At 40.1% G+C, this 115965-nt stretch overlaps 1 protein-coding gene across 17 annotated transcripts; it reads left to right on the top strand.

Moving 5' to 3' along the window:
• The first annotated feature begins 9231 nt into the window (after positions 1-9231).
• Positions 9232-110761, top strand: SPAG9 (sperm associated antigen 9). 17 transcript variants are annotated; one of them, XR_004972738.1, is made up of 33 exons: positions 9233-9642; positions 28481-28601; positions 41821-41891; positions 47671-47765; positions 53386-53536; positions 65763-65970; positions 66716-66815; positions 70173-70294; positions 76901-76912; positions 78612-78669; positions 79493-79645; positions 80088-80139; positions 83555-83685; positions 85331-85387; positions 85551-85562; positions 86647-86820; positions 87849-87978; positions 88838-88927; positions 89168-89335; positions 89788-89959; positions 91392-91610; positions 91893-92088; positions 93699-93824; positions 95037-95117; positions 95799-95866; positions 97746-97894; positions 98867-99038; positions 100593-100706; positions 102143-102181; positions 103098-103274; positions 105914-106063; positions 107780-108002; positions 108893-110761. XR_004972738.1 is itself a non-coding variant. In XM_036339356.1 (33 exons), exons 1-33 carry the CDS (start codon positions 9340-9342, stop codon positions 108930-108932), a joined length of 4011 nt encoding a protein of 1336 aa, XP_036195249.1. In that variant the 5' UTR covers positions 9233-9339; the 3' UTR covers positions 108933-110761. The 17 variants fall into 17 exon arrangements, 16 of the variants coding, with proteins under 16 accessions (XP_036195260.1, XP_036195249.1, XP_036195250.1 ...); XM_036339356.1 differs by having other exon boundaries at positions 107780-107879; XM_036339357.1 differs by having other exon boundaries at positions 107780-107887.
• The last annotated feature ends 5204 nt before the right edge of the window (positions 110762-115965 follow it).

The following is a 115965-nucleotide window of genomic DNA, read 5'->3' as shown; positions in this document are numbered from 1 at the left end:
ATTAGAGTAGAAATAAGAGACTGCCCCAGGTTCCTGGTGTCTCATCCACGGCAGGTGGCTCAGCTCCATCCCGCTGTGGAAGAAGTTCAGCCTTGTCTTCACCAAGCCCAAAAGAAGGGGCAGGGTCCAAAAATTCTGTGCCATTGGCTCAGCATCTACAGGGTATAATGCAGTTCAGTCCATGCCAAAGCTTAGTCCAGCTCAGGCTCTGTCCCCACCTGCTTAGCTTAGTCTCCATTCCTGGCTGCCCTCCAGCCAGTGCTGCATTGCCATACCCAAGCCCACACTTGGGCCCATGTCTGCCAGCCCCTCAGCAGCTGGGCCCACAGGGTGCTATGGAGATTGAAGGCAAGGGAACAGAGGAAGAAAAGGGGCAAATGCAAGCTCCCCAGAGAGGACTTGATTATGCTTGGATTATGTCACCTTGGGCTTGGGACAGAGCCCACCCTCTTTCAAATTAAACAATCTCTTCCCTAATTCTTTGTGGGCTAGTGTTGGGTCCTCCCCCTAACCAATCCCCTTTCTAGAGCTTCCAGGGTTCTTTATCCAATTCGATCCTTTTCCCAGGCTAGGCACCTCCCCTTTGTGGTTGCCATCTTGGCTCCTACTACACATGCACCCAGCAGAGGAGTTTCCCCTTTATTGTTTTTATCTCTTCCTCAGTAATCCTGGTTAATGGCCTGTTGTCCCCCTGGGAACCCACTTCGGGGATTAAGTCTCCTTGGTGGAGGATGAAGGATGGGTGGTCCCCTGGGGTGTCTGAAGCTGTAACTGCCAGACTTAAGTCTGATTAAGTGTAACTTCCAGACTCAATCAGACCCAGCAGTCTAGCTTCCTTCTCTTTTGTTGACTCCTTCCAGCCTATGCTAACAGGGGTGGATGGTAGGCAGCAGGCAACTCTGAAGTGAGACCTGCAGGAAAGGCTACCATCACAGCCAGGCTTCCTTCTGAGATGTCTCATCTAACATTAGAGTCAAAGGAGGACAAGTTGACAGGGAGTGATACCAAAAGAATGGACCCTGAGTTCCAGTAGCTCAAAATTTCAACACCAGCTGGATATACAGAGACCAGCAGAGCAAGGAACACTGCCTAGAGACCAGAAGACAGAGAGCAAAGATCACTGCATGGATCCCAAGACCCCATCCACCTTATCCACCTCAATCAAATGGCAGACACACATTTCTCTCCCATATGCTGAATACTCTTCAGGGAGCAGCAGGAGGGGGAGAAGCAAGCTCAAAACTCAACATTCTAGAGACTGCTCCTGTGGCCCAAGGGAACTGTTTCAATATCCCCTTTAGTCCAAGCTTTCCTTTCAATTAGGTCTGCTGTGTGACTGAGGTCTCTAAAAGTAGGCCAGATTAGGTTTAGACAAATTAAATAAAAATTCTCTCTTTTGCCCTTGCCAATTTGGCTCAGTGGTTAGAGTGTTGCCATGTGGACCTAAGGGTCTTGGGCTTGATTCCTGGTCAAGGGCATGCACCTTGGTTGCAGGTGCGGGAGGCAACCAATCAATGTGTCTCTCTCACCTCGCTATTTCTCTCCCCTCCCCCCCTAGCCTTCTCCTCCCCTTCCATTCTGTCTGAAAATCAATGAGAAAAATATCCATGGGTGAAGATTTGTAAAAAAATTCTCTGTTTTTCTGAATCTTTGAGTTAACCTCTAAGTCAAGCCTCTGCCTAGATTACTTTCCCCTTGGCAAAATCCTTCAGGAGGCTCTCAGCTAAATGACCTGCAAACAGTTAACCATTCTTTCCTCTTTATCGTCGTTGCACCCTGTATGTATTTATTTATTGTTATTATTTAAATGTTTTTATTGATTTCAGAGAGAGAAAGAACAACATCAGTGATGAGAGAGAATCATCGATTGGCTGCCCCCCCCCCCCCAGGGGATGGAGCCCACAATCCGGGCACGTGCCCTGACCGAGAATCTAACTGTGATCTCCTGGTTTACAGGTTGACACTAAACTACTGAGCCACATGAGCTGGCATCCTTGTACATATTTACCTGCACTTGCACTTGCACACAATTTATACTTCCCAGGTCTGCCTCCCTTACTAGACTGCTCATCTTGAGGGCAAATATGGTGCCTGATTCATCATGACCTTGGGCTAGCACCTTCATCTTTTTTTTTTTTTTTTTTTTTTTTAATATATTTTATTGATTTTTTAAAGAGAGGAAGGGAGAGAGATAGAGAGTTAGAAACATCGATGAGAGAGAAACATCGATCAGCTGCCTCCTGCACATCTCCCACTGGGGACATGCCCGCAACCCAGGTACATGCCCTTGACCGGAATCGAACCCGGGACCTTTCAGTCCGCAGGCCGACGCTCTATCCACTGAGCCAAACCGGTTTCGGCGTAGCACCTTCATCTTGAACCTAGCACAAGACATAGCACTTAATAAGTAACAAGTGGCCCTGGCTGGTATGGCTCAGTTGGTTGGAGAGTCGTCCTATGTATGCACCAGAAGGTCTTGGGTTCGATTCCTAGTCAGGACACATCCAGGTTGTAGGTTCAATCCCTGGTGGGGGTGCATACAGGAGACAACCAATCATTGTTTCTTCCTCACACTGACGTTTTCTCTCTCACTCTTCCTTCCTCTCTCTCTAAAATCAATAAAAATTTATTTTTAAAAATAGGAAAAAAAGAAGTGACAAGTGTTGGCTGAATTACAGAGTTCTTAAAGATGGGGGATTTCAGCCCTAACTGGTTTTGCTCAGTGGCTAAAGCGTCGGCCTGTGGACTCAAGGGTACCAGGTTCGATTCCGGTCAGGGGCATGTACCTTGGTTGTGGGCACATCCCCAGTAGGGAGGGTTCAGGAGGCAGCTGATCGATATTTCTCTCTCATCAATGTTTCTAACTCTATCCCTCTCCCTTCCTCTCTGTAAAAAATCAATAAAATATATTTAAAAAATAAAAATCATCATTCTCCCCTTTAAAAAAAAAAAGATGGTGGATTTCAGAAGTGATGCTTTGGGTCATTGAGACCATCCCCCAAAATCATATACACAAACTAATTGGCATTTAGGAAAATCAGTTTCTTCTTATCTCCATTCCTTTCCCAGAATGACTGTTATTAAGTGTGTCAAATTAATTTCTAAACTAGAATGAATTTGCAATGTCATCCACAATGAAATCTATTTAAAGATTTTTTTAGAAATGGGCTCCAGGTTGTCTGATGTTTCCTAAAATTCAAATCTACATCTTTCTTATCTATTTACTTAGAAGACTCAAGTGGAGGGACAAATTCAGTTTTGTGAGGTTTTTTTTTTTTTTTTGCTGGGGAGTCTCACTGGATGCTTACGCTCCAGAGAAAGCAAGTCCTCTTGCATTTGAAACTCCTCCCACAAGGACAATGAAAACTTCTTGGATCACCTTACATATTGTTAAATGTTAACCATGTGATATCTGGGAGATAGGATTATGTCAGTGATTTTAATTATTTTCTCTGTGCTTTTCTACATTTACCAAATTTTCTTTTTTTAATTGATTTTTTTAAAAGAGAGAATGGGAGAGAAACATTGATGTTTCTCAATCAGCTGCCTCCTGCACGCCACCTACCCCTAGATCGAGCCCACAACCCGGGCATGAACGTCAGCTTTGTGTGTAACAGTATTCTGAGGTGGGAGATGGGCATCCTCCTCTTCCACTCAATGCAAGTCTAAAGGAGTTGGGACCTGAGGACAGAGTGGGACGTTAAGGCTGATGTGCCATCTTGAACTAAGGAGAAGGGGGAGTTGTGGTTTGGGACTACAAAGGGCAGGGGAGCAATTTACATGGAAATGGAAAAGCAAAAGTTTGGTAAATAAATGCTTGTTGGGCTATTTTTAACAATGGGACACAGCCACGACTTTGATCAAAAGAGCCTGGCTAGCCCTGGCCAGTGTGGCTCAGTTGGTTGAGCATCATAGTCCCTTGCACCAAATGGTCGATTTCTGGTCAGGGATCATACCCAGGTTTGGATTCAGTCTCTGGTCAGGGCATGTGCAGGAGGCAACCGATCGATGATGTTTCTAGCTCTCGCTCTTTAAAATCAATAAAAATTAAAAAGGGGGGGGGGACTGGCTAGGTCCCTCTCTGTCTATCACACACTAAAGATTAAAAACTATAGTTATCTATGATGATAACTCCCTTCCTAGAGCAGGTCCTCGATCTAATTCTTTTAGGCAGGAAGGGGTAAGGTCAAAGGTTGAGTCTTTTGTTACTTAAAAATGATCAGTGTGAGCCCTGGCTGGTGTGGCTCAGTCGGTTGGAGCATTGTTCCGTGTTCCTAAAGGTCTTGGGGTCGATTTCCGGTCAGGACACGTACCCAGGTTTGGTTTAACCCCCAGTCAGGGCACATTCCGAAGGCAACCGATCTGTTTCTCTCTCACATTGATGTTCCCCTCTCTCTAAAATTAATGAAAAACATATCCTCAGGTGAATATTTAAAAAATAATCAGCTTAAAAGAGGCATGTTTTGGGGTGGGTAACTCTGCCTTCTCCTTAATACCAAACACATTCTAGTTTGTAAGGGTGAATCAATGATCATTTCCCACTTAGGTGGAGGGCCTTGTACACTAGGAGTCTTTCTCTTCCTCTTTCAGCAGCGACCCTCTCTTCTCATGTGGGAAAATGTAGTTTGTTGCTGGGGTCCAGCCCCAGCAGGTCCAGGGGTTCCCAAAGGTGTAGATGGAGTCGGCGAAGAAGGAATGACACGGAGACAGCGTTCAGTTGGTCATCATAGCGAGGTTCTCTCTTTATTGTCCTATTACATCTATATTTATACTATTTGATCCCATAAGCATGCCTCTATAATTACATCATGGTATGTTTTGGGTCACGTTCTATAATTCCTTGTTTATTATCTGACCTTAGCCAAAAATCCTGTCTCTATCTAGTTCTGTTGATTTTAATCTTGTCTAGGTTAATCTCTGTGTTCCATTACAAGGGCTATTCCAAGGTCACTGCTCTACTGATAGGCTACAAGGAAATGACTGAAGGAGATTATCCTACCCAGTAAAGGTTATGTCCTCCCAGCCCCGCTGCTTGCCTTCCCTGGCACTGCACTGTGTCAGTGGGTCTCCAGGGGTATAGGCTTTGGTGTTTTCCCTGGTGGGCAGACCCCTGGGGATGTGGGCCCAACAAGTCCCAAATTTATTGCCAACAGTCTTAGTCCAAGTTCTTCATAAGTAGTACATGGTATTTCTGTAACACTAGGGGGATTTACTGATTTATTCTCTTCCTTAGTCCTATTAACCCCTAACCTGGGGAAACAACCTTTCTCGGGGAGGTGGTCCTGTTTAAAACACATAGTGCTAAGAAGGGGAGCAAACCATATTAAGAACAGTATGCCAGGTCCCTTGAAACATAAGCTGTGCAGATGTTTCTTCCCTGCAGCGATTGTGTCAAGCAGCAAGGGTGGATCGGCTTCCAGCAGTTTGTGAAGCCAGAGAAACTGATTCACATTGAAATAACTGTAAAAGCTCCAGAAGGCTAGACAAACAGAACTAGTAATTTCAGTCTTCCAGTGATTATAGTTATTGTGTTTAGGCAGAAACTCCTCCCTTCCTGCCCTCAACAACTCCTCCCCTCTGCTGCTCCGTTACTGTCCTCACAATTTCTGCAAGGCCAAAGAATATCCTAAAATGGAATTTCCTTCCTTTTAGGAATCAAGTGTAAACATTGACTCTGAAGTCCATAACATGACCTTTTTCCCTGAATAACTCTCAGTCTCAAACAATAATCTCAGCCCTTGCAGCTAGAGGTGGGTGCTGGGTATTTATCCAGGCTGCTGAGTAAAGGAGGTAATATTGCCGCCTACATAATCAGGAGCTGACTAACGGGACTCTACCCCTAGGCCTTGTCTCATGCCTTTCACTCCCACCTACAAAGGAGAATCATAGGATTATAGAATCACAAGAAGTCTTTAAGGATTTTGTAACCCACCTCACCATTATGCAGAGGAAGCTGAGGCTCACAGTCCCTTTCGCAGTGACTGGCACCCAGGAGGTACAGTGCTCAGTCACTATTGCTTTATTTTTCTGACCTAAGTTGTTTAAAATGGTCAGTACATTAGAATATGGGGTTACCAATTTAAAAACTGTTTTCTTACCACTCTATCACACTGAGTTATGTATGTCTACTTGGTTTACTATAAAGTCATTAGAGCATAAATTTAATTTTAAAACCTTTATTGAGATATAATTTACACACCATACAGTTCACCTATGTAAAGTATACAATTCCATGGCTTTCAGTTTATTCAGAGCCATGCATTCATCACCACAATCAATTTTAGACCATTTTCATTGCCCACGAAAGAAATCCCACACCCATTAACAGTCACTCCTATTTTCTCTCACTTCCCTGGCCCTCGGCAACCACTACTCTTTTGTATGTGGTCCTTTGTGAGTAGTTTGTTACTTAGCAAAGTATTTTCAAGGTTCATAAATGTTGTAGCATGTACATCATTTCTTCTTATTGTTGAATAATAAATATTCCATTACATGCATAAACTGCATTTTATTTATCTATTCAACAGTTGATGGGTATTTGGCTGAACTTTTATTTTTGTAATGATTTTAGAGAGGGAGAAAGGGGATGGGAGAGAGAGAGAAACATCCATGTGAGAAGCTGATTGGCTGCCTCCTATACTGCCCTGACCAGGATCAAACTGCAACTTAGGTCTGTGCCCTGACTGGGAATAGTAGCCACAAACTTCTGTGCACAGGACGACACTCCAAACAACTGAGCCACACCAGCCAGGGTTGAATTTTATTTTAAAACAAATGTGCTCTGCATGACTAGTGTTGCTTAGTGGTTGAGCGTCAACCCATGAACCAAGAGAGCACAGTTCAACTCCTGCCAGGGCACATGCCTGGGTTGCCAGTTCCATCCCCAGTAGGGAGCGTGCAAGAGGCAGCCCATTGATGATTCTCATCATTGATGTTTTTATTTCTCTATCCCTTCCTCTCTCTGAAATAAAAAACAAAAACATAAAAAGAAGAAATGTGATCTCTGATAGCTAGCAGCTTAAAATCTAGATATAAGTGTATGTCTCATATCTTTCTATATTGAATTTATACTAAAAGAAGCATAGTTAGTATGAAGATCTATAATAATAAAAGGGTAATATGCTAGTTAGGCCAGACATCCTTCTGGGAAGCTGCTGAGGCAAAGGCCCCCTGCCACCACAGCAGGCAGGGGCATAAACCCCTTGCACAAATTTCGTGCATCGGGCCTCTAGTTTCATTATAACTGCATACCTGCAAATCAGCATTTTCTTTTCTCTAAATTTTCTGATGTGTATGATAACATTATGAAAAGACAAAGTAAAGTCTTGCCCTGTTTTCCTGCTCCTCTGACTCCCAGGAAAATAGAGGCTATGTAGATGGCATGGGTGATAACCCTCTGGAAGAGAAAAAAAGACTAAAGATCCAGAGCAAGACTGTTTGTTTCTGGTTTCAAATGGGAGGTTTAGAAGAAAAGGGCATTTGGGGCTCACACCCAGCAATCTGATCAGCCTTACTAAGACCCAAACATAAAATAATATATGATGTGGGCGAAGGTGAGAAAGGGGACAGTACAGACCACAAGTTCAGTCCAGTCCGACCTCATAAGGTTTAGTATGTTCGTTTTTGTCCTGTGTTTAGAGATTGGCCCTCGTCTAACCTCCATGTTTTCGTGGGTCTCCAGATGAGTCCAGACTGGGGGACTAGTGCGTGCTTGGTAGGAAGAACTTGAATTTGTAAATACCAAGTTGAGGATATTTATGATCCTGGGAGGTGGTTGCTTCCCCGACTAAACCCTTGTTTATCCAAGTCCTGACTCTCCCAGCCCCCCTTGTAATTATAGTTGGACCGGACCGCAGAGCTCCTGAGTCACCTGCTTGGAGAGGAGGGGTTTTGGGAGTGCCTTCCGTTCCATTTGCAGGAACTCAAGAACACCAGGAAGCGACCCTTGACTCAGCCTGCCTGAGGCTTGAGTGTTGTGTCATTCCCCACACGTGACGCTCTCCCAGGCGATGGAGACTCGCGTATCATGGGACTTTTTCACCCCAGTGACTCCCCCCCTTTTCTTTACCCGCAACCCTCGCACTTCCCCGCCCCGCCCCCTCTTGAGACTAGAGGAAGGGAGGGTAGCTGGAGCCAGGAAATGCCACTCTCCCAAGTTGGCCAGGAGAAGCAAGAAACTCAGTGTTTGGCAAAGTGCCAAGACGTGACGTTACGCTCTGACCCTTCTCCAGAATGCTTTGCCCTTCCTCCGTTCTGGGCTATCCTTGCTCTCATTCCCCTATGGGACCTATTATTGATCTCTCCTGTTCGAGACCCCGTATCACGCAGACCGCGCCCCGCTTAAGGTTGCGTTCCCAATCCCTCCGTCTCCCACTTTTCTGAGCCTGGAATTCTCCACCAGAACTGGTTTGAGTCTCCGATCAGCCGCCTTCCCGATCTCGCTGCGTGACCTTGAGTGAACCACAACTTTTCTGGGCCTATTTTCCTTGCCTGGAAAACGGGGGCGAAACGTCTACCTCGCCACGCCGGAGGTGAGGAGCAAACGAGAAAGCCCTCCGAGCGTGAGCAGCAACAGGAATGTCAGCTATGCGGACTCTGGCGCGCCAGTGGCTTCAGGACCCCTCCCTTTCCTCGGGGACCGCCCCGCCAACCCCGCCGCGCGGACAGACCGCCCCGCCTCCTCCCGCAGGCCGTCCTATTGGCGAACGCACGGCCGCGCGGCGCCGGGTGCTGACGCCCGGCCCCGCCCCCGCCGGCGCACGAGGACGCAGAGCCCCGCCCCGGCCTCGCTCGGCCTCCCACGGGGCCCCGCCCTGCGGGCCGACGCGGCGCGGGTCCCGCCGCCCAGGCAGTTGGTGCAGCGGCGGCTGGGATGAGGGTGCTCACCGCCCGCACCCCCTGCTCCGGCCCGGGCCCCCGGCCCACCCGACCCAGTCCCAGTCCTAGCCCGGCCGGTCCCGTGCGGGGCCGCACCGACCACCCCGCGGGCGACGCCCGCCCCCGCCCCCGCCCCCGCCCTCACCCCCACCCCCGCACGAAGACGCAGAGGCCCCGCCCCTGGCCGCGCCCGGCTCCCGCGGGGCCCCGCCCTTTCAGGCCGACGCGGCGCCGGTTCCGCCCCGCGGGTGACGTGTGGTGCGCGCGGCCCCGCCGCTCAGGCAGTTGGTGCAGCGGCGGTTGGACTGAGTGCGCTCACCCCACCCCTCCGGCCCGGGCCCCCACCCCGCCGGGCCCAGCCCCAGCCCCAGCCCCAGCCCCAGCCCTCGTCCGCGCCCGGCCGGAGTGCGGGCCCTGCCGGCCCCCAGTCGGCGACGCCGGGCCGCCCGCCCGCCCGCCACCATGGAGCTGGAGGACGGGGTGGTGTACCAGGAGGAGCCCGGCGGCTCGGGCGCCGTCATGTCGGAGCGGGTGTCCGGCCTGGCCGGCTCCATCTACCGCGAGTTCGAGCGGCTGATCGGGCGCTACGACGAGGAGGTGGTGAAGGAGCTGATGCCGCTGGTGGTGGCGGTGCTGGAGAACCTGGACTCGGTGTTCGCGCAGGACCAGGAGCACCAGGTGGAGCTGGAGCTGCTGCGGGACGACAACGAGCAGCTCATCACCCAGTACGAGCGGGAGAAGGCGCTGCGCAAGCACGCCGAGGAGGTGAGGCCGCCGGCGGGGAGGGCGGGGCGGGCCGGGCCGCCGGGGGTCGCCGCCCGGCCCGGGAGCGTGGGCGCGCCGCGTCCGGCCTCGGGGGGGCGGGTCTGAGGCCGAGGCTCCGGGACCCAGCCCGGCGGCGCGGGGTCCCCGGGATCCCCGCAGGCGAGGGAAACCGGGGGAGGCCAGTGAGTGCCCGGGAGAAGGGAGTGGGATGGGGGAGGCCAGGCCCGGGAGGAAGCGCGGCCGGCGGAGGGCACCTGGGGTGGCGGAGGGCGGAGATGTAGGGCGCCGGGCGGCCTTCTGCACTTTGGGGAAGTTTCCGACCACCGTGGGCAGTCAGGTGGCGGCGCAGACATTCGCCACGGGGGCGGGTGCCTGTCAGCACTTCCCTCCTGCAGGTGTAACTCGCTGGTGCCAGAGCCTTTCCAGGGGGGACAGCTCGGGAAGTTAGAGGTCTCCCTCTTTCGGCCAGTTTCATCTTGACGTTCTGAGCCTGTTGAGGAAGAGGCTTCATTCTGTGTTTTACGTGCTTTGGTGACACTCTGTCAACACCGGGATATTGCAGGGCAGTGCTCTGTCAGGGCAGTGTGTGCAGTTTTCCCTCTGGAATCCCACACCAGAGCAGCCCTCCCCGGCAGGTGGTAACCTTGGACAGTTCCCTCTAAAAACCCTCCGTTTATAGAGGACTGGGGGGCGGGGCTGAGGGGGTGTGGGCGCTGACAACCCCAGACTGCAGTTTCCAGGTGCGCCAGGTGATTGCTCACCACGCTAACACCGCACGGTGACCGCAGCACCTCGCCAGGCTCTGCGGACCCTGGAGGTTGGAATGCAAGTGCTGGGTCTGTGACTTTCTGAGACAGGCAAGGACTTCAGCTTTCGGGCTGTCTTGGCGCTGTTTCTGTGGGACTGTCTAATGCAGGCTAAGTGGCCTATTCATCTTTGTCCCCTGAGGGTCTAGCAACACCTGGCTAAATACGTGGTGATTGAAGGAAGCTAAAGAACTCATTATTGAAGGAATCACATGTTATCTTTCAAGAAATACTTGGAAAGTTTGTAGGATATGAGATTGGTTTAAAGTAGTACCACGACTTAAACTTTTGTTTTGTCATGGATACCTTGGTACCAGATCAAATAGTTCTTTTTCTTTGTTAAGCTTGACTTTAGTGATGATTTTTAGTTCTGATACTGTGATCCATTTGCCTCAAAGGAAGGCCATTGAATTTGCCAAACAAAATTGACTTTATTTCAGGAGAAAGCTTATAGGGAAGGGGGGTTGCAAAAAATCTGAGGATGGGATCACAACTTCCACTCTTTTATTAGCACTGTTCATAGAACAGAGGCCAGGTACTACTTCTGAGATGGCATGCTCTGTCTTCATGCTCAGACAGGCCATTGCCTGTGTGTGGATGTACTGGGAAGGGACTGGGAAATTAACTACATATACACAGGTGAGGAGCAGGCTCAGCATGACCTATAACCTTGGATGAAAGAAATGCTTTCTTCAGCCTTCAACTCTTGTCAGTCCATGCAAACATGGACGAAATGCCAGGGTCACACGGGCCAAGAAAACCATCTGCCACAGGTTGCAAAATCAGAACATAAAACTGTTAGGCTCTAGATTGTGTTTTATTTTTTAAAAGTAAATGGCTTTTAAAAAATTGCTTACTCAGTGACTCTTGTAATTTATACTTTTTCAAACACATCTGTAAATTCTCTATGAAACCTTTGGGCAAAGGGCCACGACCTGAGACTAGAGAACACTGATGAAATGCTAGATGAGCCAACTCCCAGACCACAAACATAAAACCACCTTGTTCTCAGTCTCAATAAGACCATAAATCAAGTATTACTGGGTACCCAGAAATCCAGTCTCTTTTAGGTCAGTATGCAGAAGAGAATTCTGTCTTTAATTTTCTGTGAGTGCTTTGTTTGTGGCCTTAATATGGAGACTAAGAGACTGCTATTATAGCAAAAGCACCTCAGGGTATTTACAGCAAAAGTATTTGAAAGCATGGAAATTGTCCATCACCAGAAAGTGTCAAGTAAATTCTGAGCACCTATGTGAAAATGTAGGAGGGTATGTAAATGGTGAGAATGTCTTAGGGGGTATGAAGTCCTGTAATCATCTTTTGCTTGCAGGAATTCCATCAAGGAGTCAGAAATTTCATCTTTATTATATTAATATTACTTAATTTGAATACCTTCTGTCTTTTTCTTTGCATTTTTTTTGTGTGGACTTAGCTGTTGTTTTTGTGAGTCTTTATAAACAACCTAAAGGAGGGTTGATATTTTGTGTGTGTGACCAGATTCAAATATGAATCAAGAAATCTACCTTATTTCTCATCACTTGCCCCTTTGGGCTTCCTGTTCATGCCTTAACCAAGTTTTGTCTGATGCCTTCGCCCATACTGTTCCCTTAGAACTCAGCTTAAATTTTACTTGCCCTGACAGGTAGCTCAGCTGTTCCAGCTATGGGCAAACTACGGCCCCCGGGCCGAATAAAACTAAAAAAAAAAAAAAAGACCGTACCCTTTTATGTAATGATGTTTACTTTGAATTTATATTAGTTCACACAAACACTCCATCCATGCTTTTGTTCCGGCCCTCCAGTCCAGTTTAAGAACCCATTGTGGCCCTCGAGTCAAAAAGTTTGCCCACCCCTGTGTTAGACCATTGGCCCCATACATCAAGGTTGCGGGTTAGAGTCCTGGTCAGGGCACATACAAGAATCAACTGATGAATGCATAAATTAATGGAACAACAAGTTAATGTCTCTCACTGTCTCTCTCTGTCTCTCTCCCTTCCTTGCCCCTCCCCATCCTTCTCTCCCTCAATCTTCCTTCCTCTGTGTCTAAAACTAATAATTAAAGGAATTAAAAAATATCTAAAAAATTTGTTTTCACTTCTTCAGTTAGAACTTGCTTGTCTATCTAGAGTAAGCCTTGTGAATTTATGAACAATTTATTGGTAAATTGGTGATTTTTGTTTTATTGATTCTTTTAGACGGGGAAGGGAGAGGGAGAGACAGAACATCAATTTCTTTAGTAACTTTTTTCAGTCTTATATATTTTCCAGGATGTCTTGTTTCTGACTGCTTCACTTGCTCCACTAGGGTCATAGAGCCTGAAAACATTTTTAACTTGTAATTTGAGGTCCTGCTGATTGGATTCCCTATCAGGGATAGGTCTAGGATTTTTATGATTTTGGGTCTCGTTATTGTCCTTTAAAATGTTTTTTCACTTGCTTTTCCTGTAGTTATTTTTTTAAGGGCTAGAAGGAAACCCCATGATCTTCTACCTAGTTCTATCCCATTACTATAGGTTGATAGATAGGCAGACCCATAGATGATTAGTAGGAACAAATATTTTTTGAGCCAGGCACTGCTCTAGGCTTTGGGAATGTAGCCACAAGCAAGACAGACAAGGAAGGTAGCCCATGTTTTATTGAAATGTGTATTGTAATAAAGAATAAATGGACCACCCTATCCAGTTTGGCTCAGTGGATAGAGCGGCGGCCTGCGGACTAACAGGTCCCAGATTCAGTTCTGGTCAAGGGCATGTACCTTGGTTGGGGGCACATCCCCAGTAGGAGGTGTGCAGGAGGCAGCTGATGGATATTTCTCTCTCATCGATGCTTCTAACTCTCTATCCCTCTCCCTCTCTGTAAAATATCAATAAAATATATTTTTTTAAAAAAAGAACTTTAAGCCCTGGCCGGTTTGGCTCAGTGGATAGAGCATCAGCCTGCGGACTGAAGGGTCCCAGGTTCGATTCCGGTCAAGGGCATGTACCTTGGTTTGGGCACATCCCCAATGCGGGGTGTGCAGGAGGCAGCTGATCGGTGTTTCTCTCTCATCGATGTTTCTAGCTCTCTATCCCTCTCCCTTCCTCACTGTAAAAAATCAATAAAATAAAAAGAACTTTAAGATTAGATCTCTTTCTGGAGTTTCTGATCCATGTTGTTTATTGGACATGAAAGTCTGATACTGAACTCATCTCCCAAGCCTGCTCCTCCGCTGTTGTCTATCTTCCTGAGGGATACCACTGTCCACCTGGCTAGATACCTGGTCACCATCCTTGACTCTTTTTTCTCCTTCATCCCTATTCTGCTATTTTTTTGTTTCCATCTTTTAAATATATCTGGAATCTCTTTATCTTTCCAAATCCATTTCTTCTACTCTGTTTCAGGCCACCCACACCTCCTGCCCTGAATTCAAACTCCATAGAGTTGAAAGTTTGTGTCATTCTGACTATGTATCAATGTCTGGCACATAGGAAGTACCCAATGAATATTTCTGAATAAAAGAATGGACAACTAAAACTGTCCCATAGCTGATCTATCTGCTTTCAGTATTGCCAACCTACAAATTGGCCATCACACTGTAGCCGCATCTCTCCAAAATGGAAATCTGATCAGATCGTTTCCATACTTAAAGCCTTTAGAGGCTCTGTCTAAAGTTCTTAAAGTGACTGAAGGACCTAACACACAAAGCCTTGTAATCGGCTGCTCCTTTTCTTACAAGCCTCATCTTTTCCTTTTTGAGCCATACTGACCACAGCATTTGTTTTGCAAAACGTATTCTTTCCAGGCCTTCTTATGAGCTGCCTGAATGCGTGGCGCTCTTTCTCTTCTGTTGCCATCTTCCAGGTTTTAATTCTGGGGCTTTCTATGAACACCGGGTGCGGATCGTGCCCATCTTCTGTTTTCCCACCGCATACCGTTCTCTCCCTCTCAGAACTTCCAGTGTCACATCAAGCTAACCTATTGCTAACCTATTGCTTCAATTCCCTTACTAAACTACTGGGATCCAGTAGATACTATTTTTTGGTTTGTTGGATGAATGGATAATTATACTAAAGGTCAAATTGCTAAGCCTAACTATTGAAAGTTCTCTTTTGTGCACTCAAGATATTGTCCTTACTGTTGGTGCCAAGTTATGCAAAAACTTCCAAAAAGTTCTTCGATCAGTAAGTCCTTTGACTTTTACATATACAGAAAAACCACGACTTCTCCTGAGTATAGTTACTGCAGACACTTCACCTACATTGTCCTATGCATAGTAGATATTCTATAAATATTTATGCATTATAAAAACTGAAATATGGCCCAGCCTCGTGTGGCTCAGTGGTTGAGCGTTGACCTATGAATCAGGAGGTCACGGTTTGGTTCCTGATCAGGGCATATGCCCAGGTTTCGGGCTCCATCCCTGGTGTGGGGCATGCAGGAGGCAGCCAATCGATGATTCTGTCTCATCATTGATGTTTCTATCTCTCTCCCTCCCTCTCCCTCTCCCTCTCTGAAATCAATAAAAATATATACATATAAAAACTGAAATATGAAGATCATTGGAACTACTGTCATAAGTATTGTAGGGATTACTTCTCATTTGCAAAGGTTGGGCTAGGTTAGCGGTCGGCAAACTGCGGCTCGCGAGCCACATGCGGCTCTTTGGCCCCTTGAGTGTGGCTCTTCCACAAAATACCAACTTCTGCGAATGGGCCAAGAAGTTTCAATCGCACTGTACATGCACACCTGCACGTGGTATTTTGTGGAAGAGCCACACTCAAGGGGCCAAAGAGCCGCATGTGGCTCGGGAGCCGCAGTTTACCGACCACTGGTAGGTGATCTAGCACCATGATTCTTGTAATATTTTAAACTTAATTGTGGCTTTCTGTTGTATTCTTATTCCTTTTAGCCACAGATATTTGCTTCTAAGTTACTGGATGAGAAATAAGTTGGTCTGTCTGAATAAATTTTTCATACAAATGAAGATTAAGTGCCAAAACGTAATTTTAACTATTTGCTTATAATCTTTTTTTAAAATATATTTTTATTGATTTCAGAGAGGAAGGGAGAGAGAGATAGAAACATCAATGATGAGAGAGAATCATTGATCAGCTGCCTCCTGCACGCCTCCCACTGAGGATCGAGCCTGCAACCTGGGCATGTGCCCTCGACCGGAATTGAACCCGGGACCCTTCAGTCCCCAGGCCAACGCTCTATCCACTGAGCAAAACCAGCCAGGGCCTTACAATATATATATATTTTTATTAGTTAAGGTATTACAGATGTGTCCTCATCCCCTCCATTAACCCCAACCTTTCCCCCCCTACAATATTTTTTAATATATATTTTTATTGATTGGAGAGAGAGAAAGGGAGAGGAAGGGAGAAACATGGATTGGTTCCCTCCCCCATGCACCACAACCGGGGACCAAACCTGAAACCTGGGCATGTGCCCTAACTGGGAATCAAACTGGCTACCTTTCGGTGCATGGGATGACGGTCAACCAACTGAGCCATACCAGCCAGGGCTTTTTAGAATCTTTTGACAGGGATTTCTAATTGGATATAAAAGTAGAACCCTATAGTAACAAATAAAATAGTTATTAAAACAGCATTTATATTTGAAGAAAAATTTCCTCTGAAGAATAATAAACTTTTATTTCTTGGGCACTGAAATCTATATTGGTTAAAAGCCTCTGCTAGTCTATTATGGTATAATTTTATTGATTGATTGATTTATAGAGACAGAGAGGAAGGGGGGGGGGAGAGAGAGAGAGAGAAACATTGATTTGTTTTTCCATTTATTTATGCATTCATTGGATGATTCTTATCTGTGCCCTGACCAGGGATTGAAGCCCTAACCTTGGTGTATGTATCCAGATGACGCTCTAACCAACAGAGTTACCCAGCCAGGGCTAAAATTTCTAATTTTTAAAAATATATATATTTTATTGGTTTTTTTTTTTTTTTTTTTTTTTTTTTTTTTTTTTTTACAGAGAGGAAGGGAGAGGGATAGAGAGAAACATCGCTGAGAGAGAAATATCGATCAGCTGCCTCCTGCACATCACCTACTGGGGATGTGCCTGCAACCAAGGTACAAGCCCTTGACCGGAATCGAACCTGGGACCCTTCAAGTCTGCAGGCCGACGCTCTATCTCCACTGAGCCAAACCAGTTAGGGCTAAAATTTCTAATGTTAATGATCAAATTCTCAATTTAAATTTAATTTCTGTTACCTGTTGTCCTATCATTATCATTATTGTTATTATTATTATTTGGTTATTGCTGTCTATTCAAAAACAAATACCTTTGAAAAAGTTAAACAGTTTACTCGGAAGTGTGGAATCAAACAGGCTTTTGTAAAACCAGAAGGGTGTAATTTCTTTCTGAGGAAGGAAGAGGGAGAGATAGATAGAAACATCAATGATGAGAGAGAATCATAGATTGGCTGCCTCCTGCATGCTCCCTACTGGGGATCGAGCCCACAGGCCTGGCAACTTCTTGTTTTAATTTCCTTTCTCAGATCACTGGTATGATTGAGCATATGATGATTCTGCTTTCCTTTTCTGTATGAATTGCCTGTTGAGTTTCATTTACTCATAACTAGCAACAACCTATATCTGGCTCGATCTAAATTATATTTTTACAATGGCTTTATAGTATTCCCTAATGATCATCAATGGCTGCTACAACATCTCTGTGAAAAGGACTTGGGAATCTGTAGTTTAAAAGAGACCTGAGAGATGTATCATCCAAATGCAACATATGGACTTTGTTTGGAACCTTACTATAAAAGCGTTTATGAGACAGCCAGGAAAATCTGAACAGTGACTGGATATTCCCTGTTATTTCATTAAGGATTGGGAAATGGCACTAGTCTAACTCAGTCCTTCAGCATTTATTAGCTAAATTTTCTTATAAAGGAGAGCTTCCTTTATAAACTGTTTGGTTTACCCCCAAAGTATAGTTTGTACAAGAAAAACAGAATAAGTGCTAGCTAGATTCTTTAATTTTCATACTTTTATGTTCCAAGCGCTCTTCCTTGTTCTTACTCTCCGTCCAAATCCCCAGTTTTAAAAAATAGCATACTGCCCTAACTGGTTTAGCTCAGTGGATAGAGCGTCGGCCTGCGGACTCAAGGGTCCCGGGTTCGATTCTGGTCAAGGGCATGTACCTTGGTTGCAGGCACATACCCAGTGGGGAGTGTGCAGGAGGCAGCTGATTGATGTTTCTCTCTCATTGATGTTTCTAACTATCCCTCTCCCTTCCTCTCTGTAAAAAATCAATAAAAAAAATATATTTTAAAAAATAGCATACTGTTCTGGTTTCATGGATGAAATGACTTTTCTTTGGTCTCTGAGTATATTAATTATAGTTTTCATTTGTTTCCTGTTTTATCTGTTTCCTCAGAGTCCCTTTCCCCTTTTTTTCTGGTCTCTCTCTTCCAGGTTGGAGCTTCAAATACCAGACCACCCTTAATTATCCCTTCATGTTTTTTTAAGAGTGGGATACTAAAAAAAGAAGGCGGAAGCTTTGTGTGGCTGGATGCAGCTTATTGCCTATTGGGAACCCAGATTTTGTACCCCAGACATTTGAGTTTTTTCAAATAAAGATAGTCCTTTTGGAGGTGGAGGAGGGAGTGGTAGATAAGCCTAGTTATCAGAGGAATCTGGTTAAGGGACGGAAGGGAAAGAGGGCTGTCAGAATTACTGTTTGGTATGTAGATTTTTCAGTTCATTCTCTCTATTTGGCTGTGCCTGGTATCCGCTAGTGTAGTCTCTCTTCGTTTCTTCAGGAAACAAACTTCCTATCCTTTGTGTGGGTGGCAAAGAGGGCTACTGGCTGCTCTGGGATGGCTCTGGGGACCTCTTAGGGAGATTACTAACTAGTGCATTTATACTTCCATTCAGCCTACCCTCACCCCAATTCCCTAATTAAATAGTTTTCAAGATATGGATTAATCGTATTTACTTATTCACTATCTATTGATGGACATTTAAGTTATCTTCCAGTATAAACTGTTACAAATAGCCCTTCAATGAATATCCTTGTACATGTATATTTGACTTTCAATGATAGGAAACTTGTATTACAATATTTTGTCATTTTATTTTTTTTAAATATCTTTTTATTGATTTTTTTTTAAAAGAGAGAGCGGAAGGGAAAGGGAGAGATAAAAACATTGATATGGGAGAGAAACATCTATCGGCTGACTCCTGTATACCTCTCGATAAAGGATTGAGCCAGAAACCTGGTCATGTGCCCTGACCAGGAATCTAACCAGTGACCTTATGGTGCATGGGATTTGTCATTTTATTTTAAACTAGTGGCCCAGTGCACGGATTTGTGCACAGTGAAAGGAAATTAATTAGAAGTATTTTAATATCGCTATTCGCCCTTTCTCTATAATAGAAGTGTCGGAGATGAAAGAAAATCAGTAAAGTGTATATGAAAATAATATGTAAATTGATTAATAAACAATAACAACAACAAAGACATGATATAAAGACAAACAACAAAAACATGATATAAAAACATTGATATTTTTTTTTTTTTTAATATATTTTATTGATTTTTTATAGAGAGGAAGGGAGAGAGATAGAGAGCCAGAAACATCGATGAGAGAGAAACATCGATCAGCTGCCTCCTGCACACCCCCCACTGGGGATGTGCCCGCAACCCAGGTACATGCCCTTGGCCGGAATCGAACCCGGGACCCTTCAGTCCGCAGGCCGACGCTCTATCCACTGAGCCAAACCGGTTAGGGTGCTTTTTCTTTTTTAAATATATTTTTATTCAGAGAGGAAGGGAGAGGGAGAGAGAGATAGAAACATCAATGATGAGAGAGAATCATTGATTGGCTGCCTCCTATACAGTCCTCACTGGGGATCAAGCCCGCAACCCAGGCATGTGCCCTTAACTAGAATCGAACCTGGGACCCTTCAGTCTGCAGGCCAACATTCTATCCACTGAGCCAAACCAGCTAGGGTTCAATGTTTATTTTTAAACTAGTGACCTGGTGCACAGATTCATGCACATGAAAGGAAATTAATTGGAAGGTGGCAGGAGGGGCGGGACTGGGCAAGATGGCTGGACACACCTTGGAGCCAACCTCCCACAGTCTACCTTGGCCAGCCACAGGTCAGAACCACGGCTGCCAAGTCACTGCAGCTTGGCAGCTCCTGCATTGAGCGTCTGCCCCCTGGTGGTCAGTGTATGTCATAGAAACTGGTCAGACAGTCAGATACTTAGCATATTAGCCTTTTATATATATAGATGCCACTAATAAATCTATTCCAATCATATATTATCTTTTTATTATGGAAATATCTAAGTATTAAAAACAGAATAGTATAATGAATTTCCATGTATCCATCACTCAACTTCAACAGTTAACACCATCAAGCCAATATTGTTTTATCTGTCCCTGCTACTTCCCATCAGCATTTTCACCATAATTTTAAAGTAGATCAAAGACTACTAGTGAATATCCAAAAGATAGTTTAAAAAATCACACCTAAAAGTTATAAATGATTATTCCTTAATAACTTTTAATCAGTATTTGCATTTCCCCAATTGTCTCATAAATATAGCTTGTTTTAAATTTTTATTTATTGATTTTAGAGAGAAAATGGGAGAGGGGAGAGAGGATTTGTTGTTCCACTTATTTATGCACTCATTGGTTGATTCTTGTACGTGCCCTGACCGGGCACGTACCCACAATCTTGGTGTAGCAGGACAGTGCTCTAACTGAGCCTTGTAAATATAGTTTTATAGTTTGTTGTTTTAATCAGGATTGAAAGAAGATAGTCCACATATTTACACTTGGTCAAATAAGTTTCTCTTAATCTGTAACAGTTCTCCTTTTTTCCCTCCCTTGCTATTTAGTTTTGAAGAAACAATCATTTGTATTAGGAATTTTTCCAGATTTTGGATTTGGAGGCGTGGGGAAACCACCTCCCTTGGGCATGATTAATATGGTCTGTCCTTTAGTTTCTTAAAAGATGCTACACTGATAAACAATTAAATTGAACTGAACTTAACTAAATTGAACAATAATTGTTAAATATTTTCCTTCTCCAGCTCCGCAGAGGAACTGAGAGGAGGATACTATCTTGGATGCATAGCAATAAACCAGCCTTCTATTTGGCGGTATTAGTTTTTAGACAGCTACTGTAGTCAAAGTTTCTACTTTGAAGGGCTTTTCTTCTTTTTTTTTTGTCTCTTGCATCTTACCACAATAAGCAACAACCTCTAGGGATCTTTTTGTTAAACTTCGGGAGCTTGCCTTTTCAAAGTATTCGTTTGTTTTTCTCCAGAACAGTGGGGCAAAGCAGTCCCTATAAGCCATCTGGACTTGAAACCATTTGCTTCATCACAAAGCTTATTCTTTTTAGATCCTGACATAAGTCTGTATTGTCTCCTGCCTTTTTTTTTTTTTTTTTTTTTAAATAGTGTCTGGTTGCTCCCAGGAGAGTTCTATCTGAAGTTACCTCAATGTTGTTGTTGGCTGATTAGTTATTGAGAGGAACAAGGGGTATCTAGTTAAAATCTGTTTATCATACATGCTAATAAGTCCATTGATGGGCTCACCCCCTGCCCACTACTTTTTAAAAAAGTGTGTGTGTGTGTGTGTGTGTGTGTGTGTGTGTGTGTGTGTGTGAGAGAGAGAGAGAGAGAGAGAGAGAGAGAGAGAGACATGAAGACAGAGAGAGAGAGACAGAGGGCTGGAGGCTGGGAAGAGATGTGCACCTTACACCCACATACCAGAGGGATCTGACAAGCTCCCATGCTGGGGGGCAGTAACCAGAAATTTCCAGGGGAAGGATGGTTTTATAGTTTGAAAAACCTTGATTTTTATAGTACACTAATCTCATCATTTGCCAAATGTAATAGAGGGTGTCCAACTTTATAAAGTTAAGCTACTAGCAAGAAGTTAAGACACATTAAGCAATTATGAACAGGCTGCTTATGGGTATTCATTTACTTTTTTTCTTATTCATCATGTCTCTGGCTAGGGCAAAGCCTCCAAAATCCTATTCCCTTTGCCTAATGATACTGTTATATGCAAATTATAGTAACCAAAGGAAACCTCATTTGTATTGAAAACTCTTTTGTAAGGATCTTTAAAATATAGTGTAAAATGAACCTATTTTTTTTAAAATATATTTTATTGATTTTTTTTCAGAGAGGAAGGGAGAAGGATAGAGAGTTAGAAACATCGATGAGAGAGAAACATCCATCAGCTGCCTCCTGCACACTCCCTACTGGGGATGTGCCCGCAAACAAGGTACATGCCCTTGACTGGAATCGAACCTGGGATTCTTCAGTCCACAGGCCAACTCTCTAGCCACTGAGCCAGACTGGTGAAGGCTGAACCTATTTTTTAAAATAAAATATGTTTTTATTGATTTCAGAGAGGAAGGGAGAGGGAAAGAGAGATAGAAACATCAATGATGAGAATCAATGATCGGCTGCTTCCTGCACGCTCCCTACTGGGGATTGAGCCCACAATCTGGGCATGTGCCCTTGACCGGAATCGAACCCGGGACCCTTTAGTCTGCAGGCTAACACTCCATCCACTGAGGCAAACCAGATAGGGCACTACGTGGTTTTTAAAAGTCTTATTTCGTATTCAGAGTTTAAAATGCTAACTCCTTATTTCATAATGTCTTGCAAGAATCGTGTCATGTAACTAGCCTGAGACTGAGTCATAAACCAAGGTTGTGCTGTTACCCCAGGTTGGTGTCATTAGGCAATAATAGAAATACTAGCCATCCTGTATTAGTTTAACCTCAAATTAGGTGACAAATTGTTTGAGATCTTTGCAAATCCATCTTTTATCAATCACCCATATTTAATGTTTGTTTTCTTCTGCTAAATCTCAAGCAATGAAACACAGGACCAAGGCTGTCTTGTAACTTACTACATTCCCACCACCTTAGGGTACTTAGAACAGTAGGGACTTAAGTTGTGTGCAGAAAGGATGGATGAATGGAATCTTATTTCCCCACTTAACTCCCTTTGTGAATCAGAGGAGAGATTCCCAAGATTCCCAACTTATTCTCTCTTTTTTTAAATTGTTTTATTGCTTAAAGTATTACAAAGAGTATTACATATGTCTCCTTTTTCCCCCGCCCTTGACAATCCCATGGCCTCCCCTACCCCCCAGTGTCTTATGTCCATTGGTTATGCTTATATGCATGCATACAAATCCTTCGGTTGATCTCTTACCCTCCCCCCAACTTACTCTTAAGCTAATGATTTACCCTTTGCATCAACTATGAAAATTTTAATCTTGAATTATATTTACCCCTGCATACCATGACCTTTATGCCTCTGTCCCTTTGCTTATACTGTTACCTCTTCCTGAAATGGCTTCTTTTTAAAAAAAATCCTCATTTGAGGATATTTTTCCATTGATTTTTAGTGAGAGGGAACTGAGGAATATTTATTTTTGTTGTGAAATAGTGATTAGCTCGCAGCTGCACATTTTAAAACCAAGATGTAGTACACATTTAAAATTGGGATTTTTAAGAGCAGAGAGAATTTAAAAAAAATATTGGAAAAAAACCAACATTTACAGCTTTTATAAATGGGGGGGGGAGGAATATTGCACGCACTCTGACCAAGGCCTGGGCCAGGGAGGAGGCTGCAACCGAGGCACATGTCCTTGATGGAAATCGAACCTGGGATCTTTCAGTCTGCAGGCAGACACGCTATCCACTGAGCCAGACTGGTTAGGGCCTGGCTTCTGTTCTTAAAAGTAGATTTAGTCACTTATTCTGTTTCTGTTGCCTCTTATACTTGCTTCCATTATAGTACTTTTAGCCTGGTATATTGTTGACTGTTTACTGTGTTTTTTAATGGCTATCATGAAATAAGTGCTTGGATTAGATGGTGGGTAAAGAGTTTTAGTTTTATATTTAATATATTATTTAACTTAACAGTAAATCTGTGAATGCTATTCCTTAGTAGTTTGTAATAAATGTCTTTATATATTGCCTAACTGCCTGTTCTGTACTTCCGCTGACATCTGGAGAACAGTCATTGTGAATAGGTATGTGGCTTTATTTAATTGTGACAACAAGTTTTTCTTTGACTAGAAAGTGACAGAATGGGATATGTTCCTATTTTTATGTTACCTCAGTTTGTATGCTAAGGTGAAATTACAGGAGCAGAAAGCAGATGTGTTTCTTTGAGGTAAATTAAGAAGACTTTAAAACGAGTCGCTCATGTTTGTCGTCTACAAAGCTAGTAGTGAGGTTCAGCAGCACTCACACATGCTACTAGCCCACCGGCGATCTCAGCGTAGAAGTGGAAAGCCGTGTTGGAGAAATTTTTTAGTGTAACCATTGACACCTATTGTCTAATTATTTTATCTGTAGTTATGAGGGAGTTAGGTATAGAACAAAGAAGCAGCCCTGCCGGTGTGGCTCAGTTGGTTGGAGTGCCCTGTACACCAAAAGGTGGTGGGTTTGGTTTCCGGTCAGGGCACATACCTAAGCTTGGGGTTCAAGCCTTTGTCAGGGTGCCTCTGAGAGGCAGCCAATCAATGTTTCTCTTTCACATCGATGTTTCTCTCTTTTTCCCTTCCACTCTCTAATAAACATCAATAATAATTTAAAACATTTTTTAAATCATTAAAAGAAAAGAGCGAGGCAAATGAACTTTTTCATTTGTGCAATAAACATAGCTCTGAAAAGTTTCATGTAAACTTATTTTTGTATACCAACCATACTTTAAAGGCACCACAGGAATTTTTCACTCAAATCGATCTTTTAGGAACCTTTCCTTTAAAAAGAATCATATTTAGAAAGTAAATAATAACCTATTAATCTGTCTTCTGTGTAAACTTGCATTCTTACATACTTAAGCAAGGTTCATATGTTTCATAAAAGATCATCTGCCAAAGGGCAGCATAGTACTATGAATTTATTTACCCTGAAGGTCTAATTACATTTCCCATGAACAGATACTTCTGCTATAAATCTCCTCAAAATAATAATATAAATATTCCAAAGTACTGGATAAAGCACAGGACTCAGAACAATAATAAAATAATAGCTCATTTAAAAAAGAAAAAAGAAAAAACAGTTCTCGTTACCTCCCTTATAGTCTGTCCCCGACCCCACCCAGGAAAAGGGACTCTCTTGTTAGGGCCATGGATCCAAACCTTTTTCTGCCAAGAGCCCTATTTTGGTGTCTGATTGAATTTCATGGCACCTTCTCTATTTTTTTTTAATTTTTTTCCTAAATTCTTGTATCAGTGTTTTTTACTTTCACATTATTGTTAAGTACCGTATAAAGCTAGGCCATTTTCTGAAGTTTTTTGTAGTTATCATCAGTGTTCTGTTTCCTGAGCTGTTCTATCCTATAGCAACTTCTGTTCCCAAGGTGATTCTATTAGGGATATTTCTCAAAACCATGCCCCTGAACTAGTCTTTTTGGTAGGTATTTTTCTTGGGTAACAATTTAGAAAATTTCAGTTATTTGTTACTTTTTCTTGGTTATTCTTTGAAGGCTATAAGGAGTGTTCATTTAACTAGGCTTCCAATGCCCTGTAACATGCCTTATCAGAACTGAGGAATATTTATTTTTGTTGTGTAATAGTGATTAGCCCGCAGCTGTACATTTTTAAACCAAGATGTAGTACACATTTAAAATTGGGATTTTTAAGAGCAGAGAGAATTTAAAAAATACATTGGAAAAAACACAACATTTACAGTTTTTATAAATGGGGGGAATCATTCTTGATTTCTTGTGGAACTTGAAGATGCCCTGAAATGGAATGCTTATGCCTGGTAAAAGAATGATTCTCAAAGGAGTTTATGATGCCAAAACCCCCTGAAAATCCACCATTTAGAATCAGAAAGGAAAAAACATATCCTTATGAGAATAGCAATTGGTTTTATAGTCTCTAAGTGTATGTTTTAATTTGCTGGAAGGAAAGTCCTGGGATTATGCATTTGCTATGGAATACTTTTGTTATTGATAGTCCTTTCCTGTGAAGGGAAACTGCAGAAGCAAGAGATTTCCATTTTGTGATAAATAGCTCTGCCTGTCCAAGAACTATCACACAATTTTGAAAAAAAGAAATCTCTCTTCCTTTTGCCATATGTACTTAAGGTGATCAATATAGATATGAGGCCTCGATAGTCGTAATAAAATGCAAAAATTTTTGAAGCTTGAATCATCTAGATAGGTCTAAGTCATTCTTGTAGAGTAAACGTATAGTAGTGACCGCTCCACAGTTATGGATTATTCATGACCTTCTGTAGCCAAACTGGGTCGCCAAGAAACAAAGCAGATACAAAGCTGTGTCCGTGTGATGTTTCTTCACTCGGTCAGAAAAGTCTGAATAGGCAGAATAGTGGTAAAATTGTTTTTCCCCCAGCTTTATTGAGAAATAATTGACTATAACATTGTGTAAATTTAATAATGTACAATGTAATAATAGTGTACAATGTAATAATTTGATTACATATATAGTAAAATGATTACCACATAAGGTTAGTTAACACATTTATCACTTCCCATAGTTACAAATCTTTTTGTGTCGTGAGAACTTTTATGTCTACTTTCTTAGCAACTTTAACGTATACAATATAGTAGTATTGTTAATTATAGTCTTGGTGCTGCTATACGTTACATCCCCAGACCTACTCATATTCTAACTGGAAATTTGTACCCTTTCACCACATTCACCCATTCCTCCCACCCCCACTCCCTACCCCTATTAGTGGTAAAGTTTTTTTTTTTTATCCGGAGTTTAGTAGCACAGCATTTTAAGTGTTACTTGTAAACATCTCTATGTTCTTTAAAACAACATTTTATTAATAGCACAAAAGAAACCTAAAATAAGAATTTCTAGTTACCCAGATGAAGCAGTTTAGTTAGCTAAGGGAGCATCCTTTTCAAAGCATGCCAAGAATAATTACATTTTCTTATTAATACTTTATCTTTGCTTATATTCCCAGGTAAAAGTGTTGAAATAACTTACTCATACTTTATTAGTAACATATAGTTGCTGCTTTTCTGTTCATATAACCTTTTTTCTTTTATTGATTTCAGAGAGGAAGAGAGAGAGAGAGAGAAACATCAATGATGAGAGAGAATCATTGATTGGCTGCTTTCTGCTCACCCCCTCTGGGGAACACTTGGGAACCATGACCTTCTGGTCATAGGTGGACGCTTAGCCACTGAGCAACGCCAGCCGGGCCATCTGGTGTACTTTAGAGAGAAAGGAAGGGAGAGGGAGTGAGAGAGAGAAACTGTGGTTGGATCTAAAAGTAGATTTGCTGATGGATTTGATATAAGGTATTAGAGAAAGAGAAAAGTCAAAGCTGACTGCAAAGAGTAAACAGCAAAGAGAAAAAGTTGGTCAAGACTGAGCTTGCCAATGTCAAGAAGTTGGAGAGAAGAGGAAGAACCAACAAAGAAAATCAAGAATGACAGCCAGTGCCCTAACCGGTTTGGCTCAGTGGATAGAACCTTGGCCTGCAGACTTGAAGGGTCCCAGGTTCGATTCCAGTCAAGGGCATGTACCTTAGTTGCAGGCACATCCCCAGTAGGGGGTGTGCAGGAGGCAGCTGATTGATGTTCTAACTCTCTATCCCTCTCCCTTCCTCTCTGTAAAAAATCAATAAAATATATCTTTAAAAAATAAAATAAAAAAGAATGGCAGCCAGTAAAGTAGAGGAAAAGAGGGGAAAGTCCTGGAAGTAAAATTTTAAAAAAGTATTTTAAAGAGTAATCAGTGATAAGCTGTCAAATGATGCTGGTTAAGATGAGGATTGAGGCCCTAACCGGTTTGGCTCAGTGGATAGAGCGTCAGCCTGCGGACTCAAGGGTCCCAGGTTCGATTCCGGTCAAGGACATGTACCTTGGTTGCAGGCACATCCCCAGTGGGGAGTGTGCAGGAGGCAGCTGATCAATGTTTCTCTCTCATCGATGTTTCTGACTCTCTATCCCTCTTCCTTCCTCTCTGTAAAAAATCAATAAAATATATATTAAAAAAAAAAAGATGAGGATTGAGATTTGATTCTTATATTCAGTGATAATCTCCTGATGAGAACAGTTTTAGTAAATTAAATTTGGTAGAGATATTTCTAGAACATGCTCTTTTTCTTAGGAATTTAAATTCGATGGTTCAGCCCTGGCCAGTGTGGCTCAGTTGGTTGAACATTGTCCCATGCTCCAAGAGGTCTCCAGTTCGATTCCCTGTCAGGGCACATGCCCGAGTTGCCAGCTCCATCCACAGAAGCGGGTGTGCAGGAGGCAGCCAATCAGTGTTACTCTCCCTTCCTCTTTCTCTAAAGTCAATAAAAAACTCCCTCTGGCCCAGCTGGCTGGCTCAGTGGTTGAGCGTTCACAGTTCGTTCACAGTTCGATTCCCGGTCAGGGCACATGCCCAGTGTGGGGCGTGCAGGAGGCAGCCAATCAACAATGCTCGCTTATCATTGATGTTTCTATCTCTCTCTCCCTCTCCCTTCCTCTCTGAAATCAATTAAAATATGTTAAAACAAAACAAAACAAAAAAACACCCGCCACAAAAACAAACAAAACCTGCCTCTCCCTCTCTTTCTCTGTTTAAAAAACATAAATTCTATGGTTCAGGAATCTAGAAGACTGTCCATTAATCACATTAGCATTTAACAAATATTTATTGCTATTTTGTCATCCTTTGGTTCTCTGCTTGTACATGTTACGTGCAAAATTATATAAAAATTGTTTCTTGAACTGAGATGAATATGCAAATATACTACTAGTAAAGCCATTTATATATGTGGGGGTAGGATATATGTATTTCCTTTTGAATGTCTATTATATGATGTGAAAACACTCAAACAGATTATTTTGTCAGCTTTTCTATATTTGGAGGTTTTAAAACTTTTTTTTTTAATAGAAAATCTAAAAAAATATCAACCTAAGTTTATGATTCTGGTATCTTTTTGAGTAGCTAATGCCTAATTGTGCTACTTGATATCAAGAAACACAGGAGTTGAAAATGTTAAAAAAATTTCATTTCTCTAATGAAAATATTTCTTTTATTAGAAATTCATTGAATTTGAAGACTCTCAAGAACAGGAAAAAAAGGATTTACAGACCCGAGTGGAATCTTTAGAATCTCAAACAAGACAACTTGAACTCAAAGCAAAAAACTATGCTGACCAGAGTAAGTAAAAATACCTCTCTTCATAAGTGCACTTCAAAGAGCGGGTTGCAATAGGGCTGTGACTCATCCTGACATTTGAGGAAGGTTCCAGATACATGCTTGGGATTGTTATCCCAGACTCAAGAGTGAGACCTGGGAGCTAGGTTTTAGTTCTCTTTTGTTCACATTTTCATGTGGCAACCATGTCTGGAGAAGTGACTAAATAAAAAATACCTATAAGACTCTCTTCTTCAGTTTATTTCTCAGCCTTTGTTGCAGTTAATATTATGCTAGATCCACTATCCAGGATTCTGTGGTGTGTGCTTGCAGATCTTCTAATAATCAACTACACAAAGTTTCATTGTTCCCTGTATTGTTTTGGGATTTATAAATGTAAGAGAAACTCTAGCTTTGAAGTATGTATAAAAAAATTACTGAATTCTTTTTTTTGTTCCTTTGTAGTGGAAAACTGAGGGCAGTTAGAGGAACAGATTGTCATTTTTCACAATCATTTTATTTTTAATGTAATTTTATATTTTATTATTTTTTAAAATATATTTTTATTGATTTTCAGAGAGGAAGGGAGAGGGAAAGAGATAGAAACATCAATGATTAGAGAGAATCATTGATCAGCTGCCTCCTGCACGCCCCCTACTGGGGATTGAGCCTGCAACCTGGGCATGTGCCCTTGACTGGAATCGAACCCTGGTTCACTCTGCAGGCCGATGCTCTATCCACTGAGCCAAACTGGCTAGGGCAGTGGTCGGCAAACCGCGGCTCGCGAGCCACATGTGGCTTTGTGGCCCATGTGCAGAAGTCGGTATTTTGTAAAAGAGCCACACTTAAGGGGCCAAAGAGCGAGCCGCAGTTTGCCGACCACTGGGCTAGGGCTATATATTATTCTTGATTTTAAAATAATTACTGTTTCAAATCCCAAGGATGATTTCCCCTTTTTGGCTAATCAGAGTGGTCCTAATTGAGACAAAATTAGAGAAAGAAATGGAGAGAGGCTTCATGGCCTGTTTTCAGGTTTGATTCAGGCAGGCAGAGTGCTTTCCAGTTTTCCTTCAGCAAGAGATGGCCAGCAGTTACCCTTCCCACATCACCCGGTAAAGGTGCACAGTGACACCTGCTGTTAAGGGCCTGGCATTCAGGAGGGGTAATCCTCACCACCAGGCTTGGATAACAGTGGTAACTGACGGCTCCCTCTAGGACTGAGAATCCCTGGGAATCCGGAGTTCAGGCATTGTAGAATTCAAGGAGAACGCACATGGCTGTTGAGCATATGTCATAGACGGGAGCCAAAGGATATTTGGTAACAGAAGCCAACTAGAGTGATAGAGAATAAGCCTTGTGTCATGTCTTTGTATTTTTAGGCTTATAGATACCTAGACTGCTGTACCCTTCCTTTGTTAACACTGAATACATTGAATGACTTCTATGATTTTACTATAGAAATTTGAGGTGGTAGAGAGCTGTATGATGGACTGCACAGTGCACACACTAACAAATACACTCCTGGAGTCACATTATTGTGACTACCACTCATCTAGTGGCAATTATAAGCTTTCGGTATATTTTAAGAATTGAGCGTTTTCTAGTCAAAGAAGAAGAAAAATTAGCTATTGAGATATTTTAATCCTACCTTGATTGTATTTTCATAGTAGGTATTATGTAGTATTTTAGAACCAAACACTACTGGCACAGTTGATAGACCCAACCTCTCATTATTTGACCTATTACATTTTCCTCTTGGTTTCTGAAGATTACCAAGTTTTGGATAAGGAACTGTTTAATTAGAAAGGAAGGCACCCCTAGTCTAGAATTCTTTTATAGTTTAATTAATCAGATTCTATGATTAGGGAGTTACTAAAGAATTACTTTATATTTGAAATTCTGATGTTGATGAAAGTATGTTAAAATATCTCTCTTCTATTCAAAGGAACTTCTGCTTTTTCACAAAAGGAACCTAATGAAATGAGCTAGTAATTTTTTTCACATATACTGTATTTTTTTTATTACTAAACATTTAAAAACCTACTTCCTGTTCCTTTCTAGTAAATGTAGACAAAATGTAGTAGTCCCAGTTAAGATATGTTATCCATTACAGTGAATCATATCTACCTTTTTTGGAACTGTCCTGTTCTGTGGTATCCAGTCTCTCATTTCTCTCTCAAAAGTACGGGTCCCTGGCCCTAACCGGTTTGGCTCAGTGGATAGAGTGTCGGCCTACAGACTGAAGGGTCCCAGGTTCAATTTTGGTCAAGTGCATGTACCTTGGTTGCGGGCACATCCCCAGTACGAGGCAGCTAAATCAATGTTTCTAACTCTCTATCCCTCTCCCTTCCTCTCTGTAAAAAATCAATAAAATATATTTAAAAAAAAAAGTATGGATCCCTGTTTTTTCTTATTTTTTTTTTAAAGATTGATTTCTTCTGAAGATATCTTTTTTTAAAAATATGTTTTATTGACTTTTTACAGAGAGAAAGGGAGAGGGCTAGAGAGTTGGTTAGAAACATTGATGAGAGAGAACCACCGATCAGCTGCCTCCTGCACACCTCCTACTGAGGGTGTGCCAAGGTACATGCCCTTGACTGGAATCGAGCCTGGGACCCTGCAGACCGCAGGCCATCGCTCTATCCACTGAGCCAAACCGGTTAGGGCTGGATCCCTGTTTTTTATTTTAATTCAAAATAATTTTTAAAAATAAGATATCTTTTAAAATTAGTTGATAGTTTTCTAGGGAAGGGGTGAGGAAATTCTTCGTCAAGTATTGGATATGGTCTTGAACTAAAATTTTTCTGAAAACATTATTTTTGTTATTAATATATCCCCCTGGGAGTCTGATATCTCATTTTGAAGTAAATTTTAGTGTTTAAATAACAGATAAAGAACTTAAAACTGTGGTTAGTAAAAACAGACCATTCAGCTGCCCAAAATTGACAACACTAAATTTCTTGGTTCATGAGCTGAAGCTATAAGGAGCCTTCTTTTATGACTGCTTTGGGATTTATTCCCTTCTCCTTTGATACCTTGGAGTCTGCATGCATCCTGACCTGGTGGGGCCAGGTTGGAGCCTGCAACCAAGGTACATACCCTTGACCGGAATCGAACCCAAGACTTTTCGGTCTGAAGGCCAACACTCTATCCACTGAGCCAAACCGGCAAGGGCTTTAAATGTATTTTTTAGTGTGCCTAACGTGGTTTTATTTTTTCATACTCTTTTTTTAAAATTCTTTATTGTTGAAAGTATTATACATGTCCCCTTTTCCCTCCCATTGACCTCTTCCAGCCCGCACACCCTCCTCCCCACCCCCCCACCGCCTACCCCTGCTCCTCACCCAGGCCTTCACCACCCTATTGTCTGTGTCCATGGGTTATGCATATATGCATACAAGGTCTTTGGTTGATTACCTCCCTAATTAAATAAGCACTTATTTGCCCTGGCCCATGTGGCTCAGTTGGTTGGGCTTTGTCCCGTTGGACTTTGTCCCATGGACTCGAAGGTTGTCGGTTCAATTCTGGTCAAGGGCATGTGTCCAGGTTTTGGGCTCTATCCCTGGTAGCGGGCGTGCAGGAGGCAGCTGATTAATATTGCACTCTCACAACATGGTTTCTCCCTCTTCCTCTCCCTCTCCCCCACTCTTCCCCTTCCCCTCCCCCTTCCTCTCTGTTAAAAATCAATAAAAACTATTCTTTAAAAAATAAATAAATAAGCTTTTTAAGGCCACAGAAATAACTGATGATGATACCTATAGTAAAGGAGGGATAGATTTTTCTGATTAGTGCCATATTTTTAGTACCATATAATGGTATCTTATCCACGTTCCATGTTTATCCTATATAATAAAAGGCTAATATACTAAATCTCCGACCGTTCAACCATTTGACCAGTCACTATGATGTGCATTGACCACCAGGGGACAGATGCTCCAGCCATAGGTTAGCTTGCTGCTGGGGTCCACCCTCTCACAATCTGGGACCCCTCGGGGGATGTCAGAGAGCCGGTTTTGGCCGATCCCCACAGGCCAGGCCGAGAGACCCCACTGGTGCACGAATCCATGCACTGGGCCTCTAGTATTTATATAACATGTTAGAGTCTTGAATTTTAAAAGACTGTCAATTCTGGCTTATGTGTGTTAGGGTACATATCCCTTTTAAAAAACAGCCACAATAAAAGTCCAAGTTCTGCTTTGAAGACCACTTCCTATGTTAAAAGGGGGAATTTGGTTGTAGTTACTTGCTATTTGAGAAGCAAGAAAATGTCAAAAAATAGGAACTGAATTAAAGGATACACTTTATAGCCTTTGATAATATGGAATCTGTAATATCGGGTTGTCATGATTTCACAATGTTGAGAAGTTGAGTCCATAAAGTTTTTGTGGTCACATTTGATTTCGGAGATTTCTGGTTGCTGTGTTTTCAAAATTTGAACTACGTAAGAAATATTTTTGTTTTTTCCAAAAAATGCTGTGTATTATTTCTTACCTGGGAGTAGCAATAACATTTTTTGGTAGTTATTATCTTGTGAGCCTTGAGGAAGAATCTGAACTATATATGGAATAGAATAAGGAAGTTGTGGATTGAGAAAGACCTGTTGGTACTTTTCAACTCTGTAAGGAGTCTACGTTCAGCCTTGCCATTCACAGTGTGACAGTAATGAGTTGTTTATCAGAAACTACTTTATGTTCATTAGTTCTGTTGTATATTGAGTATTTGTCTTATAAGCCAAATTTCTTAAATGAATCAAGTAAATATAGACATTTTGATACATTAAAAAATATTAAACTACTGCTGTATGCCTGATAGTCAGCCTAGGTATGGTTGTGGTATAGAAGACTATGATATGATTATTGCAGTCAAATACTTACAGTGTTTGTGTGTTTTTGGCGGGGGTGAGGGGTGGGGAATGTTTATGACTTCTGGTCTTTTTTCCAAATGTACCATGCTTTTATAGCACTGCAGTTGGAGTGAGTGTACATATAATTTTGTATCTTTTCCTTAACATTATCGTATTTTCTTTGTTGTATAATCTTTATTACTATTATTTTTAAAATTTACTTTTCAATTACAGTTGACATACAATATTATATTAGTTATAGGTGTTTAGCATAGTAGACATTTATATAACTTAAGAAGAGATTGCACCAATAAGTCTAGTACCCATCTGACACCATTTATAGTTATTACAGTATAATGACTATGTAGTCAATAATTAATTTTTTTAAATGTCTGCTTATACCTATCATTCAGAAGCTGTGCCATCTATTAACAGTTATGTTTTCCCTGAGAGACTATGTTTTCTTCTTTCCTCTAATGAGAATTATTTAATGGCCACTTTGTTTTGTTTTGTTCTTGGCTACTCATAAACTCAGAACAAACTTAGAAGTGCAACCATAATGTCTGGTTTGGTTCTTACCCAATTAGTGTATTTAATTGTTTTTTTCCTTGATCCACATTTTATATATGTATGATGAACTGTTATATGTTCTTGTAAGCTATCTCAAAGTCTTTGTGGATTGAAGGAATGAGTCAGAGTAAAAATAAATATTAGTAAATTAAAAACATACAAAAAACTTCTGTTGTTGGTTGGACATTTTTCCAGTGTAGTGAATCATATTTTTCACACCTATAAATTTCCCTCTCTCACTAATTTTCTTAGAACATATTTAAGGAAGTAGGTCAAGGAATTACGGAATAGTTTAGTGGTTCTTGGTATATAATAGTGTATGGTCGTTTTTAACGTGAACAGAATTGGAGAAGTAAAATTTGGTAGCATATTTTATTTCTTTATTGTAACATGAATTTGAATCATTATTTATAACATTAGCACTCAGAGCTGATATAAAACCACTTATTGATTCTTTTGGGAAAAATATTTTTCCCTCAAGTTTCTTGAGTTTCTATTAGATGTCTTTTCCCTTGAATTGTGGGAGAAGATGACAACATTTAGATGGCAGTGATTTTAAGCTACTTATAGATTCTTCTCTGATTCTGTCCTTCCTTTGAATGAAAAATCCCATTTAAAAAAATTAAATGGAAAAATGTTTTTGACAGCTAAAGACATTTGGGATAGAACCTTGTATTCTGATCTTTCTACCCTTTATGTTTCCCATGCAACATCCATTTGCTTTTTAAATTTGGTGTTAGATCTTAGTCTAATAAGATAACTTCAAGCCTTTACCTTGAAACTTATTATTGTAAGGGAGACACTTATTATTTCTTGGTTATAAGAACTTATACACTACTAGATGGAAAGTATGGGGAAGTCATATAATCAACATATTTTTTTTATTTTAAAGGAATAAATGGCTTAAAATAGACTGCACATTTGGGAATTATTTACAAGCAAGTTCTGTCTGTTAATGATGTGACTGGTACACTGAGACCTTTCACAACACAGAAGAAAATCCATTTTTAGGTATACTTTATATCAAAGTTAATAGTTGAGAGGGCCTAAATATTTCTGTCACTAATTTTCAAATCACTTAAAAAAAACAAAAAACCCAAAACCTCCAGACCAATAAAATGCTTTATCAGCCTCTTTACTATGCTTTGCAGTTGACAATTCATGTTAATATTCTCAGAATTTGAGAGTTTTAAATTTTATATTGCTAATAGGCAATCTATATTATTTTTGGATGATTACAGTAGATAACTGATTCTATTATCATTGAAAGGCAGCTTTAAATAAAGCAGCTTTAGGAGTTTTAGATTTATATCTTCTGATTTAAAAAAAATAAAATTCATTATATAGAAACTTTCTTTTTTAGTCCATTTAACTTAAATCTAGTTCTTTGCAATATATAAAGAATATTTTTATTTTTAAAACACTTAATTTAAGTGTTGTTTCTTTCCTTTTTTTTTTTAGAGCCTATATATGAGAGGGAAAGCAGAAAATTAGGCACAAGATAATTTATACAAACCCTAACATTTTATTACTATTTCATTAGGTAATATTCCATGTGGCCTTCAGATGTGCTTTATGTTTTATAATCTGTATTTAGATTCTTTTCTGTAGTCTTGTGCTATCTATTAAGAACCTTAAGGTTGTAATTTATAATATCTAGAACTAAAGATTTCATAGAAAGTGATTTTCTAAGTAAGGGTTAAAGAACTTATGCTGACTTAACTTAGAGAACAGAATAAATATGGTTTGACTAACCCTTCAAACATGTAAAGGAATAGATAAGGAAGATACCAAGTTGTTTTTCTGTAATCTTGGCAGATTAAGTTAGAGAAAATGGTTGGTTTTGGTTGGTCATAAGGAAGTACTTCTTGACCATGGAAGTGATACAGAGGAATCTGTGTTGAGGGATTCGCCTTACACAGAGACTAGGAGAGAAGTCACCTTTTTGTCATGTATGGCAAGGTAGCATCTTCAAGACAGTGACCAGATCAGATTGCTAGAAACCCCTACCACTGGGATTCTTTGAAGTTACCCTGCTCTCTTTTGATTCATGGGGATACTGTAGCATTTCACATTGTGCCATTGGTTAATAACATAATATCCGTGGGAAAATCTCTTGAAGTTTAGAGACACCGCGAAGGACTTAGTTGGCAGAGGAGAGGGTTTTATTACTGTTTTGATGTGGTTGTCTGAGATCTGTTTGCTTGTAAGTCAGCACTTGATTCTTGCTTACCTGTTGAGACTTTTGATGCTAAATTCTTCAAGGAAAAGCTTCTGAAAGACCAATGTCAGTCTCCTGAGGCCAAGTAACAGCCGGATTATCTGCCTTCCATGACTAGTAAGAACTGAAGATGCCTTTTGAGAAGGCAAATCATGAGTTGGATATGGCGATCTAGCAGGTCTGTTTCTCTTTCTTCCCCCCGTAGGCCTATCAGCAGTCTGATGGGGCAGAAGACATCAGAGATGGAAGGTGTTCCAAACTTGGCAAAGGCCATCATTCTAAGGAGGTAAGCTCTGATTTTGAGCAGGTAGAGCAGGCAGCTCTTCCTGCCTTAATCATATCCTCTTGCTCTTTGGAAAGAGGGATAGAGAGAAAGAGCATTTAAAATGAGGCTGCAGTATCTCCATTAGCTATTTTAGGGGGACATTTTTATTAGTCTTTTGATTCTTATTTTTTCTTAGTCCCTCCCCCCTTTTTAAGATTCCTTGATTTTTTAAAAATTTTCTCCACAGAATATTTGCAGTTTAAAAATATGGCCGATTAGTTATCTGTTGTTTTGGGATAGAAAGGATGAAGAGAAATTTGTTTATTTCTAGTTAATCTCATGTTGTGGCTATTTTGATGAGTAAAATGATAAAGGTTTTTTTGGATTTGTCCTGAGATGATTTTGAGGTTTGGGTTCACATGGGAACTATTAAACAAGAAACTGTCTCCTACTGCACTTCAGATGTAATGCAACAGTGTAGGCAGAGGTGAATTTTATAGTACTTGGGGTTTTTAGGAATGTGCACCATTCTTGCTCAGATGGGATGTCTTTCCCTCTTTTTCCTCCTTTCTTCTTTCCTTCGCTCTTCCATTTACTTAGTGGCATTCAGGACTTTGAAGATACGGCTCTTCCCAGCATTTAAAGGTATTTCTCATAGCGTTAAACACTATGACATCTCATGTGAGCTAGGCCTTGAGAAAATGAAGTCCTTTGACTATGTTGTTGTGCTGAGTTATGTAAGTATTGTCAGAAATACTTACAAGACCACAATGATCTTTGTGGTTAACTCATAGTTTAAAGGAGTAAATACTAGTGTTTAGATAAAGAAAACATGAAATATGTTACATCATAGACAGTTTTTTGACAAGGTACTTGCTGGAGGGGTTAGGTTGCAGAGAAAATAATAGTCAGAAAAACATTCAGAAAATCATCTAGAGTAACAGACACAAACTAAACTACAAAAAACATATATAATGACTCAAATGTTATATGTTATTTTTTGTTCATGTGACGTTTAGAATGGATGTTTCCCATAGATGAGTGGCTCCTTTGGAGACACAGGTTCTTTTCCACCTACATCTGCAAAAGTTGGAGGAAAGGGGAAAGGAAATGGAGGATTCTGTGCGGATGGTTTTACTGGGCCAGGCCCAGGAGTGGTGCCTATAGATCGATCGATCGATCGATCTATCTATCTATATCTATATATATATCATTGTAAGGATTTCTTTTAATGTGACAGGGTTTTGTGCAATCGCTGTCTGACTTTACTCAGGCTACTATTCTGAGAATAAAAGGAGCAAAGGCTAGAGCAGAGACACTGGTCAGGAGGCAATTGTAATAATTCAGACAAGAGATGGATGTGATGGGGTGGTAAAAAGTGGTCAGATTTTAGGTTTATTTTGAAGGTAAAAGAGACAGTTGCTGATAGACTGAATATGTTATGTGAGGGAAAGAGAAGAGCTAAAGGATAGCTGAAGATTTTTGCCTGAGTAAGAAGATTGTGGGAAAGAACAGGTTTGGGAGAGACAATTCAGTTTTGGCTTTGTTGACATGTTAGCGGCATCACATTATAAGTGCTTTTGTATTTTCTATTTTCAGATATAGCAATATTTAGCACCCTTCCATTCAGTTCCAGGCACCATCCCATGTCAGCATATAGATATAATGCATTCCTTTTAACATTACCTTTTGTGGTTGTATTTGAAAAACTTGTGTTCAGGTACTATTTTATACTCTTTACAAGTAATAACTCACTTAATCCTAATATCATCTCTGATATGCTGCCATTATTTGTCAGTTATAAATAAGTAAACTGAGGCCCAGAGAGGTTACTATACCTGAGGTAATATAACTTGGATGTAGCAAAGTCACTGCATTGTGGTCCATTGTATGACTATCATAATTCACTTCACCAACCAACTATTGACAAATTTGGGGCTAGTTCCAATTTGGGAGTTATTATATAAGAACATCCATTTTCATGTCTTTGGGCATTGGTGTGTTTCTGTAGGATAAATAAGAATGGTAGTATTGCGTCAAAGGATATATACATTGCTTATTTTAACAGATATCACCAACATGACCTTCATAAGAGTATCAATTTATCCTCCCAGGATGCCTATCTTTTTTTTCTTATTTTAAATCTCTAATCTAGTAACATTTTTGCTCATCTCCCTGTACATTTTAAGGATGAATCAGTACACCTTGTTTGTAATAGTTCTAAGTAGTCTGATTAAATCCTGTGCTATATATTGAACTTATAGCAGTTGCCGGAGGACATAAAGAGTAATGAGTATTCAAGCCAAGGAAAGTGCCGATGTGAATGGGAACACATTGTGTTTGGACTGGGGTGGAGTGGGATTGTGCACACAGTAAATTCAGGTCACTGACTCCTCCCCAAAGCTAACCAGTATCCTGACTTCTAACACATTCGTTTTAGATTTGCATTTTTTTACTTGTTTCTTTCCCTTAAGAGCCTGTTTGTGAGATTAGTCCATGATGTTGTGTATAGCAATAATTTGTTCATCTCTGTTGTGTAGTAGTCTAGTACATGAGTATTTATCCATTTTGCTGTTGATGGGTTGTTTCCAGGTTTGGATTATTACAAATAGTACGACTTTGAGCATTGTGGGGTTTTTTTGTTTTTGAGCATTGTTTTAAATGTCCTTTGGTGGACACATGTGTGCACTTCTTAGCAATGACCTCGTTGCTAAGGGTTTGCACACATTTAAGTTTATGAAATCTTGCCAGTTTTCAAGTTGGGTGTATCAGTTTATGCTCCCACCAGCAGTATATTCGCGTTCCAGTTGCCCCACATTCTTATCTGATGTATTGTGTTTTTCATTTGAGCTATTCGGACGGGTATGTAATGGTGTTGCATTTGGTTTTAAAATGCATTTCCATGATGAGTAAAGTTGGGTACATATTTTATTTGGCATTTTGATACCTTTGAGTTGAAGTAACTGTCTGTGACTAGGTTCTTTCCATAAGTAGTCTATACACCTGTTTGTTTGTTTCACACGTAAAAATTTAAGTTATACTCCAGTATATAAAACAGATTGAAAAGAGTATTTCTTGAGAGGCAGTATTATCGCCTGGTAAGTAAAAACAGAGTCTGGACCCAGACTCCTCCATTAGGAATCCTAGTTTTGCCACTTATTAGCTGTGTGACTTTGGGCAAGTTACTTAACTCCTCTTTGCTTCACTTACCTCATTTCTAAAATGAATGTAATAATACTTTCATTATAAGATTAATGTCAGGCTCAAATAAGTTAGTTAATATAAAATACATAGAACAGTGCATGGCACATAATATAATGAGTACTAATAATGTTAGCTGTTAGTGATGACATAAGTTTATTTTATGAATTGATATGAAGTTAACTGACAAGAACAATGAAGGTTTACTGTAGGACACAAATTTGAAATTGAGGGTTTTAGGTGATAGTTGTGGTTTTATTTTAGCCTCAGCCTCCAGGGTTTTTTTGTTTGTTGTTTTTGTTGTTGCTGCATAATACCAAGAAAATCTTAAATATGTTCAATTAAAAATAGATAAGGTTTACCCAGTAGTTTTAGGATTAAGCTTTCAGATAAATTTAATTGACAAATAGTAGAAAATATTTATTTTGAAATTGTTACTGAATATCTCAATTTGTTGGATTTCCTGTTTTTAAATAAAAAGCGGAGAAGTTGTACTAAAAATAATGGTTTCAGTACATATTGTGCTATCACAGCACATCTGCATTACAAGTTTGCTTTTTATTGCTTGCAGCCGCAGGATGAGTAGCACATGTTCTCAACACTTGCCTGGCACAATCAAGTGTGCACCATGGGAACTAAAGTGTGTGTTTATTCGCAGGTGTAAATTTAATGAGCCAACATAGAGGCTTCATTAGAAACAAAAGTCAGAGCTACAGTTTTCCAAATTAGTGACATATTTTCAAAATATTCAAACAAACGTGGCAAGTAAAGCTATCTATACAAACCAACACGAGTTTGGCGACAGCACACGCTATGTGTTGTTTGGCCTCTGATGTGTGAACATTAGGCATATGAAAACATTAGTACGTGTGCTGTGGTAGTTCACAGCAGTTAATTCTACAGCCTTCTGATGCGGCCTTGCCTGTTTGTAGGTGGCCGACCCTTACACGAAGAGAGCATGTCCAATTAATATCAGCCCTCAAACAGACTTAAATGAGTATCTACCTTTTTAAAAAATACATTTTTATTGCTTTCAGAGAGGAAGGGGAAGAGAGAGAGAGAGAGTGTTAGAAACATCAATGATGAGAGAGAATCATTGATCGGCTGCCTCCTGCACGCCCCCTACTGAGGATCTAGCCCACAACCCGGGCATGTGCCCTTGACTGGAATCAAACCCAGTCCCCAGGCCAACGTTGTATCTACGGAGCCAAACCAGCTAGGGCTGAGTATATACCTTTACGAGCTCTGCTAGCACCAGTTTTGTTTCTCCCAGCAGACTATCTCTCACTGCTTCTTAGTCAGTGTGGGCTCCACCAGGCTGGCCAGTCTCCCCTCTGTCTTACCACCAGCATGATTCGTGTTCCCGTCTCTGTGGTAACAGTGCCCAGTACTCTCATCACCATCTGTCTTTAGTGCCTGTAGTTTCTTTGTGGTCCTGCTTGAGCTCCACCTCCTATCAGAATCAGTCCTCTCTATTACCACCCTTTCCCGTGAAATCCTGTCCCAACATTCTAAAACTTTTTTCAAAGACTTTTTTTCTAGTAAAAAATGTAAATCTATACATACATATGTATGTATGTATGTATGTATGTATGTATATCATAAAGTTATACTCTGTGAGTACTACTCCAAATCAGTGCCACTCACAAACTCCATCAGCAGAGGGAGCTAAATAAAAGAAGATAAGTCCCTGAAATTAAGACCTGAAGGAGAAAAAGTACTTATAATGACTTTTTCACATATGGCTCAGTAGGGAAAAAGAGCTTGAATAATGTTAGAAATCAGTGATTTGGGCCCTGATCCTGGGTTAAAACTTCTTTGAGATGATTTGTAAAGTGTTGTTGAAAGACTTAATTTTATATCATGTAAAAAACCTATTTAGGGCGATGACTTGATAAACATGGATATTAGGAAAAGCAATCTGGTGTTTAATTTTTTAAAACCCAATTTATCCCCCCTCTGAAAGTTCTATTTGTTAGGGATGATAAAATGAGGTTACTAGCTTTGTGAAGAATTTCATATGGAACACTGAGCCCTAAAGTTGCTAAGGATTATAAATAACCCATTCCAAGATTTTAAGATGGAATTTTCAAGTAAATTTCTTCTATTTTGTTTTGATTAAGTGTATGTATCTTAATTTCAGTTAGCAGACTTGAAGAAAGAGAAGCAGAACTGAAGAAGGAATATAATGCATTACATCAAAGACACACTGAGGTGGGTTTCTGGGTTGTTCTTATATGCTAATATTGAGATTAAAAACATAACTTTAGAAATTATGTCTTAATTTTTCTTTGAAATCAGTCAGTATATTTCTTGGGGATTTATTTTAAGAACACATTAAATTTCATATAACATTTGCCTAATTACCAAATGTTGACTTTTAATATATTTTTTATTTGAAATTACCTTTTCATTTGATGAATTAGTGTGCCTCTAATAGTTGTTTTTTTGGCTAACCAAGTAAAAGCTTCTGTGTGCATATTAAAAAGTATACACACTGCTAGTATGAGAGAAGTGATTTAATTTATTCTGTTAACAGTTGAGAAATGATGGATTGGTAAATTATGTGTAGGAGTCTCTATAGTTATTATCCAGTATAAAGGACTTATTTGCATTAAGCTTATAACAAATAACATAAACACAAATTATAATGTATTAAATGGAAATGACTCTAAAACAGGTTTTCTGGATGAAATATAGCACTTATATATTTAAAGTTACAGTTTTAATAATTTTTAGTATTTTAAAGTAACAACCCCAGCACATAATCTCTCCAAAGCAAATTAGGAAATGTACTTGAGGGTTTTTTTTTAACCTTCTTTTTATGATTGTCAGCCTTTTATTTGTTGCTTTTGTTTGTATCTCCTTAATGTGAAAACCATTTCTGGTGTATCATGATCAGTCTGAGGGTCACATATCTAAACATACAGAATTTTCATATTTGTTTAAGGAAAAAAATGAGAATTTCTCTTTTTCCCTTTCTAGTCCAACCTCTCCCATGATCGGGATGGTTCCAGTCTTCTGCTTCCATTTTCTTTCACCAGTTTGTGTAATCTCTTATCCTACCTCTGGTAGAGACCTATAGATTGTCGCTTTAGGAAGATAAAACCCACTGCACTCGGTTTCATTTACTTTGGAATAATGTGCTTAATGCTTTCTTGGAGAGAGGTTTGAATTTCTTCCTGGCACATAAGGTTTGATTATTACTATCTTAGCTTATATAGCCACACAGGAAGCATGAAGTGTCACAGAATTGGAATTCAGTGGCAGAGGGAAAAGACTGGCCACAGAAGGCTGGAACCATAAAGCTCTGGGAAGACAGGAACAGCTTCCCAGCAGCCTTTTCGGTATGAAAAAAATGTCCACATTTTAATGAGATGGCACTTGATGGATATCAAGACTGTTAAAAAACAATTGATTGGTAAAGGCCTATTGTTGGTTCTTTTTAAATTTTATTTTGTTAAACCTCACCTGAGGATATTTTTTTCATTGATTTTTAGAGAGAGTGGAAGGGGCGGAGAGACAGAGAGAGAAACATCGATGTGAGAGAGAGCGAGACACATGGATTGGTTGCCTCCCACATGCCCCAACTAGAACCGAGATGGAGCCTACAAATGAGGTATATGCCCTTGACCTGAATTGAACCTGGGACCCTTCAGTCTGTGGGCTGACACTCTATTCACTGAGCCAAACTGGCTAGGGCTCTTGGTTCTTTTTACATCATTTATTTCAGTGACTGAACAATGCCCTGTATGTAGTGCTTATCATTGCCATAATTATAAGCAGGAATATGTTTATGTACCAGAAATAATTGATAGTGATGAATAATCCTTTTGGTTTTTTTCATTGAAGTTCTAACCTTTGTAATGGATGATTACTAAATTAGGATATGTTAAATTGAAGCATGCTTAAAATACATGCATTCTTGAAAAATCACTGTAAAGTGAAATTTTATATTTTTTCTCACATATTTATTTAATAAAAGTGATGTTGCTACAGAAAAACCTGACACCTTCAAGTAAAAAGCTGTAATAATTTTTCTGTCCTGATCCTTCAGAGAAGGACAGTCCAAGAAGAAAAAAAGACCTCAGGAGAAATCTTAAATACCAATTCAGAGAGCTGGGCCTGGGCAGTAAATTTCACATGAAGCAGGGCAGCTCTTTTCATCCGGCCCCTCCCTCTGGCACAAGCAGCTTCTGTCCTCTGCCCTGATACTAGCAGGCTCTCTTTATTTTGCTCTGCCTCTAGGAAGGTTTATGTAACACAGAGGTAGCTGCTTTGAAATGTGGGGTGTTCCACTCTAGTCCCCATTTTTCTGTAGGAGAAATATCATTTAATTAGCAATTATAAATAGCTATCCAATATTAATGAACCAGGTGTCCTTTAAAGGTAAATTCTGGAAACCTTCAGAGAAAGGATTTAACCTTCATTTTTTCATGATTACTACCAACTCAGGTAAGCTTTTAAAATAGGCACAAAAATGTTTAAATATCACTTTTTACTGCTTAGGGGGACTCTAGGGCTTCTTTGGTGAGTGAATAACTTGTTCTCTAGTCAAATCCAGGATTTTGTACACATTACTGAATTTGTTTAAAAGAGCACATGCTTAAAGAAGAGGGCTGCCCTAACCGGTTTGGCTCAGTGGATGGAGCGTCGGCCTGCGGATTGAAAGGTCCCGGGTTTGATTCCGGTCAAGGGCATGTACCTTGGTTGCGGGCACATTCCCAGTGGGAGGTGTGCAGGAGGCAGCTGATCGATGTTTCTAACTCTCTATCCCTCTCTCTTCCTTTCTGTAAAAAATCAATAAAATATGTTTAAAAAAAAAAAAAAAAGAGGGCAGTGTAGGAAATATAAACATCAAGTAATTGTGAGGCACTTGGCCACATATGTACAAACTCTTAATATTACTCACCGAAAACTTGAACCCTGGTCTTACATCAGGGAGTGTTTTAATGCATTCTCATATTATCCTCTGACCAAACCCATTTTACACATTGAAGTTTAGAAAGAGAATATAATTTGTCCCAAACCCCATGCTGGGATGTGACTGGATTTGAACCTAGGTTGTCTGATTCCATTGCCTGAATTTTCAATAACGCTTTTAGGTTGTGGAATACGTGGATGTTAAATGCACCAGAAATTTTTCTGTGCCTCTTTGCTTTATGCTATCTCAACAACTTTAAGAAGAGAAACTCTGCAGATCTAGATATATGATTTTTGGCCGCATATGGAAAGATTCAAGGTCAACATGACGAAAGAGATCCATGCCACTGTTTCCAAAACCTCACTGTTGCCTTGCTTTTCCATTTTAGTCAAAGCTGTGAAGATTTTTCCAGGTGGGAGGGGATTGGGATTTTCCAGACAGTGTGCTTGGAATCCTTCATGACTCTAGCTTTGGGTTTTGGAATTGACACCTGACTCTGTGTGAATAAATGAGCATACCTGAGATCAGGAGGGATGGGCTGGTGGACCCAGTAGTAGCTTGCCTAAGCTTATCCTGTTTTCCTCTTGCTTCTCTCTTCTTTCTAGCACCACTGATCCTGCCCTCCCATTCATGATTTTTAAAGACCAGAGCTACATTGTGAAGCCCTATAGTTACAATTTTTTTTTATTGTATAATTTATTTTGTCTACTCTTTTGTGCATTTATAGAAGTAGTGCATATTTTATTTCAGATGTCAGGAAATGCTTAAGGGTTGGGGTTTTTGTGGGTGTGAGGAAGAAAGGACAATGAGCTTATTGCCTGCCTACAGAATAGACTAAAAGGCAAGGTATAGCGTGAGTCCTATAATGCTTACCTGCTCAGTTGACTGAGTCAGAGGGACCTGAATTCTGGCCCCAAAGCCAATCAGCTAATGGCAGTTAGAACATAGTTGACCATAGCTAGCAATTCATCTGAATTGCTTAATGAAACTTAGATTCTTCCATTTGAACTAATCAATTTTACATGATTACTATCCAGTATAAAAGAATTCAACTTAGGCTTTTAAAAACCATTTGAAGATGTAAATTGATATCTATTTGGCCCAAACATCACTTTGTTATATTAGTCTCACTTAAATTTTTTTCCTTAAAGTTCTTCCAGATACAAGAAGAAAACAGCTCATTATTTCTGGCTTGCTGACACAAAGACAAAGACAAAACCTGTATTTTTGCAAAACTGTTAAGTGGTGGTAAAGAGAAAATCTGTAAATTTAAAATAAGTATATAAATTTAAAAGTTAAAAAATACTTTCACATACCATATTCATGCAATTTTATTTTAATTTTTCGTTGCCTGACCGATTTCTTGTTTGGGTTAGTCTTAGTGGGGAAAAACTTGATTAATTATTTATTTTATGTTTGATTCAATAGAATTACTCATCTTAACTCATGCACCAGAGTTTACTGTTTTGTTTATTTTATGTTAATAACTTTCAAATTGATTTATATATAACGATGGTACATGAACACCAAGTAAAACTTTTACAACAAAAGCAGGTTTTAAAATTAAAAAACAAATTTTTGTTAAATTTTTTTCTGTCAATAGTTTTCTTTAGATTACAATAATATTTAAATTATTAAGTTTGAAACCTACCTTCATACCACTAAAGTTTAGAAATTTCCAAATATATTTCATGCTACAGTTTTAAGAATTCAGGCAATATTCCCAAGAAAGATATCAACCTTTTTTTTATGTCCTACTCTTAATATTTACATCCCTTTAAGTTGCTGACATACCTTTTGTTATTTTTTTTAATCTTTAATTTCTTTATTAGTTAAGGTATTACAAGTGTATCCTCATCCCCCCCATTACCCCCAACCTCCTCCCGCCCCCCACTCATGCTCTCATCCCCCTTTTGTCCATGTCCATTGGTTTGGCCTTTTTGTTATTTTTTAAAATTCATTTTTCTTATTTATATCGTGTTAGTATCTAGAATAGCCTTTTTGATTTTATGATTGAAACTTATTGCATTTTACATATTCTAATGCCAGATTTAGGTTTCTTAAAAATGGAGCTATAGATTATTAAGAATTAAATAGGACTGTAGCATTTCTTGGCAGTTTATGTACTTGATATTCTTGAAGCTTTCGCTTCCCTATTCAGCCTGTGTATCCAAGACACAAAATCACAGTGCTCTGATTTTTTTTTTAGTGCTCTGATTTTTTATTTGTTTTAATGTGCTGTTGTTATAGATAATTACATTACGTAATTATACCAGTAAATTAGCAACCAAAGGAGAAAATATATTAGCATTCTTTCAACTAAATATGTAGAAATAAGAAATAAAAACATTGGCATTTAATTTAATTACTTAATTAAATTGAGTGATCCATACTCTGAATCCTTTGTAAAATAGAATCACCACATAAGGGTATGGTTTTGTTAAACAAAAAACTTTCACAGCTAAAAGCTCTTCTGAGGATATCCCAGATTTTCTCCTTGTCAATTTCTTCTCAAGTGTTATGTTAATTTCTTTGTTGTTTTCCATTTTGCTGACTGGACTTCTCAGATGCCCTCTATTATTTATTTTACCACTTATCTCATATCACCTCCTCCCCAGTGTCTATATCCTAATTTCTGCTATTTATGTCAAAATTATATCATTTTATAGCATCACAATGTGAAAAATAGCTTTTTGCAGTGCTCAGCAATATGTTGGCTACTTTTATGGCTACCAGCGTCCTTAAATGTAGCATTTGCATATTCCTTTGCCGTTCAAAAAAATTTTATTGAGGTGACATTGGTTAACCACACCATACAGGTTTCAAGCGCACAACTCAAACATCTGCATACTGCATTGTGCGCCCATCACCCAAAGTCGCCGCTTTCCTTCCCGTTTATTCTCCATTTGCCCTCTTCCACCTCCTTCATGCCCCCCCCATTTCATCCCAATATTCTTTTATATGGAATTATGGATAATCTGATAAATAAGAAATGTGTAAAAAAAGTTCTTTTTGTTTTATTCCAGGTATTATTTTTAAATTTTTGTGTATTTTTTTTCTTCAAAACAGATGATCCATAATTATATGGAACACTTAGAAAGGACAAAACTTCATCAGCTCTCAGGGAGTGAACAACTAGAATCTGCAGTTCATAGTAGAATTAGGTAAGCTGTGTTATACGTTTGCCTTGAGATCAAAGCGAAATAACCTGCCTGTGTCTGTTTCTCTCTGTTCTTTAATCCTGGAACAATAGTTAGGCTGTTTCAAAAGCTCTCTACTGTGGTTGGAATGCTATAGTAAAGAATAGCATAGAAAAACAGAAACAGCTTTCATTATTTCAGATGTAAATTGTGAGCCATTCCATATAAGCAGCATTATCGAGATATTTTGATTGCTTTCTAATAATGTATATTACAGTAGGCTTAAATTTTTCTGATTTGTGGGAACGCTGAAAATTTTCCAGTCCTCCTGGTCTAAAGTCCTTTTGTTAGAGAGAGGCACGTTTGAAAGGGTTAGCTAGTGAGACTTCTGTTTGATGTAGGAGTGTGAATAAATTATGTAGATCTGCAAGCATTGTAGCCAATGAGCTAAGCCAGGACTCTTGGTGGAGAGGAATGTAGTTAATAGGCTGCCTGTCGCTCAGGATAGCTGCATAAATGCTAGGAGCAGCAGCTCTCTGGTTTTGAGGTGGGGAGAACGGGGTGACGTCATCGCTTCGGAGCTGCTGCAGGATGGAGTGGAAAGCTGCTGCTGATGGCATTGTTTTCGTGGCAGCAGCTGAATGACAGATCCTCACTACAAAGATACTCCGTTGGCCCCCGTGTAGGCCTCCTGGTTCGGGCGTTTCACCATGCCCGCACAGCGCCATGAGTCCCGGATGCATGCTGCTGTTGGTGTTTGGCTTTGTTGGCGGGGCGGTGGTCATTAATTCTGCTATCTTAGTATCGCTCTCTGTTTTGCTGCTTGTGCACTTTTCTATTTCTACCGGTGTGCCAGCTCTGACGCAGAACCTACCAAGGATACTCAGGTACTCCAGTCTCTCTTCACAGCCCCTGTTTAGTTGGTTTTTCTCAATTTTTTTAGCTTCATGGGTCTGCTTTGCAACCATTTCTGTTGCAGATTGAAACAATGGAAAATGGCCTGAAGCTAGGATTTCTATTTTTACTTGTATTCATTTGTAGGCCATCACTTAGGGATGCTGCTTTGTGTTTGGAAACGTTGGACTTAGGAAAAGGGTTTTCATATTGTACTTAACCTACAAGTGCAAGGTCAGTGTGGTGTTGCTTTAAGCAGAGTGTTGAAAGAGCGAGGGGAGAGCAGAAGTGGAGTTCCAGCCCAAGTTTATACAACCTCTGGTTAGCATCTGAGCATTTAGGGGCAAATATCTTTCATGCTGGGACTTGCAGTCTATTAGACACAGGCCGTAGGTGTTTATTTTATTTCAGTTATCCTTTGACAGAGGTTCAGTCATTATTTTTACAAATTTTGATAGCAGCTAATGAGGACTGAGAATTTAAATTAATCTTCCTTCTAAATTGTATTTAAGTGAAAGGATATAAACCTTTCAGGGCAAGAAATGCATTTTCCTCCATTATCTACACATCAAAGTTGTGAAAGCTTTACAAAGCCTATTCACTATTGTTTAGTCAGATGTTGCCCTTTCTTTGTAGACTTGGGTGACAAATATTCATGCCTGTTTGTGGGGGTAGTCATTAATCTCTAGCTTTTCTGCTGCTCACTCTGCTTGCACCCTATAAGAACCATCTTCTACGTTTTAGAGATGTAAGGTTTTGGTTTCTTTTGTTTCTAACTCATCAAACTAAAACTATCTGACCTGTTCAGCTTTCTACTTTGCCTATGGTTTTAAGTGAAGGTACATAGTGCATAGCTTTTATTATTTAAATGTTTAAAATATTTAACTCCTAATTGTGGATTTAGATAAATCAAGAAGAATTAAAGTAGTAAATTCCTTCTATGTGTTCTTTTTCATTCACAGGTCAATTCATGTTCAACATTAGCTTAAGACCCAGAAATTAAATTTTATGGTTGGTCATTTATTTCCTTTCCTGATTTTATAAAAATCAGAAGCAATCTCATTACTTGTGTATATTTTAGTATATAAAAGATTTGTGTGTGTGTGTGTGTGTGTGTGTGTGTGTGTGTGTGTATGTATACCTAGGCTTTTAGGAACTTAAATATACCTTAACTCAAGAACATGTAGAATATTAAAATGAGATTGATTTTAAAGGCTGTGTTAGGTTTCCATTCTGTCTGAGAAGTCAGTGCTGTGCTGTGCGGAGGGTAAGAGGCTTTGGAGTTAGATACACATGTTCTGTCACGTGTTGTTAGCTGGTAGACCTTTGGCAAATTGCTTAGTTTCTTTGTTCCAGAGTTTCCACCTTGGAGGTTTTTACCCCACTAGGGAGGTTTCAAAAATCAGGTGAAATAATTATTTTTTACTTGATCAGTTGCAAGATATATAATTAAACAAGTAAATAATATTTATACTTACTAGTATATGTTCCCCCTTATTAGCAGAACTATTTTATAGCCCCAGCTATCTTATCGATCAAATAACATGATTAAATTGAGAAGTTCCTTGACACAAAAGTCTTCAATATGAAGATTAAATTGTCAAGAAGCAGGTAGTTCCAAGGAAAGGACATGGGCCTCGGAGTCAAACCGGTCTGACTTTGAAACCTATCGCTGCCAATTACTAGTGTCTGCAGTCTTTGAGCATCACTTTTCCTAATCTGAAAACTGGGAAAATAATCTCTATTTCCTTGTGAGGATTAATCGAAAATGTAAATAAATTATTCGTTTCAGTGCTTATCACATTGTACTGAACAAATGTAATCTTTTTTTACTGTCCTTTATATATATATATATATAGTAGATTTTATTAATGATTATTTATTTTAAATGTTAATATAACTGAAGAATATTTGTGAAGTGATTTACGCATAAGGTAACATTTCAATAAACAACTAAAAATAGATACATTGAACTGAGTCAGTTTAAAAAGAATGTAACGGGTTGATGATAACTTTGTTTTTAGATTATAATGGCATTGAAACATCTTAGGTTTAAATCTGCCACGTTGATACTTTCCCACATGTGTTCCATTCTATAGTTTCTTCTGTGAATTTTACTGAAGCATTCAATACGTAGAGTACTAAACATGCATACCAACATAGCACCGAACGAATGTTCACCTTGTGGGTTTCTTCTCAAAAGTAGGACTCTAACTGACTTGCATAATTAATTACATGCCTTCTCCCTCCCTCCCTCTAACTCTTATGTAATTTATCAGGAAAAGGAGGAGAGAAGATATATGTAGTAAGGTTATTTTTCAAGAGTTGGCACAGTGTAACCCAGAGCACCATTGACCCTCTTGACAGATAGTGACAGATAGCTGCAGATCTCTGAAGGAAGTTCCCTCCCTATAGAAGAGTATCTGAATGATTAATAAAATCAAGATAAAGAGGTGTGAATAATTCTTGTAATTAACAGGAGTAGGAAAGTAACATTTGGATGCACAGCAGACTCCTTCCCCCGTAGTTTTACACTTTTCAGTAGTATTTGATGTGGGAAGATGAATATGCTGTCATTCATATAGAAGATCATTCTGATGACTGGCCTGTATTTTGATATCTGTTAGCAGTTTGATGGGTTCACATGATGTCTGTAATATCTTCCTGGTTGTCTTTGCATTTTGGGTTAGAGAGCTTTCTATTAAATTGCATCTATTAAATTCCCGGTCCGCTTTTTGTTTATGTCATTAGGATATGTTTAAAAAAGATAAAAAAGAAGTCATCTAGTAGCTCTTAGAACTTTAAATTATCCCTCAGCTTGATGTTGAGGGATAAACATCAAGTCAACAACTTTTTGTTTTGCCAAATATGGACATTTAAAAAAAATCACTTTCCAATTACTGTCATCATTTGATGAAAGAAAGAGCATTTTAAAATCAAAGAAGCAGAGATGTAGAAAAGGGTCATTCCCAAGAAAGAACCGGTTCTATGATACATGGAAATGAATGTGTGTAAAGTATGTGCTGTATTATCCGTTAAGGAAATAAATAATGCCTGTTTTTGCAGTGAAATTATGAAAACTTTGTTGCTGACCAGCATTTGGGAATAATTGGTATAAACAGAATAGTAGACAAGTTACTTTAATTTTTGTCATTTGGTTATTTTGGTGGCTCATTGTCACAAACTTGGTTTTGGCATTAATTATTATCTAGTACTTTATTGTGTACTACCTGCATTCAAATTTTCCTCCTAAATTAAACAGGAAAAGTAGCCTGAGTGTGAAGAAGTGATGAATAATTAACTCTGATAAAGTCCTATTTTATTTTCTTGTGCGTACGACCTAATAAAATGCAGTCTCTAACCCTAACTGGTTTGGCTCAGTGGATAGAGCGTCAGCCTGCGGACTAAAGTGTCCCAGGTTCGATTCCTGTCAGGGCCATGTACCTTGGTTTCGGCCACATCCCCAGTAGGGGGTGTGCAGGAGGCAGCTGATCAATGTTTCTAACTCTATCTCTCTCCCTCTCTCTCTCTGTAAAAAATCAATAATATATATACATATATATATATATATATATATACATATATATATATATATACATATATATATATATATATATATATATATATATATATATATATATTTAAATGCAGTCTCTGGACCCCTTTGCTTCACCTAAACTTTCTTAAAGTTTTCTGACAGTTTTATAAATCTTTTTCTGATTGTCATTTGCGAAACCCTTTGTGTTAATTGAGGGCACATTTCAAAAGTGGCTTAAGTTGTATAGAAATGAATTTACAGAATAAAATACTTATTTAGCAAAACCAAATATTTTGCCACTTTTATTTATAGCCTCAGAGTTTCTATTCTAAGTTATATTCAGCCTTAGTAGGAGAGATAGAGCTCCAAACTTTTAGTGTCTCATTTCTTGCCAGTTTCCACACTTTTGAGCTAGTGACCTAGGATAACCTTGCAGTAGGCTTGTTTTCAAATCCCTTTGATTTTGAATCTTCTATGCATCAGCAAAGGACAAGTTTCTTGTTGCAATTCTATTATTATTGAAATTGTAACTCTTGTTAATTGAAATTCCCCACAAAGCAATGGAAACTCTACAGTCTCTCATAGCATTTTTGGCCTCCTTGTTTGGAAAAACTGACAATGGTTTTTTTCATATGTACTGTGATTGAAAGAAACTCATACATGGGTTCTGTTCTTGCTTTATGGGATAAAACTCTGTTGAGCTCTTTTTACTGTTTAATCAGTAGCCCTGATTTAGATCATATGTTGATTTTCCTTCAGGCCGAAAAGGAATACCCTGAAGAAGGTTGGGTAAACATCTTGGGGTGAGTGTGAGGACTTGGGAAGTCTAGAGGCAGAGGTTGGGACCACTTCCAAAGGAGAGGTTATGAGTTTCACTAGGGCTAACCTAAGCATGAGTGAAAACTTGGCACTTATTCTCTCTGTGAAAGCAGACCCCAGGCTGCTTTCTGGGCAAGGAACTCATCAGTACTTTATAACATTTCCTAAATCATTTCTTACTGCTTTTCTTAGTTGATTTCTTCGGGCTAATTTAAACTTCTGTGGACCTATATTTTTTCTTGGTAAGCCTGCTTGTTCAGATAGGCAGACAATATTATTTAAGAGTAATGATTCTAAAATAATAACCGCCCAGGAGTATTGCTTATAGTCATGATGAATAAAGAATTTTAAAAAATGAATGAATACTTAATTTTTCCTCCCCTCTCCATATAGAAAAGAACGCCCTATATCACTAGGGCTTTTCCCTCTACCTGCGGGAGATGGATTGCTTACACCTGACACTCAGAAAGGTGGAGAGACCCCTGGATCGGAGCAATGGAAATTTCAGGAATTAAGTCAGCCACGTTCTCATACCAGCCTGAAGGTAAGCTGAAAACTTCCGTTTATATTTTATGAGCAAAAATTGAAGTACTGGACAACCAAAACATAATAAAATGAAATAGTTTATACATTTTAGTTGTAAAACTAATGTCTTTTCTTCTTTTGGAAATGAGCTCTTCCCAAAGAGTTTCAGTCTTTACTATTCTTTTTCCAGTTGTTAATGATACTGATGACCAACATTTCTATTTGATTTAGGCTACATTATATGAATTTAGGGTGGAGTGACTGACTAGTGAACTTAATTTTGTTTTTTAGAATTGAAAATCATTGCCACCTGAAATCTTTGGTTTACAATTCAGTAGGGTTTCACTTTTTAAAAAACCGGCCCCTTCTAAGCAGGGTCGGGCGTGGTTAGTACTTGGATGGGAGACCGCCTGGGAATACCGGGTGCTGTAGGCTTAAAAAACAAACAAAAACCGGCTCCTTCCTCAAAACCCTTCATAAAGAAATATCCAAAAGTACATTGTGTTTCACTTAAAAGACCTGGTGTTAATTTATCCTAGATTATATTCTTGACCAAGAACTTGTCATCAATAAGTTATATATATTATATGTATAGTATGTATTATATAGTATAATATAGTATAATGTACTTTAGGAATGGAGATATACTAATAATTGGTTTTTAAAACTATTAAAGCTGTAATCTATAACATGGAATATTTATAAACCTATGAATGTTAGTTATAAAAGAATATTGTTAAATTATAAAATCTATTCTGTCATAACAGCGAACACAAATGAGTTACTTACATCTTATCTCCTTTTCCTGCTCTCTTTTCCCCCCAAATTACTTATCATACTCTTAAGTACTTGAGGTTGGCTTTTAGGGTACTTCTAATACAAAGTCATTTAGTTATTGACTTTGTGTCTCTCCACTAAGGACATGAAATCCATGCAGTTTATTTACTGCTGTATTCCTACCACTTAGAAAAGTGCCGGGCCCATAGTGACCACCCAGAACACGTTTGTTGAATTATTTGTTTTAGTTGCTAGAAAGACGTGTAGGATAATACAAATGGCCTGTTTCTCAGTTCTAGAAGGTGGAGGCATTTCGAATCATATCATTGACCTTTGAAATGTGCTCAAAACACTTAAGCAGCCAATCAATATTTAATAGCTTTTCTTCCCCTGAAAAATATTTTTAACACTGACTGGCCACACCTTTTCCCTCTTTTGCTTGTTGCTCATTTTAGAATTTGATCATGCAGCTGCTCACTATCAGTCCACTTGTTTGATACCAGTCCACAGTGATGCCAGCGGGAAACTCATCCTTACTCCTACGGTCATCCTGGCTTTTTTAGCCTGCCTGTAGGATCAATAGATCTTCCAAAACACCCATCCCTCCATCGCCTACTTGCTGTGTCCCTTTCCTAAAACAAAATTAAGTAGGAGGGATACTTTTAGTACACAAAAAATGTATGCCACATGGTAGCAATATTCTAATTACTATCAAAATGGCACCTTAAGAGAGGATTGTTATAATTCTCTTGTTTTAATCCAGTGACAGGCCGTAACAGAACTTTACTGGCAAGTTATAAACAGATTAACAGGATATTAATATGGACTTAAGCATATTTGTTTTGTGTGTGTCCTCCCAGAGATACTAAGGCAAGTACTCCCCAAAGAGTTTTTAAAGTCCTGTCTCACTCTTCTCTGAGCCACTAAACGAGATAAAGCCTCAACAGATAGGTATTTCCAGGAAATTAGTGGTGCATTAAAAAATGGCAGAAGTCTATTTTGTCGCCGGTGTGGCTCAGTGGTTGCGTGTCAACCCCTGAACCAAGAGGTCACTGGTTCGATTGCTGGTCAGGACACATGCCTGAGTTGTGGGATCGATTCCCAGTAGGGGGCTTGCAGGAGGCAGCTGGTCAATGATTCTCTCTCATCATTGATGTTTATATATCTCTCTCCCTTCCTCTCTCTCTAAAAATCAACAAAGTCATATATATATATATATATATATATATATATATATATATATATATATAGTTTAGTTTGTCAAGTATGTTTATTAGGACATATGTATTATATTATTTACCCAAGCCCTGTTATTAACCAGATGTCTTTTTCTCTAACTTTGTGAAAGGCTGGGAGTCAGTTTAGAGTTCACCTGTGGACTGTGTTGCGTGTACCCACTAGTCTTGGTTCCTGTGCATGACGGAAACTAGACTAGACTATCTCTAAAGTAATTGCCGACTTTCATTTCCCCCCCTGAGAACTTGGGACATGACTTAGGTATATTTAGGGCATGCAGGTAAGAATTAATATTAATTTTACCCGCAGTTTTTTTCTGTGAATTAAGGTTAAGATGAAAATGCTGTGTGAGAAAACCACATGATGGGTTATAACTGAAAAAACAGAACTGTGGGAAACCTTGTGGCAGAAGAATGGCAGTTAAAGGGACTTGCCAGTGATTGTAAAGCGATAGACCTTATTTGTTGCTATATCGAAAATTTCTCACTGTAAGAGATTTGTAGTCAATAAGGTTATATCTTCAGGTATTGGAAAATCTGCCAGGAATGATACACCTAGAGAAATGTCCACATTGTCCTTAAAAAGAGGTATTTCTACATACTATTCCTTCATTTATCATATACAAACAAGTAAATAAATTAAATAATAGGATTTCAAGTATTGTTAGATATTATTAAAAGAAAGCAAGATAAGGGAATAGAGAGTAATTAGTAGGGAGGGTGCTTATTTTAGGATGGCGAGGGAAAGCCTCTTGGAGGAGGTGACCGGTACATTGACCTGAGGGATGTGTACGTACATGGAAATGTCTGGGTGAATGAGTGTTTCTGGATAATCAGATAGCATCTATGCGGGCTCTGTGGTGGGACAGGCTTTGGCACATTTGAGGAGCAATTGGTTTATCTTCACCCTACTTCTGAGACTGCCAGTCTTACCTAGTGCACCGCCATCCTTTTCTCAGGGTCCCCCAAAACATCACCTTTATAATCTAATGAAAAGTTAAAAATTCTTGCAGGGCCATTAACTAGACTGAATGTTGTAGCAGCATTTGACACATTTGAATACTCTGCTTTTTGAAATGCTTTTATTGACTCTGCTCACATGGCACTACTCCTTCCTGCTCCTTCCCCATTGCTGGTTTGAGACCTCTAAACGTTGGAATTCCCAGGGCTTACAGCTCAGCCTTCCTCTCTACCTAATCTGGGTCGCTCAAGTTCCATATCTATAAATGCCACCCACACATTCATGTTCAAAGAGTTGAATCTCCAATCTTGACTCCTTCTGTGAACTTGCTTTTCTTTATGGGTTGCCCACATAAATATTTGTATCCTGCTTAGGTTACCACCAGTCTAGAAATACCCCCTTTCAAGACCATTCTAAATGCCACAGCTTACATGAAGCCTCCTCCGATACTCTGTTGATGGAACTAGAACTTCAAGTCTCGTTCAGAAGTCAGCTCAAGGCAGAAAGCAGAGGAGTTTTATATTGCATCATTAACAGAAAATGTTTTGGTGGGGGTCTTCTTGTGAAATTGGTAAAAAGCAGTTTCTTATGTAAAATGACCAAAACTGTGCTGTTTAGAATGTATTATGAAAGTTAAGGCTGGGGATGAGCAAAAATGTTAAGGTAAGGTTGTTCATCCACTTGAATTATATTTATGAGCAAGATGAAAATAAAGGAATTGGAGAACAAAAGGCCAAGAATAACCCACAACAGTCCTGAAGAAGAGCAATAACCGTAAGAATTTGCCCTCGTAGATATCATGATGTATTATAAGACTGTAATTATTTTTTTATTTTATTTTTTTTTTAATATATTTTATTGATTTTTTACAGAGAGGAAGGGAGAGAAATAGAGAGTCAGAAACATCGATGAGAGAGAAACATCGATCAGCCGCCTCCCGCACATCACCCACTGGGGACGCGCCCGCAACCCAGGCACATGCCCCTGACCGGAATCGAACCTGGGACCTTTCAGTCTGCAGGCCGACGCTCTATCCACTGAGCCAAACCGGTTTTGGCAAGACTGTAATTATTAAGGTGGTGTAGTATTGCATTAGCTGCCCTTCTTTTCTTTCTGCACATTTCATTCCTAAAATTACCAGGTAGGGTAAGGTAAGTGTCCACAGGGAGGGGTGGGGGTAGGTGCCATAACCCAAGCAGGGTTAGGAGGGTACCTATGTCAGGATAGCCTGCTGTAGACAGGACGTCGGCGGTGTGAAGGGCGTCCTTGCCCAGGGACAGCCTGTCTGGAGGGGTGTCAGATCCTGAACCTAGGCTCTAGGCATAGGGTGTCAGTCTGAGCAGGTGAGGAAGCCTGATGCTTCCTCATGCAGCATCTTCCAGGGGTGTGGGTGGGGGCAGTCTAGACTGAAGAGACAGAAGATGTACAGGGAGAGAGAAAGGCATTGGCAGGGGCGAGGGTTTTGTAGTGCCAGCGAGGAGAAGCCAGAGACCGCACCCCTGGACGTCAAGGGACAATAAGACTTTTAGAATGGAAGGGTTATTAGCAGAGTCGGCTGTCTGGAGAAGTCAAGTAGAGTGAGGACTGAATTTGTAGGTGTAGGTTTGAGCAGTTTGAGTTGCAGGGCCATTAACTAGAGTGAATGTGAATTATGAAAGAAGGAAATAATAGAAAGCATAGATTACTCATGAAAAGTGTTGCAGTGGGAGGAGAGGAAAGGGATAACTTGAGTTGGCGGGATGGAGGAAAAGGACTCTTAATATGGGAGAGTCTGGGTGGTTTGTAGGCTTAGAAGAAGAGTCCAATAGCTAGAGAAATTTTAAACAAGTGTGTGGGGGAAGATGGTACATCAGCATAGTAGAGGAAGGGCAGGTGGATGGGATCACATATTCCAAACAACAATTAATATCTGCCCTATTAGTGGGACACCTCAGTTTTTCCTAGTCTTTTGCTATTACTCACAATGCTGCAGTAGATAATTGTGTACATAATTTTGTACTTGTGTTTATAATCCTCATACGTGGGAATGCTGGGTAGCAGCATGTATTTAAGATCTTGGTAGATATTGCCAAATTACCTGCCAAAGGGATTGTAGCCTTTTGTACTTTCACTGGCAATGCTGTATAAATTCTTTATTGCTTTATTAGTTTAGAGTTCACATATCCCTCCCTTATGCCCAAATGTGGAAAGAGAGAATGAAGTGTTTTAAGTATCATTTTAAATATATGCTTTTTCTAGACCTTGTTTGGTATCAGTTTGGCAATGATTTCACAGGTTTCAGATATACACATCTGTGTGAATATGTACCTATACATATATATATATGCTCCTACACATGCCTAAAGACATGTGTGTGAGTGTACGCATGTGTGTATATACTCGAAAAATGTATATTGTTTCCTTTGAAGAGTCTCCTGAGTTGTTGATTGTTATTAGAATGTGACTTTAAAAAAAATGTTTTTATTGATTTTTAAAGCGTGGGGAAGGGAGAGAGAGAGATAGAAACATGGCTGAGAGAGAATCATTGTTTGGCTGTCTCGTGCATGGCCCCAATGGGGATCAATCCTGCAACCCAGGCATGTGCCCTGACCAGAAATCAAACCAGTGACCTTTTGGTGCATGGGTCAGTGTTCGACCACTGAGTCACACTCGCCAGGCTAGAATGTGACTTTTAGAACTGAGAAAAGCAATTTTAACTAAAAAACAATTGTATTTGGTACCTACTTGTGAAACTTTTAAAGAATTCATTTAAACCACATGACTTGAAGTACTTTATTTTATTTTATTTTTTTGACTTGAAGTACTTTAGTGGAACTGTGTGAGGAGCTCTGGTTAGCAGGGTTTGGTATGTAAAGCCAGTAGTCAGTGGGTGCTGCCTTCTTCAGGGGATGTGCTTAGCATGCAGAACAGGAATGTCTGAGCAGAGCCAGCATTCTTGTTCGGAAGAATTTTTCCATCCTCCTCCACTTGTGGTTAAGTTCTTAAATTGTTCCTATTTCTTCAGTCTTCCCAAACTTGATACTCTATAGCAATTGAACCTTAATCCTGTATATTTTATAATTAAATATCCCTCTTATAAAATGCATCTGTAATTTTAAATTCTCAAACAGTTAAAGCTTCCAGGTTTTAAAAATGTTTTGTTTTGAAATATTTTAGGCTTACAGCAAAATGGTAGAAATAGTCCGGAGTTCTCATCTATCCATCACCCAGCACCCACCAAAGTTAACTGACCATTGTACAGTTATCCACACTAAGAAATTAACATTGGTACAATACCATTAGCTAATCTACACACTTTATTTGGAGTTCGTTGGTTTTCCCACGACTTTCCTTTTCATGTTCCAGTATCCCACATTGGGTTATGTTTTCTCAGTCTCTTCCACTGTGTGGCATTTCCACAGTCTTTCATGTCCTTAAGGCTTGAAGGGCACTGGTTAGTTATATTATAGAATGTCTCTCAATTTGGGCTTTTCTGGTTTTTTTCTCTTCATGATTAGATCGAAGTTGTAGATTTTTGGCAAGAATACTGCAAAGGCAATATGCCTTAAGGGTGATGTTAATCTTGATCACTTATTTCAGCTGGGGGATGTCAGATCTCTCCATTGTAAAGTTACTATTTTTGCCTTTATAATTATTCATGGTGGATATACTTGAGGATTGTGCAAATGTCCTATTTGTCAAACTTTCACCCACTGATTTTAGTATCCATCCATGGATCTTATCTACAATTATTACTGTGGTGTTCCAACAGTAATTTTTCTATGTTCTCCATCTTCTACATTTATTAACCAAAATTCTTCTGTAAGGGAGAGCTGTGTTCCTTCCCTCTCCCCTCCCTCCCTTCCTGCTTTTGTTGGTTCCTTCCTTCCTGTTTGTACTCATGGCATTTATTTTATTATGTAGGTTAGCTAATACAGTCATTTCTTTTGTTGCTTAAATTGTTCCAACTTTGGACATCAGGAACTCTTTCAGGTTGACTCCTGTACCTTTTTGACATGCCCCACCCTATTTATTTATTTATTTATTTATTTTTTAGTCAGTCCTCCCTCCCCACCTCCACCATAAGATGCTCCAAGCTCTTATATTTTCTCTGTCCCAGCCCCGCAATGGACTGCTGCTCCAAAGAGCCCTTGTTCCGTCTATTGGAGAATGGTATTTAGGAATCAAGATCTAGGCACTAAGTGTACTTGTTGCTTGGAAAGTGGTTACTTGTAGGCACTTTTTTTGATGCCTAAGTTTGGTTTTTCATTTGTTTATATATTATGCATTACCTCCTTTTGGATTTTTGCATTAGTGTTTAAGGTAGGGTAAAATAGAAATACAATTTTAAGAAAAGTGGATTATATGTTGTAATATTTCATGTTGCTTTTGCTTGTTATAGAGGATAAGAAATTTCTTCTATAATATCAATTTTTATATATAAACTTCTTTCCTCACATATATCTTTATTTGATAACTTTAGAAACCAAACACAGATGACTGTTGGGCTTTGAAAGGAAAAAAAGGGTGAAGATTTACTCCTTTTAATTTTTTGTGCTTTCTTCCTATTCATTCATTCACTCGTTCATTCATTCAGTTTTATTAAGGTATAATTGACAAATAGAACGATAAGATATATACTTTCTCTCCCTTTAAGCTCATGCTTAGAGAAGGGGAAATGGAATTAGTTCTTCCTTAGTTGGTGTTTATAAGTGAGTTTTTCCGTGGTTCTCAACCTTCTGGCCCTTTAAATACAGTTCCTCATGTTGTGACCCCAACCATAAAATTATTTTTGTTGCTACTTCATAACTGTAATGTTGCTACTGTTATGAATCGTAATGTAAATATCTGATATGCAGGATGGTCTTAGGCGACCCCTGTGAAAGGGTCGTTTGACCGCCAAAGGGGTCACGACCCACAGGTTGAGAACCACTGATCTAAAGTAAAAACGGGTAAGTTTCTTCAACCCTAAATTCACCCTTCCTCCCCAGTCATTGGTGTATCCTCAAGACCTTTTTCTTTATATATGCACAAAGATGATAATAATGTCTGGAAGATGAATGGGTTTATGTTCTATGTATTTTTCTGCAGCTTGCGTTTCATTTAAAAATGAATGTTCATAATCTTTTCATTTTTATATATAGAGAGCCATCTAGATTTTGATTAGTTGAATAGTTGAGAGGGTTAAGGATGATGAGAATCCAAAATCAAAGATCACGTGAACAAACATTAAGGGAGAGGCAATCTGGTCTCTGTAAAGTGAATTGTGTCTTACTAATCTATGGCTTTTTGAGGGAATTACCAAAAAATCTTTGTTGAGCCCAGCCAGCATGGCTCAGTGGCTAAGTGTTGACCTATGAACCAGAATGTCACGGGTTTGATTCCTGGTCAGGACACATGTCTGGTTGTGGGCTCAGTCCCAAGTCCCCAGTATGGGGCGTGCAGAAGGTAGCCAGCCAATCAGTGATTTTCTCTCATCATTGATGTTTTTATCTCTCTCCCTTCCTCTCTGAAATCAATAAAAATATATTTTTAAAAAAGTCTTTGATGAATTTCCAGACCAAGAATATCTAAAACTTGCTTTGTGTTTTATAGAAATACTTTTGTCTCATAGAGTGCAAGTGTACAGATAGAAATAAAGACTAGGCACAAATCTGGGTCGCCCTTTGATTATTTGTGTTTATTTAGGAGTTTCAGAAACAATGTGGGGGAGAAAGGTAGATGCAGTAAACATTTCCATGTATGCTAAACTGGAATATTTAGTATGTTAAAAAAGATGATTAGAATAAATTTCAGAAAGATTTCATACAGTTGTGTGAGTAGAAAAAAGGGTTAAGTGATGAGCTGCTTATTGATAAAATATAAGGTAAGACATAATTCACGTGGTGACTTCTGAACCATATTGCTTAAACTAGAGGCTTAAAGGAAGTGTGATTTTAAATCAAAATAAAACAAAGCCCCAATCCCTCACTTTAACATGGTAGGTGATAGAAAGATGGGTCTTGTCATCCTGAGGTAGTATAAGTCAAAGATACTTAGAAATATGCTAACATTTAGTAAATACATGACATGATATTTTTCTCTTATAATCTTTCCCTCTTAGCAGAACCTGGAGGTGAGAATGGAGTTTTAAAACATTTTGTAAAACAAACAAACAAACAAACAAAAACATTTTGTAAAAAGTAAACAAAAGTGATTGACCATTTGGTTACTCCTCAGCTGGTATTCTCAGGACCTCAAGGGCTCAGTTTGGAAGACTACTGATGCTATTCACTGAAACATAAAAGCAAGTTGTTTCCTCACAGTGGTTGCCAGGGCTTTAACTATAATCTATAATTTACTACTCTTCTGAAGACAGCATTTTGAAACAAGGAAGAGAAAAATATAGTGAATCAGGTAGAAATGCAGCCAATTTACACTTACACAGTGCTAGGCAAGAGAGCTAGCATGCTTTGCACAAACAGCTTCCTCAGGACAGAATGTGCACAACCTCCATGTATCCTGGAGACAGCTCAGTGTGTCGTTTCACCAGGGCTGCCTCCTCCCTGAACAGATTCATTTCTTCAGCCTCAGTCAGGGCCCCATTCAGCTTCAGACAGCAAACATCTGTTGAGAACCTACTTCATCTTATGCTCAATATGCTGGGCACTTGGGATAGAAAGACAAATAAGACATCTCCTACCCACTAGGTCACGGTTAACCCAGTCCCTGGAAGCCCTTCAGCAGGCAGACTGTGAGGTGAAACAGTGTCAGGATACTTTCTTCAGAAGTATCCTCAGGGTCAGGACATTCATATTTCCTTTAATAATCTGGATTTTCTTGAACCTATAACATAATTTACATCTAGATTTATTTTGTCTAGAGTTATGGTACTCATTGTTTCTTTGGATCACAGACTCCTGCTAGGAATAAATTGAAGCTATGAAATTCCACAAAATACATGTACACAGAGAATTTTGTGATTCTGTTATGCTGTAGAGTTGTAAATCAAAAGAAGTTTATAATTACTGCTTTAGACATTTAACTTTTTCTTGGGGAGAAAGAAATGTCAACATAAAATTTAAAGTATATTTAAAGGTTATGGTGGGATCCATGAGACTAAGTTACCTTTTGTAATTTTGTCTTTACTTTCTTTGGGCCTAAAATTGATGAGTCTAAAAGACAAACTGCCTGGTGTTGCTCAATGGTTGTGCATCAATCTATGAATCAGGAGTCATGCTTCGATTTCTAGTCAGGGCACATTCACCCCTAGGGGTGAATACATTCTTTCTGATTGGTGCTTTGGGTTTCTTAGGATATATTCCTAGAAGTGGGATCACTGGGTCAAATGGCAGTTCCATATTTAATTTTTTGAGGAAACTCCATACTGTTTTCCATAATGGTTGTACCAGTCTGCATTCCTACCAGTAGTGCACTAGGGTTCCCTTTTCTCTAAATCCTTGCCAGCAATTGTCTGTTGATTTGTTGATGGTAGCCATTCTGATAGGTGTGAGGTGATGCCTCATTGCTGTTTTAATTTGCATCTCTCTAATGATTAGTGACTTTGAGCATTTTTTCATGTCTCTTGCCATCTGTATGTCCTCTTTGGAGAAGTGTCTATTTGGGTCCTTTGCCCATTTTTAAATTGGATTGTTTGTCTTTCTTGTTAAGTTTGTCTTCCTTATATATTTTGGATATTAACCCTTTATCAGATGTATCATTGCCAGATATGTTCTCCCATACAGTGGGCTCTCTTTTCGTTTTGTTGATGGTTTCTTTTGCTGTGCAGAAGCTTTTTATTTTGATGTAGTCCCATTTGCTTATTTTCTCCTTAGTTTCCTTTGCCTTAGGAGATGTATCTGTAAACATACTGCTACAAGAGATATCTGAGATTTTGCTACCTATGGTTTCTTCATATAGAATAACAATAATTCTGTGAATTAGGTACTATTATTCCTATTTTACAGATGAGAAAATGTAGGTATGGAAAGAATACATAACTTACCTAAAGTCATACATTTAGTGAATGGTAAATTTACCTTAGTCATTATTATTATTACTACTACTAAACTTGTTTCAAAGACCTGGCTACTTTGCTTAAAAAGAACTGCCTTATTATTGTTAGTCATTGGACAACTATTTTTTTGTTTGTTTGTTTGTTTTTATTTATTGCTTAAAGTATTACAAAGGGTATTACATATGTGTCCATTTTATCCCCCCGCCCTAGACAGTCCCCTAGCCTCCCCTATCCCCCAATGTCTTATGTCCACTGGTTATGCTTATATGCATGCATACAAGTCCTTTAGTTGATCTCTTACCCCCCTACCTCCTGCCCCCCAACCCTCCCCGGCCTTCCCGCTGCAGTTTGACAATCTGTTTGAGGCAGCTCTGCCTCTGTATCTATTATTGTTCAAAAGTTTATAATGGTCTCTATTATCCATGAATGAGTGAGATCATGTGGTATTTTTCCTTCATTGACTGGCTTATTTCACTTAGCATAATGCTCTCCAGTTCCATCCATGACGTTGCAAATGGTAAGAGTTCCTTCCTTTTTAGAGCAGCATAATATTCCATCGTGTAGATGTACCACAGTTTTCTGGACAACTGTTTTAAAAACTATTTTGGAGTCACAAAACTCTTTGAGAATCTGAGAAAAGTTGTAGATTCTTTTCCCAGAAAAATGCATGGCCCACAAATTTTTGTATAAAATCTTAATCTGGGCATGTAGCATTTGAAAGCTATCTGTGGATTCTAGAATAATAGTTATCAAATTGTAGTGAGTATATAAATCACCTGAGTTGCTTGTTAAAGTGCAAATTACCTGATTTCACAAATCCTCCCTTTAATAAGCACTTCAAATGGTACACTGTATATGTGGGATGTTTTAACAGCACTGTCTACAAAGCTCTTCCCTGAGATTGGAGTCTTGTTATCCCACTGCTATTTCAGAGTAGCTACTACCCAGGACCTTAAGTGTTGTGAAGCAGGTCTTTGTTATCATATGATTGTTCATTATCACAACTGCCATTAAAACTCTAAGGTTGATGTTAAGGTATAATGTTATTGCTAATACTGCCAATCTTTTATCTTCCAATTTTCTGTTTAAAAGAATACCATATATGCCTGAACAAATATGATTTATTTCCCAATTATTTGAATAGTCTGGAGATTATTGGTTTCCTTTGATAATTAGCAACTCTCTATTACTGTTTTTTTTAAATAGACTTTTCTCTCAGCAAGTTTATTTCTTAACCTATTTAAACAATAGTTTAAATTACTTATTTAAATTTTTTTGTAATTATTTTTATTTGTAGGATGAACTTTCTGATGTTAGCCAAGGAGGATCTAAAGCTACCACTCCAGCATCAACAGCTGCTTCAGATGTGTCAGCACTTCCTACTGACACGCCCTTAAAGGAAGACACTGAAGGATTTGTGAAGGTTGCAGATGCACCAAATAAGGCAGACATAGGCAAGCATATTGAAATTCAAGTAGCCCAAGAAACTAGAAATGTGTCAACAGGTACGTGACCCTAGTTCTTTTTTCCTTCTTTAAGAGAGGGGAAGTAGAGGAAAGAGAAAGAGAAGAAACATTGGTATGAGAAACATCAATTGGTTTCTTCTCGCTCACGCCCAAATCGGGGATCAAACCCACAACCTGGGTATATGCCCTGACTTTTTGGTGTATAGGACAATGCTCTAACAAACTGAGCCACCCTAGTTCTTTACTTACTGGCAAAGTTTTCAATAAATCCAGATGATGTGGGTATGAGAAAATTCATCATTGTGTTGTTGATGCTTTGCATTTATAAAATAAAGCAGTGATTGCCAACCGGTTGTCCTAAAGGTTGGTGACGGCTGAAATAGATAAATAATTCATTGTAATCAATTATTTGTAAGCTTAAAGAGGTGATGATTAAATAAAGTTTTGGAGAGAAAAATGTTAGGAGCTGGAGGGTTGGAGAACCTGAAAGGTAGGAGGACACTGTTTTTCTCTCCCTGCCTCAGATCATTAGTCTGAGTTGTGGCCTAGGATACACTGCACTGTGTCTCAAGAAATACAAATGAAAAATTTCTTTGGTTATTTATTAGTTTCTGATATTAACTGTTAATTAAATATATGACATATTGTCTAACCCTATGTTTCCTAGAATATACTCTTTAAAAAACTTTTTTATGATCAAATGATGTATTTACAACCATAGAAATGACAAGATTTTTATATAAGGGCTATATTCATTAATTAAGTCATCTTGTCCTTTTGTAAGGCTCTGCGGAAAATGAAGAGAAGTCAGAAGTTCAAGCGATCATCGAATCCACTCCTGAGTTGGACATGGACAAAGATCTCAGTGGATATAAAGGCTCAAGGTGCTGTAAATGTCAGATTAAGACATTTTATCCCTCTTTTCCTCTCTCTCAGAAGTACGCTGATGTTTTCTGGTCTCTGACCAGACTGAATGCATTCACATGTTTTGCTGAAGAAATGTTGGTATTATATTTCAGTTTCTGTTTTTGAAACTGACATTGTACATGGTTTAAATGTTTTATGAACTATGGCCTTTACAGAATTAGGTATTAGAGCATGTGGAAGGTCAGGGAGAAAAGACAGCCAAAGGATATCCCTACATATGGGAACTTAAGGAAGCATAGAAGCAGGTGTGGGGAAATAACAATTTGAGCAAAATTTATTCCTCTCTCAGATCAGGAAGAAGTGACTGCTCCCTTCAGAACTGAAAGTGTCTCATTTCACATGGGGAGATGCTTAGTGGTGAAAATTGTTAGATAGCATCTTAACCAAGGTCATCTGAAATAGATTGATGTTCAAGAATGTCAAACAGGAGCTGCTACCTTTTCATTCCTTCTATAAATTTTATCCTTTAATTAATAATTACCATTAAAAATACATGCCATTTATTGGTCACTTCTAGCATTGTGCAGTGTGCAGTAGTGGTTAAAAGCAAAAACCTAGGGTAAGATTGTGGGTTCAAATCCTGACTTGGATTTGAATCTGAGGTAAGTTTCCTCATCCATAAAAGGAGTTTATAATAATACTTCAGATAGTTGTGAGAAGTGAATGAGTCAGTACATGTTAAATCACTGGCAAAGTGCCCAGTTCAATAAATGTTAGCTAATATCATCATTATTTTGTATCATTTGTTCTTAATTACCTATATGAGATAGAGGTCTTCATCTCCATTTTACAAATAAGGAAACTCAGAATGTTCAAGATTGCTAAGCCAGCCAAAACCGGTTTGGCTCAGTGGATAGAGCGTCGGCCTGCGGACTGAAAGGTCCCAGGTTCGGTTCCGGTCAAGGGCATGTACCTGGGTTGCGGGCACATCCCCAGTGGGAGATGTGCAGGAGGCAGCCGATCGATGTTTCTCTCTCATCAATGTTTCTTTTTTTTTTTTTTAAATATATTTTATTGATTTTTTTACAGAGAGGAAGGGAGAGAGATAGAGAGTTAGAAACATCGATGGGAGAGAAACATCGATCAGCTGCCTCCTGCACATCTCCCACTGGGGATGTGCCCGAAGCCCAGGTACATGCCCTTGACCCAAATCGAGCCTGGGACCCCTCAGTCCGCAGGCCGACGCTCTATCCACTGAGCCAAACCGGTTTCGGCTCTCATCGATGTTTCTAACTCTCTATCTCTCTCCCTTCCTCTCTGTAAAAAAATCAATAAAATATATTTCTAAAAAAAAAAAAGATTGCTAAGCCAGCAAGAGGTAGAGCTGGGTTCAGTCCAGGACTGTGAAAACTTAGTGTATAAAAAGCAATTTGCTTCTGGTCCAGTCTCTCCTAAGTCTAGGAGATGCAGCTCCTTATTAACAGTTGTGCGTTTCTGTCATTCCGAATCTCTTTTACAAATTTAAAAAATTATTTTTATTAGACTAATGCGTGTATGTAGTATTAGGGTTAAGTGGTCATGCACAACATGACGGGCAGTGGTAGTCCCTTCCCCTCCCCACTGTTCATTCCCACCCCCAAGAGGTCAGCTCTGTTACTTCTTAGCTCCCCTTGGCTCTGTATCTTCACGTCACATCCTTATGCAGGTCTTCCTGATCCCTCTTTCGCAGCTGAGATTCTGTAGGAAAATTGTCCTAATGCCCTAAGGCATCTCTTGTATTTAATGGATGTGTTAACACTCCTGCGCATCTAGAATAGTAATAGCTATGTATGTGCTTTCTTTGGAAGGATTGAGAACATGACGATGTTCTTGGTATAGGGGTCTTCTTTCCTGTATCTTGTATATAGTAAATTTTTCATCCGTAAAAATCATATCTCCCAGTTCTGAGAAATTTTCTCTTTATTTCTTCGTACTGTTTTCCTCTTTCTTTCTGGAACACCTGTTAATGAACACTGAACATCTTGGCCTGACCCTCATTTTTCTGTTCTCTCCTATTAATGTTATAATTTCTGGATGATTTATTCCAACTTTACCTTTCAACCGCATTGATGTTTTTTCTCCCTAAAAGTTTTTTGTTTTCAATATTTATTTTGGCATGGTGCAGGTGCTCGCTAGCAGGGCTAAATTGGGGGGAGGGAGGGGGATGAAGAGGGAGGACATCCGTAATACTTTCAACAATAAATATTTTAAAAATATATTTATCCTGGGAAAAAAATCTTTGTTTTCAAGTTCCTGTTGCTGCCTGCATTGTCTCCTTTTGCTCTGAGTGCCTCTGTCATAGCCCATTTATTTTGGTTCTTTTATATAGAGAGGCCTTTATATGTCTGCTCTGTGGCTATTTTGCTCAGACCAAAGTAAATGACTTATTCTCTGGTGTCCTGCCTATAACATTTAAACTTGGTTTCCATTTTTCAGGGAGCTATGTTGCAAGAAGGGAGGTCTGAGGATTGGATCTAGGCCTCATACTGTTTCTTGTGTCATCTTTCAGCCCATATTTCTGTTATATGTCCCCCATGGATGCTCCTCTCCAAGGATTGCTGGTTCCTTCCATTCCTGGGCCTTTCAGGGGTTCTGGCAGCATACTGACTTCCTCCCTAACCCCATTGGTTTAGGTGTCAGCTTTCTCTTGTCTGTTAAGTCAGTTTCTACTCCTTGCTAGTCTGTTTTCCATCTTACAGAGTTTTGTTCACATTTCATCTGCCCTGGTTTCTTTTTCTATTCCTTATGTCCTTGTGGGTTCTTTCTAATTTCTTTCCTGTCATTTTAATTGATTTTTTAATTATTGGGTGTGAAATGACTTATGTTCAGTTCACCATGTTTAATTGGAAATTCTGCAAATATTTATTTTCCTATTACTATAACATTAATGTATAAACATACTAGTACATGTACAGTATATCCCCACGTCCCTCCACTCCTGCAAAAAGGGTTACATTATACATAATGTTTTGCTGTTAGCTTTTAAAATATTTTTTTTAATTGACTTCAGAGAGTAAGGGAGAAAGAGAAAAAAACATTAATGATGAGAATATCAACCGGCTGCCTCCTTCACGGCCCCTACTGGGATGGAGCCTGAAACCTGGGCATATGCCCTGACCAGGTATCAAACCAACAACCTCTTGGTACATGGGTCGATGCTCAACCACTGGGCCATACCAGCCAGGCGAGAAATGTTTAAAAATCACATTTTGTATTATTTGTAAATAATAGGTAAAAAAAAAAAAAGCTTATGTAACTTAGCCTATTGTATTCATTTAGACTGTTAAAGTCCGTATGATATTTGTTGATTTGGTTTTGTTGTTTTTATTGCATAGCACTCCCACCAAAGGCATAGAGAACAAAGCTTTTGATCGCAACACGGAATCGCTCTTTGAAGAACTGTCCTCAGCTGGCTCAGGCCTAATTGGAGATGTGGATGAAGGAGCAGATTTATTAGGTATGATGGCTTATCTGAAGACCTAGCATACTGTTTTAAAAATATATTTTTTAAAATAAGAAATTTTAACACTTGATTTTTCTGAGATTTCTCTGAGTATTCTGTTTCAACTCTATGGGAAATGTGATCATTTTAGAATTTGTCATTGAAGAACATCTGGCTTGAAAAGAATATAGTGAATTTGACTCTTTTACTCTTTTTTTAAAAATATATATATTTTATTGATTTTTTACAGAGAGGAAGGGAGAGGGATAGAGAGTTAGAAACATCGATCAGCCGCCTCCTGCACACTCCCCACTGGGGATGTGCCCGCAACCAAGGTACATGCCCCTAACCGGAATCGAACCCGGGACCCTTGAGTCTGCAGGCCAGCACTCTATCCACTGAGCCAAACCGGTCAGGGCGGCTCTTTTACTCCTTATTGGTGACCTTTGCCAAATAGATCAACTACTCTGGGCCTTAGTTTCTTTGGCTATTAAAGGAGGAGGTTGGACTCCGTTTCAGGGGTTGGGCAAACGCAGCTCATGGGCCAAATCCAGCTCCTCTTTGTATGTGAAGAGAGTTTTCTTGGAACACCTTCACACTCATTTGTTTATTCATTGTCTATAGTTGCCTTTGCACTACAATGGGGGACCTAAGTAGTCTGCAATGAAGATATGGCTTAAAAGCCTAAAGTGTTCACCATCTGGCCTGTACAGAAAAAGTTTGCCGACTCCTGCTCTAGGTGATCTCTAAAGTCCCTTCCAATAATAATTGCATGACTATAACTCATGTGAAGTAGATTTGGTGTATAACTTCAAACCTTACAGAAATTGAAGACCTCATAGTATTAAAAATCTGTGCCTCTGTGTTAAATTATTGATTACCAGTTATGTCCTTGAGAGTTTGAAGTATTTTCTGAAGGAAACATAAATCCTGTATAAGAGCTCTCAGTCTATCTATCTAGTAAGAGAGATTGAAAGTATATAAATAAAAGTGTTCTGTGTTAGACATAGACTCCCACTGTTAAAATCTAAGGAAAACATTGCAAGTAATTGAATGAGTTTGCAATTCTCAAGGGAGAACTAAAGGATTAACTCATAAAGAATACTCCATTTTTACATTTAAATTTATGGTTTAATTTTAGTTAACATTAAAGTATGCATGAAAAGTTCTTTAAGATTTGATTGGTTTAAGAAACTGACTCCTTGGCAGAATTGAGGGGCTGATGTAAAAAATGCTAGAAAGAATAATTTTGAAATGTTTGAATTCAGATTCAAATTTATATACAGTAAAATTCACTCTTTTTGGTGAATATTTTTAGTTTTGACAAATGCATAGATTTATGTAATGACCACCAGAATCATAAAAATCACCCCCAAAATTTCCTTCAGCCCCATTGAATTTAACCAGAATGAGTACTTTTTTTGTTGCTTTTAGTTGATTTCAGAGAAGAAGGGAGAGAGAGAGATAGAAACATCAATGATGAGAGAGAATAATTAATCAGCTGTCTCCTGCACACTCCCTACTGGCGACAGAGCTGCATCCCAGGCATGTGCCCTGATCGGGAATTGAGCCATAACCTCCTGGTTCATGGGCCGATGCTCAACCATTGAGCAACACTGGCCGGGCCAGAATGAGTACTTTTTAATGTAGTTTTGTACACTTTGCTGCCTCATAGTCCAATATTGAATAATATAATGTTTAAAGATGCTAGCCCACACTTTTCTTATGAAGAGTTAAGAAGCCACATAATACTTAGAAATAATTGTGGTCTTTTAAATCAAATATTTTCTGAAAGCTTTCATCTTTAAGTCAGAAAATTAAACATAATAAATAGGTTAAAAGCAAAATCCTGACACTGTGGCTTCCTTTCCACTTTGAAAAGAATAAATAGTTTTATATTTTCCCTTTTGCAGATATTGGTAGATTTATTTCTAGAAAGCTTCAGATTAGGAGATTTAAAAATACTATAGTAAGTGTAGCAACATGTGCCTACTTTTTGGTCAGTGATAAGAAATGAAATTTCCAAGGCACATATTTGTTCTTGGCTTCTCTTCTGGACAGTTCAGTGACAGCCACCGAGGTCTAATACTCGCTAAAGGGAATATCGCTAACCTAACAAAATTGTTTCCCAACGTTCGTTAATGGGCCCGTTAACGAGCTCATTATTCATTTTTCTAGTTACCGTATTATTATAAAACTCTCTTCTCTAGTTTGAGGATATAAAGTGTATTATAATCATATATGTGCTTAGTTTACTTTTTTCTGGTTTTAATAATTTAAAAGAGATAACTATCCCTCACAGTTTGTCCTTTATCTGGATTGGTATCTCATCCCCTGACTTTATTTTTATTGATCCCTTTTTCCATTCACTCTAGTCACTTATTCCCAATAGCCACACTCTAGAAATTGGAAATTACACATTCATACATCCTTCTGTTGGGATTTTCTTTCTCTTGATTACATTCTGTATTTTCTACTTCTCCATCTTTACTAACTTCTTTATATTATTACTGAAACATGTTCAGTTGTTGTCCATTTAAAAATAAAAATACTGCCCTCCTCTGACCCTCTAGCTTCAGGTGCTACCCCTGCTGCCACTCTCCGCCCATTTCTAGTCACGCTTTTATGCAGCAATATCAATGAAGTGTCTGTTATGGGACAGTTCTAGTGCCATGAAACAGCAGTGAACAAAACAGGCTTCTTAGAAGTGTGGCTTCTTTTAACCAGCACGCTTTCCCAGTCCCACTTGCATCTCAGCCGGCTGCGTCTGAGTGGTTCTCTCCCCCACCCTTGCCTTGCCTTGCCCTAGACAGCCTCTTGTTTGCTGTGTCCAGTGGTTCCTTCTCAGTTATTTCACATGACTTCCCAGATAGCATTTGTCTTTCAAACCGTCTTTGCTGGGTTTCTGGAATATCAGACTTACCAGACTGCCCTGCGTGCTTTTCAGTCTTCTCTGCAGGCTCCCATTCTCTGCCCATCTTTCAGCCGTCAGTGTTCCTGTCCCAACGCTGCTGCTCTGTTTGGGAAATCTTTTTTTTTTTTTTTTCATTTTAATATATTTTTTTATTGATTAAGATATTACATATGTGTCCTTGTCCCCACGTTACCCTCTACCCCCCACCCCCCCCCACCCCCCCCCACCCCCGCTCATGCCCTCACCCCCCCGTTGTCCATGTCCATTGATTAGGCCTATATGCTTGCATATAAGTCCTTTGGTTGATCTTTCCCCCTTACCCCCACCCTCCCCTACCTTCCCTCCAAGTCCCGACAGTCCAATCAATGCCTCTCCGTCTCTGGATCAGTCCTTGTTCATCAGCTTATGTTGTTCATTATATTCCACAAATGAGTGAGATCCTGTGGTGTTTATCCGCTCTCAAGTTCCATCCATGCTGTGGCAAATGGTAAGAGTTCCTTTTTCTTCTTCCTCTTCTTAAAGAATACCTTTCAGCATTTCATATAATGCTGGTTTGGTGGTGATGAACTCCTTTAGCTTTTTCTTATCCGTGAAGCTCTTTATCTGACCTTCTATTCTGAATGATAGCTTTGCTGGATAAAGTAATCTTGGTTGCAGGTTCTTGCTATTCATCACTTTGAATATTTCTTGCCAGTCTCTTCTGGCCTGCATGGTTTCTGTTGAGAAATCAGCTGACAGTCGTATGGGTACTCCCTTGTAGGTAACTGACTGTCTTTCTCTTGCTGCTTTTAAGATTCTCTCTTTATCTTTTGCTCTTGGCATTTTAATTATGATGTGTCTTGGTGTGGTCCTCCTTGGATTCCTTTTGTTTGGGGTTCTCTGCGCTTCCTGGACTTGTAAGTCCATTTCTTTCACCAGGTAGGGGAAGTTTTCTGTCATTATTTCTTCAAAAAGGTTTTCAATATCTTGCCCTCTCTCTCCTTCTGGTACCCCTATAATTCTGATGTTGGTACGCTTGAAGTTGTCCCAGAGGTTCCTTACACTATCTTCATATTTTTGGAATCTCTTTTCTTTTTTCTTTTTCGGTTGGGTATTTTTTGTTTCTTTGTATTTCAAATCTTTGACTTGATTCTTGGGATCCTCTTTTCTGCTGCTGGATCTCTGTAAATTATTCTTTATTTCAGTCAGTGTATGCTTAATTTCTAGTTGGTCCTTTTTCATGTCCTCCATGGTCTCCCTATACTTATTGAGGGATTCATTAAATTTATCAGCGGTTTCCATAAAATTCTTGAAAAACCTTATAACCGTGGCCTTAAACTCTATATCCAATCGTTTGCTTTCCTCCATTTCTGCCATTTGTGACCTGTTTCTTTGTCTCCGCATTTTGGCAGCTTCCCTGTGTTGATAGAGTGGCCCTGTGCGCCAGGTGTCCTGTAGGGCCCAGTAGCTCAGCCTCCCCAGTTACCTGGGGTGGACACTCTTGGTGCACTCTTGGTGCCTTGGTTGTTGTAGAATCACTGGGAGGAATTGACCTCCAGGCCAATTGGCTGTGAGAATCAGCTGTGTCTAAAGTGGGAGAACTTCTGTGCTGAAGACACCCTTCTGGGGCAAGACTTGCTTCAGTGGGGCTTTGGTGCTCACTGAGTCTGCTCCCTGAGTGCGTCCCTTATGGATCTGAGGAGTTGCAGTCTGGATGGACCCCCTCTGACCACTGGGTACAGTGGCTCCTGGATCTAAGGAGGTGCTAATTCAGCCTCTGCCTGAGGCCACACAGCAGGAGCCACGAAGAGGCTCAGCTGTGAAGCAATGCAAGCCGCTGCGGGGCCTTGGGCCTTCTCTTGGAAGTTCCAGGTCTGCCTGGTTCGGCTGCAGTTAGGTACATTCACATGCAAAAGCCTCTGCCGCAGCCTGGGTGGGGCGGGGTCTCAGGGAGTCAGAGGGCGGAGAAAGCAGCCATGGCCGATTCTCCGCCCGGAGTTGCGCGTCTCAGTGTTCCTGTAACGGCTGCAAGCACCTCTGAGGGAAAGCCGCCCTCAAGTTCGCTCGCTGCCGGACAGACCAGCCTCTCCCCGTATGAGTCCTGGGTCCCCAGAGACTTCCCGGAACCGGAGTTCAGAGCAGTCAGGAGCTTGTGACTCAAAAAGTACAGCCGCGTCCTCAGGTGCTACCCCCTTTCCTCGTGCGCGCGAGCCGCCGTACCTCTGCACTTCACCTCCGCAGCGCCTCTGGCTCTCAGCGTGCTTTTCTTTCCTTCTAGTTGTGGAATTTACACTCAGCCAGCCTTTCTGTTGTTCTGGATGATGTTTGCTCAGTCCTTTGCGGTAATTTTCAATTGTTGTGGGAGGCGACAATTTCCCGGTGTTTACCTATGCCGCCATCTTAGTTGCTCTCGAAAAAGGAACTTCTGTTTGGGAAATCTTATTTGCTGTTGTTGTTTCTTGGCTTTCATGGCTGATTGTTCCAAAGTTTTTATCGCCATCTAAGATCTTTTCCTAGATCCCCAGGCTGTTACTTTCAGACGGCCCATAGCCAGCTCTCAGATGATTTGTAGGGCTTTACGCTTGACATGCCTAAAGCTCAGTTCATCATCATCTCTACTGTCCTGTCCTCCAGGGCTCTTCTTATACCAACTTGTACTAACTCACTGAATGAATGACCTCGCCAGCCACTCAGGTCTCCATTCTAGATCTCTCCTTATTTTACAACCAATTGCAAATAATTGTTTGTTCCCTTTCTTTAAAAAACACAACTGTTATCTGCCTCCGTTTGGGCTCTGCTTAAATGGCACACCCTCCTCTAGGAATTCTATCTTGATCCCATAGTTAAAGCTTAGTTGTCACTGAAATACATTTTCATAGCACTGCATTTTATTTATTATGCCACTCTTCATTCTTTACTGTAATTTTTATATACCTTTCTTCTTGAATAGACAATAAGCTCAATGTGGCCAACACAGCTATGTCTTTTGCTCATTGTTGAGTCTTCACTACTTTGCACAGCAGCTAAGTGAATGAATTCCTAAATAGTTCTAACAGTTTTGCTTCACCTCTAAATCTGTGATTCTTCATCTTTTGGAGTTAAAACTCCTTTCCTGAAGAGATCAGTGTACTTTTGGGGAAATGCCTGTACAGAACTGGATAAAATTGTGTGTACTTTCTCAAGAGGTTAACAGATAAATTGGAAGCCCATCTATGGACCCAACTTGAGACTCAAAGGTAAAATCAAATGAGGTGTCTATGATTTTGAAAACTACCAGGGAGTTTTTTGCTTGTTTTAGTAGGTAAAGTTTCCAAATACGCTAGACCTAAGTTTATGTTTGGTTGAAGTCTTGAATAGAAATGGGGCCATTTCCAGTTATGTTTTCCTTTTGGTTATGAGTTACTGTTTATTGATATATTTCAAAATGAAAATTTTGAACAATTCTTTTGATGATATGTTAAATTTATACACTAGATTTTAAGAGAATTCTTCATTAGGAATGTGTAAACTTTAGCAACTACATTATAGGTCATGATTCTCATATGATACATATTTTGATTTTTCATATTTATAATATTTATACTTTATTGTGTGTTGTTAATGGTTTCTACACATCTTTCCAATGTTATTGTCTCCTCTCATTTTGAAGTAAATGAGTGTAGATCTTGCTTTCTCAAAACAGTCTAATTGAGGTTCTCTTTCATTTTTCTCTTGGGCTGCTTACCCAGGGGAATATTCTGGTGTGTATGCTTTTAAATACTTTAATATACTGCTTTTTAAGCAAGGTGTTCCTGGCTGCTGTTCTCATTTAATGCTTTCTCATCATTTTTTTTCCTGCTCCGCTATTTTTTGTGCCCTACACATATTTTCAGCTTTTATGCTTATCTCCCTGAATGCTTGAGAATTTATAGCAAACAAGGTCATTATATAAACTTCTTAAAACAAGTCTAAACTTTATTTCTCCTGACTCTATAGCTTTATTGAAAAGTTAACATTAGTGTTTAAATATTTTCACATATCTTGCCAAAATTCATTTTGAATTGGAATGTGAAACTTTTTTAGGTTTTCTTTATTTTCAGTTTTTGGAAAATACATAGATAATTAAACAAACATTATTTCTGATATTTAATTCTTCATGGTAGTAGTATTCTGATCTTTGAGAATATTTGAGATAATTATAGTACAGACAAAATATGAGTCCATATATAAGCATTGAATTTCTAGCATTGCTAGATTGGTTTTATGTTAAATTATCTTTAAGTCATTTGAAGTATTACCTTTATTTAAAAAAAAAAATAAGGGACATGCTAACTCTGTTACATAGTTTTCTTTAGATATATTTTCTTCCTCTGTGTTATGAATATTGCTTCTCCCCCCATGTATATAATTTTCTAACATTAGCTTAGGGTAAGTGAGCAATGAGTTTGGGTATTTCTTTGCTTTTTTTCTTTGTTTATTTTTGTGACTTTTTGAGATACATTCCCTACTGTGTTCTTTTATTTCTTCTGTTTCTTCTGAGTAATAATTTAGTTTTCTTCTCCTTAAAGATCACTATTTGGATCTTGCATTGAGTGCTCTACCTGCCTACCTTAGAGGACTTACCAAATTACTAAACACGGTTCTGTAAAGCGACAACTGAACGTTCTCATTAACATTAACACTTTGAAGGAAACTTATGTTATTGATCTGGGGTTTTCAATGTAATTATATTCAATTTTATTATGCAATAGAATTGGTAAAGCATTTATTTTTTAGGTCTGACCTATCTGAGCATCTTTATGAATGAAGGAAATCATTGTACTTTCTGTCTTTTGCACATCATTATGCATTAAATCATGGCATTGTGATTCCAGATGCTTTTTATATCATGCATAAAACTTTACAGATTAACGACCTATTTTCATGTTGTTTCTTATACAAAACATTTCTTGTTCTTTGTTTTTGCTTTGCATGGAATGCATGGGCTTTCAGAACATAATTTCTTGGGTAAGGTTTCATCTGCATTGGGGTTTCGTCTTCCGTTGGCCTTGTTTCTGCCTGTTCTCTATGAATAAGGTCTAATTTTTTGGCAAAAGACTAAAATACCAGCCTATGATTTGGAAAGATTTCTGATCCATATTAATGCTGTTCCTTTTCCTCCCCCAAAATGCTGCTATATTTTATAATGTTTGGCAGAAAAGTCTTGATCTTTTTTAAATATTTTGAGAAAATACAGACTAATGTTTATAAAGAATTGACTAGCGAAATCTTTGGCATTGTTTTGCGATGGAAAATTATAATTTTATAACCCACTCAAGTAGATATATCAATTTAAATTATAGACAAAGTGAGATTACTAAAGATAAAATTTATAAAATTTGGAACAATAGCTTATAAGTCACATAATTTTTGATAAATTTATTTTCAAAGTTTTTATCTTTTTTTTTTTTTTTTGCCTAGGAATGGGTCGTGAAGTTGAGAATCTTATATTAGAAAATACACAACTGTTGGAAACCAAGTAAGTATATATAGAATTTTAATAAGGGAAAGATGCTGAATTTTCTTCTTGTCTAAGTCAATGACATTTCTCCATTTCAACACAGCACTAATGCAGTCTTATTACCCCCTTCTTATTCTCCTTCTCTGTGTATGGGTTTGTGTACACACACACACACACACACACACACAGGTCATGGGACCTAATTTCACGGATGAGTAGTTTTCATTGCTCATTTTGTTTGCAGAGATTTTTATCTTTCCAATATACAGTTATCCGGGCTTTCTGTTAATATTTCTGCAAAAATGTTTTGCTCTATACCCAGCCCACCTATTTAGAGTTCCCACTATAGTTGTAGGTTCTCAGGTACAGTTTGTGGGTCTTAGGCCCTCAAACATATTGGCATCTGGTTTAGTGGGGTGGGTCCTGAGTCATGTGGAAAACATCAGGCCACATTGTTAATTTGTTGTGTCAGAGCAACGTTGGAACATTTGTGTATGTCCAAAACAGACTGAATCTGTAATGAACTCCTATGCCCGCTGTACCCAAAAGAAAAATAGATCGTAGATTTTTTTTTCTAGTTCAGACTTTTTTCTCATTAATTATTAAAGGTAAATATAAGAATTAATTTTACTTTATTGACTAGGTAATATCTTCAGAACTTATTAACAACAATACCCTTATGGATGCTACATTTATCCACAAACGACCTCAGGTAGAATGCCTTTGAAGTACTCAGTTATTCAGCTTTATGATTGTATATATTTGAGTCTGCAGAAGAATAAGCTGAAAGATGGAAAGGATATGTATTTGTAACGATGCACTTGAAATATGTGTTCCTTAGAAATGCTTTGAATGTAGTGAAGAACGATTTGATAGCAAAAGTGGATGAACTGACCTGTGAGAAAGATGTGCTTCAAGGGGAGTTGGAGGCTGTGAAACAAGCCAAATTGAAGCTGGAGGAAAAGAACAAAGAGCTGGAGGAAGAGCTGAGGAAGTAAGTGAGGAAGCCTGCACCGCTTATAAGGAGAGCCCGAGGCTGGTGCCGACGCCCTTCTCAGACCAGGAAGGGCCAGAGCTGCCTGGACAGGGTCAGGTGCCACCTGATCGCCTCTGCTGTGAGCAGTCCCCCATTTACTGAATATTAGCATTATTGTGTTTGTCACGATATGAAAAAAAGTTAGAAGAACTATTGAAATACTGCTAATAAGGAAATTAGAAACACTCTTTTCTTTCACCCAACCTTTTTTAATACGTGGGTCCCCCACCCCCCTTGTACAGTGCTGTGGTAATGTCCTAAGTAAAGGCAGCTAAATAAAGACTCTGTTTGGGAAAAAAAATAATCATTTGGTGGTGGCTAAAATTTGTTACCTACTCTTTCATTCTTTGAAAAGGTGAACTCAACTCGCGTAACATGTTTTGTGTGTTTTTCCCGCTAGAGCTCGTGCAGAAGCTGAAGATGCAAGGCAAAAAGCAAAAGATGACGATGATGTAGGTTTGCATTTTGGGGGCTTTTTTTCTTATCACAAATTTGTATTGGGGAGAAGTCTCACTAATTAAACTTTGGGTAGAGTATTATAAAGATTTTAAAAAAGCCAGAGGCATGTTTGTGGTCAGGAGTTGGGTAGCTTCTGCTCCCATGTGCTGTCCAGATACAATTTTCTAGCTGCATGTGATGTGCTTATTTTCCTCTGGCTCTATGCTCTGACCTGCATGTTGAAGCTCATGGACCAATAGGGACATTTTGAGTTTTGGGTTTTTGTTTGGCTACAAATTTTCACTTAGAAATAAGAAAAATTAATAAAAATTGTTTAATAGCATTAAACATTAAAAAGATGAAGGGAAGAGAGTGGGTGGGGATGGTAAATGGTGATAAAAAAAATAAAGTCTACGTTTAATACTAGATCACTAGCCCACAATGTTATCAACATATTTCAGTACAAAAATATAAATATGAGCTCCATCCCAATATTATTAGCATACTAGGCTATTCTGTTGGTAACTATTTTATCATTCCTATAACAGGTGCTTGCTACTTGAGCTTCAGACTTGAGCTATATGGGTGTCCTGGACAGAATAATTAGTTGGTGCCCCTTCAATCTCATATTTGTTTTTTAATACAATATTTGATACATAAAATATATATGTAACATAACTAAGTTATGGCTATAACTTAATATTAGAATTAACATTATGAACCCAACTGACATTCTAACCAACTGAGCTACCCAGCCAGGGCCAGCAATTAACTTTTTTGGTTAAAGTTTAAAATCTGTACTATTCTTTGTATTTCTTTTATTTTCAAATATCTGTATTTATATTTGGAAATTAAATTGTCTACCTCTTTTTGTTAATAAGTAATTATATCTCCTTTTTCATAGTTTTTTTTTTAAATTAAATCTTTATTGTTCAGATTATTACAGTTGTTCCTCTTTTTTCCCCCCATAGCTCCCCTCCACCCGGTTCCCACCCCACCCTCTGCCCTTACCCCCGCCCCCCCCACCCCCCCCACTCTCCTCATCCATAGGTGTACGATTTTTGTCCAGTCTCTTCCCGCACCCCCCACACCCCTTTCTCCCCGAGAATAGTCAGTCCACTCCCTTTCTATGCCCCTGATTCTATTATATTCACCAGTTTATTCTGTTCATCAGATTATTTATTCACTTGATTTTTAGATTCACTTGTTGATAGATGTGTATTTGTTGTTCATAACTTGTATCTTTACCTTTTTCTTCTTCTTCCTCTTCTTAAAGGATACCTTTCAGCATTTCTTATAATACTGGTTTGGTGGTGATGAACTCCTTTAGCTTTTTCTTATCTGTGAAGCTCTTTATCTGACCTTCAATTCTGAATGATAGCTTTGCTGGGTAAAGTAATCTAGGTTGTAGGTTCTTGCTATTCATCACTTTGAATATTTCTTGCCACTCCCTCTGGCCTGCATAGTTTCTGTTGAGAAATCAGCTGACAGTTGTATGGGTATTCCCTTGTAGGTAACTGACTTTTTTTCTCTTGCTGCTTTTAAGATTCTCTCTTTGTCTTTTGCTCTTGGCATTTTAATGATGATGTGTCTTGGTGTGGTCCTCTTTGGATTCCTTTTGTTTGGGGTTCTCTGCGCTTCCTGGACTTGTAAGTCTACTTCTTTCACCAGGTAGGGGAATTTTTCTGTCATTATTTCTTCAAATAGGTTTTCAGTATCTTGCTCTCTCGCTTCTTCTGGCACCCCCATAATTCGGATGTTGGTACGCTGGAAGTTGTCCCAGAGGCTCCTTACACTATCTTCATATTTTTGGATTCTTTTTTCTTTTTGTTTTTCCGGTTGGGTGATTTTTGCTTCTTCGTATTTCAAATCTTTGACTTGATTCTTGCGATCCTCTAGTCTGTTGTTGGAACTCTGTATAATATTCTTTATTTCAGTCAGTGTATGCTTAATTTCTAGTTGGTCCTTTTCATATCCTCGAGGGTCTCTAGATTTCTTGAGGGCCTCACTAAATTTATCGGCGGTTTCTAGAAAATTCTTGAAAAACCTTATAAGTTTGGTTTTGAACTCCATATCCAGTAGTTTGCTTTCCTCCATTTCTGTCATTTTGACCTGTTTCTTTGTCTCTGCATTTTTTATGCTTCCCTGTGTTGATAGAGTGGCTTTCTGCACTAGGTGTCCTATAGGGCCCAGTGGCTCAGCCTCCCCAATTACCTGGGTGGACACTCTTGGTGCACCCCTTTGTGGGCTTTGTGCACAGTCTTGTTGTAGTTAAGCCTTGATTGTTGTAGGTATCACTGGGAGGAATTGACCTCAGGCCAATTGGCTGTGAGAATCAGCTGTGTCTACAGTGGGAGAACTTCTGTGCTGGAGACACCCTTCTGGGGCAAGACTTGCTTCAGTGGGGCTTTGGTGCTCACTGAGTCTGCCCCCTGAGTGTGTCCCTTATGGATCTGAGGAGTTGTAATCTGGATGGTCCCACTCTGACCACTGGGTACACTGGCCTTTGGATCTCTAAGGAGGTGCTAATTTAGCCTCTTCCTGAGGCTACCCAGTAGGAGCTACGGAGAGATCTGAAGATTCCTCTTCTTTGTTTGGGATTTGTAGGTGCTCAGATGAGGCCCAGCTGTGAAGCAATGCAAGCTGCTGTGGGGCCTTGGGCCTTCTTTTGGAAGCTCTGGGTCTCTCTGACCCAGCTGCAGTTTGTTAGGTAATTGTCAGATTGCAAAGGGCCAGGCCATTCATATGCAAAAGTCTCTGTGCACAGCTTGGGTGGGGCGGGTCTCAGGGAATCAACAGGGCGGAGCAAACAGCTATGGCTGATCCTCAGCCCTGCCATAAGGGGCCCTGCATCTCAGTGTTCCGGTAATCGCTGCAAGCACCTCTGAGAGAAAGCCGCCCTCGAGTTCCGACCCATGCCAAATGGTCCAGTTTCTCCCCGTATGAGTCTGGGTCCCCAGAGACTCGCCCGGAACTGAAGTTCAGAGCATTCGGGAGCTTGAGACTCCCTCCCGATTGAAAAAGACAACCATGTCCTCAGTTGCCAGCCCTTTCCACGTGCGCCTCTGTACCTCTGCACTTTACTGCCGCACCTCCTCTGAGTCTCAGTGTGCTTTTCTCTTTCCTTCTAGTTGTAGAATTTCCACTCAGCTAGCCTTCCTGTGGTTCTGGATGATGTCTGTTTTGTCTTTTAGTTGTATTTTTGAAGTGGTTGTGCAAGGCAGCAATTTCCGGTGTTTACCTCTGCCACCATCTTGGTTTCTGCTATTTATATCTATTTATTGGTTTTATTTTATAAGGTCATTTTAAGTGATCCATTAGATTAGAAGTTAAGGAATGTTTAAAAGCTTAAAGGGTTCCTTAAGTCTGAAATAATACCAAGACAGGTATAGGCTCTCAGAGTGATCTGTAGTCTTCTTTTCATTACAGAGTGATATTCCCACTGCCCAGAGGAAGCGGTTTACTAGAGTAGAAATGGCCCGAGTTCTAATGGAGAGGAACCAGTATAAAGAGAGATTGATGGAGCTTCAGGAAGCTGTTCGATGGACAGAGATGATTCGGTTTGTATAAGAAGTATCTCTGGTGTTTTTCTAGTATTGTTTTTTAGTTTTTCTGGAAATGCCTTTATTCAGAATTAAGAGCTCTTCCTTTGGGGATCCAAGCCCCTTGCTCTCTTTACTAGGAGAGACTTTCAAAAGTAACCCTTGGAATTGGCAACAGAATGTGATTAAAATGGGCGTCTTTTGGGCCAGTAAAGGGCTCTTGGAGAATGTTCCCATAACCTCTTAAACACAATTGTTATTGCTTAGGAATGGTGTTCATTTCTCAGAAGAATATAGAAATTGACGCTACTTTTGCAGTAATGTCAGGGAAATACAAGCATTTCATAGGCCAATAGGAAACAGTCATTTTTACTCAGTGTCTTCCTGTACAATGGTCTTGCTGAATTTTATCTCCCTTTCCACTTCATGCAAAATGCCACTTCTATTGAGATCTTTGTCAGTTGGATCTTAAATCTCACCTCTAGTGCTGCCATCTAATGGTCAGATTCTCAGTAACAGCACTCCTTTAATTTAGGAAGAGCTCATGAAAAGTTTGTAGTCACCCCCTAATTTGCCCACATTTTTGAGAGAGTGGAAGGGACCTAGGGGATGGGGGTCGGGGGGGGGGGGGGGGAGAGAAATGTCAATGTGAGAGAGACACATCAATCGATTGCTTCCTGCATGCACCCCGACTGGGGCTGGAGATCAAACCTGAACAGCCAAGGTCTGTGCCCTTTACCAGGAATCTCACCCGAGACCCTCCAGTGCGCAGGCTGGCGCTCTAGCCACTGGATCCACTGGCCAGGACTGTAGGCTCCACTCTCATTGTTCTTCTTAATTCTAGCAAGTGGCAGTCAACAGGTGGAGATCAATGGTATCTGGTATCTTACTACATTTTTTAAGTTCTTTTTTTTATTATTGATTTCAGAGGGGGAGGGAGAGGGAGAGAAACATCAATGACGAGAGAGAATCATTGATTGGCTGCCTCCTGCATGCCCCCTACTGGGGATCGAGCCTGCAACCCAGGCATGTGCCCTTGGCTGGAATCGAACCTGGGACCCTTCAGTCCACAGGCTGACACTCTGTCCACTGAGCCAAGCCAGCTTGGGCTGATATCTTACTTTTTCTATTGAATTACGATGTTTTTAATTTAGCCTTTTACAAAAAGGGAAAGGGGAGTTTCTCATCCTTACCATCTTACTGAATCACTTTGAAATGCCTTATTTTCTAAAATTTTGTTGAATTATCTATCAATCTAGTTCATCCCTTTCTTTGGTCATCTTTTCAGTGATGGAAAAGTTTTAGTCCTGTGAAAAATAACCTATCGAAACAGTTAAATTACAAGCTATTCTGAGAGCTGGGAGTATAAGGTGGTACATATCTTTATGTAAAGATAGGGATTTACAAGGCAATGTTTTGATAAAAAGGAGAGAGGTGGAGGATATATCTTTAACAAGAAATGTAAAATAGTAAGCATTCAGGCATGTTGGTTATTTGTCCAGCACAGACAACAATCTTGTCTCTGTCATGTCAGTAGACTGAGCTCTGAGGGAGGGATGGTATTTTACTTCGGTTGTAGCCGTAGCAGAACTTCTTTGGTCCTTGGTTCTTAGACCGCTACAACACTCTACTGAAACACATTTTTTTTTCTTTTTTCATGTAGAGCATCAAGAGAAAATCCAGCCATGCAGGAAAAAAAAAGGTCAAGCATCTGGCAGTTGTAAGTATCTAAAACACATAAAGACAGTAGATAGCACTTTGAGACAAGATTACAGTCAAAATTTATTTTCAGGAGTGCTTTGGTGTCTCCTCCCTTCCTTCCTGCCTACATTTCTTAAATTTGGATGTGTAGCTAAGCTGAACTTTTTCTTTTTGATATGTAGTGTGCCAGCTCGGTAAGGCTGTTGTTGAGGACAAAAATATCACTATCGTAAGCCGCATCATTTTGGTTATGCATTTGATGGAATCCTCTACTAAGTTAAATAAAATAACAGGGAGCTATTCAGAGTTGATAATTACCTGGATCCCCATTAATAAATGGCTGCTTCACTGGTGCTTCACTGGTTGTGTGATTGTAAAAATCTTTACAAAGCGAAGATTAGAAATTCAGTGTTTGTGGGGTTTGACTAGTGTTTGTCGGTTTTGGACTTGAGTTACTAGTATGTTCATGCTAGAACAGGGGTGGGCAAACTTTTTGACTCGAGGGCCACAGTGGGTTCTTAAACTGGACCGGAGGGCCGGAACAAAAGCATGGATGGAGTGTTTGTGTGAACTAATATAAATTCAAAGTAAACATCATTACATAAAAGGGTACGGTCTTTTTTTTCAATAGTTTTATTCATTTCAAATGGGCCGGATCCGGCTCGCGGACCGTAGTTTGCTCACAGCTGTGCTAGAAGTACTGTGTGTTCAGTGAGCTTAATACTCACCCCTTTTTGATGAATCTCCTATTTAATAGAAGTATTGGTCTTTTTGAGTGGTTGTGAAAATAGTTATTTAAGTTGAGTTTAATAAGAGAATGTATAAGCTGTGTGTTAAATGGTAATGTGTGTTCCAGTGCTTTATTGTAACTATTTTTAGAACTGGTTACTAGGCTTCTGTTCAAGCCATGAAGCCATAACCTTGCTTTCTAACAGCCACTCTCAGATGGCACCAAGTAGGAGCTGGCTAAAGGGGCCATCTTCTTTTATGTCTTCATTACGAGCAGTTCCTGGTACTTCAGAGCGTCTCCCTTTCGTTAGGGAATTGCTAATTAAAGAGCAGGGATCTGCCAGGCTCGGCGTAGTTCCTCCTTCCTGAATGTCTGCTTTGGCTGTGAGTTACTGCTAAGGCTGCACTGGGTGACCTCAATTTTTTTTTTGCCAGTTTTTAACTCATTGCCTTGTAAAAGCGCTCTGGGATTTGTGGGAAATATGGATTGTTTTTACAGTACGTGTAATACATATATAGACATACACATACTCACTTTTTTCTTTTTAGTTTTAGCCGACTTTTTAGCTCCTCAAGTAATACTACTAAGAAACCCGAACCACCTGTTAATCTGAAGTATAACGCACCCACCTCTCATGTTACTCCTTCTGTCAAGAAAAGAAGCAGCACCTTATGTCAGCTCCCTGGGGATAAGTCCAAAGCCTTTGACTTCCTTAGTGAAGAGTAAGTATTTTCCAGACTAGTGGTTATGCCCTCAATAAGTCAGCAGTTCTGAGTATTCTCACCACTTAACAGTTCAGCTGTAAAGTTTCAGATAAATCTATATATGAACTATGTCTGCAACTTGGCTATTGTAAATAAATTATTTATAGCCAATACATTTTAGGAAAATTGCATCTGTTTTCATAAAGAGAAGGAAATTTTTAATGTCTCCTTTTTCTGGTATGACAACATTGATAAATACTAATAGAAATGCTAAAGGCTTATATTACTTTTTTTTAGTGTCAGAAGGACTTGGTTTTTCAGTCTGACTTTGCTTCTCATTAGGTGTATAGAAACTTGGTACATAAACCTCTTAGAGTCCCAGTTTCTTGGCCAGTGAAATGAGTATGATAATCTATCTCAGACGTGTTAGGATTAAATTATATAGGTTATAGTATCTGTAAAGTGTCTGACACACAGGTAGATTTGTTAACTATAAGATACCAAGCAAGTCACCTCACAAAAATTTAAATGGCCTTGAGAAAGACAAATTATTTTCATGGTATTTTACTGCACAGCTCTAAAGCTTACCAAGTCAGTTTGCATATTTGTCTTCTGGAACAAGTAAATGGGATCCAGAAGTTAACCTGTTATCTTCCTAAGAAGATATTGATTTATTGGTCTTTAGTCACTCCTATCTAGCACATTCCCTGCATTAGAAAATTCTCAGTATATATTTGTTGAATGAACCAAAAAAATGAAGATGCAAAAATATTTAAGGATTTTCCCTTTCATATAGGTAAAATTTTAAACCTGATAGAAATTTGGTTCAATATAATAGGCTATTTACTAACCTGTTAAAACTTGGACACTGTATTCACTGCATAACTTGAAAAGACCAGCTATGGTATAAGACTTTTTAAGGAGGAATCTTAGTCTGAAGTAAACCAATCTGAAATCATGTAAATTTTGTGTTGTTATTTTTACTCTTTTTAGAAGGAGAATTGTTGTAATCACTTAATTTTAAAAGGAATGTTTTTTCCTTTTAGAACTGAAGCTAATTTAGCCTCACGCAGAGAACAAAAGAGAGAACAGTATCGTCAGGTGAAGGCCCATGTTCAGAAGGAGGATGGAAGAGTGCAGGCTTTTGGCTGGAGCCTGCCTCAGAAGTACAAACAGGTAACGTGTGGGCATCGTAAGAGCATCTAGTGCAGCGGTTCTCAACCTGTGGGTCGTGACCCCTTTGGCGGTCGAACGATCCTTTCACAGGGGTCGCCTAAGACCATCCTGCATAACAGATATTTACATTACGATTCATAACAGGAGCAACATTACAGTTATGAAGTAGCAACGAAAATAATTTTATGGTTGGGTCACAACATGAGGAACTGTATTTAAAGGGCCAGAAGGTTGAGAACCACTGATCTAGTGGAAAATGCCGGGACAGGAGTGTGGCTGGGCATGAAGGAATCGAAAACCACACCCCGAACCCGCTCATTTCAAGCTGCTTGCACTTGGCATCCATTGAGAGAAGTGCTGGAGGTAGTGGTTTTCAGGCTGTTTTCCACCCTAGAGCTCAAAAGAAATGCCTCTGAGTCTAAGGGAGACAGGTCAACAAAGGTGGCCGAGTGCATGAACTTACATATCCAGCTCTGTTTTAATACTTGAAGATTTCATTTTTTGAAAAGCAGCATCTATTGTTTATACTTTATACGTTTTAAGAAGCCATTAGCATGGGAGCCTTTGAAACACTTGACTTAAAACTCAGTTCAGGTGTTCAGGAACTTTACCTGTCTACACCATATTGCCTATTCCCAATGACTCAGCTCATGCTTACACACACACACACACTCACACATTCACTCTCTCTTTCTCTCCCTCCCTATCTCTCCCACTCCCCCACATATGTTAATTAGCCTGTCTTCTGATATTTCATAGCATCTTGTTTATTTTGCCCAATTGCCACTTGATTTTTTTTCATTTTTCAAATAAGAATAATAAGGCTAACTCCTCTTTCTCTCCCCTCCCAAATTATTAGGTAACCAATGGTCAAGGGGAAAATAAGATGAAAAATTTACCTGTGCCTGTCTGTCTAAGGCCTCTAGATGAAAAAGATACATCCATGAAGGTAAATAAATTTTGAAGTTAAAGGAGCTACTTCTTAAAATCTGGGTGGACATTTTTCTAAACAAAATTGTTAAATCCTACTTTTGTGGGTCAGATTTTTTATTTTGTAATTTTAGACTGGGGTACTTTGAATATTAAAGACTATATTTATAATCATTAGAATTTTAAAGAAAATGTGAAAAATTCTAAACATTTTTAGATAAAAAGTGACTTAATACTTTTTATTTTTTAACTCTAAAAGCTGTGGTGTGCTGTTGGAGTCAATTTATCTGGTGGGAAGACCAGAGATGGCGGTTCTGTGGTTGGAGCTAGTGTGTTTTACAAGGATGTTGCTGGTTTGGATGCAGAAGGCAGTCAGCAGCGGAGTGCATCTCAGAGCAGTTTAGACAAGCTCGATCAGGAACTGAAGGTAAGCGTGTGCACCAACGCTTGTCTCCTGGTGCCTGAGACTGTTAGTTAGCTCTTTGGTCCAAAACTTACTTCTGGGTTTAACTTCTAGTTGGGATTACTGCGCCCTTGCTTCTTCCTCACTCTTTCTCTTTTTTCAAAATCAGTTTTATTGAGGTATATTTTACACTCAGTAAAGTGTATACTTGAAATGTTTATAGTCCAGAGTTTGGACAGATGTGTGCAAGTATGTAACAACTGTCACAGCCGAGATACAGACCATTTTTGTCACTGATCTGCTTTAACTGCTAGTTCTTATGTGCTGGTTAATGTGGAAAGACAGCAGTATTTTCAGCCTTCCAAATAATCTGGAAATAAACTTGAAATAGTGTTGCCCTTGACTGTAGTAGCACAGCTTTTTTACTGTTTGTACATATCATTTCTAATATTCATTTCTTTACTTTGCTTCTGCAGGAACAGCAGAAGGAGTTAAAAAATCAAGAAGAATTATCTAGTCTAGTCTGGATCTGTACTAGCACTCATGCAGCTACAAAAGTGATTATTATTGATGCTGTTCAACCAGGCAACATCCTAGACAGTTTCACTGTTTGCAATTCGCACGTCCTGTGCATAGCAAGTGTACCAGGTAAGAGTGAGCCGTGCCCCTGTCTTCCCACCTTCAGCACCTCCTTTGCAGGCCCTAATTTGGTTACTGGAGATATAGTCATGCACCACTTCTAGGAGTTGTGTTCTACTTGGGAAGACCAAAAATAAGCTGGGAACAAATGACTAAACCTGATATTTTCAGACGGTGTGAAGAAAATAAAATAGTGCTAATATTAGATGATGACTGGAAGGCAGAGCACAAGGGATTATTTTGATTTATTAGTAAGGGAAAGCTTTCTAAAGTTTTAGATTAAATCTTATGATAAATACATTGGTTTAAAAATGAAATAAATTTGTGATATATCTATAAGTGGAATATTATATAAAAAGGAATGAAATTCTCATACATGCTACAACATGGATTAACCTTAGAAACATTATGCTAAGTAAAATAAATCAGACACAGAGGACAAATATTATGATTCCACTTAGGTGAGCTATCTGGACAAGGCAATTCATGAAGACAGAAGTCGATTACCAGGGGCAGGCAGGGGTGGGGCTGGGGAACCGGATTATTATTTAATTGGTACAGATTTTCTGTTTGGGGTGATGTGAGAGTTTTAGACATGCATAGTTTTGATGACTGTACAGCATTATAAATGCCATTTGAATTATACATTTAAAAATGGTTAAGATGGTCCTAGCCCACAGCTGGTATAGAGTGTTGGCCTGTGGACTCAAGGGTCCTGGGTTGATTCCAGTCAAGGGCACATGCTTGGGTTGCCAGCTCGGTCCCCAGTAGAGGGCGTGCAGGAGGCAGCCAATCAATGATTCCCTCTCATCATGGATGTTTTTATCTCTCCCTCTCCCTTCCTCTCTAAAATCAATAAAAGTATTTAGAAAAGGTTAACATGGCAAATTTTATGTGTATGTGTGTATATGTCTGTATTTGACTACAATAAAATTTTTTTAATGCAATACGAATAAAAACAGCTTTCTAAATTAAAAAACAACAACAAGAGGTTTATCTTTATACTGCAAATGCTTAGGTTTTAAATGTGTTACTAATGCTTAAGGCACTGTGTACATTTAGGGTGACAATTTTTAATAGTGGTAGGCAGAAGTCCATATTTCAAATAGCAAATATAATTTACATATATTTAGATTTCATTGGTTTTAACCTCGTTAGGTGGCTGCCTAGGAGCTCATTTTAAGAGCAGAAGCATAATTTCTGACATTTTCATGTTTTCTTTTGCTTGCATTACTAGAAATATTATCTTAAATTTTTAAGCTGCTTTCCATTTTGTGAAGGTTAGTTTAAAAAAATGTTAAAGCTATCTTTGGCAGTATATTCAGATAACTATTTGCCTTTACCTATACACTCTTATTTAAAACCCATACTTGCTTTTATGGAGAAAAAGCTAGTTATATAAGTTTACTTAGCATTAAAAGAAGGTTTATCTTGTGTTTAGGAGCACGAGAAACAGACTACCCTGCAGGAGAAGAGCTTTCAGAGTCTGGACAGGTGGACAAAGCATCTTTATCTGGAAGCATGACAAGCACTAGCTCAGCAGAGACAGACAGCCTGTTGGGAGGCATCACAGTGGTTGGCTGTTCCGCAGAAGGTGTGACAGCAGGTGCCACTCCCCCTAGTACCAGCGGTGCTTCTCCAGTGACAGAAAAGCCACCAGGTACAGCCGTCCTCCTCACATCCCATCTGTACAGCACCAGAGCCTGTTCCAGATGCCTCACAACGGACTTAATCTGGATCTTAAAGTAACAAGAATGAAAGAACATAAAAGAAGATGCTGTAATGATTGTTAAATGAAATTATGAATTCTCAATGTCATGATATAGTGCAGAGGGGGGAGAGGGTAGGTGGAGTGGAATTCTGTAGCAAGGGTTTGTACAAGGAAATTATTGATAGAAAAGTTCAAACTCAGAATGGTTAGCATGTTTTATTTACTTTTTAGAAAAGGAAGCAGAAAGTAGTGAGATTGATGAAAATGTTCCGACGGCAGAAGAAGCAACTGAAGCCACAGAAGGCAATGCAGGGTCAGCTGAAGACAACATGGACGTCTCCCAAACGGGCGTGTACACAGAGCATGTCTTCACAGATCCTTTGGGAGTTCAAATCCCAGAAGACCTCTCACCAGTCTATCAGTCAAGGTATTCAGATGGGTCAATAACTTAGGAAACCACATTAGTACACACACAAAAGGAACCAAAATAACCTCAATCTGCCAAAATATTCCCACTAGTTCATTGGTTCCCAGCCTTCTGGCCTTTTAAATACAGATCCTCATGTTGTGACCCAACCATAAAATTATTTTCGTTGCTACTTCATAACTGTAATGTTGCTGCTGTTATGAATTGTAATGTAAATATTTGATATGCAGGATGGTCTTCGGTGACCCCTGTGAAAGGGTCGTTCGACCGCCAAAGGGGTCGCGACCCACAGGTTGAGAACTGCTGGTGTTGGTATTGTTGTGGCAGACTTAGATGCCATTACTTATTCCCACTATGCTATTCCTTCCTCTTCATTGTCTCTGGTTACCCCCCCCCCGCCCCCATTTGCTCTCTTTTCCTTCTAATTTATGAAAAAAGTCTTGTCTATAAAATACATTAGTCAAAATTTTTCTGGTCATTTTTTCCTCTAGAATTATTACTTTTTTAATTGTATTCACTGTCTTCCATTCTATTAATAATTCTTGCTCTTTTAATCCCCACCCCTACTCTCACTCCCACTCTAGTCAGCAGTGAAATTGGCCATTGTTTCAATTTCCCATGTGGGCTTGGATGACCTTTTTGAATTTAGCTCTCTGGCAAACATTTTACTAAAAGACAATTTGTTTTAGGCTCTTTCTTTAAAAGGTTGGTTAATCTAGGTCCATTTCATGAATTCTTTGATTTTCTTTCTTGCCTACTCTAGGTCTTGCAGATAGAGGTTTATCGAAACTGGATTTTTTTTTTTTACAATATAATATTTTTCCTCTTAGTATATAGAACAACCAAATATCTTAACATTTAATTGTCAATTTAAGAGTAAAGTCATGCCCTGGCTGGTGGCCCAGTTGGTTGGGCATCAATCTGTGCACTGAAAGGTTGCCAGTTTGATTTCCAGGCAGGACACATGCCGGGTTGTGGGCTTGATCCCTGGTAGGGGGCCTGGGGGAGGCAGCAGGTCGATGTTTTGCTCTCACATCAATGTTTCTCTCTCTCCCTCTCCTTCCCTCTCTCTAAAAGTAAATTTAAAAAGAAAATAGTCATCTTTTTATTAGAATTAGTACATTTGTCTGTTGAATTTGATAACCCAGTTATATCACTTTATTATATGTGGCAATCTAAAAGAAAGAAGGCTGTGAGTGAATGCAAGCTTATTAATTTATTTTAGAAAATTCTTTATATTTTACCCTCCTTTCTGTGTATGTGTGTGGTTTTTAAAACAAACCATCCCTTCCTCTTTTCTCCTTTAAGAAGAAACTGATAAAATTCAAAGTAACTGTAAGGGTGAGGCATAATTATAGTCTGGATGGTAACTGCTGTATTTCATTACCATTTCTTAACTCCATGTTTGCAACTTGGTCCTCCTAGTATGTTAATTTTCTTCTGGTACAATTGTTTAAATATTTAACAATAAGCATTTAACTTTGGCTTTTCTGGAATTTTAGAGTTTGATTTTTGTTTCTTAAACTGTACACTAAAGTGTAGAAATGACCAATCCCTGAAAACTAACTGAGCACACTCAGCTTTTTTTCCTTTTGTCCCACCTTTCCCAGTAATGACTCAGATGCATATAAAGATCAAATATCAGTGTTGCCAAATGAACAAGACCTGGTGAGAGAAGAAGCCCAGAAAATGAGTAGCCTTTTACCAACTATGTGGCTTGGAGCTCAGAATGGCTGGTAGGTGCCAACTCTTTTAATATTAGAGAGTATCTTTAGTCTTTTATCTTTGCTTTAGAAACCAAAGATACGTAAAATGTGGTACACATAAGTATAAACAAAGAGTACACATTAAAGCAAAGAATTTTATATACACATAAGTTTTAATATTATATTACAACAGTCTCATAAACTGGACTTGCATTGGTTCTTGCTAAACCACACGTTTCTCTGTCATGGTGTCCTCTTTATGTAATATTCTTGGAAGAAGAGGTTAATAACATTTTAAAATTTGAATGATCCAGAATAGCACACAGATGGAGAATTATTGATGCATATATAGGAGGCTTATGTAGGATAAAACTAATGTATTTGGCTGCAGGAAGACCCAAATCCAAACATAACTTTTCAGTAGAGTTACTAGGAAAACCAGGACAGATCAGGCTGAAAGCTTACCAGGTGATAACAAACATTGTTACCTGGTCTGTTCACTTTCTAGTGGTGTGGGGGTCTTACAAAATTATCCTTTTCCTGAAGTTAAGCAAGGCCACTAGTGTGTCTTTTCCATAGTGGTCTAATACTATACAATGAAGGATGGGCAGACTTTTTCCACGGAGGGTCAGATAAAAAATATGTTAGGCTTTGTAGCCATACGATCTCTGTTGTAATTTCACAGCTGTGCTGTGTGATGCAAAAGCAGCCATTACTTTGACAATATGTAAGTGGGTTAGTGGGACTGTGTTCCAATAAGACTTTATGTTCACAGAAGTGTGAGTTGCATACACATCTCATGTCATGAAATACTCTCTGATTTTTCCCAACCATGTAAAACTATTTTAGCTTATGAACTACAGTTCTAAGGCGGGTGGAGGGCTGGATGTGTCTGCAGGCCTCGGAGTGCGTCTGCCTGATGTAAACCACTGTCTTCACAAAGTTGTAGTTCAGTCTAGTAAAAGGATGATCGTTTTTTAAAACAGGATTTTGCCCAGGATTCTGAAGTGTGGGGTAGCCTGCAATTGACCCTGCATTCTAGTTCTGGCTTTTATTCTTCATATGTTTCTGTTTGCTTAGGCAGCTTATTTCTCTGCCTTAGGCCTACCCTTACTCTCATTTTTCCCCTAAAATGTGTATGTTACTCCTCTTTCCCCCTGAAGGAACTCTGTGGTCATTATTAGACATATGCAATGACTTGATGTTCTCGATGCCTTACCAGTCTTGATTTTGTTCTTGCAGTTTGTATGTCCATTCATCTGTAGCCCAGTGGAGGAAATGTCTCCATTCTATTAAACTTAAAGATTCGATTCTCAGTATTGTGTAAGTTTTATTTTAGAAATTCTTTCTTTTAAAAATACTATATCTTGGTTTAAACTAGATTTTAAGACTATTAAAGCTAACATGTATGTCATGACTAAATCAGTATCCATATTATTTTTACCTTCTTTATAGAATTAGAGAAGTTGAGTGAGATGAAACTAGAAAGTAAAATAGAAAAACTTGCCAGGTTGATACCTCACCATGCTATGAGTTCTCTAGTGCTCTGTGGGAGACAACCAATTAATACCTGTGAATATACATTTGTTTCAGAATATTCTTTACACTCTGTGAATATGTTGACTAAGGCTTTTACTAGTCCTTTCCATGTGCTGACTATCAAAAACCAGTGTGTGTCTCAAGTGACAGAGCTGCCTCTGCTAGTTCTACTCGAGGTGTGTGTCTCTGGTCTGTGGACCTTTTGTCAACAGTCTGTGATGAGAAGAGGAGTTTGTGCCCCACCGTGAACATCTGGGCCACCACATACACTGCTTATCTAGTTCAGCTGACATTTTTATAGCACAGCTCTCTCAATGAAGAAAAGGGTGTGTTCATTTAGCTTCTGATGTGAGCTCCTCATCTTTCATGTACTGGCCCTCTGAGAGCCTCTGAACTAGTTCAGTATTATGTGGTCCCTTCTGTATTCCTGATGGAGAGTTCTGAAATCCTCTTTCCTGTTTGCAGACACGTGAAAGGAATTGTGTTAGTGGCTCTGGCTGATGGCACCCTTGCTATCTTTCACAGAGGAGTTGGTGAGTTGTGATGAATAGATAACAAGTGCACTCACTCGTTGCATTGCAAAAGCATTTTTAAACAGATTGGTTTTTTATGCTTTAAAGAAATGATGCTTAATAGGAGAAAGAAAAAAGGTTTAAACCGAATACTAACAATGTGTGATAGCAGTAAATATGTGAGTGCCTGCTTGGAGGTATACATTTATAGTATACCTCAGCAAAAGTATGTTTAACATTTCACGGTCCTCTTTTATAATGTGATACGGAGGTGCTGGTTTTTCATTCATACACTTATCAATTGGGAGAAATTTAGTGAGAGGATAATTTTTTTGTCCAGTATTTAAAAAATAATTTGCATCTACTTATATTTGGTAAGTATATAACAAAAGCCTAAGCAACCATTACGACGGAACGACCAGAACACCCGGTCTCTGTGATGCGCACTGACCACCAGGCAGGCGCTCAACGCAGGAGCTGCCCCCATAGGGGGCAGTGTGCTCCCGTAGGGGGAGCACTGCTCAGCCAGAAGCCGGGCTCATGGCTGGTGAGCGTAACGGTAGTGGCGGGAGCCTCTCCCACCTCCGTGGCAGCACTAAGGAAGGAGCAGCAAGCAGGCAGGTGGTCAGGAGCGAGGGGTCCTAGACTGTGAGAGGGCACAGGCCAGGTAAAGGGGACACCCCCCTCCACCACCACCACCACCAGTGCACAAATTTTGTGCACTGGGCCTCTAGTTTAAAATAATTTTTAATTGGATAAGGTTTAGTGATTTTCATGTTATGTTACTTACATTCTTCCCCTTTAAAACAGTGTTTCCACCATCTTTTGCAATCATCACCAGAACTTATGAGGAAGATTCTGTTGTCACCCTCATTTTATAGATGAGGAAACTGAGGCAGAGTGTTTTAGTCACTCAGTAAGTGGAAGAGCCTAGGAAAAACAGTAAATGTTTTAGTGTACTGGGTCCAAAATTATATTGACAGAGCAACACAAGCAAAGTACATTTAATAAAGAAATGCCAAGTTCTGCATTTGGGTTCAGAAGAGTAAGATGGAGGAGGCCTGCTGAGAGTGAGAATTCCTTAAAGGTTGACTACAAATTCAGTCTGAGTTAGCTAACGTCATATATCTCATAGGTAGTAGAATAGGGCTCCACTCTGGTAGCTAGACAGCGTGAAATGGACATGGATGGACAAAGAGGAACTCGGCTGAAGGGCCTAAAGACATGTGCCAAGGATGCTTAGTTTTGAAAGGAGAAGACATGGGGCAGTAACAGAAGCTGCTTCCATTGGGCAAAGCTATAAACTAATGGGAGATTACATATGAGGAGGCAGACTTCAGCCAGGTGTGGGAAGTATTTTGCTGACGGTTACAGCTTCCTGAAAATGGAGCAGCTTTCTGTGAGGCGTTGTGTTTTCTTTCACTGAAATTGTTGACGCAGAGCAAGCTTCCAGCATTGGCTCTCATTTGTATTCTGTCATCGCTGAAATTATAGGACACATGATTCCTAACGTTGCCCTTGACTTCTACCCAAGAAAATATATCAGAATGCAAGTGAGTGAGAGATGTCATCCCCCAAATAATTTCAATCCTTGCTCATTCTTAAATATTATTATAAACAGGTAACTTATAACTGATTTATCATATGACTACTGTTGAGAGCATGGTGGTCCAGGTATTGAGTGGCAGGTTGGACCGGATGAGCTTTGAGGTCTCTTCCAACTTTGTAGTTTAGAAAATAAGAGAACCCAGTTTCTGCAAATAAAGGATATACTGAATACATGGTATTTGTGGGTGTTTCATGAATAAAATTAATTATATACCCTGATAGAATGTTTCTTGTGTTAAAACTTAGTAAAAGGTGGTATACATTAACTAGTAATCTATTTCTTATTTTAAAGATGGGCAGTGGGATTTGTCAAACTATCACCTGTTAGATCTCGGGCGGCCTCACCATTCCATTCGATGCATGACTGTGGTACATGACAAAGTCTGGTGTGGCTATCGGAACAAAATCTATGTGGTTCAGCCAAAGGCCATGAAAATCGAGGCAAGTTAACCCATGTTTTCTCTGCTTACTGAATTTCTATTTCCTGAAGATTCTAAGACTAAGTATTTTCGGCTTCTTTGGAAACTATTTTCTGAATCTGTGTTTTAATGATACATTGATGACATCTTGCCACTTTTGACTATCAGAATGGGAAGTGTTGAGGTTTTTTTGAAGGAAGAAGATTAACACAAATGTTGAAATGTGTCTGAGTACCCATAGTGCATATGTGTTTGAATATATGGTTCTGGATTCGTTTACTTATGTACGGGTAGAGGGGAAGGAGGATTCCCAAGTCTTTGCCATCCCACGTGTGTTTACACAAATCCATGTGTGTGTCGAAGACTGAGATGTAAGATTGCAGTGAGCAATCCTCTTAGTATTGCTTTCTTTAAAAAAAGTTTTGCAACCAGATGTAATTTTTTTAAGACAACCTAAAGCTGGAAAATTTTAAGGTGGAAGGTCTCCTCCTCCCTTTGTCCTAAATCTCATTCCTTTATGTAAAAGTCCTAAAGTTAACCATTTGGTGTTTATTTTTCAGACTGTTTCTTACATGCAGACACGCACACACGCGCACACGCACACACACACGCACACGCACGCACACGTGCGCGCAGCAATGCAGGCTCCCTTTTGTTTAGTTATAAATAGAATCTTCATGTAATTTCTCTGCAATCCAACAAAACCTTGAGATCAAATTCAGTCTTATTGTTGAACGCTGACACATAACATGGATGTGCCAGTATTATTTCCGTAAGTCGATGACCTGTACAGTGTTAAAATCCAGCATCCTTTAGTTCTTAGCTTTTATCCCAGACTTCAAAATAAAAAGAAAAACAATGATCATATTTAGTGAACACTGTTTAGGCTCCTCTTTTAACATATATTCTTCCAAATTTTTGTGCAAATTAGCAGTTTTTAAACACAAACTCCTGCATGTTAAAAGTAACATTGTGATTGAACAATCTTTCCTAGAAATCATTTGATGCACACCCCAGGAAGGAGAGCCAGGTGCGGCAGCTTGCGTGGGTAGGTGACGGCGTGTGGGTCTCCATTCGTTTGGATTCCACCCTCCGTCTCTATCATGCACACACTTACCAACATCTACAGGATGTGGACATTGAGCCTTATGTAAGCAAAATGTTAGGTAAGCTTCCAAAGCGTTTTATTTCTGTCAATTAAATAAAGTTTTTATTTTTAAATGTTCTCACATGCTGGATAGAACCAGTGAATAAGTTGCCTGAGGATTAGTGAGCTCTTATCACTGAAGGTGTCAGGCAGACACTCCATCTACCCTGTGGGAACTGTCAAGTCTGCCCCAAAAATATCTTCAAGCACTGACTTCCGTATCTCTACCTCTGTCCCGTGCCCATCCTTTCCTGGCTGGGTCACCTGAGCCTCCTCACTGGGCTCCCTCCTTCCACTCCAGCCTGTGCTCTGCATAGTCACCAGGATGCATTCTCCCCACGCCCACTGGCTGCCTTTAGATGAGGCACTCATCCACTCTCCTCACTCACTCTGTTCTACCCACACTGACTCAAACTCAGCAAGTTCCTTTCCATGTCAGGGCCTCACATGTACTGTATCCTCTGTCTGAGAAGTCCTTCTTGGTCCCTTTTTACTTGGCCTCCAGACCATAGCTACGTGTCACATCCAGAAGAGACCTTTTCTTGTCTCCCACTTGGATTTAGGTCATCTTATACTTCTTCTTCACGGGCTCATCGTTGTGGTTGCACTGGTGTTACGTGATTCCTACTTCCCGCCTCTCTCTCCCACGGATCCTGAACGCCATGAAGGGCAGGGACCACCCCTGCTGTATCCTCAGCTCCTGATGCAGAGCTGTGTGACCATTAGAGATGCCGTTCACTAAGGATTCCTTTATGAAGAGAGGTTGAGTTGCACCAGCGGTTTTTAACCTTTTTAGGGCCTTTGCCCTCAGAAAACCTGATGATAGCTAAGTACCCTCCCTGGAATCAGGCGTATGTACACATAGACACAGACTAATTTCGGGGGTGGACTTTGACAATAGGTTTAGACTATGAAGATTCTAAGACTGTATTTCTGAATAGAGTAAGGTTCCTAACACTGATTCTGTGATCATACTCTTCAGCTCTTACAAGTAGAATATGAGTAACTAAAAGCTGTTTTTTTTTTAAATGCATTATCTGTTTAATAATTTTGCCCCTCAAGTCCCAGAAAATAAAGTCAGTTGAAAAAACTCTTCTTGAAATAACAGTGTGCATTGATTCTCCCTAAATTATATGCCTGTGGTTTCCTAAAATTTCTAAACTGCCATTGAATAAGAAGAGTGTAGGTTTTCGCAAAAGTTGTTTTCATCTACGCAAAGAAATTTAAGGCACACCAGAACTCTTTCAGTTTATAAATTTGAAGGACATTTAATTTCCCAATTTAGTAAACACTGTTTTTATTGAGGGTTTTTTGTTCTGGTTTGGTTTTGCAGCTCCCTAATTAAGTCCTGTGTCATATTTCCTGAGCCACAGTATCTTCCTTCTAAATGATACTGTGATGGCAGCCACGTTTAGAATTTTCTGTTCCCATTTAGCATGAGTTGTGAGCTAGGTGGTAAAGCCGAAGGAGAGTTTTCTCCTCTATTAACCCACTACTCTGAGGGACCTAGAATCTCAGACATCGTCTGCTCCAGTTTCTTAATGAGATGTCCCCCCCACCCCTCTCTGTGCAGGTACTGGAAAACTGGGCTTCTCTTTTGTGAGGATCACAGCTCTGATGGTGTCCTGCAATCGTTTGTGGGTGGGGACAGGAAACGGTGTCATTATCTCCATCCCACTGACAGAAAGTAAGTACATTTTCACTCACCAAACTGTCACAGTGCAGATCGGAGAGTTGCAGGGAATGGTCATGCCCAGACATGAGGCAGAAGGAATTGCTCTGGTATTGGCAACTCAGTGGTAATTTAGAAAATCAATCTGGTGGCAAAGATCTAACTATTGTCCCTTTATTCTTTCCATGGAAACTTATGAACTGTAGCAAGTAACAGTTCATTCTGAGAGGTACTTTTTCTCAATTCAAGAATAACAGTCCTGTTTCCTCTTTTTTTTTCCTTTAGAGAGAGAGAGATAGGAAGCGGGAGAGACAGAAACATTGATGTGAGAGAGACACATCGATTGGCTGCCTCCTGCATGAGCCCTGACTAGGGATAGGCATCAAACTTGCAACCCAGGTATATGCCCTTGACTGGGAATTGAACCCGCGACCCTTTGGTGTGTGAGCCAATGCTCCAACCACTGAACCACACCAGCCAACGCCTGTTTCCTCTTTTAAATAAAGGTCAAAGTCCATTTTTCTTTGTGCTTTTTATACCAGTATCCAGAAACACTACTAGTACTCATTCTAGTTTTTCATGTCTCCCTGGCAGTTAGTTTATGAGATTCTCTTTGGTTTAGAAAAAGTCACGGGAGAAGTTTCTCAGGAGGTCAGCCAGCCCTTCCTTATTCTGGAGACAAGTCACCTATCCTGTATTTAAAAAGAATGTGAACAAAATGTACATTGTATGTTTTTTATATTATGTTCCTTTATTATTTTTGTGAACAAAATATACATTGTGTGTTTCTCTCATTATGTTCCATTACATTGATCATTCATTAAATAAGTGTTTTTGTTGCAAAATTCACAGGCAGGGAATGGTTTGGAAACAAGTGTCCTAAGTACATAAGATAAGTTAATAAGGAAATATCTCAGAATAGTCCTATCTTTTTTCAGGGGAAGGAAGGAGGGCTAGAAGGTGGTATATCTGGAGCCTTAAAGAACCTAATTTCTTAATCAGTTACTTATAAATATACATGCTTAGACCACTTATATCCTAAGAGATCATAGGGTATCCCAGAGTTCATTTCAGCTCTTTATAAAAGAGAGCTCCACTTTGGCACTGCTACTTTGAACAGGTTTTTTTAATGAAAAAGGGGAAATATTAGCATTTAGGAAATGCTCCCCATTAATTAAGTTCTTATGAAATTATGAATCACTGCAATTGCTTTATGATGGAGAAAAACAAAGTCACAGTGAGTCAAATTGTATTTTTTGGGCAGAGAAATTGTAGAGAGAGGCTTTGGTTAAGAACTTTTGAGTGTTACTCGGTATTATACCAAGTTGGATTTGGTTAGGCGCTTTGGGCGCCAAGTCACCAGATAGGAGACTCCGAGAGTGGTGGCTCATAGTAATTCTTCTCCCCCTGTCATGCACCTCTCCATGTCCCCTTTCCTCCTCTCGCTGTAGCTGTAATCCTCCACCAGGGACGTTTACTGGGGCTGAGGGGTAAGTGCAGATCCTGATCCCACTCTTCCTCCTGGCTTCCGATAGCCACCGTGAGGCTGTCTCACGTCTCTAGATGCCTCCTGAATGTTCTCAGTGTCACCCACTTGCAGTCACTGCATCGCAGCAGGTGTTCTTGTTCTTGTTTTTGGCGTCTGTTACATGGCCACCGAACTACTGCTCAGCAGCTTAGTCTGCTTATCACCTTTTGTTGCAGCTGAACTTTCTTTTCAGACTTTTTTCCTTTCCAATAAAAACACGAAACATCTCTTAAAACTGTCATTAATCTACATTGTTTACTCTTGTTACCAGTTATGTTTCTTTCATTCACTTACTGGCCCATGGAATGGGGATGTTTTGTGAGTCTGGTCATTCTAAAACAATCCAGCAAACCACTGGTCTGGTGCCAGTGAAAGTGGCTGTATGGCAGTGGCTGCGTCCTTTAGCACAGCTTTTACCCTCCCCTCACGGGGGATAGTCTTACCACAGGGGAGAAAAACTAAAAGATAAACAGTAAAATTTTTATTTTAAAATATGCCCATTGACTTTTAACTATGTACTGGTTAGTTTTCTAAAATGAGGATTAAAAACAAAACAAAACAGATATTCCTAAGATTCAAATCTGTTTTCTTTTGTTAACTAAAATGATTTTTTAAAAATTACTAGATGTGTTGAAAAAGTGAGCTTAGTTATTGCTAGACTGGCAAAATCCCCTACTCCATTTACTGAGGTACTTAAAAATAACTAGCATGCTATCTCTCCTCTTCCAGCTTTGTCTTGATTTGGCATTGCTGCCTTTGTTTTATCTCAGCTGGCTGTAGCTTTTAGATAATATCTATCATAAGGATTAACCAGTAACCTCTTGCATCATTACAGTTTTCTAGGGGAAAATAGTTGGTATTTGGTTTTTCCGTTGCAGCAAATAAAACCTCAGGAGCACCAGGAAATCGCCCCGGAAGTGTGATCCGTGTGTATGGTGATGAAAACAGCGATAAAGTGACTCCAGGGACGTTTATACCCTATTGTTCAATGGCACATGCTCAGCTGTGCTTCCATGGGCATCGGGATGCGGTGAAATTCTTCGTGGCCGTCCCAGGTGAGGTGGATTATCCTGTTGAGAAGATGCATGTCATTGTCTCTCTCTTGTCCCTTAGTTCCACTACCCGCTCAAATGCTAAGTACTAGCATGACAGACATTTCACTAATGTATATGAGAAGTTCTCCAATGGCGGTAAGAATAAAGCACTGTAGGGCTATTTGAATGAAGTTGTCATGGAATCTCCTCCACCCCCCAAAACAAACTTCTTGATTTTTATTTAAGCAACAATCCTGCTTGCTTTTTAAAGCAGTTGTATTATTTTATCACCACAGAATACCAAAAATGGTCTTGACCTGATAAAGGAGATAGCTAGAAAGAAGCCCCTGTCATAAAGGACTGGTGCAGGAAGACGGGGAATGTGCTCGTACCTTTATCAGTGCTGCGGCCAAGAGCAGTGGACGAGGAGCTCGGGAGTCTGGGCCCTCCGCCTCACCACTTGCCTGTTACTTTGAGCAAGTTGCCTAACCGCTGAGACTCGTTTCCTTGTCTTCTTACATGGACATGATTTTAATATCTGCTCCCTGCTGGCCTCATTGATTGTGAAAATTAATGGAAGTGCTTTGGGAACTAAAGTACCATCTAGATAAGAAGGTGGTAGTGTGATGTCCAATGGGAAGCGCTCTGCCCGTTGAGAATACTAAATGATGTTGCTGCCACCTGTAAGCAGGATCCACGTTTTGAATTTTGTCCCCATTAAGAGGCTAGTTTAAGAGTTAGACAAATTTCAAATATGACTTTACCACACCAGCTCACTGTGTCACATTGGACATAGCGTTTTAGCATATTAGGGTTCTTCAGAGAAACAGAACCAACAGGGGTGTGTGAGAGAGAAAGAGGAGGACGGGGAAGAGAGATGGCGAGTGGGGAAGTGGAGATGTTTTGATTTATTTATTTTAAGAAATTGGCCCATGCGATTATGAAGGCTGATATATTTGAAATCTGCAGGGCAGCTGGCATACTGGAGACCTAGAAAAGCGTTAATATTACAGCTTGAGGACAAAAGCATGCTGGAGGCAGAGTCCCTCTTCCTTGGGGGACTATCTTTTTCTCTTAAGATCAGCAACTTAAGAGATGAGGCCCACCAACCTTATAGAGACTAATCTGCCTTACTCAGAGTCCGCTGACTTAAATGTTAACTATGCCTTCACAGCAATATCTAGACTGGAGTTTGACCAAATATCTTGGCACCATAGCATAGCCAGGGTGACAGATGAAATTAACCATCACACTTTTCCTCCCAAGGTGTCCCAAAGATGAGGTGATGAGTGAACATAGTGCAGGGCTCCACATGGCGCTCTGGTTACTCAGTGTTCTTGGCAACATAGTAATGAGCTTTCTGAGCGTCTAGTATTTGTGTAGTTATTTCCTTAGGATAAGTTCCTAGAAATGGAACTGCTGGTAATAGTGTTTTCTTGCTTTCTCAAAGAAAGAAAAAATATGTCTTATAGTCCCCTTCGAGTCTCTTTTATATTTCTCATTTTGAGATTTGTTAAGTTCATGCATAAAAATCTAGTTTATTCAATTAACTATGGTTCTTATATCTGAATAAATGTGCTCCATTCTCCTATTGATGGACCTCTCGATCTTTTCTGCCTTCCTCCCCGCCCCCCAAGTATTAAAAATAGTACTGCAGCAGACCTTCTCCTGTATATGGGAAAGACTTTCCTGTTGGGTATAAATCTGGAACTAGAATTGGCAACACTGTTGACCAGTTGGCCCTAACGATTAAACCTTCAGGTTGGCCCTATTATCATACCTCTGTGCTCTTGCTCCTGTGTCGGAACTAGCCAGTCTGGAGTAGTTTTCTCTAGCAGGCCTGGTTTCTTCCAGAGCATCATTGAGTAATGCATGAGTGAGACACTGCGAGAATAAAGCAAACTGTCCTATCCACCGTCAGCATACATTACTTTCTAAAAGTGTGTTGCACCATAGGATTGTGTCCTGCTGTGTCCTGTAGGCATGGTCTGTGCAGCTTGACCAAAGGACAGCAGATTCTCCGAGAAGAAAACATAGCCCACAGTCAGAGCTTTCTAAGAGGGATGTCCTAGAGATTATAGTGTGAATAGTTTTTTAAGGTTTCTCTCTATACCATTTCATGCTCCAGGATTCTACCTTAGAACACATTTAGCAATCATTTTATTTGCATAATCTAAAATATAAGATATACTTTTCTTAAATATGAAAGGAAAACTGTGGATTTGAAATAAATATAAATATTAATTAGGAATACCCAAACTCATAAGGCTTAAGGTGAAGACTTTCTTTAGTCTTTTACACAAAAGCACATGTACCCTCTCAGGAGAGAGGCCTTTCCACTGTCCCTCAGATCAAGAGATGTAGATTGTAAAAGTCTGAAGCAGGCAGCTAAGACTAGCCTGGCTGTACACAGATTTTATGCTGAATTTTGGACCTATGTCTGGTTTGGTACAAAATGGCTTCATTTAGATTTTCAAATTGGGCTCTTCGGACCTCTCTAGAGGTTTTCTGATCATGCAGAGGCTTCTAGCATCCCCAGTACTTCGGTTGTATTAGGATATACTTGCTTTTTTGGTTCAAGTTTCTGAAAATATTCAGAAACAAATGTTTCCCCACTCCAATCTATGATAAGTAATATTCACTTGTTCCTGTATAAATAGGTCAGGTTGTCAGCCCACAAAGTGGCAGTAGTGGCACAGATCTGACAGGTGACAAAGCAGGGCCATCTGCACAGGAGCCTGGCAGCCAGACGCCCTTGAAGTCTATGCTTGTCCTCAGTGGAGGAGAGGGCTACATCGACTTCCGAATGGGTAAGTCGTGGTTCTGGGCGCTCAGATTCCACTGGGTTCTGTGACTGGATTTTCATAGTAAACCAGAAACCACTCTGATAAATTATTTCTAAGAGCTTTTCTTTGAATTCTTTACTTGGAAAAGCACTTCATATATTTCCTTCTATCCATCCTTCCTTTTTGGATTTCTTTTTATACCAAAGTGCATTTGTTTTGAACTACCTGATTATATTTCAGTTCAGAAATTGAATTGTGTCTTTTTTTTTTAATAATATATCTTTATTTCAGAGAGGAAGGGAGAGAGAAAGAGAGATAGAAACATCAATGAGGAGAGAGAATCATTGAATGGCTGCCTTCTGCACGCCCCGCACTGGGGATCAAGCCTGCAACCCAGGCATGTGCCCTTGACCAGAATCAAAACCGGAATCCTTCAGTCTGCAGGCTGACACTCTATCCACTGAGCCAAACCAGCTAGGGCTGGATTGTGTCTTGAGCCTTTTGAAGAATGCTCTCCATAGTTGGACGTTGCTTTGAAAAGGCCACAAGGGGTGGGTAAAGGAGAGCTTGGCCTACAGAGAGGAATGCGCGTTGTTAGGGGTCTTTCTTTCCCACTGTGTCTCGTTGACAGTATCAGTGTTTCCTTTTGCCGGCTGACATGCAGGTGAGACACATTGCAGACTTCTAGGAGAGGAGTGTTACAGCTTTGTCCCTGTGTGAGTGTAGGTTCTGCTGAAGAATCTGGCCCGCGAGGCGAGTTGTCCCTGGGCTGTGCCAGAATAACCGCTGGCTGTGCGCCCAGAGCAGTGTCTGGTCGGGACCTCATTGTCAGCCTCACTGAGCCACTCCTGGAAACACCCTCGTCTGTCTGTCCCTCGGCCTCATTTCTTCATCTCCACCAGGCACTGTCAGTTCCTTACCCATCCTGAACCTGAAAATCCTGGGGAGGAACACCCAGCATGTTAGGTGGTGAATCTGACGTCTCTAGTGCCTCAAGGAGGTGACGTCAGTGTCCGTGTGCTGGTGTCGGTTACCTTTGACCGGACAACTTCCTTGCCTGACAGGAAGGTGTTTGGGTTTAGTTTGTGGGGGTCTATCCCCACACTTGCACATTTATAATTCTACTAGAGGCCCAGCACACGAAATCGTGCGTGGGTAGGGTCCCTAGGCCTAGCCTGCCATCAGGCCTAGCTTGCCAGTCCCCAGTCCTGTCCCGCCACCACCTATCCTGGTTCCCCATGGTTCCCCCTTCGCCATCCTGTGATCGGAGCCTGCGGGCCAGGGAGAGGGCGGAGAGGCGGTCAGTGCACTTCATAGTGACTGGTCGTTACGCCATTATGGTCGCTGGGTTTTTATTATATAGGATCTAGTCTCAGTTCTTAGTTTGAAATAGACACATGTAGACTGGCCATTTTGGATAAACACAGAATTAGACAGCTTTGCCTTCTTAACTCCCATTTCTGTAAACTGCCGTATGCAGACCTATTGGGATGAGTCTCCAACATGGTACAGAGAACTCATGGTTACGATGTGGTCTGGAAAGTGAATTGCCTTTTTCAGAAGTCAGGCAGGCAAGACTCCTGTTCGTGGCACTGCTCTCACTGTGTTCTCTGCGACGGGAGTCGGACAGGTTGTGTGCGCACTGTTGCTGCCCTGACCACGAGCATCATGGCTGATGTACAGCGGCCTGCACCTTCCATGCTCAACCTAACTTGGGTCTCTTTATCCTCCACCCACCAGGTGATGAAGGTGGAGAATCAGAGCTGCTGGGAGAGGATCTTCCACTTGAACCTTCTGTTGCCAGAGCGGAAAGGAGTCACTTGATTGTGTGGCAAGTGATGTACGGCAGTGAGTGAGCCCATGGGACACAGGTGGAGACGGGCATGCCGTCTCTTCTGCATGGTTCTTTCCCTTCCTCTTTATTTAATGCTCTCTTTGTGAAAAAAGATGCACCACATACTGTGTGAGCATTTCCCCCGTTAACTTTACATTATAAAATCTGTCCCACTGTCATAATACAGGAACTAGCTGTTTTACTGCACCAGTGTTATAGGCAATTTCAGTGTGTTATGAACAAATCAAAGAATGTTTACTTTCTACAAACTGGTGAATTCTAGAAAGCAATCCAGATGTGGTTTATTCTGCCGCAGCGAATATCACTCACTTCATTTGATGGAGTCACTTTTTAGCTGTCACTAATAATGGAATCAATGGAAACACTTGATAAGTGAAACTGTACCATTAAGGACAGTCGTAAAGTTTCCCCCAATGTATTATAAACTGACACAAATTAATACCGGGTGGATCATCAAGATTTATCTAATGTCCCAAGAGGGCTAAAAGCTAACTGTAAATTACTTAACTTTCACTTTCAAGTCTGAAAAATCTTGTTTATATGGTATATAAAAACTTTGTTTTCATCAGATGGGGGGTTTTATATTAAAGAAATTAAGACTACACTATTTAAATAAATGTTTCCTATTTCTGACTTATTAGAGCTCTAAAGTTTATGAGGCCTGCTTCTCTGAATATGCTAAATTTTTTTTGAGGCTAGTTTCACTCATTTTCATACTAATATGTCTGAAAGTTTGTACTTAGAAGGCTTAGAAGATAGGCATCAGCAATGAGAGGATTTTTTAAAAAGGAAATTGTTTTGGATTCTTTGTATCAGAGGATGGTGGTGGTTGGTTGAGTTTTTTTTCATGTAAAAAAATTAACTGTTTACTAATTGTTCTTGGGCCGCCCTAAGCAGTTAATAGGAGTAAAGCTGTGTTGTTGATGGAACGTGGCCTAATGGACCGAGAGAGAGAGAGAGAGACTTGATTAGAAACGGTCGTTTCTCTTGTTCTGTAGGAAACTACAGGACCGCTTGCACTTGATATTTTGTATGTAAATGGCACATCAGAGCTTTTATGCCCTTGCAAGATTAAAATGCCATCGTCAAAGAGGAAAACCATGAAGGGCAAGACCACAAACCAAGACACCATGGAGTGGATGTTGACACATCTTTTCACCCTCAATGCCCATTTAAAAAGTAGAGTCTACTCTACCCCATTTAATACGTTTTTTAACAACCATTATGCTGCGGTTTTTTCCCTCTCAAGCTTCTCGAAAATGTGTGATTTATCATTTTTTACTCATTACTTTAAGCAAAGCTAAATATGAATGTAAGTGCTATTTTTAAAATATAAACCTGTTGGATAACGACCCTTACCAGGACTATCAAAGAGAAGAAAGCAGACACAGGCCCGTCTCAGTAGTCTGCCAGGAATTGTTTTTCTGAACTGTCATGTAAAGGCAGTTGTAAAAAGTACACCTTGTCTTTGCTTCACACACATGATGAGGGTAGACTATAAAATACACGAGCTCTAAGGCGCTGGAGGGGGCCTGTGGGTCCTTGGCCACATGTGTCTATGAGCACATCGTGTGACAGTACAAGTGCGGCTGCTGTAGACGACGAGAAGAAAAACCTCTTCTTAAAAGGATCATGTTCTTGCTTAAGCTTCGTGCTTTTCTTCAGGCCACCTTTCCAGGACCCCCCATAACAGGTTTATATTCTTGTAGCGTTCACTTTGGTCAAGGTGGTAACAGGGAGAAAATGCTAATAAGTAAGCTGCTTGCAGGCAGCAAAGCAGTTGGTGTGAACTGCCTGTAGCTTGCACGTCAAGGGCAGAAAAGAAGTACCTGGGGTTGGTCTCTGTGTAAAAAAAAAAAAAAAGAAAGAAAAATTACCCCGTGGGAAGAAATAAGGGATTCCGAGAATTTCCTCATTTTATTACGCTTCGGTTCTATGTGAGGCTGAGCCACGTGACACTGCGGTCATCACCCTTGCTGCTCTGCAAGAATGGCCGTGTGGGTAAAGGCCGGCTGAACTCCCTGAGCAAAGGGAGGGTATTCTCTAGGAACTCAGTTTTGAGAGCATTTTTCTCGAATTCCTGTGGATCTAAAATTTTAAAATAGGAATGAATATCTTAATAACTGCAGATTATTGAGAGTGTAGAAGGTTTTGAGCACAACATATGCAGCACATGACTTTCCCAGTTAGTGCGTTTGCACAGAAGAGGTTAAAATGCCTTCTCTCGCTTGCTGTGGTGTTCCTTTCTTGTGAAGGTCTTCCCGCATTGAGAACAGACCCTCTACGGTGGCTGCCTTAGAAACACAACAAAGCAAAACAGTTGTCATACAGTGTTAACTGTACTGAAGAACGCGTGTCTTGCAAATGCTTGGAATTGAATATTTATTTCCTTGTGAGTATTATGACCGTTACCAAAGGACTCAGCCAGACTTAGGGCTCTTCTTCATTGATCATGTTTGTCACATGGGAAGAGCAGAGAGAATTAAATGTGGAAATCATAAATGCTTTTCTAACAGGGTTATGCTGTTTTATAACACAAAATGTCTTTTTCTTTCTCTCTAAAAAATTAAGTTGTTATTAATGTCATACATTTCTCAATATTTGAATATATATTTTAACCATTTTATGTTCTGACTTCGGTTTTTGTCCTAGACATTTTATCCAGCATATTACTTGCCTCTGTAATCTGAAAAATGGGTTCTAGATCGTCCTACTTTCCGTCTCTTGGAGGCTGAGGCTTCATTTCTATGAGCAAGACGCTCATTTAGCAATGTAGTTATTTCAGTATTTATTTCTATTATGGAATCCCTGGGGTTCGGAATGTAACTTTGTACATGAAATATATATAAATATGTATATGAAACATGTCTGAGGTCCCGTGTATTTTGTTTGTTTTTGCCTTTCCTAGGAGTCTGAACTTGGTTTTTATTTGAAAGTTTGATAATCTTCCCCGATCCAATATGTCGTTTCTGGGGGACTGCCGCCATTTGGCACTAGCTGGAAGTGAGCCATGGGGAATACACGAAGGACATGCCTGCTGGCTCACGTGTTCACATGAGACGTGAGTAATAGACACTAGGGCTTTCTAGAAACGTGGGTGTGCTGAGTAACACCCCACACGTGACACTATGGCATGCCATTTGCCGGATATTCAGTAGTAAGAAGCAGGTGCAATGCAGACAGGAGTGAGCGGTGTGCTTATTCGGGCCCATTAGCCTGGGAGAGACTCCTGCAGGAAGGATGATTATAAGACGAATCACGTGGTAGCACAATGTGACTCCCTGTGCCGTGCGGTGGTATTGAGAGTAATCCAGTGTATTTTGTGTACAAGAAATGGGAGTTTCTGACGTGATGGTAAAGGAAGCCCTGATGGGCATGTGAAGAGGACAGTTCACTAGACAAATGCACAGCCATCTGTCCAGTGAGGTTGGATGCTCTAGAACGGTGGTTCTCAACCTGTGGGTCGCGACCCCTTTGGGGTCGAACGACCCTTTCACAGGGGTCGCCTAAGACCATCGGAAAACACATATATAATTACGTATTGTTTTTGTGATTAATCACTATGCTTTAATTATGTTCAGTTTGTAACAATGAAAATACATCCTGCATATCAGATATTTACATTACGATTTATAACAGTAGCAAAATTACAGTTATGAAGTAGCAACGAAAATAATTTTATGGTTGGGGGTCAGCACAACATGAGGAACTATATTAAAAGGGTCGCGGCCTTAGGAAGGTTGAGAACCACTGTCCTGGAATATAATTAATAGCCTGGCTCATTCCTGACCTTACCTACCTGCCCCTTCATCCTCTGGGGCCTGCCGAGTCATTGTTGTGGAGACAGGTGAATTCTTTCCAGCCTCATTCAGTCATCGTCCTAATTCAGCCAGTGTCCAGTGAGAAGCTAGAGGAACATCACAGGACAGGAAATGCTCATCCTCGTTCTGCTGGTAACAGGACAGAGTGCTGTCCTCACCACTGGAACGGCTGCCTGCAGTCCCGCCCGGTGGCGCAGTTGTCTTTCACACAGATACTGCCCAAGCCCCCAAGCTCTTCCTGGTCACCCCCAGGCCTCCTGTCCCGGGTAGGCTTGAGAGCCCTGACCATCACAGAAGGCACGGACCTTAACTTTCTGCAGTGGCCAGCTAGTTAGAAAAGGCTTTGCAGTTAGAGAACTTTTCAGAAAGCTTTAAATGTTTGGTAATGACTGCAGTTCAGTTTTAAAGTCAGTTCTTGTACAGACACAGTGGAATAGAGGCAAAGCAGGCTGTATGCCTGTCCAGGCTCTGCTCCTGCAGTGACTCTAGACAAGTCACTAACACAGCACCCCAGAGTCACCCAGAAAGGCATCAAGCTCCACCCAGACCTACTTACTGGGTCAGATCCTCTTGTGGAGTCTGAACCCAGGCATCTGTGGGTGTCATAGGGAAGTGTGCTGTGTGGCTAAGGTTGAGGGATCCTGTTTAACATATTCAGACCTTAGTTTCTCATGAGTTAAAGGTAGGTGGCTTGTCCAGATGATCTAAATCAGCGGTTCTCAAACTGTGGGTCGTGACCCCTTTGGGGGTCGAACGACCCTTTCACAGGGGTTGCCTAAGACCATCAGAAAACACATATATAATTACACTAGGGGCCCAGTGCACAAATTTGTGCACCTTGAAAGGAACTGTGGGCTGTGAGGCTGCTGTGGGCGCAGGGGCATGTCCCCGCCCAGTCCCTCACACCTCAGCCCCTGGTTCTCCTGTCTGCCGGCAGCCCCACTCCCATCGCCGCCACTCCCATGCTCTGACAGTGCCGTTCCTGCTCATCAGTGGGTGTGAGCAGGGCTGGCGCCATCAGCAGGTGCAAGTGGCGACTGCTGCCCCGATCACCCCTCAGGAGCAGGGGGTGGTGGAGAAGCCCTCAGGGGTGATTGGGGCTGGCAGCCACCACTTGCACCTGCTGACAGTGCTGAGCGATTGGGGCTGACACTGGGCGCTGGCAGTGGGTGTGAGTCAGGCTGGCGCCAGCAGCAGGTGCAAATGCTGGGTGGGACCGTGGCACACAGGAGCAAACAAGGTTCAATAACCCCCAGAGGCTTGCCCCGATGACGGCGACCGGCGCCCCGCCTTGGTTTGGCGCCCCAACTCACCTGCTACACCATCCTGCCATGGCCAGTGCCTGCCATGTTTCACACTCTGCTGCCTGCTGCTGATGCCTGTCATGTTCCACATGCGCCCCCTGGTGGTCAGCACACGTCATAGCTACTGGTTGTTCAGTTGTTTGGTTGTTCGGTTGTTCTGCTGTTTGGTCTATTTGAATATTAGCCTTTTATTATATAAGATACTGTTTTTGTGATTAATCACTATGCTTTAATTTATGTTCAGTTTGTAACAATGAAAATACATCCTGCATATCAGATATTTACATGACGATTTATAACAGTAGCAAAATTACAGTTATGAAGTAGCAACGAAAATAATTTTATGGTTGGGGATCACCACAACATGAGGAAGTGTATTAAAGGGTCTCGGCATTAGGAAGGTTGAGAACCACTGATCTAAGTAAATCCTAGCTCTAGTCAGCCGTGGGCAAACTACGGCCTGCGGGCCGGATCCGGCCCGTTTGAAATGAATAAAACTAAAAAAAAAGATCGTACCCTTTTATGTAATGATGTTTACTTTGAATTTATATTAGTTCACACAAACACTCCATCCATGCTTTTGTTCCGGCCCTCCGGTCCAGTTTAAGAACCCATTGTGGCCCTCGAGTCAAAAAGTTTGCCCACCCCTGCCCCAGTCCTTTCTGGCTCTGTGGCCCTGGCTCTGACCTGCCTCGGGTGCTGTGTGCACAGTTGCCACCCGCACCTGCTTGCAGATCCAGGTTGCCCAGTCCCCTAGGAGGCCCAGGTGTCGGGTGGGTGGGATTTGATTACTTAGAATTTCCAATTTATCAGAATGACTCTGTACAAAGGAGCCAGATGGTTTAGCTCCTTTCTTTTATGACCAAGCAGAACATTGGCTCCTACCCACAGGAAAAAAAAAAAAGTAGTTATGATTTTATTTGAGGCTGCAAAGGAGAGGTGGACCAACCAGCCCCAGCTCCCCGGGCAGAGCAACTTTGTATGAAAGCCACAGTTCTCAGCCTGGCCAGGAGGGGGTCTGGCCTGAAGCACCCAGAGCTAGTTCCAGCACGAAATCATTTCCTCCTTCCTCTCCTCTAAGGACTGTCAGGTGTCTATTTGGGAAAAATTTCCCAGGTGATTCTGATTCTTGCACTGGGGAATAAAGAGCAGCCCAACTGGACTCACAAACATCTGTGAATTCAGATGTCATTACCAGCTCATGGTGACCTGCCAGCAGGCTCTCCCCAAGCTCAGCCCAGTGTCCTTTCTTTTTTGATTCATGGGTAATTGAAGCTTATGGTACTTAGAACGTATTGCTACATTAAAAGCTTAAAGAGAATATTTCATCTCCCATTCATAGAAGAAAGCCATAACCCTTTAGTTGTGATCATGACTAGCTTGCATTTACATAACATCTCATAATTTTTCTCAAAGTCTTTGCTTCATAAACTCAAAGGTGACTTGCAGAGCAACCCTTTGGAGTGTGTGACCATCCTCGGGATCTAGAGGCCTGGTCACAGGAGGGGCCCTGCCCGTTGGCAAACAGGTCCAGCTGAGATGAATAAAGGCCAAGGTCCTCACTGGGGAGAATAACCAGTTACTACTAGATCTCCAGCCGGGAAGCCTGGTTTGGATCCTGGGCCTACTGTTTAATTTTGTGGCCCTTCACTAGTCACTTCAACTATTGTTTCCTTACTATGAGAAGAGTAAACCCCTGGCCTGGGTTCTTGCGACGGCTGCGTGAGGTAGTGAGGTGGTAGCAGCCAGCACACCACCTGCCCCTCGAAGGCCCTCAGCAGCAGCAGAGGTTCCCAGGAGCCAGGTATGTGGGGGTGAGGAAGACCCTCAGGGAGACCGGGAAGGAGACAGAGAATGTGAATGGCAATCAGGTGTTACGGCTGTACGTGGAAGCAGTAGGTGTACACCTGGGAGTGGTATGGTGTCTGCTTTGGCTATTTTGTAATGTGGTGAAAACAGAAAAACGCTTCCACGCTTATTTAACGCAGACAGTTCTTATTTCAAGTCTGTGTAGGAAGCAGAGGTGTCTTGCGCCCCTCAGACCTTTCAGGGAGTACCTTTCTCTGTTGCTCCACCCAGCCTAATTTAAGAACAAGGAGTGTCCCGTGGAAATTATACATAGAAGGGGACCATATTCATTTTACTCTGCAGGCACAAAGAGGGACATACCGAAGCATGAGAATATAAGGTCAACATTTTTAGGTGCCATCAAAACATATTTATTCAGTATCTGTTGCTCATAATGCTAAAGGTATGACTATTACACTCCTAGTCACTGCTTACAAACAGAGAACAGACATACAGAACTAAATAAAATGTTAACATTGATGCACAGCAAGGTGTGGAATGGGAGCAAAGAGGTTATGGGCTTCCTACAAGATTAAAAAGGCTTAGCATTGCTCTGCCCACGCAGGAGCGCACACCCCATCTGTTGAGATGGATGTGGGGCCTCCCAGGTGCAGACACCCAAAGAGGGAGCAGGCTTTCAGAAACTGCGGCTCCTCATCGGGAGGCTTCTTACTGGGGCATCTTATCCACAGTAACACGTGTTTGTTTCCTGCCCCCGTGAGGCCTCAGTTTATTTCCCTATTGTCCTTTTCATCCAGCTTCCCCTCCCTTCCCTTCGCCAGCCCAGCCGAGTGACAGCTCCCGGAGTGAGCTTTCAGCTGTTTGCCTTTTAGCCGCTAGGCTGCTGCGGGACAGGCCTTTGCAGGCAGTCTGTCTGTCTTGGAGAGCGTCCCTGGAGCTGTAAGAAAGAAACCAGGACCAAACGTTGGGCATGTTCTTCCCCAGAAAAGATTCCATAATTGACCCTCGGAGGCATCTCAAGCCTTCGTCCTTCCTGGAGGAGCCTGGCTGGAGAGGAGCAGAGGTTGGGCAGATGTCTCTAGGCTCCCTGGGCTCTACCCAACTGGGTTTATCACACCCTCCTAAGCCCCGTGTTAG

Source organism: Myotis myotis, unplaced genomic scaffold, assembly GCF_014108235.1.
Source record: "Myotis myotis isolate mMyoMyo1 unplaced genomic scaffold, mMyoMyo1.p scaffold_m19_p_17, whole genome shotgun sequence".
In the NCBI taxonomy this organism is placed as follows: domain Eukaryota; kingdom Metazoa; phylum Chordata; class Mammalia; order Chiroptera; family Vespertilionidae; genus Myotis; species Myotis myotis.
The sequence above is the reverse complement of the archived record's forward strand: the minus strand, read 5'-3'. Positions and strand labels throughout refer to the sequence as shown.

Coding starts and splice junctions, on each gene's coding strand:
- SPAG9 (XM_036339356.1), top strand. CDS start 9,340: ATGGAGCTGGAGGACGGGGTGGTGTACCAGGAGGAGCCCGGCGGCTCG. Junction 92,089..93,698: donor TCACCAGTCTATCAGTCAAG/GTATTCAGATGG, acceptor CACCTTTCCCAG/TAATGACTCAGATGCATATA. Junction 93,825..95,036: donor CTTGGAGCTCAGAATGGCTG/GTAGGTGCCAAC, acceptor TTGTTCTTGCAG/TTTGTATGTCCATTCATCTG.